At 35.5% G+C, this 144,179-nt stretch overlaps 1 long non-coding RNA gene across 4 annotated transcripts; it reads left to right on the top strand.

Moving 5' to 3' along the window:
* Positions 1-24,160: 24,160 nt before the first annotated feature.
* Positions 24,161-112,768, top strand: LOC140533372 (uncharacterized). Of its 4 annotated transcripts, none has more exons than XR_011976898.1 (8): positions 24,161-24,238; positions 26,973-27,048; positions 42,726-42,806; positions 46,151-46,306; positions 47,816-47,858; positions 96,240-96,311; positions 96,662-96,704; positions 112,615-112,768. It is a non-coding gene; the product is annotated as an uncharacterized lncRNA (long non-coding RNA). The 4 variants fall into 4 exon arrangements; XR_011976897.1 differs by having other exon boundaries at positions 24,175-24,238; positions 26,921-27,048; XR_011976899.1 differs by having other exon boundaries at positions 24,190-24,256.
* Positions 112,769-144,179: the final 31,411 nt, after the last annotated feature.

The raw sequence follows: 144,179 nt of genomic DNA, 5'->3' as shown, positions 1-144,179 counted from the left end.
TCAAAAGCTCACTGAACAAAGTAGTTTTTTAAAAGGGAGAATCAAGTTCAGGGAAGCAACTGATTATGAGATAAACCAAGAAGTTAGAAAACAAAACCAAAAGTTTGAAAAAACAGAAGATAAGGTGAAACATCTCATTGGAAAAACAACTGACCTGGAAAATAGATCCAGGAGAGACAATTTAAAAATTATGAGACTACCTGAAAGCCATGACCAAAAAAGAACCTAGATATTATCGTCCATGAAATTATCAAGGAAAACCACCCTGATATTCTAGAACCAGGGGACAAAATAAATATTGAAAGAATCCACAGATCATCTCCTGAGACCCAAAAAGAGAAACTCCTAGGAATATTGTGGCCAAATTTCAGAATTCCCAGGTCAAGGAGAAAATATTGCAGTTAGAAAGAAACAATTCTAGTATTGTGGAAACACAATCAGGATAACACAGGATCTGGCAGCTTCTAAATTAAGGGAACAAGTAGCTTGGAATAGGATATTCCAGAAGTCAAAGGAACTGGTATTAAAACAAGAATCACCTACCCAGCAAAACTGAGTATAATACTTCAAGGGAATAAATTGTCATTCAATGAAATAGAGGACTCTCAAGCATTCTTGATGAAAAGATCAGAGCTGAAAAGAAACTTTGACTTGCAAACACAAGTATCAAGAGAAGCATGAAAAGGTAAATAGAAAGGAGAAATCATAAAAGACTTGAAACTTAGAATGGAGCAGATGGAAGCTAATGACTTCATGAGAAACCAAGGAATTACAAAACAGAACCAAAAGAATCCACCAATCACCTCCTGAAAGAGATCCAAAAAGAGAGACTCCTAAGAATCAAGTAAAAGAGGTGTAGGAAAAAGTGGGAAGAGAAATGAGAGCAATGCAATAAAATTCTGAAAAGCAAGTCAACACCTTGCTAAAGGAGACCCAAACAAATGCTGAAGAAACTACTACACTTAAAAATAGGCTAACTCAATTGGCAAAAGAAGTCCAAAAAGACAATGAGGAGAAGAATGCTTTAAAAAGCAGAATTAGGATATTCCAGAAGTCAAAGAAACTAGGATTAAAACCAAAAATCACCTACTCAACAAAACTGAGTATAACACTTCAGGGGGAAAATGGCCATTCATTGAAATAGAGGACTTTCAAGCATTCTTGAAAAGACCAGAGCTGAAAAGAAAATTTGACTTTCAAACACAAGAATCAAGACAAGCATGAAAAGGTAAACAGGAAAGAAAAATCAAAAGTGACTTACTAAAGTTGAACTGTTTACATTTCTACATGGAAAGATAATATTTGTAACTCTTGAAACTTTTCTCAGTATCTGGGCAGTTGGAGGGATTACACACACACACACACACACACACACACAGAGAGAAACACACATATTTCATATACACACACACACACACATATATATATATATACAGATACATATACATATACATATATATATATGAGATAGGGAGAGAGAGATAGCACAGGGTGAGCTGAATAGAAAGGGATCATATCTAAAAAAAATTTAAGGAGTGAGAGAGAAATATTTTGGGAGGAGAAAGGAAGAAATGGAATGGGGCAAATTATCTCTCATAGAAGAGGCAAGAAAATGCTTTTCCAATGGAGGGGGAAAATGAGGAGGTGAGAGGGAAAAAGTGAAGCTTACTCTCATCACAGTTGGCTCAAGGAAGGAATAACAGGCACACTCAATTTGGTATGAAAGTCTATCTTACACTACAGGAAAGTAGGGGAGAAGGGGAGAAGCAGAGTTGGAGGGGAGGATGGAAGGGAAGGCAAATGGGAGGAGGGAGCAATTAAAAGTAAACACTCTTGGGGAGGGACAAGGTCAAAAGACAGAATAGAAGAAATGGGGGACAGGATAGGATGGCGGGAAATATAGTTAGCCCCACACGACATGACTACTATGGAAGTCATTTGCAAAACTACACATATTTAGCCTATATTGAATTGCTTGCCTTCTCAGTGGGGATGGGTGGAGAAGGAGGAATGAAGAGAAGTTGGAACTCAAAGTTTTAGGACCAAATGTTGAAAATTGTTTTGCCATACAACTGGGAAACAAGAAATACAGGTAATGGGGTGTAGAAATTTATCTTTCTCTACAGGACAAGAGAGAAGATGGGGATAAGGAAAGGGAGGGATATTAGAAGAGAGGGTACATTGGTGGAAGGGGCAATCAAAATGCAAGGCGTTTTGGAGTGAGAGGAGGGGAGAGATGGGGAGAAAATTTGGAACTCAAAATTTTGTGGAAATGAATGTTGAAAACTACAAATTAATAAACAGTAAAAAAAATTGATCTGTTCACTTCCTGAGGAATATATTCATAACAGCACTATGATTTCGATTTTTCCAGGAGGCAAATAGCTAGTGTCAAAGTCAGTCAAAATTCACTTTTTTTACTAGCAATAACTATAGATTTATAAGTGTCTGAAAACCTAAATGTTTTAGCCGGAAGTCAGACTATGAGGTCTGTATGTTTCTGTAGTGTGTAAAACCAAAGATGTCTATGAAAGGAGAATTTTATGAATTCTATAAAAAATTCCTAGTACTACACCAAAATGCTGGAAAAATTAAAAAAAAAACAAATATAAAAACAAATATTAACCTAGCCAATATGTATTGGACAGAGTGCTAGAGATGATATATGTCCAACTTTAGCAATTTATAATTTTCTACTTTGCATATGTTTTTTTTTTAATAGGCAAGAAACAATCTTTCAGAAGTAGTTTTTCTATAAAATAAAAGTTAGATTTAAATTATCTAAAATATTATTTCCATTCCTAAAACCATGATTTTATTATTCATTGAGTTTATAAAATGCTCCAAACATGCTGGAACACAATTTGGAACAATACCCAAAAAGCCACTAAATTCTGCATACCCTTGACTCAGGATAGCAATGCCACTATGGAGAGTATTTCCCTAAGGCAGTTAAATACGGAAAGAAAGGACTTAATGGAGGAAAAAACATATCTTTTTACAGAAAAGAACTTGAAACAAATTTCATGCAGTTGGGAGACAGCTGAACTGTGATATATGAATGTAATGGAATATTATTGCACTTAATTCTATTGAATTCATAAATTCTAACAATCTATATGAATGTAACAGAATACTATTGTGCTGTCAAATTCAAATGAATATGACAGATTCATAGAGAACTGGGGCAGCCTTAATAAATCTGCACAGTAAAATGAGCAGAAGAAGATCAACTTACACAACAACAATGTGAAGTCTTTACACTTGTAAAGGCCTTCAGAACTCTGATCAATACAATAGCTAATTATAATTTCAGATGATGAATCATACCTACCTCCTCTTGGAAGAGAAGTAGAAGGATACAGGCATGGAATAAGACATGTATTTTTATATTGATAATGAGTTGACTTGATAAGTCTAGTTATATTTGTTTGTTACTTATTATTTATAATGATAGATTGTTTCAAAGAAAGACAAATGAATGAGCATCAATAAAATATTAAAAATATAATTTCAAAAAAGGAAAGTGTTCAAGAGACACAAATGATTAGGGTGATTTTGTTCCTCATGTTAAATTCAACATACACTTTAAAACTGTACGTAGCAAAACCATAACTTCAAATAAAATGGTTTTGTTTTCTTTTACATTTTGAAGTATTCACATTTTTGATGTTTTTTAATGTCATAAATAATATTTTTTAAAAACATATGCAAAGTAAAAAAATATAAAATATATGTGATTTCTTCACTCATGAATCTTTTCTAAAAATCAGATTCTAGCAGAGATGTTTACTAGAGATACCATGCTGTTGCCCTCCCATTCTACATCCTCCTTACCACCTAAATCTCTAGCTCTTTGCTTCCTACTGAATGATCTGGACATATGACAGTCAACATGTCTTGTTACGTATTCATATATACAGATTTGTTGTTAAAGGATTAAAGATGGCAAATATTTAAATGCATCTAAACCTCAAACCAGAAAGAAAATCCAGTTTATGGCCAAAACTTATGTGAGGGTAGGTCAAAATCACCCCCACTTAGCTCTGTTGCCTTTACTAGGTCAAAACTAGCCATGGGTGTCCAATAGGGTTCTGTCCTTTTCTCTTTTCCCTCTATCCTATTTCATTTGGTCATCTTATTAGCTTTAGTCATCATCTCTATGCTGTTGATTCTTAAATCGACCATCCTGCCCCAGTTTCTCTGCTGACCTTCAATCCTGCATCTTCAACTTCTTTTCAGACATCTCAGAATGGATGTCCAATAAACATAGTGAACTCATGTCCAAAATAGATCTCATTATCTTTCTTCTTAAATCCTCTCCCCACTCTTGTTTTCATTATTACTAAAAAGGACTTCAATATCCTCCCAGTTCCTCAGGCTGCAATACAGAAATAATCCTGAACTCCTCACAATTTCTAAATCCCCATATATGTTGCCAGACCTGTTGATTTCATTTCTGCATCTCTTACATATGATTTCTTTTTTGACACTGTGACCTGCTTTGGTGAAGGTGCTCGACATTTGGACTATCACTCCTCTACTCAATAAACTCCAGAAACTCTAAACTCAAATTGAGTGAATAACATCATGACAATTTGGGAAATTATATTTTCAAGTCTTTTTTATCCCTATGAAATCTATGAAACCAAAGTCTTCCAATAATTATGTATAATTAATTGAACATTTTTGCAAAATTACCTAATATTCCCTCATAGGCTTTCAGTTTGGCATATTTTATCTTTTCTCCCTATATAAACACAATATTTGGAGATCTATAGCAACCTCAGGTAAATTTTACTTCACAGACAAGTAAAACTCATGCTCATGGAGATCTATAAACCACATGGTATAGAAACATAAACATAAAATCTCAGCCTTTTCAGGTATTTCACTGTTGCAGTTGGTATATTTTATTTTTCTTTGTCTTATGGCATACATTTTCAATGACAGGGCTTCTGACTAAGAGCTATATGTTATCACTCTTTGTGAAATTAATTGATCAATATGTAATAAAATAAAAGAATACTGGACTACAGAGTGAGTAGTTCTATGAACCATGTTAAAGATAAGTCTTCAAGGTGGAGTCAAGAGAGTTGAGTATAAGTGTGGACCTGCTCAAGTTCTCCCCCCAAAGCCATTAAAATACCTACAAAAATGACTAAACAAATTCTATAGCAGCAGAAGCCACAAAATGACAGAGTGAAACAGATTTCCAGCCCAAGACAACCAGGAGGGTCAACTGGAAGGGTCTATTGCATTGAGCTCAGAGCAGAGCGCAGCCCAGCATGAGCCACACTGACACATAGAGCAGGCCTGAGGGCACTGACAGCTACTGTGGTTTCCAGATTTTTCAACCCACAGATGCCAAAGACAGCTTGAAAGGTGATTGAGGAAGTTCTATCTTCTTGGTGAGAGGGGAACATGGTCTGGCCTCAGCCCCAGAGTGGCAACAGTCACTGGCATAGTAGTGGCCATTTCTGGAGCTATTGGTCTACAGACAGTGGGGGAATCAAGCAGCTGATCTGGGTCTCAGTCCTGCGTGGTGGTTCTGAGGTCAGAAGTGCTGGCAGCCTTGGAGAAGAAATCCCACTCATAGTTCCAGGGAAGAAAAGAGTGTTTGTGGTTGCTGACAGACCAGAGCAAAGGCCAGGAGGGGAGTAAACACCTCTCCCTTGATTATACCACTGAGAACTTACAGGTCCCTAGAGATATCTCTGAAAACAGCTGCACAAAACCTTGGGAACATGAGATGGCATACCCTCCACTTAAAAAAGGGCTCAAAAGTCAAGTAATTGACTGGGAAAATTACCAAAAAGGGAGAAAATAAGATGATAGAAGGTTACTTTCTTGGTGAAAAGGTATTTTCTTGTGTCCTTTCAGATGAGGAAGATCAAAGCATACAACCAGAAGAATACAGTAAGGTCAAGGTTCCTTCATCCAAAGCCTTCAAAAAAAAATTGAAATGGTCTCACACCAAGGAAGAAATCAAAAAGGACTTTGAGAATCAAGCAAGAGAAGTAGAGGAAAAATTGTGAAGAGAAATGAGAATGATGCAAGAAAATCATGAAAAACAAGTCAAAAGCTTACTAAAGGAGACCCCCTCAAAAAATGCTGAAGAAAATAACAACTTTAAAAATAGACTAACCCAAATGGCAAAAGAGGTCCAAAAAGACAATGAGGAGAAGAATGCCTTAAAAAGCAGAACTTATCAAATGGAAAAAGGAGGTCCAAAAGCTCACTGAAGAAAATAGTTTTTAAAAAATTAGAATGGAGGAGATGGAAGCTAATGACTTATGAGAAATCAAGAAATTATAAAACAAAACCAAAGGAATGAAAAATAGAAGACAATGTGAAATATCTCACTGGAAAAAGAACTAACATGGAAAACAGATCCAGGGGAGATAATTTAAAAATTATTGATCTACCTGAAAACCATGATAAAAAAAAGACCCTAGACATCATCATCCAAGAAATTATCAAGGAAAACTGGCCTGATATTCTGGAACCAGTGAGTAAAATAGAAATGTAAAGAATTCACCAATCACCTCCTGAAAGAGACCCCAAAAGGAAAACTCCTAGGAATGTAGTAACCAAATTCCAGACTTCTCAGGTCAAGGAGAAAATATTACAAGCAGCAAGAAAGAAACAATTCAAGTATTGTGGAAATACAATCTGGATAACACAGCATTAAACAGCTTCTACACTAAGTGATCAAAGGGCTTGGAATATGATATTCCAAAGGTGAAAGGAGCTAGGATTAAAACCAAGAATCACCAACAAAACTGAACATAATTCTTCGGGGAAAAAATGGAATTTTAATGAAATAGAGGACTTCCAAGCATTCTTGTTGAAAAGACCAGAGCTGAATAGAAAATATGACTTTTAAATACAAGAATCAAGAGAAACATGAAAAGGTAAACAGGAAAGAAAAGCCATAAGAAACTCATTAAAGTTGAACTCTTTTCATTCCTACATGGAAAGATGATTCAAGAGATCTTTTTCAGTATTAGGGTAGTTAGAGGGAAAATATATATATATATATATATATATATATATATATATATATATATATATATGTATGTATGTATATATACATGTATATATACATATATATGTATATATATAAATAATTATATGTATATGTATATACATACATATATACACACATATATATGTATGGGGGGAGGGAATAGAAGATGGAAAATGATAAAAGGGCAACAAATTGGGGAAAGGGATAACCAGAAGCAATCACTATTGTGGGAAAACAGGTCAAAGGAGAGAATGGAATAAATGGAGGGCAAGACAGGACAGAGGAAAATGTGGTTAGTCTTTCATAACATGACTGTTATGGAAGTATTTTGTGTGACTACACATGTATGACCTGTATCGAATTGCTTGCTTTCTCAATGAGGGTGGGTGAGTATGACAGTCAGCACCCCAACATATACATGGGGGCCTGTTATCACAGGTTCTTAGATCTGCATTCTTAAATGGAAAAGCAATTTTTGAGGGATTAACAATCACTTTAATCAAGCAGATGTATCATTCTTTTAACCAAACACATATATTATTCACCTAATCCAGGAGAGTCGCCACCCTGAACTTCAAAGAAAATACAGAGAAATTAACATGGCTTCCTCTACCAGAATTCAACAGACAGTTGGACCCCAACTGTCCTACCATAGTTACCAGAGAGGGAAGTCTTCCCAAGCAGCTTCCCGGAGTCCTCTTCTGGCACTCAAACCTTCTTACAAAAACTAAGCCCCAAAGTAAAACCTCACACTCAGAATATTTATACATATTTTAGAGCCAGAAGGCATAACCCTCTGACCCAATACCTCAAGAGAAAAAACAAAACCCTCCTACAAAACAACTCCCTAATCAAGCTTCCCACAATGGGCAGGCCCATCAATGGGTAGTAAAGATCTTCTTTAATCACATTATTCAACCAGAGGCACATTTAGTAAAACAAAAACAGCAAAAATTCCTAATTTCATTGCCATAACAGTAGAGATGGAGGAAGGGAGATGGAACTCAAAGCTTTAAAACTGAACGTTAAAAATTGTTTTTGAATGCAACTGGGAAATAAGATTTATAGGCAATGGGGTATAGAAATCTATTTTGCCTTATAGGAAAAGAGAGGGGAGGAGGGTGGGAGATGGTGGGGTGATAGAAATGAAGAAAGATGGGAGGAAGGAGTGGATTGGGAGCATGCTTTCCTGGGGTGGGGGGTGGGGAGAGATGGAGAGAAAATTTGAAATTCAAATTTTTGTGGAAGTGAAAGTTGAAAACTGAAAAATAAATGAATTGTATATTTTTTTAAAAATCAGTCTTCAAAACTGGAGCCAAGATGGAAGAGTAAAGGTAGGGACTTGCCTGAGCTATCTCAAAATTCCACTTCAAATAACTTTAAATAAGGACCTCAAAATAAATTCTGGAGCAGCAAAACTAACAAAAAGACAGAGTGAAGCAATTTTCTAGCACAAGACAACTTTAAAGCTTGGCATGATAACAGAAGTGAGAGGGAGCCATTGGAGTTTATAAAATAGATATGGTCAAACCAGCACTTTAAAAAATAATCGTTTTGGCTAAATGGAACTTGAACTGGAGTGAGAAAGAGTCATGAGGCAAGCAGACCCACCTGCAGTTTACTGAAATACTGTAGATATGAGATGGTAAAAATATTCAACAAAGTGGTGGCTATGTGAGAGGAGAGAAAGGGGCACATATGAGAGATGTTGCAAAGGTAAAATCTGTAGGTTTGGCAACAGATTGCATATGGAGGGTGAGAGGTAGTAAGGAAGTGAGAATGACACCTGAGTTGAGAGCCTGAGGAACTAAGACAATGGTGTTGCTCTCTAGATTTAGAATCTAGAGGGAAGTTAGAAGGGGGAAATATCTAGGGGGGAAGAAAATCTTTCCAATTTTGGACACGTTGAGTTTAAGATGTTTTACTGGACATCCATTTCAAGATGCATGAAAAGGAATTTGAGATTGAGATTGGGAATTAGCAAAGAGGCTGGATTTGAGAAGCATCAGCAAAGAGATGCCAATTAAATCCATGGAAGTGGATGAGACCAACAAGTGAAGTAGAATAGGGGGGAAAGAGAAGATAGGCCAGGTCAGAGCCATGTGGGAAATCTACAGTTAAGAGAGCATGGCCTGAATGATGATCAAACAAAGGAGACTGAGAAGGAGTGGCCAGTTAAGGTAGGAAAAAGAACCATGAAAGAATGGTGCCCTGAAAACTTAGAAATATAGAGAATCAAGGAAGAGAGGGCAATCAAATTTGTAGAGCTTGAGGAGAATAATGATTGAGTAAAAGTCACTGAATTTGTCAACTAAAAGGTCACTGATAACTATGGAGAGAGTAATTGTGATGCAATAATTCTTGTAAGAGGTTAAGAAGAGAGTGAGAGGAAATAAAGTGTAGGTACCTATTATAGGCAACCCTTTGAATGAGTTCAGCAAAAAACAAGAAGAAATACAGAATGAAAGTTATTAGGGCTGGAAAGATCAAGTGAGGGCTTTTTCATGTTGAGGAAGGCATGGGTATGTTTGAAGGTAATAAGGAATAAGTCTAGATATTGACTAAAATAAGATGACAGAGGGCACAATGTGTTGTGTTCAGGAGCACAATTTCCTTGTAAAATGGGAGTTCTAGAGAGATCTAGAGATTTCATTTTATTATAAAAATCATCAGACAAAAATATATTTGCATACTCATAATAACTAGTCCAAGATTTTTTATTGTAGATTTGGGGAGGTTGTCATTAATGTGCATGAGATTACTAGATATAATTCTCACTATTCCTAATCAAAGTTATGTTTATAAATTCTGGCGTAATGATATATATATAAAGAAAAAAACCCTTTTCCTAGGTATTTACTTCTGTGATGTGCTGTGCAATAGCCAAAGAAAAGCACATAATTCTACATAATATACATTTTAAAAATCTAGTTGCTTCCTAATTAAATGTTATTCAAACTGTCTGTCTTCACAGTGGGATATTTTAATATGAGGAAAATATTGTAATGAGGATAGAGACAGGGCACAGACATACAGTCTCTATATTGAATTTGCAAGAGTTTGAGGTATATTTAAGGTTATAAAATTCTCACTGATACTCTATTTTTCCAAGTGTCACAGAGAAAGTAAATATATGTTTAATAGTCCTATACATAAACATAGTAAAATCAACTCTTGGCTCCCCATGTGTTTTCACACTGTCATTGACATTGTCACCTAAGTTTATCTCCACTCTTGGTAAAAGTAAACAGTCTCTTGATTTAATGCAAAGCGAACTGGAATATAAAGTCCTTTACATCACAGTAGTTATCTATCTCTATGTCCCTATGACTGCCCTAGGGATATTGTAAGGACAGATGAAGACACCTCTCTGGCTTTTCACAATTTCCAGAACTGAAAGGAGATTATAAGGAAGCTCTATTAGATTTTTACAGTATCATTTCTTTAATTAGAAGTATTCTGAATTCCCACAACAAAGACAATTGTGGTTTTCTCCTCTTCTGTCTTCCCCTTTCTAATCCTTTCTTTTCTAAACTATTCACTCCCTTTTCCTCAAAAAAAAAAAAAAAGGATGGCTGAACGAATCATTACTGACACAGGAAAGGAAAGTAAGGAAACAAATTTAATGATTGCTGAAGATAGCTGCAGCATCACTACAAAAATAAAAAGTTTGGGAATATCAACAGATGAGAGAGAAGTAGAGGGCTAAACTATAGAAAGAGGGCAACTGAGGATAGGGAAAAATGGTGCTCAAGCAGAGCAGCTAAGGAGAAAGGACCTTTACTGCCTCCCACCACATCTTATGCTGATATTCAGAAGCATATCATAACCTGCAGATTTGATACTTAGAAAAGGAAGGAATTGAATACAACCACTTCCTCAATATCTTAGGTAAAGACCTAAGTAAAGAAATTTCAGTGGCTTCCAATTCCAAAATATTGTTGGGTTTATGACAATATAATAAGTGTCATCATAGAAAAATGCAGGAAAAAAATATAGAAAATCTAACTAGTCAAAGAAAAAATATTTCTATCGCACCTCTTCCAAAAGCTAATCTCTAGAATATAACACACTTCTTAGTGTTAGCATATAATCTGGAAGAAAGTAATAAAAAATCATTTGTCTTTAACTCTCTTTAGTCTGTCAAGGTGCAATTTCAGTACAGCTTTATTGTCCAATAAACACTGTTTCATGCTTTCATTGCTATATGTAAGATTAGTTACTTTGAGTAGTACAAAGAAATTCAGTTTTTAAATTCCCGGTCACATTGATAAAATCAACAAATATTTATCAACTTGTTACTAGGTCCTCTGTTCAAATCCTAGCCCTATTACTGACTGCCTGAATAAATTCACCAATTCATCTTCCTCAACTATAAAATGAATGGATTGGACTAGATGACTTCTTGGGCCCTTTTTAACTCTAAATTTATGATCTTGTAATTGTATGTGCTGTTGAAAGTGATATTTAACAAAGGTAGAGTGAGATTATATTTTCTTTAAGCAATGCAATTGTTTATTAACAGGGCACAAACCAATTAATAAGATAGGCCTAATGACTGCCACAGTTAGCCAAAGAACCTAGAATAGATGGTCAGCTCCCCTTTTGTAGGTTTTGAAGAGCATAAAACAAAGAACAGAGCAGGATAGATGAAGAAATAATACAATTGGTTATAGGGTTGGTGATATCATAAGATTGAGGACATAATTGGTTATACAGTTGAGGCATGTCAAATAATATGATTGGTTAGGAGTTAGGAATGAGGGGCTAGTAACAACCACCTCCTTCCCTCCTGTGACAAAGAAATGTTGATTATTTAAGTCTACCTACAAGGTCAGAGATAGTGAACCAGACATCCTTGAAAGATAGCTTGATAGTATACAGATACTGGTTCATACTCCCCAGTCTCCAACCATATCTCCCAAGGATAATAAATTTCTCTGAGGAAAGAATAGAACAATGATTAGTAGGAGAACTGACTTTCTAAACTTAATTCATTACAGGCCAGCTGAATTTATGAACTAAATTCAGAGACAAAGAACTATGACTTCTGTAGTTATAGTGCTCAACTCTGTAACAAGGTAATGGAAAGGATAAAACATGCCCTTTTCTGAACAGTGATTATAAACTAAAATAGGGAGATGAGAGAAAGATTAATATGCCATAGTGGAAAAAGTACTTAATTTGAAGTCAGAAGTTGTTGCTCAGTCATTTAGACATGTCCAACTCTTTGTGACCTGATGGACCATATCATGTCAATACTGTATGTGGAAATTTTCTTGGCAAAGATGCTGGAGTATTGTACAGTAGATTAAGGCCAAGAGAGAATGTGATTTGCCCGGGGTTCTACAGCTTGTAAGTGTCTGAATCTGGATTTGAACTCAGATCTTCCTAATTCCAAGTCCAGCATTGTTATTCACTGAGCTAACCATATGGGTTCAAATCTAGCAATGCTATTTCATACCTGTGTGATCTTAAGCAAATCATTTAATCTCTCTTCAATTTCTTCATTAATAAAATTGGGATGTAGAAGTTATTTCCAAGACCCTTTCTAGAACCACATACTAAGACACTATGATAAAGATGGAAAAAATAGTGAGAGGCTAAATGGAGAAGTGGTTAGAGAGCTGACTTAGGGTTAAATAGGACTTACTCTCATCTCTAACATCTTGGCTATGTGATTCTGAAAGCCACTTAAACTTTCAGTATATCCCAAGCAAATATCTAGGACTAGAAAATATAGAGCAGATATTAAGCTGCATTAGTAGAATTTCCTCAATGAAATCACAGGTACAGTCCAAAATAAAATCAAAACAAGCAAAAAAAAAATACCAATAAATGAATCAATACAACAGAAATTCATCAACTGATGAGGGAAAAAAGTCAACATACACTTTGTTAATATTATAATTACAGTTACAACTTGTGTTCTTTTTTAAAAAATCTATTTATTTTAGTTTTCAACACTCATTTCTAAAAAATTTTGAGTTTCAAATTTCCTCCTCATCTCTCCCCACCAAAATGCCATGCATTCTGATTGTCCCTTCTACCAATGTGCCCTCTTTTCTAACACCCCTCCCTTTCCTTATTCCCATCTTCTCTCTTGTCCTGTGGAGAAAGATAAATTTCAATACCCTATTAACTGTATTTCTTATTTCCCAGTTGTGTGCAAAAACAATTCTCAACATTTGGTCCTAAAACTTTGAGTTCCAACTTCTCTTCCTTCTTCCCTCCCCACCCATCCACACTGAGAAGGCAAGCAATTCAATACAGGCTATATATATATATATATGTGTGTAGTTTTGTAAATGACTTCCATAATAGTCATGTTGTATGGGACTATATTTCCCTCCATCCTATCCTGCCCCCCATTTCTTATATTCTGTCTTTTGACCTTGTCCCTCCCCAAGAGTGTTTACTTCTAATTGCTCCCTCCTACCATTTGCCCTCCTTTTCATCATCCCCACCCCTGCTTATCCCTTTCTCCCCTACTTTCCTGTAGTATAAGATAGATTTTCATACCAAATTGAGTGTGCATGTTATTCCTTCCTTGAGTCAAATGTGATGAGAGTAAGCTTCACTTTTTCCCTCTCACCTCCACCCTTTTCCCCTCCATTGGAAAATTGTTTTTTGCCTCTTCTATGAGAGATAATTTGTCCCATTCCATTTCTCCTTTTCTCCTTCCAATATATTCCTCTCTCACTCCTTAATTTTATTGTTTTAGATATGATCCCTTCCTATTCAACTCATTCTGTGTTCTTTGTCTCTCTCTATCTCATATATATATATACATATAGATAGATAGATAGATAGATAGATACATAGATACATAGATACATAGATACATAGATACATAGATATGATTGTATTTCCACAGTCCTCAAATTGTTTCTTTCTGGATGCTTGCAATATTTTCTCCTTGACCTGGCAACTCTGGAATTTGACCACACTATTCTTAGGAGTTTCTCTTTTTGGATCTCTTTCAGGAGTTGACTGGTGAATTCTTTTAATATTTGTTTTGCCCTCTGTTTCTCGAATATCAGGGCAGTTTTCCTTGATAATTTCATGAAAGATGATGTCTAGGTTCTTTTTTTGGTCATGACTTTCAGGTAGTCCCTAATTTTTAAATTGTCTCTCCTGGATCTATTTTCCAGGTCAGTTGCTTTTCAATGAGGTATTTAACATTATCTTCCATTTTCTCATTCCTTTGGTTTTGTTTTGTGTTTTCTTGGTTTCTCATAAACTCATTAGCTTCCATCTCTTTCATTCTAATTTTTAAAGAACTATTGTCTTCAGTGAGTTGTTGAACCTCCTTTTCCATTTGATTAATTCTGCTTTTTAAAGCATTCTCCTCCTCATTGTTTTTTTGGATCTCTTTTGCCAATTGAGTTAGCTTATTTTTAAAGGTGTTATTTTCTTTAGCATTTTTGGGGTCTCCTTTAGCAAGGTGTTGACTTGCTTTTCATGATTTTCTTGCATTACTCTCATTTCTCTTCCCAATTTTTCTTCCACCTCTCTTACTTGATTTTCAAAATCCTTTTTGAGCTCTTCCATGGCATGGGACCATTGTTTATTTATTTTCAAGGTTTTGGATGCAGAAGCCTTGACTTTTATGTCTTTCCCTGATGGTAAACATTGTTACTTCTCACCTGAAAGGATGGGAGAGAATACCTGTTCACCAAGAAAGTAACCTTCTATAGTCTTATTTTTTTTTCTCTTTCTGAAGCATTTTCCAAACTAGTTACTTAACTTTTGGGTCCTTTGTTGAGTGTAGGGTATAATCTGGGGACCTGTAAGATCTCAGTTGCTCTAGGTGACACAATCAAGGGAGAGGAGTTTACTAGCTGACAGGGCTTGAGGCTGAGATTCAAATCAGCTGCTCAATTCCCCCAGGGACTTTAGGCAGGGGCAGGGCAGTCACTCAGGGCTGAGGTTCAGATCAACTGATCAATTCACCCAGGGGCTTTATTCAACAATGGATTCTGACTGTTGCCTGCCCTGTCACCACAGTGGCTATGTCCTGCTGCTGTTGCTGCCATCGCTGCCTGGGGCAAGGGCTAAGGAAGGACTCTGCTCCCTTGGCACAGAGGTGAAAAAGCCCTTTTACTGACCTTTGAAGGTGCCTGTGGGTTGAGGGATCTGTGAACCATGGCTGCTGCTGCAGGAGATTCTGTTCTGAGGCCTGTTCCTTTCAGTGCCACATGGCCAAGTCTGGGCTAGGCTCTGCTCTGCATCTGGTGTGACAGACCTTTCCCCTTGGCCTTCTAGATCACCCTGGGCTGGAAATCTCCTCCACTCCATCATTCTGTGGCTTTTACTGCTCTAGAATTTGCTGAGAGTCTTTCTTTATAGGTATTTTATGGGCTGTGGGGAAAGAGCTAGAGTATATGCATCTTTCTACTCCACCATCTTGGCTCCGTCCAACTTTTGTTCTTTTTTATAAAAGGGGCTGGGAAATTTGGTTTGTATGTCTAAGGATGACCAATTTTTTTATGATATGAATGGATTCTTAAATTGAATAAAATTAAGAATCTATCCTAGGAAATACCATAGAGATCAGTTTATGAACATGTGACTAGAAAAGGATGCACAGACAAAATGAAAACTCTATTCATTAACTTGATGACATACTGCAAAGAACCAGAAGAGTAAGCTAAGACTACATGACAACAATGCACCCTTTTTTCTTTTAATAGCTCTTTATCTCAGGGTGGAGAATAAGAGAGTAAGCAGTACAAAGGTAAATGCTAAACAACCAGCTCTCCAAAGGTATATGTGTATGGATATATGTGTGTGTGTGTGTGTGTGTGTGTGCACGCAAACATACACACACACACACACACACACACACACACACACAATAGGTAAATAGGAGTTTGAAACTGACTCCAAATCTGAAAGTTCTACTACTGTTCATCATTCAATTATTACTTCCTCATCATTTGTTCTCTGCACAACATGGAGTTAGATTTTATTCCAAAATACATGATTTGTTATCAAGAAGCTGAAAATCTAATTGGATCTTATAAACATTAACTCCCTGTTCCCATGTCACTTTTGGTAGGCCAAAACACAATCTTCTCAATATGTCTGATCTAAAAGTTCCCTTAATTCATTTCCTAGAAAAAGAATTCTTTCTATGATTATAAAACAAATGTGACAAGCAATGACTAAACCATATAATAGAGCTAGCAAAAAGTTTTGGCTGAGATGCAATGTTTAATTCAGTATTTATATAGGAAATGGCTCTAAAATTGACTTTAACTTAGACTGAAAAGCTAGAATTGAATATAATGTAGATAGATAAGATAGATAGATAGACAGACAGATAGATGATAGGTAGGTAGATAGATAGATAGATAGATAGATAGATAGATAGATAGATAGATAGATAGATAGATGGATGGATAGATGGATGGATAGATGGATAGATACAGAGATATACATGGATATATATTTGTATATATAAGATCATATATATATATATATATATGTAGAGAGAGAGAGAAAGTTATTATTAACATTTTTCCATCACTTTTCAAAGCCTAGATAAAATATGAAACAATAATTCAGCACTGGTTTGTAGCACTTGCGTATTTCCTAAAACATTAACTATCAACTCTCCTGTTTTGAGCTAACTCCGACACAACCCTGAAAAGACAGGACTGCAGGGTGACCTGCCTTGCAAGCTCTGAGATTATTTTGGTATCAAAAAGGAAAGTAGAGAGGGAAGGAAAAGTTTAAAAAGAAAAAGGAGGAGACTATGTGGAGGTATGGTTAGAAACCAGGTGTAACAGAAAGCACCCTGACATACACAGGGCAGCCTGCTATCAACAGGTTCTTAGATTTACATTCATAAAAGGCAAGGCAACTTTTGAAGGGTTAACAATCTCCTTTAATTAAGCACATATATCATAGAAAATATAGAGGAATTTAAATCAAGAGACAGAACTTTCAAACTGACATACATCACAGATCAGCAGATATATCACCGATCCACAGATAAATGTCTGACCACACATACATAGTTACCAGAGAGGGAAAGTACCAACATCTGGGTTTTCAAAGAGTGGGGCTCCTTTGCAGCTTCCCAGAGTCTCATCTTGTCAAACAAAACACTTCCAATCAGTAAACCCCAAAGTAAAACCTCACCCTCAGAGTATTTATACACTTTTTTAGAGCAGGAGGGCATTACAACCCTTGAGAACCAGTGCTTCATTAACAAAAGGTGTGGGCCTTCCCAGAAATCTTCCCAGGCCGATTAATGGGTGGGGAAGATCTTCTTTAATCACATTATTCAATCAGAGGCACTTGATTATACTAAAACAAAACAGTAAAGATCCTACTTTGCTTGCCACCATAACAGGGTGGGGGAAAGGAGATAAGAATGTAGGAGAGATGGTAGAACACAGAAATAAAGAACTATTTGAGAAACAGAAGATAAAAGATGAGTTAGAAGAGAAGGTAAATGAGAAGAGATGTGTTAAAGATTACCATTCCTGTTGTAGTTATACACCAAGTACTGCCATTTGTAAACCTACCTTATAGTAAAGATTTTCATTTAATGGATTTTCTTGACAACTTATGCTACTACTGATGGCAAATGAGTTAGAGAGGATTATGAATGTATCCCTTTGGGGTGGGATTCTAATATTAAAGAAAACAAAGCCATTTCAGATATGATCATATGTATTTATGCCAAATTAACTTCTTTGCTGAATGTGGTGATTCATAAATTGTACTCACCCTAAGCCTCTAAGTACATCTGGAGTTTACAAGCAACAAAAATGAAAACATCTTTAAAACAGAGAATTCACTTATGGTACAAAGTATGCATGTTTCAAATAACATTTAATGACTTAAATGAAAGGTTCATATCATTCTCTAAGTCATTTAATTACACAAAGAAGATACAAAGGAAGTGCTTCTTCCTGATACATAATTTTGCCATGGCCTTACCTACTTTTACTATTTATGGTGAAGACTCATTATATCTCCTCAATCTTAAATATTTTGGTATACAGCACCTTCGGAACTCAAACACTAATATCAGTCATTCCAAGTTATTTTAATGAGCACTGCTTTTAAACATCTGAGCAAAGAATAAGTTTTTAAATTTTTTCTTATGCCATCATTTTAAAGAAGCATCATTGTTTGAAACTGAATACATATTAATGTATACTAAAATGTGATTATTTCACATAATTCTGATCCCACAAATTGCTCTTTCAAAAATTCAAATTGTATAACTTATAGTCTTACTTATTCTCACAAGCAGTGTGCCAAGGTAGCAAATTGTTAGACTCATGGCTAGATCACCTCATGAAGTGCATTTTATTTAATCTTAACAGTTTTATTATTGATTAATTTAATTAGATTTTTTTCTAGACACAATATAATGGTCTTTTTTTCCTTTGTCTCAGTCAATAGAAAGTCTATCCATCTAATCATTATCAAGTTAAAACCCAAGGACAGTTAGATTCTTAGAGGGCAACAAGTGGGCCATACAAGTAGAGACACTGGTTATAAATCAAAGGCTATCAAGATTCTGAAATTAAGAGTCAGTACCTAAAGCCATATTCAATTCTAGCTTTGCAGCCTATGTAAAAGGTAGTGTCAGTATTATCTGCTATACAGTTTCTAGATTAAGCATTGCATCCTAGTTACAATCTTTTGGTAGCTATTTCTCATGGTTCAATCATTGTATGTTTTATTTGCTTTTATAATCATGGAACAAATTTTTTTTCTGATCAATAAAATAGTAGAACTTAGGGAAAATTATGTTTGGGCCTATCAAAAGTGACATGACAATGTGTGGTTAATGTGTATAAGATCCAAACAGACTTTTAGCTTCTTGATAGTAAATCACATATTTTAAAATAAAATTTACCTCCAGGTTATGCAGAGAACAGATGCTCATGAAGTGATAATTCAATGGTGAAAATTAACAGAGCTTTAAAATCTGGACACAGTTTCAAAGTATACCTATTTACCTATCAGCATAAGCTCAGTCTGCCTGGGTTGGGCTTGGTTTCATTTAGTATTAAGTTATATATAGAGAAAAAAGTTTCCACATTTCCATGTGTTCTTGATTTTCCCTCAAATAGCAAACTGATTTTTCACTACAGGTGGAAAGGTCTAACAGAAAAAAAATGGTTGATAGAGAGAAATTCTAGTCATTTAGCCTTTTAGCCATGAGATACATGGCTAACATTTTCATCCTGCAATTTGGGAAAAGAGAAATTTACCCTAAATTAATCATTTTCTTTGGGATACTACAATGAATACAAAAGGAAAGAGGAGAAAAAAAAAAGAAGGAAGAGAATGGGAAGGATGAAGAAAAGGCCGGAGGAAGATGGGTAGAAGAGAAAAAAAAAATAGGTGAGGATGCGGGAGAAACAAGAAGGGTGATGCCTTTAAATAAAAATAGAAGAAACCACTAGTTTCTTAGAAACTTAGAAATATTCTGCCCCACTAAACTCTGCCTCATGGTTGCCTATCCCCATCCCTTTTCAGAAGTAGCTTAACAAAAAACAATTCCCTAACCAGAGGTAGTGAACCTGCAGCTTCAAGGCCACATGTGGCCCTCTAGTTCCTCAAGTGTAGCCCCTTGACTGAATCCAAACTTCACAGAACAAATTCCCTTAGTAAAATGATCTGTTCTGTAAAACTTGGACTCGCTCAAAAGGCCGCACCCAAGGTCTTTAAGGCCACAGGTTTCCCACCCCTGTAAACCTACTTAAATCAAGACTAGGCAAAAAAAAATTTCCCCCTAGGCTTTCTGGAATTTGCTTAGTGCCTCCCTACTATGAAAAGAGGGTTCTTGGACCCAAAAAGGGCTTTTCACCCAGGCAACCCAGCTGCCTCCTTCAGTGGCCATCCAGTTCCTCTAGAAAATCTCTTCCTCCATATCCTCTATCCCTCAAATGACTAAATCCCCTGCTCATTATAACTGTGTTCAACTTCACTCATATTGCTAGTTTGATTTACCCATTGAACTGTATGTACTCTATTAAAAGCTGTAATGCCCATCTGATGCTCACTCATTCTAGAACAAGTTCTAAACTGAAAAAGAGAGGATGAAGAAGATGGGAAATAAGGAAAGAAAGCCAGGAAGGAGGAAGGGACATTCCCCAAACAATTGTTCCAATTGTCAAACAAACCACAAACTCAGCCAGGTCTCATCAAATTATAAATGTTTTGAGTATGACCTTAAAGTTTCCCTGTCATCTGAGGGTCAGCCAGTCTAAACTCATCTTCAGAGAACTGCCCACCAGGTAATGAATTGTTTTGGCCATAGCAAGTTATGAAATCATCTATGTACTAAGATATAACTGGAAGTCAATGTGACTCAATCAAGGACTACCTGGATGGAAAAAGGTGGACATCCTTAAAGTACTGAAATAATAATGATAATGATGATAATAACATATACAATTATTATGGTGCTTTGAGATTTACAAAGATCTTTATAAACATTATTTCTTTTGATCCTCATAACAACCCTAGAAGATTGGGGCTATTACTATAATCATTTCACAGATTAAAACTGAAACAGACACAGGTTAAGTGAATTGCCCAGGATCACACAGCTAGCATATATCTAAAAGAGGGTTTGAATTATGATCTTCCTGAATCCACATACAGTACTCTATCCACTGAGTCACCTACATATGACAATAACCACACATTTCCATACTGCTTTACGTTTTACAAAATGCTTTCCTCAAAATCTGTCATGTAACAGTTTTAATATTATTATCCTCCTTTTATAGAAGAAGAAACTAAGACTTAAACACATTAAGTCACTTATCCAGTGCTACTCTACTAGAATATGTCATTACCAAGCCCCAACCACAGTTTTTCTGACTCAATTTCCAGTACGCTTTCCATTATACCATTCTATATTATACTATACTACAAACATGATTGTTTATAACATTTTTTTAAAATCTCACTTCCTTTCCCACAAGAATATATCAACAAAATATAATATACCCAAGAAGGAAAGAGAAAGTAAATAACTTTAAAGATAAGTAGATAATAATGGATGGAAAAAGAAAATTTAAAACAAAACAGAACAACAGAGCATAATTAGAAACTCTATTCAAATGCATGAAAGGACTGCCATGTAGAAGAGAAGAAAATAGAACTATTCCATGGAAGAAGTTGTTGTGCATGCCAAAAGCGACATTCAAGAGATCATGAAAAAGATACACAATATGAAGAGGAGTTGGGCAAGTTACATAGCCAGAGCAAAGAATAAAGATGGACAGATGCATTGGAATGCATGTCATGGCGAGAGACCTAAAACAAGTGCTACAGTAACACATTGTGTAGTCTCCCCATAAGGGGATATTAAGAGTTTCAAAGGATGATGACTTGAGAAGGTTACAATCTGCACCATGGGTAGTGACCACAGATCCATTAAAGTAATTCTGAACTCAGAGTGACCTAGTGTCTATCTCTTTATGAAATATCTCAATACCAAAGTGAGAGAGAATACAAAGAAAAGTAAAAATAAAGGAAGAAAAGAACTGGTAATCTTCTGGAAGTTCCCCAAAAAAGAAAAAGAGTTAGCATATTTCCATTGATCTATTCTTTTATCTCTCTTATCTTAACACCAAAATGAAAGTGTTATCTTCATAATTTGTCCATTCACTAAATAAACATATATAGCATCCAGGTCAAAAATGCTAAGACTTTATGTGTCTAAGCACCTACTGTTCATCAAACATTGTACTAATAGTCAATCTAATAGAAATATATGGAATAGTATTTCCCTTAAGGAAATTTCCCTTATTTCCTTAACTTGTCATCCAGCTAAAAAATAGTCATCTGAAAATTGTGAAATTTAAGTAGTGAACTATAATTTTAATAATCCTTTTACCAGAGCAACATGTCAGAAAATATAGCTTTTTCATTATTTAAATAATATTTCAATAATGTTAAATATTTTGCATAACCAACAAAGCAATTCTTTCTGAATCATCACAATAAGGAACTTCATCAGATTTGTATAGTTCTTGTTATATGGAAAGCTACAAAATTGATTTTTTTTCCAGTGGTGTGGCAAAGATAAATTCAAATTTATTCAGGCTAGCTGAGTGATAAACCTGAAAACTTTAAAAACCCACCAATAAAATGGAGTAGCCTTCCTGAATTCTGATTATTCATCATGAGAAACTGAGCTCTGATTTGCTGAGTCACCAAAACAATAAAGAACATGATAGTATTATAGATACTTTCAACTAGTTAAAATTGCTGGGTAGAGAAGTGAAGTACCTAAATGATCTTTTAGACAGAATAACAGACTCAGGGTCAGGAAGACCTGAGTTTAAATCTTGCCTGAAACACTTATTATTTATCCAGTCCTTTAACCTCTCCATGCCTTGGTTTCCCCATATATAAAATGAGAGATTCAATTAAACATCCTTTAAAGTTCTTTCTAGCTCTAAACCTATGATCATAACACTGACAATGTATCTCTTTGTGTGTCTATATATTTAATAAAAATTAGATTTATAGAAGTACTAATGAGGAAGTTCTAAAGCTGACTACTTTTTAAAAATAAATCTTTTATAAAAAAGATGAGATAAATTACTTTGTTTCCATGTATAGCACAAAGGAGATAATAAACAAATGCCTGCTGTTTTTTTATTACTGCTGTAGAAATATTCGAGAAACTTTCTCTAAAATCTCACTGTGATGCCAAGTAATCTCAAAGGCAATAAGCTAAAAAGTTTATAATGACAGCTATATGCTTCCACAGCTGAATTGGGATTTAGGCTGATATGGAAATGTAAATAATATTCTAGTCAAAGATTTCCTTGTTGAGAGTCCTTAAATTATGTATCCATCATGCAGGATTATAGTTGTTATAGGTATTTAAGTGCAAGTATTTTAAAAATTGAAAAATTGGTCAGAATGATTATATAGTGAAATAAAATTTTATAACATAACATGTTTGAGAACCAATATTTAGAATTACACATACACATATTTCACTACATATAAAACTGGTTTATCAATCAACAAATGTGATAAGTAACCATGCTTAAAGTCAAATGGGAATATTATTCTATTGTCTCTGTCAAAAATTCAATATCTAAAGGTTTGTAAGTTCACCAAAGTTAGGATTTAAAAATATCAAAATAGTGTGCATTATCATAGTTCAACATGATGAAACTTCTCTGCATGCAAGGAGGTGTGGAGACATGAGTTTATATAAAATACCTCAATGTAGCATGGGAATGAAATGAATACCAAATGAAAAAATCTGGCAACTGCTAGCAACAGGGTGTTGTGTTTCAGGAGAGGCTATGTCGACTTCTTCCAACCAGAATTAGAAGGGCAACAGGGCAAAGGCGAGACAAAAAGTCAGTCTAACTGGCTTCAAGAGTGAATAAGCCCATGGTCCTCAGACAGAATTAGACCAAGAAGACCTCTAAGAGAGAGAGGCTTGACACATTTTGAAGATACCTTAGTCCTCTTTGTTGTGATGTGTTTGCTGTAAATTTCGTGTAAGAAACCTCATTCATAAAGGGTTAGTATTAGTAATAAAGTGGCTTCAAAGTGAAAAACAGTATGAACCAGGTAGCTATAACCCACACTGTAACACGTTTCTACAGAAAGGGGCTAAAGGATCCAAAGATCATATGATCACAAACTAGAAGCCAAAAGGGACCATGGAAACGAAGTCCCACTTTTTATAGATGAGGAAGACTCTTTCAGCCTCCTTCTAGATCATACTCAGGTCATATAAGAAACACTATACACATCTTCAAGTGTGGAAAAGCAACAAAAGACACAAAAATCTATCAGTTGAGAACAGCAGAAGCCACTATCTCTTAAGTCAACAAGAAAAGAAGAGGGCATCATCAGTCAGCTATGTGCCAGGCACAGTGCTAAAGTACTGGAGAAAGGAAGGCAAAGAAAGTCCCTGCTCCCAAGGTTCTCACAGTCTAAGCTGAAAGACAATATTCAAACAATTATGTACAAACAAGCTATATTCAGAACGAATTAGTGATAATCAACAGATGGAACACACTAGAATTAAGGGGTATATGGAAAAGATTCTAATAGAAGGTAAGATTCTAACTGGAACTTCAAGGAAGCCAAGAGGTAGAGAATACAAGGAACAGTGTTCCAGATATGGGGCACAGCCAGTAAAGATGTCCAGAGTCTGGAGATGGAGTGTCTTGTGTGAGTAACAGCAATGAGGTCAGCCACTAGGTCACAGAGAATGTGGGAGGGTATAAGGTGTAAGAAGACTGGAAAGATACGGAAGGGGCAGATTATGATGGGCTTTAAAGGCCAAAGTGTGGATTTTACATTTGATCCTAGATGTGACAGAGAGTCACTGGAGTTTATTGAGTAAGGAAGTTACAAGGTCAGACTTGTGCTTTAGGATACTAACAACTGAGTAGAGAATGGAGTAGGGTGGGGGAAAATCTTGTGGCAGGCAGAACAATTAGTAGGTTATTTTAAGAGTCCAGGTGTGAGGTGATAAAAGTACCAGGAGAGAAAAGTGGGTATAAGTTGTACATCCTTTGTTCTTGGAAGATGACCTTGACTTCAGGGAGGTGATGCCATGACAAAGAAGTGAACTAGATACAAGTGAGAGAGGGCTGTACAAAGTTACCAGCCTCACTCTCTCCTCTGTAGTCATCTGGGTGCTGGTGATGGTCCTGAATGCAGTGGGAGACCTTGGCCTTTTTAAGCTAAGGTTTTTAACAGATCTCAGACTGAGGCAACCTCATTTGGTGATTAAGGCTAGGCAAGAAATGAGGCAGAGAATGACCTCTTCATCTAATAAAAATATCCATGTGGGAGGAAAAGACCCTCTATGTTTCTGGTCAAAAAAGAAGTAATTGCTATTTACATTCACTCTGAGCAATCTTGGCCCAAACAATGACCAAGTGGGGCCTGGTCTGGGACCTATTTTTAGCCAATCAATGAGAGCCAGAGTGATTTGGGTTTAAGGCATGGTCCCTAAGAGAAAAGGTTTCAGGGATCAAAATTTACATTCCTTTAGGAAGAGTACCCATAGGTTGGGGGATGATACCCTATGTGGACTGAGGGAAGAGGAAAAAAGAAAGGAAGGAAGGAAGGAAGGAAGGAAGGAAGGAAGGAAGGAAGGAAGGAAGGAAGGAAGGAAGGAAGGAAGGAAGGAAGGAAGGAAGGAAGGAAGGAAGGAAGGAAGGAAAGCTAACAAGGCAACATCAATAGACTTTGGCATCAGATTGAATATGTCAGGGGAGAAAGAATAAGGAGTCAAGGATAATAGGTTGGTTGTAAGCCTGAGTGACTATATCAGCAAGGACCCCAACATACACAAGAGGGTCTGCTGTCACAGCTTCTTAGATCTACTTTTCTAAAAGGAAGGGCAAATTTGGAAGGGTCAACAGTCACTTTAATCAAGCAAATGTATCACTCACTTAGTTCAAAAAAATCAGCACTCTGAACTTCAGAGAAAATACAGACATATCAAAATCAACAGACAGGGCTTCCAACTGCCTGACAGATAACAGACAGATAACTGTCAGACCATACATACATAGTTACCAGAGAGAGAAGCACCAACATCTGGTTTTCAAAGTGGGGACGGGAGAGGGTGGGGACTCCTTAGCTGCTGCCCAGAGTCTCATCTGGTCAAACAAACATGTCCAATGAATAAGCCCCAAAGTGAAACCTTACCTCAGAGTATTTATACATTTTTCAGAGGCAGAGGACATCACAAACTTGAGAACCAGTGCCTCATTAGAAAATTAACAAAAGGTATGGTCCTCCTCTAATCAAGCTTTCCTTAATGAGAAGGCCCATTAATGGTTAGAGAAGATCTTTAAAATCTTATAGTTAGCATTACAGTGACTGGGAGAATGATGGTAAATTTTTTAAAAAGCATGGGTTTGGGCAGAAAGATAATGCTTTCAGTTTTAAATATGCTGAGTTAAAAATATCTTTGGTACATCTAGTCAAGATTTTCAATAGGCAGTAGAAGCTACAAAGTTGGAGATGTGCAGATAGGTTAGGGCTGGATAAGTAGACTTAAGAATCAACAACATGAAGATGGTACCTGAATCCGTGGGAGCTGATAAGAGCTCCAAGTGAAACAACATAAAAAGAAAAGAGAAGAGGACTCAGGACAGAGCCTTGAGGGACACCCAAGGTTAATGAGCATGACCTAGAAGAGGAGTGGCCAGGGAGGAAGAGAATCAGGACAGAAACATGTAATGGAAACCTAGAAAAGAGAATGCCAAGGACAAGTGCCCAAAAGGAAGTGTAATAAGTCAGTATGAAATGGAGTTTCTAGTAAAAAATCCTCTTCTGTAAGCAGGAGCCTAGAAGTTTAATAACAAGTGATTAGAAGTTAATCAGAGGTCACACACAATTTCACATCAAATGTTTCCCTAAATGATGCATTCATAACATTAAACTGTTTATGGTTCTCATTCTGGATGTAACCTGATCATTTACTGTGACGTGTTCTTTAAATAGAGGGGAATATTAAGAATTACTGGGATAGAAGGCACAAGTTAAATTGGTGAGAGACAGTGAAATAGTCACACTGCAAACATCTCTTGGAGAATTCCTCAGTACTCTTTAGCATGAAAGAATTTAAATTGTTAAATTTTCTTGTGTTTTGTTGTTATTGTTTAGTTGGCTGGTTCTCACAAACAAAATGATACCTTATTGTCGCACTTAAGTGTTACAAAGGTATTTGATGTTACCATACATTTTTCTGCAGCTCTACATGTCAAGTTAATATCCTGCCAAGAAAGTCTATAAATATTTTTTTAAAGAACACCTTTAACAGACAATTTTAGTGAAACTAATTTTCTTGGAGAAACTTTAACTATCCAATTATATACTCATTGACTTTAGGTACATGGCTAAAGCTAAATAATGATCTTTCGTCAATATATGATTGATACAGTTACATGGCCTCTGACAGTATGATACATTCATAATGGAAGAAAAGCAAAACCGCAAACGATGAAGAAGTGAAAGCAGTAAGTCAGTCTGCTTTTCTATTTTTTCCTTTAAATCCGAGTTCTATGAAATTTAGCTTCTTGAATGGCTAGTCTAATACACAGCTGCCTGTTATTAAGCAGCAGACTTGTAATCAATACCTTTACTAACAGCTATTCCCCTGGCTATCTTAAAAAATAAGCATGATGTTATGTGGGATGGAAAACACCCAATTAGGTTTTCCTGGACCAATTTAGCTTGTCGAGCTATTGAATATTTTGACAATAAATATATTCACACTACTGGGTTTGGGAGAGAAAAAATTAGTCCTTTAATTAGCAATAAAACCAGTTCAGAAATCAGCCATCTGGTTTGCCTCTGGTATATTGTGAGATTGTATCAAGTCATCAGAAATTTAAAATGCTAGGAATAAATTACTGGCCAAAGATAAAATTCATCACACCAATATTAACAAAAAGAAAAAAAAAACTCATTTTTCATGAAATCACTTGAGCTGATACAAAATGAGGTAAATCAAGCTTTTTCTTACTACTACAATCCGAAACTGAGACAATCCAAAATCCAAAATGAGATAACAAATGTGGACTTCTTTTTATGAAACAAGTACATCAGGGAATGAGAAAATGTGATGTACTTAAATGTATGTTTATATGTAAACTGACCGAGAAGTATTTTCAGGCTTGCTACCTGATTAATCTAAACCACTTGGAGCAGCCATATGGGGTTCTTTCACATACTATATATATAGGTAGCTATTTCAGATCACTAGTTTTTTTTTTTATTATTATAACATACTCTACTGGCTTTCACAGAATACACACTAGTCAAGTATTAGAGTATAAGCTCCATAAAAAGAGATGATGATATTTCACCCAAGCATCGGAGCTGTTCCCCAGTGCCTACCAGTATGGAAACATCTAACACATTTCTTCTGGTTGCTGCTGTGTGCCATTGTCCTTCATTCTCCAAGAGAACCATGACATCAAGATGATGACATGACTTGCAGTTGACTTTGACTTGAGTGAGGGTGGGTTGTGCAAGGTCACCAACCTCACTTTCTTCTCTTTCTTCCGGTTACAATGATTCAAAGAAGATGCCTAAGCTGTGATTACTAGTAAAAAACAAAGGTGTGATAGGTGTAATAATTTGCTCCAGACAACAAAGGTAGAAATAGCTGAGGTATGGGCACACTGACTCAGCAGTCAGTGCTCATTAAACAGTATCATATTGTTTTTCTCTCTTCTTCACATAAAGATTAATTAAGAGCTTTACTAGGTACCTAACCTTGTGAATATTCATGTAAAGATGTGGGGGGGGGGGGCACATGAGAAAGAGAAAGAATGCAATCATAACACATTTAGCCTGTGAGAGAACGACTGTGTTATGTGTTTGTGTGCATCAATCAATTTCTATGCATCAAATGTGTATGAGATGATAAGAAAAAATGCCGCAATATTATATAGGCTGGAATGAACTAGGAAAGAGGCACAAGAATAAAGAAAACTTGTCTGCCTTCAACCTTTGTGCTTAGGCAAAACAATATAATTCAAAAAGCTCCTTCTAGAGCCCAGTTTCTGGGTCAGGCTCTAGAGATCTTTTTCTTTTGGTCAGGAGCAGTGAATTTGTGAGTTTGGAGAACTCCCAGTGGGGAAAATCCCTCTACCAATGCAGACTAGCAGCTGTTCTGCAATTTGTAGTCTGAAAGAGCCCAGGGCACTTGAGAGGTTGAATGACTAATTTGTCAAAGGTTGCACACAGTGCAAGAGATAAACCCAGAACCCACATATTTCTGATTCCAAGACTGGACCACCCCTCTAATCTTCCTCCCACGCTGGCAACAAAAAGCTAAATGTAAAAATCTTTCCTGCTCTCCCGCTCTTTATCTATGCACTCCCACTAATTTCCCATTATTTCCTTTTCCCTTACAACACACCTACCCTTTATCTCTACAAACTTGTCACTCTGGCCTCTTCCATTTTCATGATTGCCAAGATTAAGTGAAGCCATATAAATCTTAGTTCATAAGAGCTTATATGAACCTTAAGAGATAAAATTCTGTATAAAACTTATGTAAACTCCTACATGAAATATTCCTTACCCAAAAAATAAAGGGCTCATTCCCTTGTTTGATAAACAAGGCAATAGAGACTCTGTTGATCTGTGAGCAATTAGAGACATGTACCAAACACTAGGGCATACATAGCAAGCCACTGCCTCCCTGTCAGACATGAATTGGTATTTGCTGGCTATGCTGATCTAAAGCCCAAGAAACCTATTCAACAATGTTCCCTATACCCATATTTCATCCTGAAAGGGTAGAAGAGAATGCTATTATTTGTATTTCTTGGTCACAAACCACAAGAATAAAAGAACTGTTTTCAGAAATGATGAGGTTCCTGCAGATAACATTTACCCAGAGGATTGGAGGCTTTTTGTGACATAAAGTGCAGAGTACTTTGAGGATGGTTACAGATGCAATGGCACAGAAAAGGCTTTTAACTTTGGCTCATTTCCCCTGACCACCCCTGCCTATGTCCTAAATTATAACCTCTCAAAGCTATGGATCCTATAAAACTAGCTTTTCTTAGTATCATCACCCAAAATAAGTACATTTTCTTGCCTCAAAATAAAAGGACAAAATTATAGGACTCAATAACTGTCTACATTATTACATGCAGATAAATACAGCTCAACAAAGACTGTTTTATCCTAATAGCTATTGCTTGCTGCTACCAAGAAATATGTCAAGACTGAAACAAATTCGAAATGTGCCTTAATAATAACTTATTCAGAACCAGTTTGAAATTCAGAAATACATAGCACATATTGCCTCAATATTAACACTGGACTTTACACAGTGCAAATCTTTGCCTCACTGAGAAATCTTACTCCTCATTTCTTCATGATGAAAGCAACTAAAAGCCTACAGGATGGTTTTTTTTGTGACCTGATAATTACATTTTGAGACATCTCAGGTCATATGCTCTCTGAATAATTGGAATCAGCCTTCAAATTCTTTTTTTTTTTAATCCAATAGGAAAGTAGTGACATAAAGAAATAAGAATTATGGAATTATTGAAAAAGGTGGGAAGGAAGGAAGAGTCTAATGGTACTAGATCTAAGAATTAGTACTGTGTAAGAAATAAAAAAATATTGATCAATGGAACAGACTAGGCATACAATATATAAAAGCAAGCAAGCACATTAGCTTACTGTTTGATAAACCCAAATATCACAGTTTTTGAGAGAAGTCACTATTTGACAAAAACTATTGGGAAAACTAGAACACATTCTAACAGAAACTAGATATAGACAAATTACTCACATCATATACAAAGTTAAGCTCCAAAACGGTACATAATTTAGACAAAAGGGTGGCATAATAAACAAATTAGGCTTCAACAGGAGAAATTACCAGTCAGATCTATAGACAGAGGAAGAGTTCATGATGAAACAAGAGATGGAGAAGTTCACAGGAGATAAAATATAAAATTTTGATTATATAAAATTAAATATTTTATACAAAAAAACCCAACGGAGTTCAAATATTAAAGAAGGAAAATGGGCAAGAAAAATTCTTTGCAGTAAGTTTCTCTAATAAAAGTGTCATTTCAAAGATATATTGGGAGGAAAGTCAAATTTATAAGAAAATGAACCATTCCCCAAACGATAAATTGTCAGAGAATATGAATAGATAGTTTTCTGAGGAAGAAATTCAACCTATTAATAGACATATAAAAATATTCTAAATCACTAATAATTAGAGGAATTAAAACAACTCTGAAGCACTACTCACCACCCATCAGAATGATAAAAGTTGATTAAAAAAAAAAAGGAAAATGACAAATGTTGGAGGGGCTGTGAGAAAATAGATCCATTAATGCTCTGTTGGTGGAGCTATGAATTGATTCAGTCACTCTGAAAAGCAACTTGGATCTATATCAAAACAAGCTATTAAAACTGCATATATCCTTTGACCCAATGATAACACCACTAGTTCTATACCCTAAAGAGATCAAGAAAGAAGAAAAGGACCCATATGTTTAAAAATATTTATATCAATCATTTTTGTGAAGACAAAGAATTGGAAACTGAGAGGGTACCTAACAAGTGGAGAATGGCTGAATAAGTTATGGTATATAAACACAATGGAGTACTACTGTGCAGTTAAAAAAAATGATGAAGGGAATGGTTTCAGAGAAACCTGGAGAAACTATATGGAGTGATATAGAGTGAAATAGGCAGAACCAGAAAAAAAAAAGATTTAGGACAATAACAATACTAAAAAGATGAACAACTTGGAAAGACTTAGTAATTCTGATCCACACTATGATCAACCACAGTTCCAGTGGACTTATGATGAAACATGCTACCCATTGCCATAAAGAAAGATGATAGACTCAGTGCATATTGAGATATACATATATATATATTTGTATGTATATACATAATACATGTGTATATGTACATGTGTGTACACAGAGAGAGAGAATTTAGAATTGAAAATTAAATTGAAGAAATAAGTAGTGCAATGAAAGATTACACCAACATATTTATCTAACATTAACTTGAGAATCCGCAAGAAACTCTGCTTATCTACCGTTAGCATTGTGTAGTTGCAGTACCTTTAAAACCACATATGAAAGTTAAATAAAGACATAAATAGACCTTTCAACAATAGCATCCTGAAAAATGGCAGTATTATGTCATGCTTGGTAAAGCACCTTGCAAATGAAAAGTGATGAATTTTAAGAAATAGTAAAAGATTAAAAGAAAGCATTATTTCAAGTCTTTAAGGAAACATTAAAAGTTTCAAATTCTTGAAATAAGAAAAAACCATTTTTGAAATAAGAAAAAGCTTTGTTTCTTAATAAAGAATATACAGCAGGCTGCTATGGGCACCTATGTGATGTAGTGGATAGAGTATAGGGCCTGGAGTCAGGAAAACTATCTTTCTGAGTTCCAATCTGGCCTCAGACACTTACTAGTATTCTTTTTTGATTTTTAAAATCTGAATTCTCTCTCCAACTGCTTTCCATTCATGTTCTTAAGCTGAGGGTTGGGTTTTTGTTTTTTTTTACTTTCATCTTGCCTGTTTGTAAAATAGAAAGATAAACATTGTTTAAACAACAAATTTACCTCTCATGGTCCATTAGATCCTGCTGTTTGATCCTGCCATGAAATTGAAATGAAACAAAATTATTTCCATGGTAATAAACAATAATCTAATAAATACAAAATTCTGACTTAGCAGAATCAAAACATGAGAATATGTTAGTTTAACAGCCCTATCCAATTTTAACTTTTTCATGTAGATTATCAAATATAAAAGTTTTAAACTCTGAAATTTGTGTATTTAACATGCTTAGAAATAAAATTCACATTTAAACATATGTATGTGAAGAGTCAAAAAAAGAAATTGACCCTAATATTCATTGAGCTTTTTAAATTAGCCTTCACATTTACAGATGGAATCTAGTCTGGAGCTGTTAAAATGATTAACATTTTGCAATTTATAATTCCAAGATCCCAACAAACTTTGTATGATCATTACCATTACATTGTGAAGTATAATAGTGAAATACAGAATTTTTATTTTACTTTTAAATAAACTTTAACCTGAGTATAGTAAATGATAGAAAGGTCTCTGTCTCTGCCTCTGCCTCTGCCTCTTTCTCTCTCTTTCTCTCTCTCTCTCTCTCTCTCTCTCTCTCTCTCTCTCTCTCTCTCTCTCTCTCTCTCTCTCTCTTTCTCTCTCTCTTTCACTTTTCATTTCTTTGCTATCCCTACCTACCAATACTATAATTCTAATTCATTACTTCCTGCCTCAACTATTGCCTTAGATTGCTAATCCAATCCCCGTCTCCAATGACTTTCTTCTCCAATCCATTACACACAATCTTCTAAGGCACAGCTCTGATCACAATACTCCCCTACTCAAAAATCTTTGATGGTCTCTTAATGTTCAATGAACTATATCTGGATTCCTTACCTGGAATTCAAAACCATGAATATTGCTTTCTACTCTGAGCTTCCAGATTTAACTCTCATTCCTCTTCTTCAATCCCTTACGATCTAGCCAAACAAAAATATTCTGTTCTTCCTAAAACCATGCCTGGTATTCCTCACATCATGTTATTCTTGCTTTCATTCTCAACAGACTAGAATAATGGGTTAACTCCAATAAGAGAAACCCTGCTCCAGCTTCAATCTCTGATTTCATTGGCATGGGTTCCTCTTCTACTGATACAGATTAAAAATCCTCCAAACACAGGTGTACTTCTGAACTACTCTGGCAAAAAGAATTATTATCTAGAGGCAAAATTTCTGGAAATGAGCCTCTACAACTTTACAAGTCTGGATCTTGGATGCCAATTCACTGCTGGTCCTATACTTAAGCTTTTTTAAGGATGTTAGCATTAGAAGACCATTTATTTTTCCTGGTATAGTTTTTAAGAATCAATAGCCACATCTCATATGTGCCAAAACAATAGGGAATAGGAGCTGGACTTTAGTGAAGAAAGATAAAATTTAATAGGGAAGAATGTGCATCTGGGTTCAAAAGATTCACTGCAGCAGTATAGGAGGGAGGAATATAAGACAATATATGTGAAAATGACCTAGAGGGTCTGACAAGGACTGCAAACTCAATATAAATCATTAGTGTAATATGACAGATGATATTGCCAAGTTCTGAACAAGACAGGTAATAGTCCCAATGTATTCTGCGGTCATAGAGTATATCAAAAGCACATCAAGAGGATGCTGACTGGTAAAAGCAATATCCTAACCCCTTGCAAGTTGGGTTAATTTCTCCTTAAAAAAAAAAAAATGGGACCATCCTTGAGACATAAGTATCTCAGGTGAACAAAGTCTCAAGACTTTTAACATCATCTCCTCATGTTATACATTGGAATACAAAGAAGCCACTAGGAGTTCCAAGTGCTCTCTGATGCTTAGCTAGTAGATCATATTAAAACATTCAGAAGAGGAAGTGTCATTCAGCTGATTCAACTCAAAGTGTCAAATCTCCTAAAACCCTTATCTTTGTTGAATATGACTAAAGACATATCTTTACGTTAACTTTTGGATGATCTATGAGTGTCTTATTTTGCCCTAATTTCTAACCTAAAATACCAGGTTACTGATCTGATTTTGGACCAACCTCTCTCCTAATAATGCCACTTCTTGGTTCTCCAAGCCTTCCCCTTGGGAAGAATTGTGTGATTATCACCGTTGTATTGCTAGAGGGGTCAATTAGTTGTGGATTACAGTAAATAATGGATTATTGTATGCCTGTCTTTTGCCATTGTTATGCCAGTGCCCACTCTTCTGACACTGGGCTGGCATTGCCTATGGAGCCCACATCCCTGCCCACTGACTGATAATTCCATTGTCAGAGCCCACATCCATGCCCACCATATCACCACTGGGGCCTGAATCCATACCTGCAGCCCCCTGGCCACTGCCACTGAATCCTACATCTGTGCCTATTGCCACTCTGACTCCTGCCCAGAGTCACTATGGTTCATGTCTGTGCCCACTGCTCCCACCCTTGACCAGGGCTTCTGGGCCCCAATTCTTTGTCTACTCTGTACTCTAAGAGTCAATTGTTACATACTCTATGCTTAGATAAAACAACTGCCACTACTGGGGTCTGATTCTTTCTTCCTATGCAGAGTGTCATGAAGGATAGAGTGTCATCATCTATCCTGCCTTGTCTAACAGAGTTCATAAGGTCAGGGATTGCTATATGGGATGACTTGGGCAACTCCAAAGATTCAGGCTGATAATTTCAGGGCTCAATTCTCTTAACTATCAGTAGTCAATCTCAAAAATTTTGTTAGTCAATAAGCATTTATTAAGTACCTACTATGTACCAGGGACTGTGATAAGCACAAACAATATTAAAAAATGCAAAAGACAGTCCCTGCTCTCAAGGAGGTCTAAATCTAATGAGAAAGACAACAAGCAAACAAATATATAAGAACAAGTTCTATACAGGATAAGTAGGAACTGAATAAAAGAGAGAAGTCACTAGAATTAAGAGTGGTTGGGAAAGACTTCCTGTAGAAGACAGGCTTTTAGTTGGGATTGAAGAATATCCATAGGTAGAGATGAGGAGGGAGAACATTCTAAGCATGAGGGACAGACAGTCAAAGAAAATGCCTAGAGATAAGAAATAGAGTGCCTTGTTTCTGGAACAGCCAAGAGACCAGTGTCACTGGATCAAAGAGCATATGGCAAAGAATAAGATATGAGACTGGAAAAGTAGACAGGCTGGATATGAAGGGCTCTGAATACCAAGCAGAGGAGTTTGAATTTGATTATGGAAGGTATTGGGAGGCACTGTAGTTTACTGAGTAGGGAAGTGTTATGGTCAAACCTGCATTTTAGGAAAATCACTTTGGCGGCTTAATGCAAAATAGACTACATGGGGAGAGACTTGAGGCAGGTAGACCCACAAGCAGGCTATTGCAATAATCAAGGTTTGATGTGATAAGTGGTAGAGTGGTGGTAGTATCAGAGGAGAGAGAGTGGCATGTTCTAAAAATATTTCAAATGTGAAATTGGCAGGCCTTGGGAACAGCTTGTATATGGAAGATAAAAGATAGTGAGGAACTGAGGATGACGTCTAGGTTGTGAAAACTGGAGTACGGTGTTGACCTTCACAGTAATACAGAAGTTAGGATGAGAGTATTTAGGGAGAAAAGATAATGAATACAGCTTTGGACATGTTTGGCTTAAGATATCTTAATGGACATCCAGCTCAAGATGTACAAAATGTTGTTGGACATACACGATTGGAAATTAGCAGAAAGGCTGGAGTAGGCTAGGTAGATCTGAGTCGTCAACAGAGAGACTGTAATTAAATTCATGGGAGCTGATGAGATTACCAAGTAATGTACAGAGAAGAAAAGAAGGGCAGAACCCTGTGGAATACCTAGGGTTAAAGGATGTGATCTAGATGAGAAACCAACAAAGATTATTAATATGGAGCCATTAAACAGATAGGATGAGAACCAGGAGAGAAAACCTAAAGAAAAGAGAGTATCAAGGAGGACAGGTGATCAACAATGTCAAAGACTATGGAAAGGTTGAGGAGACTAAGGATTGAGTAAAAGCCACTGGATTTGGCAACTAGGAGCTCACTGGTAACAAATTAATTTAGCCTTAGTTTCCTCATGTATAAAGTGGGAGAATAATGCTTACATAACTTATACCACAGGGGTTGCTATGAGGTACATGCTTTCTATACCTTAATGGTCTATGAACATTTTAATTATTATTGTTGCTTAATGAGATGAGAGGCAGTGTGGCAAAGAATAGCCTGTATCAGAACTAGGAAGTCTTCACTTCATCCTGCTTGTGATAATATACTGGTTGTGGAACCCTGAATAAGTTACTTATCTAAGCAACTCTAAGCCTGATGCAAAATACTTAACTAATAAAGGGAGTTTCCTATAAATGAAATCACAAGTCCAAATAATTAAACAAGATACTTAAAATGCTTTTTTTCAAATCATAATATACTATGTAAATGAATTATTACTATTATACTAAATCAATTAGTGGAATTAGTGGTAGAAAATATGTTCAAACCTAATTTTAAAAATTGGATTTAAGTAAATCAATAGGATTCCAAGACTGACAACGTCAATATCAAAAATTAACTTTGAGGATGTGAGGAGGTTACTGTGCACAATGATCTGCCTGCCCTACTCACTTCACTTTTCATCAGTTCACATAGGACTTATCATATTTCTCTGAAAAACCCTACCTTGCTATTTCCCACAGCACAACAGTGCTCCATCACAATCACATACTACTTTTTCAGCCATTCCCCAAAAGATGAGCATCCTCTTGATTTCCAATTCTTTGCCACCACAAAAAGAGTTGCTTTAAATATTCTGGTACCTATATGGGTCTTTTTTCCTTTGTCTTTGATCTCTTTAGGATACGTATCTAGTAGTGGTATTGCTGGGTCAAGGGGTAGGCACAGTTTTATAGCCCTTTGGACCTAGTTCCAAACTGTTCTCCAGAATGTTTGGACCAGTTCCTAAGAGTTCACCAACAGTTCATTAGTGTAGCCATATTTTCCCTTATCCCCTCAAGTATTTGTCACTTCTGATAGATGTTTTAATTTTCTTTTTTATAATCAATAGTAATTTAGAGTATTTTTATATGACTAGAGACAGCTTCGATTTCTACTTCTGAAAACTGCCTGTTTATATCCTTTGACGAGTTATCAATTGGGGAATGGTTCTTATTTTTATAAATTTGACTCAGTTCTATACTCAGCATATATTTAAGAATTGAGACCTTTATCAGAGAAACTTTCTTTAAAAGTTTTGATATTATTTTTTTTTTATCTACAGTACCTTATAACAAAACGGAGTTTCCCTGATTATCCCTTTTAATTAGGTCTATTTCTGCTTTTCCTTTGTCTGAGATCACGATGCTACCCCTGTCTTTTTTTGGTTCAGTTGAAGCACATTAGATTCTGCTGCAGCCTTTTCTTTTAACTCTGTGTGTCTTTCTGCTTCAAGTGCATCTCTTTTAAACAACATATTCTTAGATTCTATTTTCTGATCCATTCTTCATGTGTTTCTGTTTTATGGGTGAGGCTCATCCTATTCACATACACAGTTAAGATTATTGTGTATTTCCCTACATACCATTTTCTTTTGTTTCTTCTTATCTTTCTCTTTTTATCCTGTCCCTGCTAGAGTAGTCTATTTTGCTTCTAACTACTGCCTCCTTTAATCTGTCCTCCCTTTTATCACCTCCCTCTTTCTTTTATCCCCTTCCCCTCCTATTTCCCTATCAGGTAAGTTACATTTCTACATACGTGTGTGTGTGTGTGTGTGTGTGTGTGTGTGTGTGTGTATGCTTCCTTCTTTGAACCAGTTTTGATGACTGAGGTTCAAGCATGGCCTACCACATCATCCCTCATGTTTTCCCCTCTGCTGTAAAAGCTCTTCATTGCATGCCTCTCTTATTTGAGAAAATTTTCCCCATTCTATCTCTCCTTTACCCTTTCCCTTCTCCCAGTGCATATCTCTTTCTTATCCCTTTATTTTTCGACCATTCTAAAATAACTGACTCACATCATATGCCTTCTGTCTATATAAACTCCTTTTAACTGCTTCAATAATGATAAAGTTCTTAGGAGTTATATGCATTATCTTCCCATATAGGTATATAAAGTTCGTCTTTATTGAGACTCTTATGATTACTCTTTCATGTTTACGTTTTTGTGCTTGTTTAAATGTCCTTTGCTTCAATGTCAACTTTTCCATTCAGCTTGGGAGCTTGACCCCCAACACTCCTCTCTGCCCTGGAGCTGTGATCCAGAATTGCTTATGGGCAACAGAGTTCCCAATCAGTGCCAGCTACACCCAGTGCCAGTGAGGGACCCACTGTATGATCGTTCTGACTCCATCACTACCTCTAGGTTGAGAGCTCCTGGAGCTGCTGCTGCTCCTATGGGCACTGTTGCAGCTGGCTCTAGAGAGTCCCCTACTCTGGTGTTAGAAACGTCTCCTGCCAATGTACTAAGTTTTCTTAGGTCAGAAAAAAATCTCACCCTGACCTTTTGTTGGCTCTGCAACTCCAAAATTTGATTTAAGATGTTATTTTAAAGTCGTTTGGAGGGGAATGTTGAGCATTCAGCAGGGCTGTCTCTAATCTGCCATCTTGGGTCTATTCCCTGGCAAATCAGTCATTTAAAATGGCATAATAAGCACAGAAGACTCAAGTTGGCTGTTACAAGAATTATAAAGAAGTTGACATTTGATTCTTTTATTCTTGAAGTGCTTAAATCTATTGTCAAAAGGACAGAAACAATAAGAAGAGAAATATGTAGTCAGTCTCAGATATATAAACCTATATGAACATGTGTGTTTTCTTGAAAACTGAAACTCCAGCTAATGTTGACAAAATCGAGGGAGTTAAAGGTGTTAAAAAATGCATTTTGAGCACAAATGTAATGATTTAAGTTAATTTACTGTTAATAATGTTATAAATTCATTTTTTCTCTTTTAAGACTTAAATTTCCTTCTGAACCAACAAAACATGCTTTTCCTCCCAAAAATATCTCTAGCAATGAATGCCACAACCACCCACCACCACACCAGGGGCAGAATGCCACCTGGCAGCAAGTAGTTTTGTTGCTGTTCACCATTTCAGCGCTACACCAAACACCCACACAGCCTTCCTCCCAACCCTCCGCAATCGCAAGTGTGGTACTGAAACTTCTCTGGTAGAACAGTGCTAACAATAATCTCCCCTTACAAGTCAGCCTTCCTTGACTGCTCCCTGGGAAGAGGGGAGGTCAGTTGGCTGCCTTAACTTGGGATAATTTGGCTTATACTGGCAAAATCATGGGCATTCTGGCCCCATTCTTTGGCATGCCATGCATTTCCTAATATCTCTACACCCTACTATTCATGATTGGCAATTTATTTTCCTTAGTGGTGTCTGATCCACAGAAATGAAAAAAACACACTATATATCTGAGGGCTCCAATGTCCACCACACCCTTTCCTTGACTTTTTTCTTGTTCCCAAATGTAGAGCAGCTCATTACTAATGAGCGCTATATTTTTGTGCTCTGCCCCAGGTCTACCTTTAGTGTTGTACCAGAAAAGGGAAGGCTGCTGACTCTGTACCTTCTTTTTTTTTTTTTTTAACTATTTCTTCATCTGGGGCAGAGGCGTCTGCTAGGGATTTCCCCTCCTTCTTATAAACAAAGTTCCCTTGGACAAAAGAGGTTGGTCCCTTTCTACAGGTTACCTTGATTCCAAGGTCTAGCTGTCATAACACAGTTGAGGGGAGAGAGGGTGTGGACTGAAGCCTTGCCCCTATAGGTGAAGTGCACTGATCTAACATCTGAAAAAGGAATTGTGCTGCCTAAGCTGTAGCTCTTCAAACACTACCCCAATACTGAGGGGCCTTCTGCATCAATGGAATTTCAGACCAATCCCTCCTACTATGTCTGCCTCTTCTGTGACCATTTGCACCAATTAATCAATCAACAAGAATTTATTAAGTACCTGCTATGTGCTAGGCATGATGCTAGGTACTAAGCATGCAAAGACAAAAGAAATGAAATTGTCCCTGCCCTCAAACAGATTAGTAGAAAAAGAGCCTGAGTATATATGAATATATTCATAACTTATACACACACACACATATATATACTATACATAGGATCTTCCTCAAAGAGAGGCACACACTCTGCGAAATGGTGAAAAATATCACTTCATGAGATACCAGAATTAATCATGGCTCATGAATGTTAGGGCTTTTCTGACCCCAAGAAAAATGCTCCCTCAAGTGGAAACAGGGGATGTCTTTACCATACCTTTCAGGCTGCTTTTTCTTTCACCTGCAGATTTCTTCTCTTAAGCTGCTTGCTCCCTGCTTCACCAAGATGGGTAAACAGGGTATCTGCATTGGGAACACAGACCTGGTTTGGGGAACCCTTCCTTGACTATGGTCTCTATCTAACCAACATTTAGAATATACCCCCTGCCTATTGTAATATTTCCCTCATATAGTCCTTAGTTTCTTTCTAGTCCTAAAACAACCCTCTTTTTCCTCTCCTCTGTATAAGGGTTCTTAACCTGGAATTCAGATACCCAAGGGGTCCAGTGGATGAGAAAAAAAATACATATTTGTTTTCACTAGCATTTAACTGAAAGTTATTCGGACATTTAAGTACAACCTTCAAGTATTTAAAGAAAAGAAAAAAACATCACTCTGGAGAGATCCACAGACTTCACCAAAGTGCCAAAGGGGTCAATGACCCAAAAAAAGGTTAATACCTCCTGATCTATATGGTCATTCAATTGCATGATCATCGTCACCAATGACATTTTAATCTCCAGATATAGATTGCCCTGCCCCTCCCACCTCACTGTAGTTCCTACATAGTTGTCAATGCATCCTAACTGTGTTGTGGATACCCACCCAGTAAAAGACAGAGCAGGGGACATTCTTCATCAAACTGACTATTTCATGACAGGCCCTACTAATCTCTCAATTACAACAGTCACCCATGTCTGATCAAAGTTTTAAGGTTGTAATATAAACACTATTTCACTGGCAAAAAAAAATCTAGTAGATACTTCTACTACCCTTCAGAGATGAAAAAGAGGTGAAACTAGACTGGATTCAGGTGGAGGTAGAGGTCTGAAAGACTGCAGGAAAGGCTAATGGTAACAAAGTATCTGCAACCTAATGCTGGCAGTAACCCGCCTGTAGAATTCATATCAATGTAGTATTCACACAAAATTCCTGGTCTTTGACAAATGACCAAGACTTATAGATATTCAAACAAATGCATTTCCCTTCCTCACAAGACTATATACTTAATTTAAATGATCTGGGTTTACTCAAAAGAGTATTCAAACTCTTTCTCTGTGAGTACCATTAGAACCAGTTGTCACGTTCTAGAAAATCAATCTCTGTGTGCAACCATACTTTTCTTTCCTCAGCATGATGACTAATCTTAATAAAAATGACTCACAATTAAATAACTTTCAATTTTATTGAAAAAAACTTTTCTGATATATATTATATGAAATAGTTAATACTACAAGTATTATTTCTTCATTTTCAGATGAGAAAACAGACACAGGGATGTCTATTGACTTGCCCAAGATCAGCCAACTAGCGAGACAGTCAGAGCTGGAGTCCAATGTTTCTTAACCTCAGTCCAGTGTTCTTTTCTCTACACCAAGCTACCTTACTCACCAAACCAGACTCTGAATGACTTCTGGATATTTCTAAAAGCCAAATTGGTTCTTAAAGGATAAATTGCTGGCACCCCTAGGCTTATTCAAAAGACCATGCCAAGAGCACTGATGGTAACTCAAAATGAGTAGTTCCAAAATTCTTTTGAGTAATGACAGCTACATGGAAATAAATATGTGGCTTCACAAAATGACTGCTTTGAAGGGGAGGGCAATCATTTGGAAGCCTAACCTCTAGTATATTTATGACTAAATCAATCATGCTCATTGTGACTTTGTAAGTAATCCTTTATACACTGGAATTCCATGATGTATCCAAAGTCAAAAGCCTGTATAGGGTATTTGGAGTTGATTTTTAGGCAGAAATTTGATAAAAGAAAGAGATCTATTTTAATTTAAAAAAAAATAGTAGAAAGGGACTATGCAAGTATGTTCAAAGGAAGAGGCCACCCAATCACATAGTTCAGAGATCGCTACTACACATTCAAACAATGCATAGAACCTCCCAAACGCTGCCTCCGGAATCTTCCTCAAAATCCCCTATTGTCCCAAATTTAAGTAACATTTTGCTAATGGGATATACACTTTCATACAGAACAGAATTATCAGTTATTCTTACACAGAGTTGAATTATGCTGCTGAATTCAAATAATCTCAAATTAATAAAATGAAAAATAATATTTACTATTTTAAGTAACATGTATGTAGAAGCACACAGTCATATAAATAGCCATATTTGTAGTATAATTATATATGCTGTTCTCATGAGGATTGGTCCCAGTTTGTCTAAAAGGCTGAGAATATGTTCATCCTGGGTTTTTTTACTTCATTTCTCTCTATTTGTGACATTTTCCTTCAGTATTAATAATAGGTTTATAAGACATATTTTTAGAAAAAGAAAAAAATTACATTCGTAATGACATTTTCTTCTCCCAGAGCAAAAGAAAAGGTAAAGAACACGGGAAACCAAGAACAAGCTCTGGCACATGCTCCCTTTTCATTGAAGCTCTCCTTCAGGTACCCATTTTTCCTTATTCCCAAGCACTACATTTGGTCAGCACATTAAAGGAAAAAAACACTAAGGAAATAGAGTGAATTGATGAAAATCGTGTTCAAGGACTGGGTTGAGAGGATTCAGGGATTCCACTCATAACCCAACTGGATAGACTTCTCAACTCGAAGGTTTTTATTTATTTCAAGTATTTCATGTTACCTACTAACAACAAAAGAGAAAGAAACTTGTTAAAGAGTTCAATATCTTAGGGAACAGAATGAGTTATACATATATTTTTGGAAAAGAGCAATACAAAATCTTTTTTATTAGTTGACCTTGTATATTTTTAATTAAGGTTGTTTTATTTTTCAATGGGGAGGCTAGGTGGGAAGGAATTAAATAAATATCTGTTAATTAAATAAATAAAATTTCACTTGAAAGAGAGTTCTGTGTTTAGAATCATTGAAAATCATTTAAATCAATTATTCCTTTATAAACAGATGCATTGTTTCACAATGACAAAAATTTTCTTCTAATTATCTCCAGGTTTTGTGATATTTCTCTAGTTACATGAAGTCCCTTAAATATATTCCTGTCCCAATTACAAAGAACATATAAAAATAAACATTTTTAATATAATTCTTTTTTCCAAACTAAAAAAGAAACCAAAATTCACAAAATAACAAAAAATACTGTATCACAGCAAAAGGACTACTCTCAATCTTACTTTTTGCCAAATCATACAATCATTTCAAAAGGAAGACTATTTTTCCTTTTGTGAGAGTCTACAAGATAGTCAATTAATGTTCTAATGAAAAATATAATATTTCCACAAATTTTCCTTAGAGGTAAGAAAATTATGAAAATGAATACTGCATAGCCTCCGGGTATTACCACTGTATACGTACCTACAAACATATATGTGCGTATGTGAATATGCACACATATGTGTGGGCACATATATACACATGTGTCTGTATATATTTGTTTGTTGAACTGCTGGGGTTTTTTTCCTATTCAAAATCCAATTGTAATCTTTAGTGGGGTTCATTCTCTAATGTCCAAAAGAATTCACAAGAGCTTAAAATAAGCTCAATTCTGTTATATTCTCAAACAGCTTCAGTTAGTCATTATTTCTGAGAATCTGGACATCCACCTGGAAAGTCTGTTGTTCAATTTTATTTGAACTACAATCCTAATGGTTAAATTTTGATACATAAGTTTGTTTTTAGAATGCTGAAAATAGGTGACAGAGGATTCAATTTTAATGAAATGCTGCTGTAAGTCTATATCAGTTACTATTCTGCTGCATTTTCATTTATGCTAAATAAGGAATAATAAAAAGTAGCAATGGCAAAGTCTATACATAATATTAACATACTCAATTTAAACAAAAATCCTATTTTAAAAATACGTATTTCTAAGTAGTAGAACTTACACATGATGTACACACATACACATGTATGTATTATTTATATTTATGTTATGTCATATTATGTATTATATTATGTCATATCATATCATATCACATCATATCATACCATTTCCATTCAATATGGTCTTGACCATTTTTTTTTCCAGATTATGGATCTAAGAATTAACATACAATCTTCATACCAAACCATATCACAAATGTTTCCACGATCATTGTTTATTAAGAAAGGAAGAGAGATGGAGGGATGAAAAGAGAGAGGAAGAGAGGGGGGGAAGAGAGGAAGAAGGGAAACAAGTATTCCTAAGTACCTACTATGTGCTAAGCACTTTACAAATATTATCTCACTTGAACCTCACAGCAACCTGGGAGGTAGGTGGTATTATTCCTATTTTACAGCTGAGGAAACTGAGACAGACTCAAGTTAAGTGACTCACCCAGGAAAGAGAGATTAATATCTTAACTTTACATATATGAAAAGAAATAGGTCTTCATTCTTTTGAGAAATAGGCTTTTAGGTTATAGAGTTATCAATATACAATGGTCAGTTTGTGCATTTTAACAAACTAAACCCAGGACAATCTACAAAAATGTAGTGTTGAGTATGTACATGAATCAGCACTTGAATTGAAAATTTCCATAGTAAAAATATGAGATTTATCATCGTTTATATGTTTTATTTTAAAATATGATGAGGGTTAGGGTAGTATGTTGCACAGAGATCTTCCCCTAGAGCCAGTAAAATGAGTTCAACTCTTGCCTTTAGCACAGACTGACTTTGTGATCCTGGGCAAATCATTTTATCACACTAGGCAACTCTCTAAGATTTCACTGGCAAAGTCTTGTTTCCAAAGGAATAAACAGTCAGATCCAAAGTAAATACACTTCCTCCTCACTGCCATTCTTCAGAATCTTTGGTTTGCTTCTGTTCAAGTTATCTTCACAAAGCCTTTCCTGATCATCCCAGTAACTGATGTGCTCCCTCTCCAAACTCCTCTGTCATCATCTACATTCTTATGGTATGGACATTCTACATATGTTGTGTATCATCTACATTCTTATGGTATGGACATTCTGTCTCTCCCTCCAGCCCTAATTCCCCACCTTCTTTTCAGAATATAAGTTCTTGCCTACTATTTCACTTTTATTTTTATATCTCCATTGCTTGACATGGTATTTGGTACTTAAAACATGCAGATAGTAGACACTTAATAAATGCAGATTTATTGATTGGTTGATTGGTTATAGTCAACCCTAACAAAAGCCATGAAGAAAAACCAGGCCATGTTCATTGTCGCTGCCCCTGATTCACACAATTTCTATCCTTTCTTCTCCTTTACTCTCTTCTGATAATGCAATGTATTCAGCTGAAAGAGAGAAGACTTTGCTTCTAGACCTGCTTCTATTACTACTAATTAGCTATGTGACCTTGATAAGTCATTAACCACATCTGCAAAATAGGAAGTAGAGACTAGATAATCCGTAAAATATTTTCTGGTTCTATACCTCTACGATCTTACCCCTATCATACTCATCATGTCCTCTGGCTGCCCAGAGTCTCTCCGTGAAAAGTCAACAAGTCCTAATTTCCCCAGAATTTATTTTTTTCCATAATCCCTGAAAAAATATATAATTTCTAGTTTAAATTACCTCAAGGTCTTGTTAACTAGCTAGATAATTACATAATGGTTGATATTAGCTTAAATGTTACATTTCCTGTACATTCCCATTCCCACCCCAAAGTTCCAAATAATCACATTTTCAAATGAGATCAGCAAGTATATTTTTAAGCTCTTACTTTTTACTGGGCACTGTACTAGGCACTTGGAATAAAAAAGAAAAAAAGTCTCTTTCTTAAATAACTTTATACTTTATCTAGGAAAATAACATTTATAAATATGAAATATATCGATAATAATTTTTTTTTAAATTTAGGGGCAAGGTAAGAAGGGGAGCACCAACAACAGGGGAAATCAGAAGTTGCCTTTCAAAAGAGGTGGCCCTTGAGTCACATCTTATTGAGATGAACTAAGGATCCTACGAAACAGATGTAAGGAAGGATATTCCAGGCATGGGGTCATCTTGTGCAAGGTATGCATGATGAAAATGGATACTGAACATGAGGAATGATAAATAAACAGTCAGGGTTAAAAAATCCATGATGGGGAGTAATGTGTAATCAACCTGAAAAGACAGATTAGAGTCAGATTACAAATTCTTTAAAAGTTTGGTTTTTTTAATATAATGAACTTAAACAGCAAAAAATGGAAAAAGATGACTATATATGAAATCATGAACCTTTTTTACATGTAGTTTTTCTTTAAGAACATAATAAATTTAACAATTCCTGACTTGTCCATATTGCTTTCTCAACTTCTTTATGCTGTCTCCTTCATATCTTTTAAATGTTTTTTTGAGTATTTTTTTGCATCACTGTCACTACTTACCTACTCCCTTCTACAATGGTCCTTCTCCCTTGTAACAATTAATTGTCACGTAAAAGGAATTCACACATTGACTATGTCTAAAAAATGCGTGACTTGTTTTGTAGCTCTCGACCAACACCTTTCTGCCTAAAGAAGCATCTGTAATCACTATTCTGAAGTCATGACTGGTCACTATAGGGATCAAAGTCCTGAACTCATTCAGAGTACTTTATCTGGATGTTTTTGCAGTCATTGAGTAAATTGATTTTGTTTACATCATTCTGTATCAGTCAATACAGTCTTCCAAAGGTCTTCTGAATTCCATCATATTCAAATTTATAGAATTCAATAATTTTCCATTAAAATATATACATCATAAATTTGTTCAGACATTTTCCAACTGAAGGGCACCCACTTTATTTTTAGTCCTTTCCTGTAACACAACAGAGCCGCTACAGATATTTTTTGGTACATATGGAGTTTTTTCCTTTGTCTTTGGCCTCTTTGAAATATACATTTGTTTGCTCAAGAATTCTTCTCCATTAATAGTTGTGAAAGATATTGCATTCCCAGATAGGTAGATAGAAAGACAGCCAGCCAAACAGATAGCTTATCAATATAGTTATAGATAAATTATAAGCTTTATAACTAGGTGAGGTATTCATTTGAAGTTCATTGTGGTATATGGAGTGAAACAGTAATTTAAGCCTATTTCTGTCAGATTGTTTCCCCATTTATGCAGCAGTTTTTATTAAAAAGTAAGTTCTTATTCCAGTAGTTGGTATCCTTGGATTTACTGGGCACTATGCTGCTATGGGTAATTGTTTTTAAATCTTGTATAACTAACCTGTTTGACTAACAATTTTTCTATTTTTTTAAATCAGTAGCATGGTTTTAATGATAACCAATTTGTAGTGTGGTTTGAAATTTGATCCTGTTAGGCACTCTTCCTTCCCATTTTTTCTTTCATCGTTTCCCTTGAGATTCTTGATTGTTCCTTGTGCATAAATTTTGCAATTATATTTGTGGACAAATAAAATAAGCCTTTAATAGGTTTGTGAGACACTGAATTCATAAAATGATTTTTATATAAAATTTTTTATTTTTTATTATAATCATTAAAATATTTTTATTATCATCATGAACAATTATGTCTTCCTTTATTCCCATAAAGAGTGCATTGTGGTTGTGGTCATTTAATTCCTCCGCGTGTCTTGGTAAGTAGATTCCCAGATATTTGTACTTTCTGTAATTATTCTGAATGTAATTTCGTTTTCTGTCTACTCCTGCTGGATTGTAAGTAAATAAATTACAGTTTATTTTATATCTTGTTAATTTATGCAATTAATTTCGCAATTAATTTAGCTGACCCTCTAGAGTTCTCTAAATAAATAAACCATCATAGTATCTGCATTAAATGATTTATTTTGTTTCTTCTTTGCATAAGTTATTAAAGGTCTTCAATTCTAAACAGAGGAGTTCGTTTTGTGTTTGAGGTAATAGGGAGCTACTGAAGGTTCATAAGCAGAAAGGGGTATGATCAGATCTGAGTTTAGGAATATCATCTGGGGAATCTGTGGAGGATGGATTGGGGAGGGCATAGGTTAGATGAAAACAAGCCCATTGGATGCTGTTTTCAGTAATTCAGGTGGAAGGTGATAGGGAATTCAACTAGGGTGATGACTTTGTGAATAGAAAGAAAGGTACAATTGGGAGAAATGCTGTAGAAGTAGAATTAATAAGACTTGGTAACTCATCACATTGGCATCTTTATTTTTAAAAAATACAGTTCAATACCCTAACCCAAAGCTGTAACATGGGAATTTCAGACTCTTTGACAGGAAAAGACTTGAATATTCTTCAAGTTATGGCAGTAGGCAAATGTCTACTTTTTGAATAAGTTTTGCAATGGAAATGGACAACATGCAAAAATAATGTTTATATTTTTTGTTTGGGAAAAAGTCAACTAGCCTACTAATTAAGTGCTTACCATGTAACACTATACTAAGCACAGCATTATAATAACTGCTGGGGATACAAAGAAAGGCAAAAGAGAACCCCTATTCTCATACAACTAATGGTATAATGGGAGAGATAACATGCAAAAAAAGATGTACAAATAAGATACTATCAGAATAAATTAGAGATAATGAATGATGGAGATAATAAAAGGCACTAAAATTAAGAGGGAGCAGGAAAGGTTTCTTTGAGTAGGACTTTAGCTGTGACATGAAGAAAACCAGGAAAGTTAGAAAATGGAGATAGAGACAATGTTCCATGAATGGAAATAGCCAATGAAACTGTTCAGTCAGGAAATGTATCATCTCATGCAAGGAAAAGCATAGAAGCCAGTATCACTAGATAACTAAGTAAGTGGGAAGGACTTTATAAGCTAAACAGAGGATTTTTTTATGTTTGATCCTGGAAGTGACAGGGAGACATCAGAGTGGAATAAATGGAGATGGGAGGTGTAACACGATTGGATTTGCAGTTTAGGAAGATCAATTTGACAGATGAATGGAGTTTGAACTGGAGTGGGGAAATGCTTGTAGCAAAGAGATCAACGAGCAGGCTATGACAGTAGTACAGGAATGAGAAGCAGGGTTTCAGCAATATCAGAGGCAAGAAAGGAGCAACTACAAAAGAGGTTGTGAGAGTAGAAATGACCAGACTAGCTAAATGTTTGGACATGGGGTGTGAGAGACAGTGATAAGGCAAGGAAAATACTGCCATGACCCTGGTTGACTAGGAGGAGGAGGGTACTGATGGGGTGGTTGGGTGCATGTGCTTAGACCCCAATCCTAAAATCACATTTATCCTTAGCCTCAAAATACTATGCTAGGCAGTTTATCCCCAGTTCAAGGACCACCTGCCCCAGCAACAATCACTCCTTTCCTGATACAGTGGCCAGCTTCACCTATGGAATTTATTAGCCTTAGCCAGCTGTGTACTGGCTGAAATGGCTGCGTACTGGGTAATAATGACATTTACTACTCACTGACTGACCAATCACATGTATCTTAGACTTTGACATATCTATACTCCCTTACATTTATCTTGTCTAACAAGACATTGATGAGAGCAGCCTGTGGTATTCCTTAGTCAGTTCTGACTACTAGTTGATTGTAGTGATGTTTCAGGCCTAAAACCACACCTCCATGTAGCCCCTTTGTTGAGCTATTTCACTAAGAACTCTGGGTAAAATACACAATAGATACTAAAAGTGCATGTTCCTTTAAGAACTAGACACTCCTTAACCATTCCCTTATCCCTCCATGAATCAACTAGTTAGCATGTTTGGCACATGTTTTACTACAGAATAGCCTATATAAACTTTACCTGCACCCCATTCAAATCACAGGTTCACTGAGAACTCTTGCCTGATGAAAAGCATAATAAATCTTTACCTTGACCTCAAGAATGTTTGAGTCTGTAAATTCACTCCAAGCAACCTGACCTTGTACTCAGGTCTTTGCCAGGGTCTCATTCTCCCCCTCCTCCTTCCAGCCCTCTTCATATTTTTGGCACTCAAAGCAGGGCACACTCTGAGGTCCCAGGCATTCTTCAAGTCAAGGTAAGCTTCCCCTTTCTTCCCCTTTCCCTTAAGCTTCCCAAGCCCTTCCCCCTCCTAGCCTTGTAGTTGAGGTTCACCCCTTAAGTTGCTAGGAAGACTTAGTGAGGTTTGGATGGGACCTTCAACAGGCTCTGGCACAATTCCTGAGAGACAAGGGATACCTTGGTAAGGAATTCATGTGTGGCACTCCCACTAGGGATACTAAGAGGTGAGATAGGCTACAGGTGCTCCATTGGTACCCTTCTCCCTCTATACTCATCTCTAAGGTTTATAGGCAAAAGGATGGGCCAGTCTCCACCCCTCAATCACCCCTAGGAAACTTGGTCTCCAAGACCATAAAGAACATTTTACATGGCCTCAGTTATGATCTGGATAGCCAAACAAAATTGTCTGATTTGTGCAAAGGATTTCTGACAATCCTCTATGAGCTTTTGGATTCTTGCTTTCATTGTCTGTATATGTTCTGTCTGTGTCTGTGAGAATGAGCATGTCTGTGTTAACACAGACAGCTGGACTTTGGAATGTGGTTATCTCTTTCCTTCTCCCTCTTCCTCCTCTCTGCTTACATCATCAGAGAAGCAGATAGACAAGAGAGAGAAAGAGAGACAAAACTTACACTGCTTAGTTTATGTGATTGCTAAAGGCAGTGCAAGGTCAGAAACAGAAAGAAATAAGGTATGTGCTTATAAGGAACTTTAATCAAAGCCCATCAGAAGGAATAAATAGATAGAAGGAAAGGCAAGAAAGTAAGAATGTAGGAAAGAGAACAGCAAGGGTAGGAAGTTTAAGGAAAGCATAAAAGGCCTAAAAATTGTTGGAAAGTTGTTGGTACAATTCTCTCTCTTTCTATCTTCTAACCCTGGCCAGGTTTTGCAGGTGGAGAGAAAGACGAGAAAGCAGGGAAACTTTTCCCCTCATATCAGAGAGGCAGATTGACTACCATTTAATTATTTCATGCCTAACCTAAAGGGAGAAAAATTGTCTAGTGGTAGTTAAATTCATTCTGATCATATTTTCAGTGAAAAGTGTCACTCCAAATTTGGTGTTTAAGATAGGTCAGAATTTATTATACTATTTGGCACTTCAGCAAACTGAGAAACTGCATAGATCCAAAAAAGAGACACCTCAGAGACAGAGCTCTTCAGTAAACAAGAAGGGACTAGGCACCATTCAGTCTTTTTCCAGAGCTCCCATCACTTTGAATGGTAGATTCAAACCCTCACTTTCAAAGAAACTTTTCAGGAGTGGACACAGAAGTGAAGTTTGCTTGAGTAAAAGTTAGAACCATTAAGATCTTTCACCCTATAGTTCTAACTCTGAACACTGAGTTAGGACTTCAGTGAATAGTTAGAAAAGCTAAAATCATTTTGGCAGATTCTGTTAACTCCTATCATTCCAGGCTCTGGCACAATTCCTGAGAGACAAGGGATGCCTTGGTAAGGAATTCATGTTTGGCAGATCAAGGAAAGAGATTGCTAAAGTACAGCAAAGAATTTGAATTACCCTCCCCCACCTGACAAAAGAAAGGTGGGGGAGGCATAGCAGCTATATCAAGGCCTCGCTGGCAATAGTCCTGGGTCCCTGGGCACCCTGAAGACCATCCCTCTAGGCAAGCAGAGGAACCTCTCCTCTCAAACCCCCAAGTTCTTGCTCCCACAACACCAGAGTTTGGAACTTCTGCTCCAAGTTCCCCAAAACTGAGTAACCCTTATCAGGAAGTTCATACTTCCCTATGGAAAGGGTCCCTAAGGACCCTCTTGCCTATCCACCAAAACCCCCTCATCAATGGTGCCCCAGATATTTAATTCAGGTGCTGGACTCCACAATTTCCCAGCATACCATGGTCCTGAGTCCCTCTTTCTCTCCCTTCCCAAATCCCTGACTCTCCCATAATCAGCCTCTGCAACTATGGGAAGAGTAGGGGATGGGCCAGGACAGTAGGAGATCACAAGCTCACCAACCTCTACATTTGGTAAGCCTAATCTTCTATTAATAAATTTTATATGTGATGGTTTGGAAATACAATTAATGCTATCTAAAATTTACTGTTTGCATTACTACTGTTCTTCTAAATTGTGCATGTGTATACATATATATGTATAAAAATTTATAAATACATACAAAATTATAAATAAATATGATATATAAAATTCTCTTATATTATAAAAATTGAATGACCACTATGAGTCAGAAACGGTGTTAGACAAAGCAATTTTTAATCAAAATTTTGGTGAAACTAAAACATGTTGGAAAAATTGTGTAAAATCAGTTATGTTACTTTATCAGCCTTGCTAACCTTATCTTATAATGTTTTATAACTGCCACTTAGAAAACTAGATATTTTTACCTTTGCCTGTTAAAGAGGTTACAGCTAAAACAATCTGGCTATCACTTATGAAAGCTGTAAGACTGCTAATTAAGTTATTTGGGGTTACTATTTTAATGCTGAAACCTAGAATTGTAAATTGATTACTGTGTATGGAAAGGAGGGAATTGGGTGAAAACTTTATCCAGATTGCCTCTGCCCATTCAGAACAGTCCTCCTGTATGTTGGCAGGCAGGGACACTAACAACAGCCCCCTCCCTGGGGTCCATGTTGATTCCCCTTATTTTGTAAAATTGCTAAGGCCCCTGGAAACCATCCAGGTGGGTAAGATCATCAGCCCCAGAAAAGAAACTTGTTTGCATTATGTAGTTCCTAAATAATGAATATGACTTGCTCAGAAGATGTAATACATAAAAAGGATTTTTAACAATTGCCTTTTACACCAGGATAAGTCTTAAATTTGAGAAGGAAAGATGTTAAATGAAATCCCTTATGCATGTGGGTTTTGGTAAATATTTATTGCTTATTGCAACTCCATGAGAGTGAGAATAATTGTATCTGGCTCTATGATTAGTGAAACTTGCTATTTAAGGTAAAGAGCACTTGGAACCATAAATAATTTCGTTTTGAGTTTGAATTTGGATATTGTTGACCACATTAATCAGTATCTGAGAGAATTGCCACTAGCTACTCAGAGGGAATGTGATACTTTACTGTCAACAGGTTTAAATTTGCATCTGCAAAGGAAAGGCCAAGGGGATAATTCTAGCCTCAATCTAGGATGGGATCTTCCCAGCTCAGTTTCCCCATTGTGTTCCTTTCAAAGAAATGTTTCCCACCTGACTATTCCTGAGTCTGGCTATGAAACAGATATTGTATGATTGGAGAATTTCACTCTTACCTGAATTCAAACAGAGTCAAGGATGTTTCATCCTGTCATATTTGGTATGTCACATGCCCCTGCTTTTTCCTTCTATAGCAAGTTTCTATGATCAATAGCAAGTGGCCAGTAAAATATATGAACTCTTTTGTGTAATCTTACTGGGAAATCAAATATTATTTTTCATCTAGAATTAGAACATATGCAGATATTTATGGAAGCTATGTAATATTCACCTTAAGATATTCCCATTGTTTAAAAGGATTATAAAAGCAGTAGTATTTTTCTGTGATCAGTCTCTTACTGTTACCAATGTGAGATTCCATTACAACATATTTTGACTAAAGTATTTTGTGATAGCTAGGAATTCTGCAATAACTAAGAATTACTTTGTTATAATACTTTGGGAATCTGTGTTACCTAAGGACATTTTATACCAACTAAATTTTAATGAATTTCAATTTTAAAGGTTGACTTTTGCTTTAAGGTGATCTAGATAAGGGACCTAATGATGCTGAAGCTAGAGTTGAATTAGTTCACCAAGGGGTCAAAATATGAAAGGAGGAGAGTGCAGCCAGTGCATGGGGTGATGGCCTGGGAAAGAACAGATGGATGAAGTCCTGGAGTTAATGGTTTGGACAAAGAACAGGTTTAGTGGTTGCAAGACAGAGAGAAATGAGGAATAAGAATAGAATGTGATCACATAAAAGAATTTCTAAGCTTGTGAACTCAGAAGGGGCACACTGGGGGAGGGGGAGATAAATTCAGTAGCATGACTATGTCCATGGTAGAAAAAGGGTGGAAAAATCTATCAGAGAAAAGGAGTAAATTAAAGAATTTGAAGAAGAAATTTATTTTAAAATGGGGAAACTTTATAAGGTTACTAATAATAACAAAAGTTAAGTAACATTTGTGCTTATTTTTCTTTCCTTATTTTATTTTGGTTCCATATTCATATTTGGATGAGCCTTTTAAAATATATTCTGCTTAAGCATGATCATTTGTCAGGAATGCTAAAAAAAAAAAAAGTCTTCCTTCAGTTACTACTTGACTTAAGAGGTTTGACTTTCAAAGATTTGGTGTACAGTGCTGCATTTGCTGATCTGGATCAGAACACTCACAAACACCAAGACTTGTTTGATGAAAATGATGGGGAAATTCAAAAGTTGCTAAAAGAAAAAAACAAGAACTCTACAGGATTTACCAGCAGGATAGTTCATCCACCTCTAAGAAGGCATTATTTAATTCCATCAAAAGTAAAGTACAAGCAAAGCTTAGAGAGATGCAGGATTCCTGGCTCCGTAACAAGGCAGATGAAATCCAGTTTATGCTGATAGTAACAATCCAAAGTGTTTTTATGATTCCCTGCAAGCTATTTATGGGCCAAAAATCTATGGTGCATCACAACTACTCAGTACTGATGGAGCCATATTGATTACTGATAAAGATATGATCCTAGAGAGATGGGCTGAACACTTCCATATTATTCTCAACAGGCCACCATCAATCAATGCTGAGGCCATTGCCCGTTTACCTCAGGTTGAAGTCAATCCCTACTTAGCTGAACTTCCAACTGAAGAAGAGGTTTTGAGTTCTATTAGTCTCCTTTCAAGTGGCAAAGCACCTGGTGCTGATTCTATTCCAGCTGATATTTACAACGTAGGGGGACCACTGCTCATACAAAAGCTAACTGAAATTTTCCAGGTTATATGACAAGAGGAGGTTATCCCCCAGGAGTTCAAGGATGCTCCATTGTCCACCTCTATAAAGGTAAAGGGAATAGATTGTTCTGTGACAAGCACAGGGAGGTCTCCCTCTTAGTTATGGCTGGCAAGATTCTTGCTAGAGTCTTCCATAAAAGGCTGATTTTTCACCTGGAAGATGGTCATCTACCTGAGAGCCAGTGTGGCTTCAGCAAGGGCTAAGGAGCAGTTCATATGGTGTTTGCTCCCTGACAACTCCAGCAGAAATGCCAGGAGCACAACAGAGGTCTGTACACAACATTTGTAGATCTGACCAAGGCCTTTGATACTGTCAGTCATGAGGGTTTATGGAAAATTATGTCAAAATTTGGTTTTCCAGAGAAATTCATCAATATTGAACATCAATTTCATGATGGCATGTTTGCCCCAGGTTCTGGATAGTGTACAATGCTCTCGTGCCTTCCCAGACACCAATGGAATGAAACAGGGCTTTGTCCTTGACCCCATGCTTTTTAGCAGGATGTTTTCAGCCATGTTGTCAAATGCTTTCAATGAGGATGAACATGGCATCAAGGTCAACTACTGTGCTGATGATAAGTTCTTCAATTTGAAAAGGCTACAAGCCAAGACCAAAGTGGAGAGAGTGTTGGTACATGATTTTCTGTTTGTACATGATTGTGCACTCAATGCAATCTCTGAAGCTGAGATGTAACAAAGTATGGATCAATTCTCTGCTGCCTATACTAATTTTGCCCTAATAGATTAACATCAAGAAAACATAGGTGCTCCATCAGCCACCACCACACCATCCATGCATGGAACCATCAATGACACCAAATGGAGAAGTTTTGAAAGTTCACTTACCTTGATAGTGTACTTTCCAGGGATGTACACATTGACAATGAAGTTGATGCAGCACATAATTGATCCATACTTTGTTGCATCTTAGCTTCAGAGCTAGCTCAGTATTTGGGAGGCTCTGAAGAAAAGTTTGGGAGAGAAGAGGTATTAGACTGACTACCAAACTGAAGGTCTACAGAGACCTTGTGTTGACCTCATTGCTATATGCTTGTGAAACATGGACAGTCTACCAGTACCATGCCGGGAAACTGAATCACTTCTATTTGAACCGCCTTAGGAAGATTCTAAGGATCACCTGGCAGGATAAGTTACCAGACACTGAAGTTCTTGCTCAAGCTGAACTGCCAAGCATTCAAACTATGCTTCAGAGAGTGCAACTCTCATGGGCTGGCTCAGTTCTTTATCTGTAAAATAAGCTGGGGAAGAAAATAGCAAACCACTCCAGTATCTTGGCCAAGAAAATCCCACAAGAAAAGGGTCACCACCACCCAACCTGTAACCACTGCCTGGTCATGGCAGAAGGGCTTACATTGCTCAATGAAACTATGAGCTATTCCATGAAGGATTGCCTAAGACAAAGAGGACATTGTAGAAAGTTCTGACAAAGAATGATCCACTGGAGAAGATGGCAAAATGCTCCAGTATCTTTTGCCAAGAAAACCCCATGGACAGTCTTAAAGTTATAGAAGATATGGTATCAGAAGATATGCCCCTCAGGCCAGCTTATTACCTATTGTATTATTATTATTAATTATTAGTATGCATTTTATGTAGACATCTCAGGTATGAATTTTACTGCTGGCTCTTTTCAGTGATATTGAGTATGTGGAATACTGCTCTCCATTACTATTGTTCTTCATGTGTTATAATTGATATTCTCTAGGATAACATATTGGTAAAATATGTGTATGCAGTTTTCTCATTCCCCTATCATTTTCAATTTAATGAATTTGATCAGATTCAAAAAGCTCTAGGAAAGCATATTTTCAACTGCTCTTGTTTCCAAGTCCATCATTGCTATATTTAATTCATGCTATTGTTTAAAAATGTCTTTTTAGGTATCATATTCCTGACAAGCAGTTTACATCTGAAATTTGCATTTCATTACTAAAATCCCTACCTTCAATCATTCAATCAAAATTCAACCAAACAACAAGGGGTACTATGAGTATACCTTTAGGCTTTCAGTTTCTTGTCTAGGACTTTGTAATCCTTAACAATCATTTTTAGGTTCCTTCTGGTAGTGTCATTTTTTTCCACAGAAATCACCAAGAAAGGATAGAGGCTATCAGATTTGACAAGGGTGAAGTGGTTATCCATCACGCCCTGGTACATGATACACACCTTAAGAAACCAGAAGACCTCTCTCTTGTTTATGCCAAGTCAAAAAATAGCTGCTAGGAGTCACCATTACAACTTTTTTCCTTAACCCAATGACTGTAGTTGGAAGATTTTCTCCTGATTTTACCTATGGGTCCACACTATCACTTAATGGAACAACAGAAACTGTTTTCAACTCAGTTCCATCATTTCTAATGCCAAAAACATACATCATATTCTCCATTTACCTTCTTAAGAATATGTTCTTAAAGATGGAAAAAATATATAAATATCCTCCTAAATTGCTTCCAACCTGGTCAATATTTTCAAATGGAATTGGAAAAAAACTAATCTAGGAAAATTGGTGGCATGTCAATGTATCCAGTTTTAGTGAGATAAAATTTTAAAAGTCAATTTGATAAGATATAGGAAAAAATGCTTCCAAGGGAATGGTTGATTGACTATTGGCAATGAGTTTAAGCAATGCTGATACAATGAAAATGAAATTGTATTAATTATCTCATTTAAAACACAGTACACTAAACTATTTGACAGAAAATAATTGTATTCAAAATGCCAGTAGAAAATAATGAATAGCTATCATGATTTCCAAAAATTAATCTTTACTACAAATAACCTTGAAAAGCTTTTCAGAGATTTTATGCTTTGAGGGCTGCTTTATTGAACTCCAGAATCAGAAACTGCATTTAGTAAATTATTTATCCCCCATTCCCAATTCAAGAATCACTACAACATAATGGTAATTATCTATAATATAATTGTGACTCTTTATCAACAGAAAAATAAGTGATCCCAAGTCTGCTCCCAAAATTACATCAGAAATAGACTGGGAAGGGAAAGAAGAGATAGAATATAATAATTGTATTCTTGGCCCATCTGGAAGAATTTAAATGTTGTAAGTACAATGTAGTATAGAAGAAATTAGAAACAGAAAGCTGGATTTGAATTCTGCTTTCAACTTCAGTTAACTGTGTGTAAGGTTAAATCATTTAATGTGTAAGTGCATTGATGGCTTCATTTGTAAGGGGAAAAAAGGATAGTTAAACCCACTCCATAATTGTGAAGACATATTATACGACATATATAAATATGTAATTGCCTTATGATACTTAAAGTAGTATACAAATTTATTATTGTTATTAGGGAAAACCAAACTTTATTCATATGAAGGGACCAAAGTATTACAAATAAATTTCATCCTAAAACCTCAAATTTTAATAGTTGCAAAAGGCTAGAACACAAAACCAAAAACTACCTATTCTACCAGTTCCCAAAAGGAATGGTAATTGGCATTTGTAGATTAATTTAGTGACTTCAAATAATATGCATTTCTCATGCAAAACGGGCAATGTGGAAAGTGAAGAATTTATTTTTGCTCCCAAGACTCTGAAAAACAAAGAAGGGATCTGAAAGACTTCTTCAATGGACATGTTAAGCTCCATTGTTGCTTATAACATGAGAATGAGGAAAAAGTTAACATAGGAGATGAAGCATACTATACCTAAAGTTTAAGGTGAGCTGAATAAGGTAATGTGTCCAATCACCTATCTTCCTGACCTGATGAGACACTAAAGGCTTAAGGAAATTTCTCAATTTTTTGAAACTATTGATTTTTTAGTGTGCTTTATATGTCCTTATGCAGCTTATTATTAGTCACTGAGTAAAAAGAATTTGAAATTATATGTTCTTTTATTCACTGTAAGAAGGTCTTGAAAAGTATAGTTGCCCATAACTCTTTTCCTTTACTATTACTTTCCTCTAAGTAAAAAGCTTTCCTGAAATGTCAGATGCAGACTACCTGAAAATTCAGCATAAAACACAAAAGCACATCTCTACTACCCAAACAATTAGTAAAGCGATGTTTTGTTATGCTGGGAGTGGGAAAGTTGCTACCTCCTCAGCCATTTATTAAATGTTAACACATGATATTGACAAAAATGTAAAACGTTTTCAAAGCTAACTTTTTAAGGTTTGGAATAGTTCATGTGATTCAATATTTTATTAATTAGATCAGCAATTCTCAAACTATGGTCTGGAAGACCCCATCCTTTCATTTCATCTGTGGGGTTAAAACCATTTTCATAATAATACTAAGAAGTTTAATTTTTAATATAGTGAATATTACTACATATAGCTTATGTAAATAGAAATTAAATTTTTTAAGAGTCTAAAGAGATCCTGAGATGAAAAGGGTAGAGAACAGCTGTGACTAGAAGATGACAGTGAATTACACTTTCCATGCTTTAGCACAGCCAAGGAACAATACAGTGATTGGAATATTATACATTCACATTTTCTTGAAATAGATTATTTAAGACAATAAATGCAACATCTGATATAATAAGCCATACTATTTAATGTAATGTGGTACACCATGAAACTAGATTCCATCAATGTAAATTTAAATCAAAATTACCTTTCACTTGTTGGACTCTGCCAAGTATGCAAGAACATTTCGAGAGTAATGATTTTCTATGCTTTGAACAACTAATGTACTTAAATTATAAGACATTTTTCTACACTAGCCAAGTAATAATTTTCTTTTATTTAAACTTTAACACTTGATTACTAATACAATTTAATGAAAACTTGAAACAATAAAAAGGTTTTAAACATACGTGCAATCTATACTTTTTTCTCTTTTTTAAAATATTTTTGGAGACAATCAGGATTAAGTGAGTTTCCTGGGATCTCACAGCTAGTTAGTGAATAGATACTTTTTTTTTAACAAAATGAATGTGAAAGAAAAGAATTCTACAATAAGGCATTTAGTAAGAAACTGTTCTTCTTGTTCCCATAAGGCAGCTACATATCACAATGGAGAGATACAAAAGATTTGGAATATTGATATCTCTACATTCTTCCTCAATCCTCCATGATGTACAGAGTTCATGGAGTCAAAAAAACATGAGTTCACACCTGACTTAGATACTTAATTAGCAATGTAGCCCTAGGCAAACCACTTATTCTCTCTCAGCCTCAGTTTGACCAAGTATAAAATGGAATTAATAATACCTACCTCACAAGACTATTGTGACTGTCAAGAGACAATATACGTCAATTGCTTTGCAAGTCTTAAAAGTGCTAGGTAAATTCTACGTTATTGTTGTTGCTGTTAATTTTATTTTTATTAAAAAGGAAAATGGGGAAACACTGAAGAATTCTGATCATTATAATGACCAATTCAGTTCTAGAGGATTCATGATGAAACATGTTATCATCCTCCTAAACAGAAAGAGGATGGTCTCAGAATGCAAAATTGGACATGTATGTTTTGCACATGGCCAAGGTGAAAAGTTGATTCCCTTGACTATGCTTATTTGTTACAAGAATTTTGCTTTTGTTTTTGTCTTTCCAATTTGGAGATGAAGATGGTATTGAGGAAAAAAGTGATTTTTTTGTTCATTGAAAAATATGAAATTATATTTAAAAATTAAAGCTTGTTAGCTCTAGACACTAATACTATAATCCTCTTTATTATTACACATGAATCAATTTATTTTTCTTAGTGTGATACAGGATATTTTGCTGTAACTCTTGCATCAGTTATACATTTCCAAGAAAGAGATAGATATAAACTTACATGTATATAAAACATAAAATTTAGAGAGTATATAATGTTGGGGAGTTTAAACTAGATGATGATGATAAAGGTCCTGTGTCTGGACATGGAAATGCTAATAATAATTATCACAGCTATTATTATAATAATGCAAAAATGCTCAATCTAGACATTAGCAGGCCAAAAAAAATAATACAATTAAAGTTATCACTTTATCTGCCTTTCAGTGTCTGTGTTAAATTATTATTGTAATCATTACTGATATTATTAAAATATATCATCCAAAGCCCTAAAGACTAAAATGACCATATTTTATTTATGTATATTTATATCTTTTCAGCTGTTATTGTTGTTCAGTTGTTTTCAGTTGTGTCTGAATCTTTGTGGTGCCTTTAGGGGTTTTCTTAGCAAAGATACTAAAGTGATTTGCCATTTCCTTCTTCAGCTTATTTTACCCATAAGGAAATTGAGACAAACAAGGTAAAGTGACCTGCTCAGGATCACACAACCAGTAAAGTGTCTAAGGTCAAATTGGAACTAAAGAGGATGAGTCCTCCTATATCTATATCTACCCATAAATATATTGGAAACATCCACATATAATATATGCAAACCTAGAACTAAAGGAAAAAAGCCTGGATCACTGCCAGACAAAATTCAATTAACTCATATGCTTAAAAGAGCACTCTGTGCTCTGTCCTGCTTGATTTTCCTTATTTTCCTTTTATACACCATTCTATTTCCTGCCTCCACTCCATTATACATGCTATCCCCTATGCCTAGAATGGTTTTCCTTCTCTTTTCATCCAAAGTTGCCTGTGATGTCCAACTCAAGGGCCCCTATCCTTCAAAAATCTTTCCTGATTTCCCAGCTTTTTATGATTTTTTTCATGATTTCCCAGCTATTATTCCACCTCCAAATTCATAGAGAAATACACATACACACACAAGGACACACACATGTATGTCTGTGTGTCTGTATATGTATATATATGAATATGTGTGTATATATGTATGTGTGTATATGTGTGTGAGTCTGTATCCATGTCAATGTGTTGCATCCTCCTAGCAAAACCCAAACTCATTGAGGTATTCTTTCCTTTTATATCTGTAATACATATATATAAATAGAAATATACATGCATATTACACAATGAGTGGCACATTTAATAAATGTTTCTTAGCTAATTAATTGATCTTGAAATGCTAGGCAAAAATATATATAAACCTATACTCTGAAATATTTGAAAATATCAAGATAATGTAATGTGATTCATATATAAAGAGGACAATCCAAATCACCATAAAAAGTTGTTTTACAAATAGATACAAAAGATTTGGAATATTGATATCTCTACATTCTTCCTCAATCCTCCATGAAACCGTGAATACACATTCAAGTAAGCTTAGATGTGTACAAGTCTCAATGGCCAAAAAAATGGAGAGTGGGTAACTTGTAACTCTTGAATGAACCAAATCTTCGGGTGATTAACCCTATGATATAACCAACTGTGCTAATATATGTATAAAAGCCCAAATATAAAAACTCAGCCATGATTATACTATCACTATATTATCATTTTCTAAAGTGATCAAGTATTATAATAGTAAATAAATGCAATATATTTACATTTATATGCACATATAAAATACATGCAACTAACGACAGAAAATACTGGTCTGATGTTAAATTATATATTAAAAAATTTAGAGGAAAGACTCCAATCAAGAATACTTATGTGACTTTTGATGCCAGGATGACAGAGGGAGGAAGCCTCTGAAACCTTCTCAAATTCTCCTTGAAACAATCAGAACACCACTTCAGAACTGATCTAGGAGGAGGGAATCAGCTTACAAGCCTAGCAGGAAAGGTCTGTCTCACTAGAGTGGGAGTGGAGCAATGAATAGCCTCAATAGCCAGCCTCACAGCAGAGGGCCTGCACCAACACTCCAAAGTGTGGGGCAACTCACCAGCAAGGCCCCACACTGCTGCAAACCAACAGCTCCCTAAGCAAGTACAACACAGCAAGGTCCCAGCCCAGAGACCCTGCCAACAAGGAGGCATGGACTCTATTGCTGACCATTGGTGAGTGGCCAACAACGAGACCTCACCCCTGGGGCTAACCAGCAACAAGATCCTTCCTCTAGGGATGACTACCAGAAAGACTCTGTTACTATAGCAATAAGGCAGAAAGACCTCACCCCTGAAGCAGACCAGCAACTAAATTCCATACCCAGGAGAAATCAGCAGGGACACAAAAATTTACTGAGGAAAATAATTCCCTAAAAAAATAGAATTGGCCAAATGGAAAAGGAAGTACAAAGGCTGACTGAAGAAAATAATCCCTTAAAAATTAGAATAGAACAAATGGAAACTAATAACTATGAGACATCAAGACATGATAAGACAAAAATCAAAAATATAAAAATAAATAAAAGAAAATGTGACATTTCTCACTGGAAAAATAACTGACCTAGAAAATATATCTAGGAGAGATCATTAGAGAATTATTGGACTACCTGGAAGCCATGACTGAAAAAAAAAGCCTAGACTATATCTGTCAAGAAATTTTCAAAGATAACTTCCCTGCCATGGTAGAACCATAGTGCAAAATAAAAGTTTAAGAATGCACTGATCACTGCCTGAAAGAGATCCCCAAATAAAAACTCCCACCAACATCTTAGCCAAATTCCAGAGCTCACAGATCAAAGAGAAAGTATTACAAGCAGCCAAAAAGAAACAATTCAAATATGGTAGAGCTACAAACAGGATTACACAGGACTTGGCAGTTTCCACAATAAAGAACTGGAAGGCTTGGAATATCATATAATGAAAGGCAAAAGTACTAGGATTACGACCAAGATTCACCTACCCAGCAAAACTGAATATAATCTTTCAGGGGAGAAAATTGACATTTAACAAAATAGAGGGCTCTCAAGCATTTCTAATTAAGAGACAAGAGCTGAATAAAAAAATTTGACCTCCAAATACAAGACTTAAGAGAAACATGTACAGGTAAAAAAAGAAACAACAAAGAGAAAACATGAGGTTTTCAATAAGGTTAAACTGTTTGTATTTCTATATGGCAAGAAATATTTGTAACTCTTGACAACTTTATTACTATAAGAACAGTTAGAAGGAGCATATGTAGACAGAGGGTGTCTATAAGGTGACTCTGATAGTCACCTTTTCACTCCAAAAAGTAAAGGGGTGAGAAAGAAAATTGCACTAGGAAAAGGAGGGGGGAGATTGAATGGGGTGAATTATCCCACATAAAAGAAGCATGAAGAGCTATTACAATGGAGGGGAAGATGGTTGTTTGAGGGGGTCAACAAAATTTAAATCTTACTCTCATCAAAACCAGCTCAAAGATGGAATAATATATACCCCCAGATGAATATGGAAATCTATCTTATAAGAAAGTAAAGGATGATCAAATGGGGAGGGAGGAGTGAAAAAAGAAGAGAAGGCAGACATCAGAAGAAAAACACTTGTGAGGAGGAAAAGGTTGGGGGAAAACAGAGAGGGCTAAACAAGTGAAAAATAACATGGAGGGAAATGTACAATTAGTTATGATAACTAGAAATGTGCATAGAATGAAAACAAGCAGATAACAAAATGGATTCAAAACCAGAATCCTATAATATGTTGCTTAGAAGAAACACATCTGAAACAGAGACATACAGACAGGGTAAAGGTAAAGGGCTAGAGAAGAATTTGTTATGATTCAACTGAAGCAAAGAAAGCAGTGGTAGCAATCATGATCTCAGACAAAGCAAAAGCAAAAATAGATCTAATTAAAAGAGACAAAGAAGGAAACTATAGCTTGCTGAAAGGTACCATAGATAATGAAGTTAAATCAATACTAAACACATAGGTGCCAAATGGTATAGCAGCTGAATTTTTGAAGAAGTTGAATGAGCTACAAGAGGAAATAAGTAAAACTATACTAGAGGGGACATTAACTTTCCCCTCTCAGAACTAGATAAATCTAACCATAAAATAAATAAGAAAGAAGCTAAGGAGCTAAATTAAACTCTGGAAAAGTTAGATATGATATCTGCCTGAAGAAAACTGAATGGGAATAGAAAGGAATATTCCTTTTTTCTCAGTAGTATATGGAACCTAGACAAAAAATGACCATGTAAAAGGAAATAAAAACCTTATAACCAAATGCAGAATAGCAGAAAGAGTAACCACATACTTTTAGGTCATAATGCAGTAAAACTACATTTAACAATGGACAGTAGAAAGATGAAAAATTAACGGGAGATTAATAATACTAATACTAAAAAACAAGTGGATCATTTCTCTGGTGTGTGAGGGGTGGAGCCCAGAGTAGAAGCAGAGATCAGCTAGAGCTTTCCCCCCAAACCCCTAAAAAATCTATAAAAAATGACTCTAAACAAATTCTAAAGCAGCAGAAACCACAAAATGACAAACTGAAGCAAAATGTCAGCCCAAGACAATCTGGAAGTTCAAACTTCCAGAAAGGTTTATCAACCAGCCTAGGTGTTGAGTGCAGTTCAGCATGGATTGCAGCAACACAGACATAGCATGAGCAGGCCTTAGGGGACTGAATCAATGATGGCTGCTGCAGATTCCAGACTTCTCAACCCACAACACTAAAGACAGCTTCAAAGATCAGTGGGAAGAGTCCCTCACTTGAATGAGACTGAAGCATGGTCCATTCTCAGCTCCAGGGCAGCTGCAGCCACTGCTGAAGTGGAAGCTGCTTCTGGAGCCCCCCACTTAACAAAGCTCAAAAGTCAAGTAACTGGCAGGGGAAATGAGCAAAATTGGGGGGGGGGGGAATGAAGCAGGCTATAGATTCTTACTTTCTCTGGTGAACAGGCTATTTTCTTCTGTCAGTGATGACAAGGAAGATCAAAACATACAGTCAATAGAAGATAACAAAGCCAAAGCTCCTGTATCCAAAGCTCCTGTATCCAAAGCCGCTAAGAAAAATATGAATTGGTCTCAGGCCACGGAAGTACTCAAAAAAAATACTGAAAATCAAGTAAGAGAAATAGATGAAAAATTAGGAAGAGACATGAAAGTGATGAAAGAAAATCATGAAAAACAAGTCAACAACTTGCTAAAGGAAACTCCCCCAAAAAATGCTGAAGAAAATAACACTTTTAAAATTAAACTAATCCAAATGGCAAAAGAGATCCAAAAAGCCAATAAGAAGAAGAATGCCTTAAAAAGCAGTATGGAACAAATGGAAAAAGAGGTCCAAAAGCTCTCTGAAGAAAATAATTCTTTAAAAATTAGAATGGAGCAAATGGAAACTAATGACTTTAGGAGAAATCAAAAAATTATAAAATAAAACTGAAAGATTGAAAAAATAGAAGATAATGTGAAATATCTCATTGGAAAAACAAATGACCTGGAAAATGGATCCAGGGGAGATGAATTAAAAATTATTGTACTACCTGAAAGTCATGATCAAGAAAAGAGCCTAGACATCATCTTTCAAGAAATTATCAAGGAGAACTGCCCTGATATTCTAGAACCAGAGGATAAAATAGAAATGGAGAAGTCCTAGGCATCTTATAGCCAAATTCCAGATTTCCCAGGTAAAGGATTACAAGCAGACAGAAAGAAAAAATGCAAGTACTATGGAAACACAATCAGAATAACACAGGATTTAGCAGATTCTACATTAATGGACTGAGGGGCTGATAATATGATATTCCAGAGGTCAAAGGAGATAGGATTAAAATCAAGAATGTATTAGTAAGCACCACAACATACCCAGGGGAGCCTGCTATCACAGGTTCTTTGATCTACTTTTCTAAAGGGAAAGACAATTTTTGAGGGATTAACAATCACATTAATAATGCACATGTATCATTCCTTTAATCAAACACATATATTATTCACCTAGTTCAGGGGAGTCAGCACCCTGAACATCAAAGAAAGCACAGAGAAATAAAAGATCAAAAGACATGACTTCTTCTGCATGACCATCACAATTCAACAGACAGGTCCAACTGTCTTACTATAGTTACCAGAGAGGGAAGCACTAATATATGAATTTTCAAAGCCTGAGGGTTCCTTAGCAGCTTCCCAGAATCTTCCTCTGGTCAAACAAACACTTTCAGTCAGTAAGCCCCAAAGTAAACCCTCACCCTCAGAGTATGTATACCTTTTTTTAGAGCCAAAGGGCATCACAAAGGGCAACCCTTGAGAACCAGTGCCTCATTAACAAAAGGTGTGGACCTTGCTACAAATTTTCCCTAATCAAACTCCCTTTAATGGGCAGATCCATTAATGGGTAGGGAAGATTTTTAATCACATTAACAATACAAATATATATACTGTTTCTAGTTAAAGAGTATTTTACTGCTGCTATAAGGGAATCATACAAAAAGCAGGAACAAAAACAACTGCTCCGTGCTGATGGAGCCACACTGATTAATGATAAGGACATGATCCTAGAAAGATAGGCTGAACACTTCCATAGGGTTCTCAACAGACCATCATCAATCAATGCTGAGGCCATTCACCATTTGCCTTGGGTTGAAATCAATCCCTCCTTAGCTGAACTTCCAAATGAAGAAGAGGTTTTGAGGGCCATTAGACTCCTCTTATGTGGCAAAACACCTGGTACTGATTCTATTCCAGCTGAGATTTACAAGGTAGGAGGACCATTGCTCCTACAAAAGCTGACTGAAGATTTCCAGATTATATGGCAAGAGGAGGTTATCCCCCATGACTTCAAGGATGCCTTCATTGTCCATCTCTATAAGGGAATAGATTGTCCTGCGACAATTACAGGGGGATCTCTCTCTCTTAGTCACTGCTGGCAAAATTCTTGCTAGAGTCCTCCTTAATAAGCCGACCCTTCACCTAGAAGATGGTCATATACCTGAGAGCCAGTGTGGTTTCAGAAAGGGTCGAGGAACAGTCGATATGGTGATTGCTGCCTCACAACTCCAGAAGAAATGCCAGGAGCAAAACAGAGGTCTGTACACAATGTTTGTAGATATGACCAATGACTTTGACCCTGTCAGTCAAGAGGGCTTATGGAAAATTATATCAAAATTTGGTTGTGCAGAGAAGCTCATCAATATTGTATGTCAATTTCATGATGGCATGTTTGCCCAGGTTCTGGATAGTGGACAATGCTCTTGTGCCTTCCCAGTCACCAAAGGAGTGAATCAGGGCTGTGTGCTTGTTCCCATGCTTTTTAGCATGATGTTTTCAGCCATGTTGTCAAATGCTTTCAATGAAAATGAACATGGCATCAAGGTTAACCACCATACTGATGGTAAATATTTCAATTTGAAAAGGCTACAAACCAAGACCAAAGTGGAGGTAGTGCTGGTGCATGATTTTCTGTTTGCAGATGATTGGGCACTCAGTGCAGCCTCTGAAGCTGAGATGCAACAAAGTATGGATCAATTCGCTGCTGCCTGTGCTAATTTTGCCCAAATAATTAACATCAACAAAACACAGGTGCTTCATCAGCCACCACCACACCATCCATACGTGGAACCATCAGTTACAACAAATGGAGAAGTTTTGAATGCTGTGGATAACTTCACTTCCCTTGGTAGTGTACTTTCCAGGGATGTACACATTGACAGTGAGGTTGATGAAGCAGATAATTGATCCATACTTTGTTGCATCTCAGCTTCAGAGCCAGCTCAATGTTTGGGAAGGTCTGAAGAAAAGTTTGGGAGAGAAGAGGTATTAGACTGACTACCAAACTGAAGTTCTACAGAACTGTTGTGCTGACCTCATTGCTATATGCTTGTGAAACATGGGCAGTCTACCAGCACAATGCCAGGAAACTGAATTGCTTCTATCTGAACTGTCTTAGGAAGATTCTGAAGATCACCTGGTAGGATAAGGTACCAGACACTGAGGCCCTTGCTCAAAATGAACTGCCAAGCATTCAAACTATGCTTCAGAGGGTGCAGCTCTCATGGGCTGGCCACGTTGTTCAAATGCAAAATGTACGCTTCTGAGAAGACTTTTCTTTGGAGAACTCACATGGGGCACACAGATGATCACATGGTAGTCAGAAGAAGTTATACAAGTACACTCTTGAGGTCTCTCCCATGAACTTTGGATTTGACTGTGTAACACTGGCACAGGACTGCTCAGCATGGCATGCCCACATCAGAAAGGGTGTTGTGCTCTTTTAGCAAATCAGAATTGAGATAGCACAAAGTAATTGTAGGATGAACAAATTTGGGATATCCACCTCAAATATTTACCTGGACTATCTGTGCCCAACCTGTGGTAGAGCATTCAGAGCTTGTATCAGTCTGGTCAGCCACTGTCAGACACACTGAAATTTCACTTTATCATGGTGATGTCATTTTGGTCCTCTTCAAAGACAAAGGACAACAACTGACCAACTTTACTCCTAGTACTCCTTGGTTGATAAAGGCAAGGTTCAATAAGAGACATTTGATTATTCTAAAACATGAACTGCAAAAGATCCCACTTTGTTTTATCACAAGGAATCAACTACCTAGCAAAACCTAGCAAAAGATATATGAGTATAATACTTCATGGCAATAAATGGAACTTTAATGAAATAGAGGACTTCCAAACATTCTTGATGGAAAGACCAGACCTGAATAGAAAATTTTACTTTCAAATACAAGAATTAAGAGAAACATGAAAAGATAAACAGGAAATAGAAACCATAAGGGATTTATTAAAATTTAATTGTTTACATTCCTACATAAAAAGATATTTATAACTCATACATACAAACATATATATACATACATATGTATATGTGTGTGTATATATGTATGTATGTATGTCTAGAGACAGAAGCAGAGAGCACAGGATAAGTTGAATATGAAGGGAAGATATCTAAAAAAGAAAATAAGGGTTGAGAGGAATGTACTAGGAGAAAAAGAAAGGGAGGGGTAGAATGTAGTTAATCTTCTTACCAAAAAAAAGCAAGAAAGAGCTTTTACAATGGAGTGGAAGAAGGGGAAAGTGAGAGGGAATAAGTGAGCCTTTCTTTCATTGGATTTGTCTTCAGGAGGGAATAACATACACACTGAATTGGGGGTGGAAGTTCATCTTACCCTATAGGAAAGCAGGAGGGAAAGGAACAAGAGAGGGAGGATAATAGAAGAGACAGAAGATTAGGGAAAGGAGTTATTGGAATCAAACACTTTGGTAGAGGAACAGGTCAAAGGAGAGAATTGAATAAATGGAGGGTGGGACAGGAGAGAGGGAAATATAGTTAGTCTTTCACAACATGATTGTTATGTTGTGAAAACATGTATGTTTTGCATGTCCACACATGTATAACCTATATCAAACTGCTTGCCTTCTTAATGAAGGTGGGTTGGGAAAAGAGAAGGGAGAGAATGTAGAACTCAAAGTTTTAAAAATTAATGTTGGAGGTTGTTTTTACATGCAACTAGGAAATAAAATATATAATCAATGAGATATAGAAATATGTCTTACCCTACAATGAAATAGAAGGGAAGGAGATAAGCAGAGGTGGGAAGGGAGTGATAGAAGAGAGGGTAGATTGGAGGAAAGGACAATCAGAATACATGCTTTCCTGGAGTGAGGATAGGAGGGAAATGGGGAGAAAATTTGAAATTCAGAATTTTGTGGAAGTAAATGGTGAAAACTGAATATAAATATATTTATTTTAAAAAATAAAAAGCGCACCACCAAAACACTTTAAAAATTAAAAAGTGAATCAAAGAGCAAATCATAGAAACAATCAATTTCGTTAGAGAAAGTGACAATAATGAGACAACATACCAAAAGTTAAGGGATGCAGTCAAAGTGGTACTTAGGGGAAATTTTATCTCTAGTTGTTTATAGAAGTAAAAGAGAGAAAAAGCAGATCAATGACTTGGGCAAGCAACTAAAACAAAGAATAGAAAAAGAACAAATTAAAAATATCCAATTAAACATCAAATTAGAAATATTGAAAATCAAAGGAGAGATTTATAAAATTGAAAGTAAGAAAATCATTGAACTGATCAATAAAACTAGAAGCTGGTTTTATGGTGGGGGTAATAATAAAACTGATAAACTATTGGTTACTTTGATTTAAAAAAAAAAGAAAGAAGAAAATTGAAATACTAGTACCAAAAATTGAAAGGGTGAATTTACCACCAATGAATAGGAAATTAAGACAATTGTTAGGAACTATTTTGCCAGATTATATGCCAAAAAATTTTTACAATCTAAATGAAATGCCAAATACCTACAAACCTATAAATTGCCCAGATTAACAAAGAAGAAATAAAATACTTAAATAACCCAATCTCAGAAAAACAACCTGAAGAAGTCATCAATGAACTCCCTAAGAAAAAATCTCCTGGACCAGATAGATTCACAAGTGAATTCTACCAAGTATTTAAAGAACAATTAATCCCAATACTATATAAACTATTTGGAAAACTAGGAGTCCTAGCAAATTCCTTTTACAAAACAAATATAGTGCTGAAGCCCAAACCAGGAAAAGCCAAAACAGAGAAAGAAATTATAGATCAATTTGCCTAATGAATGTTGATGCAAAAAGTTTAAATAAAATACTAGCAATATAGCAACTTATCACAAGGATCATAAGCTATGATCAAGTGTGATTTATTCCAGGAATGCAGAGCTGGTTCAATATTAGGAAAACTATAAGCATAATTGACCATATCAATAACAAAACCTAACAAAAATCATATGATTATCTCAATGAATTCAGAAAAAAGCCTTTTGACAAAATATAGCACCAATTACTATTAAAAATACTAGAGAGCATAGGAATAAATGGAGCTTACCTTAAAATGATAAATAATATTTATCTCAAACCATGAGCAAGCATTATCTGTAATGGGGTTAAGCTAGAAACCTTCCCAATAAGATCAGATATGAAGCAAGAATGCTATTATTTTAATATTATACTAAAAATGTTAGTTATTTAGTTAGCTATAAGAATGAGAGGAAAAAGAAATTAAAGGAATTATAATAGGCAATAAGGAAACAAAACTATCATTCTGTGCAGATGATATGATGTTATACTTGGAAAATCATAGAAAATTATCTAAAAACTACTTGAAATTATTAACAATTTTAGCAAAGTTGCAGGATACAAAATAAACCCACATAAATCATTAGCATTTCTATATATTACCAACAAAGTCCAGAAGTAGGAGACAGAAAGAGAAATTTCTTTTAAAATAACTGTAGACAATTTAAAATACTTAGGAGTCTACCTGTCAAAACAAACCCAGAAACTATATGAATACAACTACAAAACACTTTTCACACAAATAAAGTCAGACCTAAACAATTGGAAAAAATTAATTGCACACAGTTAAGCTGAGCCAATATAATAAAATGACAATTTTATCTAAATTAACCTATTTTTTCAACGCAATACCAATCAAACTATCAAAAATATTTAAAAAGCTAAGAGAAGTCATAACCAAATTCATCTGGAAGAAAAAAAAGCTCATGGATATCAAGGGAATCAATGAAAAAAAAAGCTGTGAAAAAAGGTGGTCTAGTTGAACCAGGCCACAAACTGTATTACAAAACAGTAATCATCAAAACAATCTGGTACTGGCGAAGAAATAGAGTGGTGGGTCAATTGAATAAATCAGGTACAAATTACATTATAGTAAATTACAATAGTAATCTAATATATGAAAAACCCAAAGATCCAAGCTTTTGGAAAAAAAACTCATTATTTAACAAAAACTGCTGGGAAAACTAAAAGACAGTATGACAGAAGCTAGATATAGACCAACATGTCATGCTGTATACCAAGATAAGGCTACAATGGTTACAAGATTTACATATATAGGGTCACACCATCAGAAAATTAAGAGAGCATGGAATAGATTATATGTCAGATTTACATATAATGGAAGAATTTAGGAGCAAAGATAATATAGAGAGCATCATAAAATGTAAAACAGATAGTTTTGATTATGTAAAATCAAAAGGCTTTTGCACAAACAAACCTAATGCAAAAAAAAATTATAATGAAAGCAGACAACTGGGGAACAATATTCTGCAAAGAGTATCTCTGATAAAGGACTCATTTCTAAAAATATATAGAGAACTGAATCAAATTTATAAAAATACAAGTCATTCCCCAATTGATAAACAGACAAAAGATATAAACAAGGATAAAAAAGGACAAAGGATATAAAATAAGCTTTTACAACAAAATCAAAGTTATTCATCACCATATTGTAAAATGCTCTAAATCACTATTGATCAGAGAAATACGATTTCAAACAATTCTGAGACACCATCTCACACCTATCAGAGTGGCTAATATGACAAAAAAGGAAAATGTTGCATGTTAGAAGGGATGTGGGAAATCTGGGACACTAATGCACTGTTGGTGGAGTTGTGAACTGATCCAAGCATTCTGGAGAGCAATTTGGAACTATGCACAAAGCATTAATAAAACTATGCATACCTTTGATCCAAGAATACCACTGCTAAGTCTATATCCCAAATAAATCCTACAAAAAGGGAAAATAACCTATCTGTACAAAACTATTTATAGCAGCTCTTTTTGTGGTGGCTAAGAATTGAAAATCAAAGGAATGCCCCTCAATTGGGAATGGCTAAACAAGCTGCAGTATATGGTTGTAATGGAATATTACTGTGCCACAAGAAATGACAATCAAGATGATCTCAGAAAAACCTAGAAAGATTTACATGAACTGATGCATGGTGAAGCAAACAGAAGCAGGAGAACATTGTATACAGTAACAGCAATATTGTTCAATGAAGAACTGTGAATGACTTAGCCATTCTCAGCAATACAATGATCCAAGACAATCCCAAAGAACTAATGATGAAACATACTATCTACCCCCAGAGAAAGAGCTGATATTGATTGAATCCTTACTAAAGGATGCTATTTCCCACTTGATTTCATTTTTCTTTTCTTTTTTGAGTCTTCTTGGGCAAAATTTCTAATATGGAAATGTTTTATATAATTCCACATGTAAAACCTGTATCTGATTGGTTACTGGGTGAAGGGAAGGTATGGAGAGATAGAGGGTAGGATAGAATTCAGGGAGGGATAAAATTTGGAACTCAAAAGTTTAAATAAAACTTTAAAAATTGGGGGAAAAAGAATACTTATATGTATGCATATATATATATTTGTATATATGTACATATGCATAGATTTATATTACAGATATATTCGTACCAGAAGACACACAAAAACCATGCTGTAGTATGTCAGTATAGTACAAACTGCAGACACATCATTGTTCATGCAACCAATAAACCCAACAGATGACAGCGTATTTTCTCTCATTAGTAAGAAAATTCAGTTACAAAATTCACATTATAGTAAGCCAATAAAATTGAAAAATTTTGAGAAACTAGTAATTTGTATGATTTTTCCATGTATCAGGAAAATAACCTACAATTTAGAAACATTGATATGAACACTGATGGATAAATCACCTTGTATACATGTTAAAAGGTTAGAGGAAAATAAGAAGATTTACAAGAATGAAATGTAATACTTTATTATGTGACACCAATATTTTTAATATTTTAAAACTTTGGCATCTTGTTTGATACCTAGACTATACTGGAGACTATACATAACTAAAACAACATTCACCTTCAGTATTGTACAGAAGACAGGCTGGAAAACCAGCATCAGCACTTTCTGTCTAAGTGATATAATGACTCAATACTAAAATAGCAACTCTGGCCAAAAATATGCCGTTTTTAACTAAGAAGAAATGTTTCTAAATGCTGATAAGCTTTTTGCCTGTTAAAATATATTGCATGAAAAATATTTCTCCATCAAATGCTTCTTCTACTGTCATTAGATAACTGAGTCATTAACCTACATTCCTAACTTGATGATTAAAAGCTTTCTTTTATATAGATCATAACACTTTTGATATGTATATTTCAGATATGGACATAAAGAGCTAGAAATCATTTGTCATTTTTAAAGCAAAATATGCCACTCTAAAACAGAAAATCAATTTTCACCTTTAATTTTCTTAGAATGTAAGCTGTCTGCCTAGAAAGAAATACATCAACAGTAAATTTATGGCTCAATATGGATATCAGCCCATAGCTAAGAATTTGCAGATCTATATAACCAAGCACATTAAATAGTCCTCCTGGGTAACATATAACCAAAAGTAACTCTCATAATTCAGTATGCACTATAGGAAGAGCTATTACAACAGCATGTGTTCACCTTTTGGGGACCCAATCCATTTTGAAAAGAAGTTATGTATATTGCCAATGTAATGAATGAAACCACAAATCTTATAAATTTTAAATTGCCTAAAGAATATTCTTTCACCTTTTATGGAAACTAAGTGCTACATGTTTAAACTGAGATGCTTTTTGAAAAATTAAATGATTTTATCTACTACATCCAAGCTCCATGAAATCTATGGAAATACAAAGTTTAGTAATATGAACAGTGCCTTCTTAGAAAAATCAGATTCAATTTACATACTCAGATGAACTTAATTCACTGGAAGGGGAAATTTAAGTAATTAAAGAAAACCATGTGGTTCTGTACAAATAATGGAAAATTTGTAATCAGAAGACCTGAGTTTAAATCCTAACTGCTAGGTACTACATGACCTTGGGAAAATCATTTAACTTTGCTGAACCACAGTTAACACCCCCCAACTCATCTATAAGTCACTTTCCAACTCTAAATCGGTCATATTATATATTATATATCTAAAAAAATTAAAGCAACTCTCTCAAGGTCTGAAAGAGCCAGTGAACTTTAGAGCCAGAATTCAAATCCAGGACTTTTCAATGAACATACATAGCAGAAAGTGAAATTTACATCTGTTGTCACCATGACAATCTACTAAAGTCAACAAATAAAACTACATGTGTATGTTTTGGAATACTGTAAGCTAATTGAACTGAGCCTATACAATGAATTCTTAACTCTGACATATGGCAGACATGCCATTCACTCCATCATTAGTTTCTCTGTTCTACTCCTGATACTGTAGACTTTTTCTACCATGCCACAGCAATTCTTCCCACTGAAGTTCACTTCCCCCTTACCCTGACTGGTTGGTTCCTTTCAGCATCTCCATTTTAATGAAAATGCCCAAGTGTACTATTTAATTCCTCTCAGCTCTCCACTTGACTCTGAACGTTTTCCATTAGGCTTTCTCCCTCCTTATTCTAACTAATCTCCCCTTACTTTTCACTTCCCTTTTATATACTGTCTTCCCTCATTGGAATATAAGCTCTTCAAGGGCCAGGACTGGCTTTTTTTGTGTTTATATTTCCAACATCTAGCATAGTGCCTAGCATATAGGAAATATTTAATAAATACTCACTGATTAATTACAATAAATGCAAATTCAATTATTTTTATTATTATAATTTGTTTTTAAGAAGACATTCTTAAGAGAGGGGAAGCAGCCTCAAAATCAAGAAGGCAATGAATTAGTTATTTCTAAATAATAAATGCTATAATACACTCGCTCCTAATATTTGTATGTTATTACACATTTTCAATGTTTTAATACCAGAGATCATGGTTATTCTGCATGGTAATTTCCACTGTAATAGCTCAAGCTTAGAAAATATAGTGCTCGGGTGTCATACATTTAAGAATAATTAAAGAATTTGATTTTTGTGCCTCCTACTTTATTTGTTAATGGTTAGATGACTTGATTATAGTAAGATGAATAAAAATTTAAAAGGTCCCCAAAGTAATGATTTGCCTTTGGCATCTCTCACACTAAATCACTTAATCTTACAGTACCCAGGTAACTCTCAAAGTTGCAGAACAGTTGTTTATCTGCAATGGTAGAAGGAGTTCTTTCACCAGATGTTCTCTAAAACAATGACATCTTTATTGTTGTTCAATCATTTTCCATTCTGACTCTGTGACCCCATTTGGTTTTCTTGGCAAAGATACTGGTATTGGTCTGCCATTTCCTTCTGCAGCTCATTTTACAAATGAGGAAACTGAGGCAAACAGGGTTAAGTGACTTACCCAGGGTCACACAGCTACTAAATGTTTGAGGATGGATTTGAACTCAGGAAGAGAAGTCTTCCTGACTTAAGGCTTAGCACTCTATCCACTGCACCACCTAGATGTCCAACGAAATTACAGATCTGAACAAAACATATGTTCATTACAACAAATACACAAAGAAATAGTATAGCAAAGATAGAAAGTAAAATGCATTGAGAAATCCATTAGAAGGCTACAAACTTTAATAATACTCATGATTTGTGAAAATGTTACAAAGTAATGAAAGTATAAAGTGATTTTAATGATATTACTATTTTTGAATAACTTTTCATCAGCATATTAAATCACAATCAGGTCAGTTTTCCAACCTACTGATCAAGACTGTGATGTTACATACACAACACTCAGGAATTCTGTAGAAACAGAAGGATTTGGTCCCCCACTTTAAATAGGTTTAGATAGCACATTCTAGGATCATAGGTTTATTGGCTTATAAATGGAAGAGTATTAGAGGACATCTAGTTTAATTCATGCATAGTTGAGAAAAATGAGGTCCATGGAGTTTAAGTGACTTGCCCAAGACCACCCAAATTCTAAGCTTCAAAGTGTTCAACCTCTAGAGTTACTATTCTCTTCCTTCTGCTACAGTCACTTTTTTTCTACCTTTCAGAGGGAGAGTATCATAATACTCTGAGCTGGAATGAGAGACTAAGGCTAATTTCCTTAAGAACAGGTTACAAAGAAACAAACTACCTTAGTTCGTATTTCACAGAGGTCGTAGGACTGACTGGACAGACTTGAAGCTGTTTTATCCTAGCATAATGATGTTGGTTGGACCGAGAGGCTTTCCAATTCAAAACAAGGGATAAGAACAGGCTGCAGTTGGAAGGTCTCTTCAGCAGAAACAATCAGGGATAATCATACAGCATCAGGGTTAATTCACTTTAAGGAATGAAGATACCATTGGGGGTGGGGTCTGGAAATAATAATAAATGTCTGGGCTTACAAAGAATATGAGACTGTCAGAAGATGAAAGGACTTTACAGGTTATTAAATCCAAATTGTAATTAATTTGTGGGACTCAATCCGCTTCTTTCACTTACATATTCTTACCCTGGGAATTATGATTTTTATCGCATCCTTCTTCCTTCCAGCTTCCTATAAATTACCTACAACTTTTTAGCTCCCATCACTACCATCTACTCTCTTTCAATTTCCATTATTATAAAAAGAAACTATTAAGTAACTTGCCCAAAATCATACAGCTAGTATGTTCAATGGCTATACTTGAATTCAGGTATTCCTGACTGTAGAGCTGTCTCTCTATTTATTATACCATATTGCTTCCCAATAAAATGTTACTCACTTTATCACTTTAAATATTATGTATAAAATAGCATTTTCAAAACTTGGCCCTTTCCTACTTTTCCAGTCTTCTTGCAACTTACTCCTCTCTGAACATTCTGCAATCCAGTGACTGGCCTTCTTGAGGTTCCTCATACAGACCCTCCATTTCCCAAATCTGGGCATTTTAACTGGCTGTCCACCATGATTAGAGCTCTCCTCTATCCTCTGCCTCATCACTTCCCCTGACTGCCTTCTCTTCTCTGGTGAAGTCACACATTCTACAAGAAGTTTTTCCCAGTCCTCATTAATCCTAGTGACTTCTCTCAGTGTCTATCCCCAATTTATTCTGCAGACATCTTATTTATATATTGTAGCTTGCATGTTGTCTTTCCCATTAGACTATGAGTTATTTAAGAGCAAGAACTATTTTTTACCTTTGTAACCCTAGCACTTTGCACCAGGCTTGGCACATAGTAGACACATAATAAATGCTAATTGATTTGACTTGATACCTAAAACTGTATTAAGAATTATGGAAAACCAATTATTCAAAATAATGAGATATTATCTCAATAATGTATATCATTCACATTTACAATGGGGCATGCTATAAGCAGAAAGGTCAAAGACACAAAATTAACCACTTTTTAGCCACTAACTGAGCAAAAATGGTATACTGAGCAAACATCTACAAATACTACAGATCTTCAAAGTAAAGCCTGAACAGTCACATTGTATTTAAATGCATGTGACTAATAAAAGTTGGAAATATAATATTTTATTATTATTATATTTAGATATGCAGCTTTTCAGTAAATTACAAATGAAGGGATATTATTCATACTGGAGCACATACTCATTCAAAGCATGAACTATTAGTTTATAATTAAATGAACACTGAAACTCCCTTTAGTATAATGACATATGCCATAAAATGATATTTCTAAAAATTAAAGTTCAATATTAATATATGCAATGCCACAAAACTGTGGGAAGGAGCTCCTGAAAATATGATAGGCCAGTAGATTTTTAAAACCTGTTTAAAGCTAATCTTTTACCATTAAAAAAAAGGCAATTACATAACATATCCTATTATTAAATTTCTTCCAGACTTTCATCCTGTAATTCAACTGGTAAAATGCATCTTTGGAGTGGGATTCTTGTTTGTGTCCTTTGCTCTTGAAGAGAACCACAACATAGGGAAGTGATGTCAACAGCCTCACTTTTCCCTCCAGAAATATCTATATCCAGTGGCACAACACAGATCTGAATGACTAGAGATGACCCCCTCTATCTACTGAGGGCCACCTAGATGTCCCCTTAGGGACAGCTCTAGCGCAGCCTTAATTCAGGCCCAGGAAAATAATAGTGGCAAACCTTGGCAGACAGTTTGGAAAATCCCTATGGACAAAGAGTAAATATAGGGGATTGGGAAAAAAAAGAATAGTTATTCTGCTATTATAAAAATAGAGTTCAAAGGGATGTGCATCTAGGAATTAAAATGTGCATATCATAGCTTTGATGTGTTCAAACAAGTTTTAGGAAAACCATCAGGGAATAGGTTCACGATACAATTTAAGTTAATCTATTAACTATATAAGTGTTAAATTATCGTTACCTATGAAGTCATCAACATGGAACATCTCTACTTAGTTTTTTTTTTAAACTATTATGCAAATAAAATCAATAGGACATGAACAGAAATCTTTAACTATCCTATTAAAATACAGATTGAACCTTTATGCAAGACTCTCAAAAGGTCATCTATTGACAGCATTAACAATACTGAAAAAAATTTACCATGTGGTAAGCATATAATGAATTAAATCTGCCAACTCTTTTGAAAAATGCAATGATCTACCATAATTGCAATTCAGCAATGACTAAACTAAATAGATTGTGTGCGTACTTTCTCCAATTAAATATGTATGAGTTACTGTCAAACACCACTTCCAACTGAAATAGTGATTTGGAACTAATTTTCAGAATCTGATTTGGACTGTTTAGGTGAATAAACTAAGGAGGTATATAAAATTCAAAGAATAAACTTTTCCCTTTTTATTTTATACTACTTATTAAATTGCATAAGAAAATGAAATAGATAAAAGGTTTCCTTTTTAACTCTATTGTAGAATCAATCAGTCTGATACAGAATTACAAAACTGTTAGGGAAAATTCAGGGAATATTTTCCAAAAAGATCTTTTATTGATCCAATACAGTTTTGTAAATATCTAACAAGTATCCAAGAATGTTTGAACCTGATAGTGAACTTAAATTTTGAACTCCTTTAGGGCAGTGGCTATCTTTTTGTATCCCCAGCACCTAGCACAGAACCTGGCACACAGTAGGCACTTAATGTTTCTTGTCTGATTAACTGACATTTTCAAGATAGATATTCACTTTGATATTATGTGAGGTTGCTAAAAATCATATTTAACTGTAAGTTACAAGAGCTGATTACTCAGTCAAAATGTGATTTGTAGTTTAGAGTATAATATCCATCCTTGAGGTGATAAAGCTAACACCACTAACTACTATACAGATATTTCTTTAAAATGGGGAGATAAATAAGGATACATTTAAAATACAAGATATTAACAAATAGGTAAAGGATTACCTCATTTCTCAAGTAAAATACATTTTGATTCAATTCAGACATTTTGATTCATAAAAATATTTTCATTTAATATTTGTTAATTATGAAACCTTTGTCATGGCTTGGAGAAAATTTTTGATTCTTGAAGTAAAACTCTGTCTAAGTTCTGCAACATCCTAGAAAACTTGAAATCATTCAGTCCTATGATAAACCATATGTGTACCTGTGGTCTTAGGACCAGAAGAATTCAGGGAGGCTCTTAATTGAAGTGATAGTCACAAGTCATAAAAGGCTTTTTTTGGTTTGAATTGGATTGCGGTTTTTTTGGCTAAATGAAAGTATGAAAGGAACTTTAATCTGAAGTGGCAGAGGAAATAACCCCAAAAATGATAGCATATATCTTTCAAATTCACAGATAGTATCAAGAAAATAATAACCCAGTTGGTACCTTTTCAGCAAATCACAATTTTTAAAAGGCTAGCTTTTTTAAAATATTCTTTCTGAAAACCCACAGGGTATATTATTTTGTTTTTTAATCATAAGCATCACAAACTATATTTAATAATTATAAAAACCCCATGGCTGTTTCTAAAACTCTTATACTAAGATCATGCCTTTTCTTCTGGATTATAATGCATTTCACTTTGAGATTCAGGCAAGTAAAAGATGAAATCTATAAAACAAAAGTATAACAAAGATCAATTGGGTTTTTTTAATAGCATCTAATTAACTATAAAAGACTATTTTGAAAAGGACATGTTCATTCTTAACATTACCTTTATGGTTTTTAAGCACCCTAACAAATAAAATAAAGATGGTTTATGAAAGTTTAACATGCAAATATAATTTTAATGATTTTTTGAATTATATTTCATTTAAAAATGGAATTAGAATACAACTTTAGGCTCACTAGACACTTTCTCTGATCCTGAAAATCTCTCAAACCTCTCCAAAACAGATATTCTCCATCCCAAGGAGTAGATCTTGAGGAAAATGGGGAAAGAAGTTAAGTGAGGGGATGGTATAGAGCAGATCATTAATGGTGTACATAAGCAGAGATGGGGGAGAAGCTCCACGGGGCAGTGTTTCTCTGTTACCTGTAGGAACTGATATTGTTCTGAGAGTAAATAAAGCACATCAGAAAAGGGAATCTCTAGAGGCAAGCTCTGCAAGGCAGTGGGAGAAGCTGGAATAAATATCTCAGAAATTTGGATTCCATGAGGAACACAGAAAGTGAAGAGAGATTTATTATAGGGATCATGAACCAGAAAATAAGGGTCTAAAGTAGAAAGAGAGGCTATATAATGTAGAAAGTAAGATAAATATTTTCTCAAAAGATATATACAAAATAAAATTGAAGAGATGGGAGAAATTAATCATGCAACAAGTGAATTCAAAAACAGCAGAAGTGGGAATCATTATCTGACAAAGCAAAAGCAAACATCTAAAAATAAAAAGGGGCAAATAAAGAAACTGCATTATGATGAAAGGAATCAGACGACAAGTTATTTTTAAAAATAAGCTAATACATACCAAATGACTTAGCATCCAAATTTATAAAAGAAACGTTAACTGAGCTGGAAGAAGAAACAGACAATAATATGATAGTGACAGAGGACTCTAATATCCCTCTTCCAGCTTTGAAAGCTGGAAGCTTTCAGAAAGAGAAACAAAAGAGAAAATGTGGAACTGAAAAAATTCCTAGAGAAACTAAAGTTAAAAACATTACATCTTCTAAATGATTCTGTAAAGAAATATACATATTTATCAGGTTACATGGAAATTTTACAAAAATCAACCATATATTAGGACACAAAAATATTGCAAACCAATGTAAAAGAACAGAAAGAGTAAATAAATCCTTTACAGACCATAAGGTAATAAACAGTCATTGGTTCGTGGACTATAAAAAAAGAAACAAATCCAAATGGAGACATAACAATGAAATCCTTTTAAAAATGAATGAGACAAAGAACAAATCATAGAAATAATAATGTGAAAATAAATAATAATGATGAAATATTATGCCAAAATTTCTGATATGCAGCTAAAGCTAACTTCAAGGGGAAAAATCATGCATATATAAACATACATTAACAATATAGAAAAAAGAGGATTAATGAACTGAATATACATTTTTTAAAATTACAAAGATGACAAATAAACAAACCTAAAAGATACTAACAATTAGAAAAGAAAGAAAGAAATTAGAAACAAAAAATCTAAAGAAATCATAAATAAAACTGTTCCTTTGAAAATAATCATAAAATTAATAAAACTTTAGCTAATTTGATTAAAAAAGAAAAGAGCAGAAAATCAAATCAATAAACTAGCAAATAAAGAAAGTAAAATCACAGAAAAATGAAAAGCATAATCATATATTATGCAGTTATATACTAACAAAATTGAGAACATAGAAGAAATAGGAAAATATCCTCAAAAATTTTTAAATATCCATGCTATCAGAAGACCAAACTGAAGTCTAAAATAGCCCCAAAAAAAGGAAATATATCTAGTGGTTAAGGAGTTACCAAAGGAAAAAAATGTCTTAGTCCTAATAGATTGACAGAAGAATTCTATTAAACTTGAAAAAAACACACTTCGTACCTGTACTTGACATATCTTTCTCAAAAATTATGAAAGTATGAAAGAATCAGGATGAAAGAATCATTTTATGAGACAAATTTGTCTTAATACTTAAACCAAGGAAAGATGAAACCATGGGGAAAACTATAGGCCAATCTCATTAATGAATACTGACTAAAAAATTTTAAATAAAATCCTGTCAAAGGGACTATACAGTAATTGATACAAGATCTCATTCATTATGACCAAATGGGATTTATCCCTGTGATGCAAAAATGGTTTAATATTCTGAAAACAATAAATAATAAATAAATAAATCATAAATCATATTTTAAAAACAAACAACAAAAACTACATGATCATCTCAACAGAGGTAGAAAAAGCCTTTGACAAGCACTATTTTATCATAAAAACTCTTTAAGAGATAAGCATAAAAAGACTTTTTAAAATATAACAAAATTAACCATCTTAAACAAAAAGCAAGTACCAAAAGACCAAAAGCAATAGAAATATAATAGAATCTTTTCCAATAAATACAGACATGAAGAAGCAAGGATGTCCAGTTTCCCTCTATTATTTTTTATAGTTTTAGAATTTCTACCATATTAATAGTGCAAGAGAAAGACATTAATGGCAATAGGATGGACAAAAAGAAGATAAAACCATCTTTTACTTATTGATGGCATAATGATATACTTGGAAAAATTCTAGAGAATTAGCACATATGCTAATTGAGACAATTAATAACTTTAGCACGTTGCAGGCTACAAAATAAACCCTCAAATTTTAACTGCATTTCTATATAATAAGAAAACCCAAGAAACAAAAATAAACAGGGAAATCACATTCCAAATGGCTACAAAATGCATAAAATATCTGGGGATCAACCCACCAAAGTACACAAAAGATTTGCACAGATTCAATTACAAAATGTTCTTCAAAGAAATAAAGCTGGATGAATAGCCACTGCTCCTGGATAAGCCATGCCAATATGATAAAAATGATAATACTACCAAAGTTAACTTATACTTATAATGGTATACCTATCAAATTATCACAGCCATATTTTATAGAACTTGATAAATGATAAGAAAATCCACTTGGAAAAACAAAAGATCTAGATTGTCAAGGAAAATTATGAAAGGAAATAGGGATGAAAGGGGAATAGCATTTCCAGATCTCAAAGTATATTAGAAAACAGCAGTCATCAGAACTATCTGGTATTGGTTAAAAAATTGATCAATGTGTGAACAGAAAACACAGGGAGGATCAGAAACAAGGGAACTCAACAACCTAGAGTTCCATAAAGTGAAGAACAAATTATTATTTGATTTTTAAAAATCTAGTGAAAAAGTCTAGAAGAAATTAGGTTTAGATCAACACCTTGTAATATATTCCATAATACATTCTAAATGGATACACAATCTTAATATTTAAGATCATACTAAAAAATAGGAGACAGATCATATGACTCTAACAGTTATGAGTGATATATTCTTAAGCAAACACCTATATATAGGTGATATATTCTTAAGCAAACAAGAGACAGAGGCAATTACAAAAAATAAAATATAAAATTTTTATTACACAAGGCTGAAAAGTTTCTGCATAGGGTTATACTGCAAGAAAGAGTCAATAAGACAAAAGTCCCTATATATGCTGAAATATGTAGAGAAGCATTTTTTTGTGATAGCAAAGAAATGGAAATATAATGAAGATTCATCAATTAAGTAATGCATAAATTGATTTTAGTGCATAAGTATGATAGGATATTGCCAGGCCTAGAGGCCTGAGGGCTACCCGAGTCTTACCTTACCTATCACAGGTCTTCGGCTGGCCAAACCGGATAAACGTATGAGAGAAGAGACTTTCCGGAGTCGAACAAGGGTTAGGCTTTATTCAGGGTCCTGGTTACATGTGCAGGGGGAACTCTTCCTTAGGAGAGAGAGAGAAATCTCCCAAGGAGGCAAAGATCTTACAGTAAGAGAATGAAAGCAGAAGTGGAAGTGGGGAGAGAGGGGAGAGGGAAGAGCGAAGAGAGGAAAAGGGGCCTTCTGTCCTGTAAGGGCCCCTCAGCGCTAAGAGCGCCTTCGGGCTTCCCTGACCCTACTTAAGCTCTCCTGCCGCGTAGTTTGCACCTGAATACCGTGCCTGTTAGATAACAATAGGTGTGCCCAGATCTGGGCCAGTCTCGAGGGCGGGGATGCTCTCTCCCATCACGTTTCTCACGGGAAGAGGCGGAAATACACGAGATCTCACTCCTCAATTCCCTGCTGTTTCCTGGGGGGCCTCATGAGAACTCTAAGGTTTAGAAGCTCTCACCTTTACCCGCCCAAGACTATCCACATGGAACTGAGCTTACACCCCCAACAGGATATTATCGTACTGTAAGAAATATATTTGATGAATACAGAAAACATGGAAAGATTTTCATAACTGATGTAGAATAAGGTAGAGGGAAGAAAGCAACACATAATAACAGTAATGTAAATAAAAGGAACAACCACACCACAAAAAAAATTAAAACTGAATTTAACAAAATTACAAAGATGAAACATGATTGGAATGACCCCTTCATGGAGGGGAGAGGTTTACATACATTACATGTTGCATATGTTTTAGACTTTTTCAATATATTGATCAGTTGTACTGATTTTTTTTCTTCTTTAAGAAAATAATTTATTATATAGGATGGCTCTATGGGAGGGAGAGAGGGACACTAGAGTTGATTATGATGATTTAAGAAACAGAAGATGTCAACAAAAACTCATTTTTTAAAAAAAGTAATTAGATTTTATTTCATATCTTCAATGCTCCATTAAACTATACTTTTAATAATCAAATTTCTTAGACTTTTCCCTCAGGGATATTTGCAGTTTGTGATCACTTAAAGTAAATTATAAGTCACTTTTCTAAAAGGTATTGTAGAGGCAAGGGAAAAAAAGCTTTATTTCACATAAATAGATCTCTAAAAAAACTATATAATTTTACAAACTCATGTACTCTAAACTTTTTGGATAACACAATGATATTCTAACTCCTATCTATCTTGGTTTATAAAATCAAAATTTGAAAGTATATAAGAAGGAAGAAAATGTTTAGCCAAATCACACCTCTGACTTTATACTCAAAACACTAGCCTAGCATCAGTGAATATGTAGTTTGAAGGATGATCTATGATCAATAGTATATCGGTCAGAAAGTCTAGTGTATCTTTCTAAAACACTCCTCAAATTAACATATATTTATGTAAATATAGTATATTCAAATAACCCCCAAACATAATCTATACAAATTTATGTAGAACAGAAATTATTTGATTTTTTTCTTAATATTCCTAGCACCTATCCCAGTGTCTTGAGCAGAATGAAGTTTAATGTTTGTTGAATTAATGTGAATGAACTGCTTGTACACTATCCACAATCCTCTTCAGGATGCAATCTCTTCCATGCCTCAGAAACCTCTTCATTCTGAAGCTCATTCCAGTCTTGGAATTAACACATCGGAAGAATTTTCAGCCTTCCTCTACTTCTCTCTCTGATTGAATGGCTCCATTTGGAGACTCACTTAAGGAAAGTACCCAGGAGAAGCCTGCCTAATTTCTCTCCAGACTGTGCTTTTCTGTTATTTGCAATTTCCACCATTTAGAATAGTATCTGATAAATAATAAGGATTTCATAAATGATTCTTGATTCAACCACACTAGTTTATGATACTGAAAAGTATATTTTAAAGAGGATTGCCATCCAAGATATTTTCATATTCACCCAAATCTTTTTCTTCACTTTTATAGAAATAAAATTACAATTCTACATGTAAACTTTCATAATATGAGCTTATAACCAATTATTTCTAACATCAAGTGATCTTTGACAACTTAAGCATTACATTTTAATTTTGTTTCCAGCCTCTGAAATCATTAATTTTATCATCTTTGAAACAAAGTTGATAGGACAAAGGTATAGGACTGGTTCTAAAGCATTATGAATCACTGGGCTTTTCTGTCCCTGACATGTTATATATACACTTCTATTGACCTTGATATATGCCAGCAAAAATCACCATCCAGTAGTTCTCAAGCCTCACATAATACAGTAATTTTAGGTACTTACAAAGTTTAATGGATGCTTCCCTTGTGTAACTGATTCCCGCCTCCACTCTACCAAAGTCATGCTATTCATTTCATGAAACAAAAAGGATTTTTTTTAAACTTCATCAATTGTTCCTCTCAAGTTCTCAATTTTTCATTATTTAAACTCATTTTGCAGAGCAATCCTTCACTTTTCTAATATGTTCTTCACTTAAGCATTCACATTTACTTTAAAAAAAAAAGTCATCCATTTTCACAAGCCTTTTTTACTCCCAGTAAAATGCTTTTACAGGGGAACTACGTTGCTCTTGCGCTAAATCACCTACAATATTTTTGAAGCAGGATTAGAACACTTTTTTTCTGAAAACAATCAAGGATTTTTGTAGATTAGAAGATCAATATGACAATAAAATTATTGAATAACTGAAAACTATGTCAAATACATAATTAGCTTATAATAAGTATTTAAAATTTATAAGCAAAATAATCACAAATAAGGGATTGATTTTTAATCATTACAAAACATCTACAATGAAAATGAGAATGGTAATGGGAAAATAAACTAGGAGTCAGAAGACTAGTCTACTAATAATGAGGTCATTTCAACTCCTTAGTCTACACTTTTTCATCTATAAGATTATAGGATTAGATAACAAAGCTGATTTTGAATGATGGGGTTTTTTGACTCCTGATGTCAGATACTCAAATAAAGAGAGATTCTTGCTATGTATGATAAACCACCCAGATGGCTTAGACAGCAGACCATGTTTCAGCTTTACATGCCATCCAGCTATGCATCCAGATTGCCTTTGTCTGAATGACCTTTGGCTTCTCAGGATCCTTCCTCAAATACCATGCCCAGCAGTGAGGATAATACTATGCTCAAATAAAACAGAGCACCTGTTTTTGTTGTTGGCGGTGGTTGTGTTACTGTTGCTGTTGATGCTGCTGCTTTCTAATTTCTGGGTCCTCTATTTCCTGAAAACTGACAAACACTATATTACCTTCCTAGGCTCATCTCATATTGTTAACTCATATTGAGTTTACAGGCTAATAAAACCCTCAGGGCTTTTTCAGACATGTTACATAACCCTATTGCTCCTATCTTATACTTGCATAAAGTAGCTGGTTTTTGACCCAAGTATAAAACTTTACATTTATATCAATCATCTTATTTCATTTCAACAAGCTTTTATGAAACACCTATTATGCACTAGGTATCCTGCTAGATGCTTAAGAAGCAAAGATAAGAAGGAAATACCTCAGGTTTGCAAGAAAATGACATTCTACTTGGGCAGGGCTGGGGGAGTAAAAAAATAAATATGTAGGCAGATTTCTGCATACAGAATAACTACAAAGTAATTTTGGGAGGAGAAAGCAGAATTAATGCCTGGGAAAATAAGGAAGGGTGCTAAAGGCCTTCCTAATCCACTCAGCCTCCAGCCACTGTTTGCTCTAGAGCCTGGTGCGCTCCGCGCAAAACAAAGAAGGGGAATGTGAGGATTGGAAACTCAATTCCGTGTGGACGGTCTCGGGCGGGTAAAAGTGGGACTTCTAAATCTTAGAGTCTTACGAGGCCTTCCATGAACAGCGGGGATTCGAGAAGGTCAGACTGAGCTAGCTCGGCTAGCTCGGGTATTTCCACCTCTCCCCTGGAGATACGTGATGGGTGGAGTCTCCCTGCCCTCGAGATTGTCCCGGATTGGAGCATACCTAGTTACCTAACAGCACGGTATTGAGATGCAAACTGTGTGGCTGAAGGTTAAGTAGGATTGAGGAAGCCTGAAAGCGCTCTTAGCACATGAGGAGCCAAGAGGACAGTAGGCTCCGCTTCTCTTCTCTTCTCTCTCCCCTCCCCCTCTCTCCCCGCTTGTACTTCTACTTCCAATCCCTTAAGCTTAGCCTCCTTAGGAAATCTCCCCCTCTTCCTCCTAAGGAAGATTACCCTGCACTTGTAACCTGGACCCTGAAATAAAGCTCAACCCTTGTTCGACTCTGGAACGTCCTTTCTCTCATATGAGCATCCGGTTTTGGCCAACCGAAGACCTCGGAGGTGAGGTAAGAAAGACTCGGGTAGCCCACACAGGCCTCTAGGCCTGGCAGAAGGGGATATGATTGAGCTTAATATTTCGATGTGTCAAGATCTTTTGGAATTCTCAGTGGGTAAATGAGTTAGTAATGACTCCCAGGCCTTTCACATCTTCACATTTGATAAAAACATTATCTGTACCTTTATCTAATCAATTGATAAACATGTTAAACAGTATGAAGACAAGCACTGATCTACAGAGCAATCTACTAGAGGCCACCCTACAAACTGACATCAAACCATTAGATTAGCTTGTATTTCTGTTCATTCAATTAGTTAGAATCCACCAAGGTTCACTCTCTAGTTCATTTTTTGCCTTCTCTACAAAAGAAAATTATGAGAGTACTTATCAAATCCTTAAAAAATAGAAGTAAACTCTATCTACAACATATCCATGATTTACAATTAACTACTACGTCAAAAAAAAACTACCAATATTCTAACGATGAACTCTTGTTTTATTCATTTGAACTATTTCTGTTTGATGCTTCCTTTTCTTGATAATCCTTAACCAATCCTTTATTAATATGCCATAGAATTTTGCTGAGAATCAAATTCAAGATCATCAGCATATAATCTGTAGACTATTATCTTTGATTTTCAGGAAACACACAATATTTGCCATTTTCCAGTATTATATTTATACATAATAGATCACATCCTTCAAATTCTTTTAAAGATGGTTGATAGTAGATGAGCAAGATATAATGTTAGTTCATTTGAAACTTAAACATGTAATTCACCTGGACCATGGGATTTAAACTAGCTGCTGTCAGGAATATGCTGGGAACCTTAGGAGGACAGAAATCTTTTTTTAAAAAGAATGATATAAATAAATAGAAAATGAGTACACATATATATATATAACCTTTTCTCTTTTTGATACACAAGGAACTGCAAAAAAGAGAAAAAATATGCGTATATATAATATAGTATGTATGGGTGTGTATATGTGTATAGAAAATCCCCCATTACTATAATATCATGCCTCTGTATCAGGTTTGCATCTGATTCCTCACCACATCTTTATCCTCTTTATGTTCAGGTAGTCTATGGTATAACATTACTAATTGTTTCTCTTTTCCATTGTCCTTCACCTGAGTATCCTCCACCATGAGTCTACTCTCTGGTTCTGAACTTTTCTTCGGATAGCCTGTTAATATACAATGTAATCCAATTACACCCCAATTTAAGGTTTATCATTTTAGAGTCACATTCCATTCATGAGTCTCACCCTACCTAATCTTAGCAATACGTACTAGGTCAAATTTGACTCCTTACATAAAGGATCTCTAATTTTCTTCCTGTTGTTATTATACATTGTGCTATTATATAGAGATGACTGAGCCCATGGGTTTTATTATGATCATCTTGGATATCTTTTTTCTCTGAATTTCTGGTCTTTTTCCAATACTTTATTTAGCTACTCTTAGTATCTCTAGGTTGGTAGATTATCAGTAAACAATTCTCTCTTCCCCTAGGTTTAAGTTTAAAGTCCTTTTGATTAGAAAGATGTTGGTATATCCTTGTCATTTTCTTTAATTAGTTAAAGTAAAATGTAATAAAATAAAATTAAATAAAATAAAATAATAAAATTAATTTTTAAAAAATAAATTATTCAAACTTAATTTGACCACCATCAATAAACTAAAACTTTATTTACAAAGTCTGCCCTCTTCTTCCATTTGGTTTATGAAGTTAAAAATCTAAACCTGCTTAAAAACTATAAGGAACAAAATAAATATAATAAAATATATCTATATGTATTTTCATTATGTCATTATCATTGTTGAAAGAAAATCCCAAGATGACAAAGAATATATGAGAATATATGAGATTCTACTTGTATCTTATCTGCCTTAGATTTAATTTCATTGAAGTACACAACTTCCAAATTTTCTATACTTGTTCCTTTTCTTTCTTCATCTCACCTAAAACTCAGTATGGGCCTGATGCCATACCCTTTCCTCCAAGCTGTCCCCTAAGAAGGCTTCTCCTGCTAGTGATCTCTTGACTTATGGACTGAGAAGGAATCGGCCTCCTCTTTCAACTGCTATTTCCACACCATTATTCTTTCACTTCTTTCAACAATTTTTTGTAAGGATGATGATGAGGGGGAAGAGGATGAAAGCACTTATACGGTACTTTAAGGTTTGAAAATTGCTTTACAAACATTATTTCATTTTACCATCACAGCAAACCTGGGAGCTGGGTGCTAGTGCACTAGTAAAATAAAACAATACTTTTCTTGTTTGCTTGTTTCTTTACAGTGGATATTTACCTAATAGTAAAAGGAAAAAATTAAATTAAGTTTTAAAATCAAGGCAAAACAAAAAATCAGGTCATCATGACTGATATCCCAGTTCAGAGTTATAGGTTTTTTTTCCTTCCTCCCTCTTCTGGATCATTAATAAAAGTAATATGCAATATAATTTTCTGATTGTTGCTCTCAGGTCACTTGATTCACATCTGATTATTTGTCAAGACCCATTTGAAGTTTTCTTGGCAAAGATACTGGAGTGGTTTGCTATTTCCTACTGCAGGTCATTTTACACATGAGGAAATTGAGACAAACAAGGCTAAGTGATTTGCCCAGGGTCACACAGCTAGTAAGTGTCTGAAACCAGATTTCAGCTTCAGAAGATGAATCTTCCTGATTCTAAGCCCACTGGTCTAGACATCCACTAGGCCACTCAGTTGCCCAACTTTGTAGCATTATATATATAAACTATAATATGTTTTAAAGTCATAGAAACCTTGAATTAAGCAAAAAGATTGGTTCATTATCACAAAAAGAACAGGAGTTATATCCTAAGTCACAAAGGATAAATGTCTTAATAATAAATAAAATAACAATTTTATAACCATTATAAAATAACTATATATTACTACTATATAATATTATAATTATTATAAAAATCATACTTGATACACAAAGAATTCACACACAAAACCAACATGTAACGTTAATGGAATGGGAAGATCTTTCCCATCCATTAATAGGCCTATGTGACCTGCTTTGAGCTTGGACCCAGCTGACTGCTGTGATGGAGCCTGATTCACAGGGAGCCTGAGTCACATGGCATGGTGCAACAGCAACCACACTGGCATACCCAGCATGACTGCTAGCACAGGTTCTTAGTTCTGCTTTACTGAAAGATAGCAGTTTACGGGGTCAACAATCCTTTTTAATTACGTTGAAAGAAGTGAGTATAGAAAATACAAGCAGAGAAATAAAGCTCACCAGAGAGGGCTCTATTACCTGAGGAATTGTCTTAGAGTGATCTAGCATTCAAAAAGAAATTAAATTTAGAAGTTTTGAAGGAAAACATCTGTGAAATTAAATAATTTAAACAGCAAGGTTTGATTTACTATTTTTTAGCATACAATGAGGAAAATATGAAAATGATAAATCTGTAAAAGTTACCAGTTTTCAATGAAATACAAATGTGAACTGAGCTACAGTTCAGGTATAGCACTAATACACTGCTGATTCAAGCATGAAGTGGTTCAATAATTCTGGATAGCAACCCAGTATCATTCAAGAGAAGTGACTAATCTGTTGATACTGTTTAATCCCACTACTGGGTTCACTGAAGCACATTTTGTGACAGCAAATAACTGGAAACAAAGTGAATATCCAGTGACTGGGAAATAGCTAAACAAAATCTGATACATGAATATAATGGAATATTATTGTTCAGTAAGAAATTACAAATATGAGGAATTCTAAGAAACATAGAGATACATATGAACTTCTACAGAGTAAAATCAGTACAACCAGAAGAATAATATACAGAATGACCATAACAATATAGATAAGTAAATGATTAGAGAGACAGAATATTTATTAACCCTTCACACTGTCAGGCACTGTACTAAGTGCTCAGGATACACACACACACACACACACACACACACGCACACACACACACATTAAACAAGACAGTTCACACCCTAAAGGACCTGACATTCTAACAATGGAAGATAATACATAAAGGGTAGCTGAAAGGAGAGGGGAAAGGAGAATGTAACAGGGAAGAGCAAAAGGTTAGGAAATGGAGAAATCCAGAGAGTGGATAGGAAAAACAAAGTCCTTCCAGAAATGGCAATGGGGCTAGGAACTCACCAATCCAGAAAGTAAGCCTCAGAACAGAGTCCAGAGGGTACAAAGGGAATGGTAACTAAAGGGAAGTCATATTCTGATTAACTGAGAAACCAATAATGAAGCATAAACTCCTTCTTCTCAGAGAGGGGGCAGACCATGAGATTTCTTTGTTATGAGGGAGGGTTCAGTTCTTGGAGGCAGGGAGTAATACACTATATCCAGAAATGATAGCGCTATTAAAAAAAAAACTCAACTTTTATTTTTAAATTCTGTCCGTGTGCAGCAAGATTCTTCAAATTTAGGTAATATAAATGCAAGAGGCAAGTTGGACTTAATGGATAGGGCCAGTCTTAAGGTCATAAAGAAATGGATGGCATCAACACCTTTTTACCACATGTTAACTCTGTCACTATGGGCAAAAAAACTTCTTAGTGACCCAGACAAATTTCTAAGATAATGAGCTACAACAGTTGCTGTTCTGCCATAGTATAGGGAGTTTCCACACCAGGACACTACCCACATAGATTAAATCCCAATTCTTGGTCCAAAAATAAAAAACTGAAAATTCAGAAACATTAAACCTCTTAACCTATGTATTTTAAATAAAATCCAGTTCCCATCATAAAAAATTAAACCTCTTTTATATAAACTAATAAAGTTTGAATAATTCAGACCCCCCATATCTAGCATATTCAAAATCAGTAAAGTCATCTCCAAAGCCATGAAAAGAAATATAATTATATGCTTTTCCAGGCTGAGTTTTGCAATACTTCTCCCTGAACACATAATTTTTATTTCACTCATAAAACACGCTGAATCTAAAAAATATAGGTATTTGTTGGAATCACCTGAAATGCTTATTATGTTCGTTTGCAGGCCATATAACTATTAATTCTATCTATGTTTTCTAATTTTCATGCATTACTTGATAGAAGTGTAAACTAGGCAGTAATTGCATGCACGTTGTGCTCTTTGGTGATCACATCACATCAGGGGACCATTTCTGTAGTTGAATTTGCTTTTTTCTGTTTTTTTTTCCTCCAGAATTCAAAGAAAGTTTGTAATATATAATTATATATTATATAAGCATATAATTACAATAGTAATACTTCATAATATTATAAATCTAATAATCAATAAAATTTATTATTAATAATAATCAGGAAATATTCTTATGCACATGGCAGTTGGGTGCTGATACTCATGAATTTTATTTATATTTTTGTAAATATTCATCCATTTCATTTAGCTTTTCAAATTTATTGGCACATAATCGGGGAAAGTAGCCCTAATAACTGCTTTAATGTTCTCCTTATTTGTGATAAATACACTTTTCGCTTTTGATACTGATAATATGATATTTTTTAAAAATCAAATTAACTTATGCATTCTTATAACCTATTTAATTGGATTTTTCCATAAAACTAGCTCCTACTTTTATTAGTTCAATGATTTTCTTGCTTTCAATTTTATTAATATCTCCTTTGATTATTGGGCTGCAAGGAGGATTTTGTTATTTTGCTATTTTAGTGTTTAGTTTCTCAGGATCTCAGGATCCATGGCCATGGCAATGTCTGGTTTCCAGGTATTAGATAATACCCAGATAATAGCCAGATAATACCCAGAATAGCCCCAAGGATCCTAAATAGTAATTCCTTGGATCACAGTGATAGGCAGTCCTACTGAGACTGTGCAGTGAGATAAGAGGTGACATAATGTGATATCTGCTATGCTTGTACAAAATGACGATATTTATAAAATTAACCTGTGAGGCTAATGTTGGCAAGATGTCTTTTTTGTCTGTTGCCTTGTAAAGCATGTGGGCACTAGTCAGTGAATGGAGAATTCATAGGAGGACCCATTTGGGATTTGAATAATGCATAGAGTGATGTGTGCACCTGTCTCAACTGGCCCCCATTGAGGCTTGAGGGGATTTAAAAAAATGCACTGTCTCAATTGACCCCATCAAGACAAAGAGGTAGTTGCCCTGCCTTCACACCAGTTGATTAGGAAAGGCTGTAGGAGTTAGTGCTCCCATTATCAGCAACCCATGAGAAGACTAGACTAGAATAAAGCAAGATTATTAATCCCTCCTAAACTGTCTTCCTATACTTCCTGTCTGACCAAATCAAGAGTGAACCTGTTAAGAGACTGAAGTCCAAAAACTCCAGTGCCTCCTTTGTGTTATCTGTGAAACACAGGTTCTCCAATTTGATATTGAATTGTGTATTTTTAATTTGTCCTTTTTCTATTTCTTTTTGTTCCATGCTGAATTTATTGATCTGCTCTTTATTTTACTGATAATAATTTAGAGATATAAAGTTTCCCCTTAGTACTGTTTTGGCTGCATTTCAAAAATGTTATGTTGTTTCATTGTTGTCATTCTCTTTAATGACATTATTGTTTCTCTGATTTGTTCTTTGACATCATTCTTTACAATTAGATAATTTAGTTCTTAATTTTTAATCTATGTTTTCATGGTCCTTTATTGAATGAAATTTTTATTGCACTATTGTCTGAAAAGGACACATTTAATATTTCTGCTTTTTTGAAGTTGTTTGTGAGGATTTTGTGCCCTAATGCAAGGTCAATTTTTGTGTATTTGCCATGCACCAGTGAGAGAAAGGTGTACCTTTTCTATTCCAATTCATTTTTCTCCAGACGTCTATCATATCTAACTTTTCTAAAACTTTATTCATATCCTTAAATTTTTTGTGTTTATTTTTGGATTAGTTATCTACTTCAGAGTACAAAAAGTTGAGGTACCTCACTAGTATCATTTTACTATTTCCTCCTATAACTCATTTCAACTTTTTCTTTACAAATTTGGATGCTATATTATTTGGTGCATGTATATTTTGTACTAATATTACTTCATTGTCTAAGGTAACTTTAAGGAAAATGCTGTTTCCCTGTTTATTTCTTCTAATTAGACCTATTTTGGCTTTTATTTTTCTTGTAAACAACATATTGCAGGATTCTGGTTTAATCTGCTCTGCTACGTGCTTCCATTTTATGGGTAAGTTTATCCCATTGCCTTTCATAATTATGATTACTAACTGTATTGCCCTCCATTCAGTTTTTTTCTTCTCTCTTTCACCCTGTCCCTCAAAAATCTCTTTTGCTTCTGACTAACAACTTCCCCAATACCCCTACCCTTCTATCAGCCCATCCCTTCTCTTTACCCCTCCTACTTCCCCAAAGGATGAGATAGATATTTACACCCAACTGTGCATGTTATTTGCTAATTTACTCTTTGAGCCAATTCAATGAGAATAAGGTTTAAGCATTGCCTGCCACCACCAATGCATCTCCTTCTCTACTGTAAAAACTCTTCCTTTCATTCTTCTCTGACATGAGATAATCTACCCCATTCTACCTCTCCTTCCCCCCTTTTCCAGTGCATTACTTTTTCTCACCCTTTTATCTTTTAAAAGATAATTCCATCATTGTATCATAGTCACCTCATCTTCTAACTGTCTTAATAATAGATGATCTTAGGAGTTACAAGTATCAATTTCCCATATTGGAATGTAAACAGCTTAACCTTATTGAATCCCTTATGATTTCTCTTTCATGGTTACCTTTTTATATTTCTATTGAGTCTTGTATTTGAAACTCATATTTTCTATTTGGCTCTGATCTTTTAATCAGGAATGCTTGAAAGCCCTCTATTTCATTAAATATCCATTTTCTCCCCCTGAAGGATTATGCTCCAGTTTTGCTGGGTAGGAAATTCTTGGTTGAATTCCTAACTCCTTTCCCCTCCAAAATATCACACTCCAAATCTTCTGATCCATTACTGTAGAAGCTGCTAAATTTTATGTTATCTTGACTGTGGCTCCATAATATCTTAATTATTTTTTTTCTTACTACTTATAATATGACCTGGGACTTCTGTAATTTGACTATAATATTCCTTGGAGTTTTCCTTTTTGGATCTCTTTCAGGACGCGTCTAGTAGATTCCTTCTATTCTTATTTTACCCTCTGGTTCTAAAATATCAGGGCAATTTTCCTTGAATATTTCCTGAAGCATGGTGTCTAGGTTTCATTCTTTTGATTTTTGTTTTATTCTTGATGTGTCATGAATCATTAGCTTTCCTTTGCCCAATTCTAATCTTTAAGGATTTTCTTCAGCAAGCTTTTGTAACTCTTTTTCAATTTATCCAATGTTGCTTTTTTAAGGAGTTCTTCTCTTCACTGGATTTATGTGCCTCTTTTACTATTTGACCAATTCTGTTTTCTAAGGTATTTTCTTCCATATTTTTATATCTCCTTTACCAAGCTATTGATTCTCTTTTCATATTTTTTTGTACCATTCTCATTTCTCTTCCCAATTTTCCTCTGCCTCTTTTGTTTGATTTTTTAAAAAATCCTTTTTGAGTTCTCTTCTAGGAATGGTGGGGGGAGCACTTTGAGCAAGTCAGTTTTCTTTGAGGTTTTACATATATCTGTTTTGATATCATTGTTTTCTGAATTTGTAAATTCTTTTTGAATTAATAATCATCTTTCCTGTCACCATAGTAAATTTTTTTGGTAAGGTTCTTTTCTGTTGTTTGCTAATTTTTCTAGCCCATTGCTTGACTTTTAATTTTATGGTAAAGTTGGGTTCTGCTCCCAGGGTGGAAGGGCATAGTTCCAAACTTCAGTTTTTTTGTGCCACTGTTTTCAAAGTTAGTTCTGGGAGGGCTGTAAGTTTTTGGTTCTTCCATGGTGGTATGACCTAGGGAGAGGTGTATTCAATACTTTTCCTGCCTATGCTCTGATATGTGAGAGACCCCAAGCATTCCCTTCTACCCTGGAGTTATGAACAGGGCCCCTGTTCCCTGCTGCTGCAAGTGTTTTTGCTTCTTATGATCTTGGAATTGTAACTCAGGCTCCTGCTTTCCTGCTTTTGCAGGCATTAATGTTCCTTTCTACCTTGGATCTGAGACTGAGATCCCTCACTTTCTCAGAGTCATCAAAAGCACTCTTCTCTGTTTCTGCTCCCTTATGACCACAAGCACCAGTGTATTTGTGCCCCTCTTTGCCCTGGAACTGGGACCTGGAATCTTATATGAGCAATGCAACAGAGTACTATGCCCAGTGCCATAAACAGGTACTCTACAATCTCCTTTGGACCAGCTGGCCAACCCCTCTATAATTTGTGGGCTGAGAGCACTGGAAACCACCTCCTAACCACCACTATGCCTCCACCTCCAAAGCCTGCTGCCGCCGGCTTGCCAGGCACTCTAGTTCTGACCACCACCTTGGTGATACAGATCTTTTCTGCCAACCCCTTAAATTGTCTTAGGTTGGAAATTTGTTTCACCTTGCCCTTTTGTTGAATCTGCTAATCCAGAATTCAATCTAAGGTATTATTTTAAAGTTGTTTGAAGAGGAATTTGAAAGAATTCAGATGCACCTTTGCCTATACTCTGCTATCTTGCCTCCACCCCACTCATATTTCTTAATGTGAGCTAATTTTTTCTTAAGAAGCAATAACACTTCAGAGAACTGATATGTTCTTCATCCACAGGGATCTCTTCAAAAATAGTTATGATGAAAAATATTTTTTAAGTTCTTTAATGGACTTAAACCAAAAAGATTCAGGTTCAGGTTAAGACAAAAATCATATCATCATAAAGAGAAAATAGGATGTCCTTGAACAAGCCCTGAACTAGAAATAAGGAGATATGTGTTCTATTTTAGCTCTGCATCATCTTTTTTATCCTGGGCAAGTCACTTAAATTCCCTAAGCCTGTTTCCTCATTTCTGATATGAGGAGAATCACTAGGTGATTTTTAAGGTCATGTTCTCCCAAAACAATACACAGGCACTCAGCAATAAAATTTTAGAAGTATTTGTATTTCTTTAAAAATAAATCTAGCATTATTCAATATTTACTATATGTATTGATATTAATGCTGATAATCCATCAAAGAGAGTTTTCATCATATTGGGATATATTACAATTTATATGTGCCTTGTTAAATAGATTATGGATTGCATCCTGGATTATATTATCTAGTTGTTTGTTTCTTTGTTTTTCCAAACTATCAAAATGGAAACTTGGCTTTAAAAGATTCCCATTAAGAAACCATGGGTAGCATTGACTCTGGCTCTTCCAACACCCTCTCACTCAAAATGGTCTTTCAAATCCCCCAGAAGGTAACTACAATTCTTCCTTATCAGAGTTTTAAGGGTAGTCCTGAGAGGGTTGCGGATGTCTTTCTAATTTTGCCTTTCATACACCCCAAATGGTTTGCTTCTTCTCATGATCATTAGTATGATATGAATTGATATGAATTAGACAGTTTGGTTTAGTTAGCTTTTAGGGGGAAATGTATTGTTTAAGTGGTACAGTAAAAACATTTGGTACAAAACATTCTTCTCAAAAGTTTCTGGTATTATCTCCCAACAGTATGGACATGGAATGAACATGGATATAACCTCAAGCTTAGAGCACGTGAGGCAAAGGGTTAACTCACAGTTCCTAGAAGTCTTTTGATAGATTCTCAAGATATTCTCCTTGAATGTATTATAGCTTCTCTGATAAACTCTGTGTGGGGTATTAAATCTATCTTTCACCATCATGTCCAGTCTATCTTCTTTTCTGATAATAACTCTTTTCATCAGCTGTTCTGGGGACATAGCTAAAGTTCAAAAGTACTCCAGATCCTTTGAAGATCATAAGATTTTCTTCCAGCCAGTGTAGGATGGGGGGAAGGAAGAAAAGAGCTAGGCAAGGGATGGGGCTCTTTTATTCTTCCTTCAGCAATTTCTTTTCAATAGCTTGGGAGAAAGGTTTCTACCACTTATCTTTCAGATTATTGTGTTTGTCCTTCATTGCTGAAGAAGACCATGAGATCTGAGAAATGATGACATGACCTGACCTTGACTTTGTTTTGAGTGAGGGAGGATTGTGCAGGTTACCAGCCAAACTTCTCCTCCAGAGCCATCTGAATCCAGTGACCAGATATTCATCAGAATGATATTCAAATCTGCAACATCACATTAGCTCAATAATTTTATTTAAGTCCCACGATCACATAAGGCATGATCAAGTCCCTCAACAATTCTGAAGATACATTGTATTATATCTAGTTTAAATAATTTATTTGGTTCAAATGATTTACTGAGTCTATGAAAATCATCTACCTTGATAAAAGTATCATAGAAAAGTGGTGTAGACTGACTGTCTCAATTGATAACACAGATATGTGGTCTGAAGATCATATGAGCACAGTGAACAAGAATATTCCTACTACTCTTTGATAGCAAAATTATGAGATTAAAAAATAATGACAACCTAATCAAATCTAACAGGATATAATCCAAAAAATTATCAAAATTATTTGAAATATGGATTTACAACCACTTTAAGGGTAAATGTTTTGTGATACTAGCTAATAATCCTATAAAGTCATCACAATTAGTAACACTTTTAAAATTAAACTTTTATTTTATAGAAAGTAAGTTCAGTGTGTCATCTACACAAATTTCCATAAATGCACACTAAAAAACATAGAATGCTTAAAGATACATAAAAGCATCACAGGAAAGACAGCCAAAAGTTAAGACACAACTTGCTTTCCTAGGACAGGTAAACTGAATAATTGTTCATTGGAATCATCAATGTGTACCAAGAAGAATATTTTAGGAAAAGCAACTCAAAGGCAGAAATTTAAGACATAAAAAGACATGAGGTAGGTAAACCTCATCACAATATGCAAACTACAGTGGAAATAATTTTAATTTTCCAGTTGTTTACAAGAGAGTATTCTCGTGTACAATAAGTACATTTATTGGCTCACAAAAAATTTTACTAGTCTTTCTATAGAAAGTCAAGCCAAAATTCTTGATTGCTAGCTCTATATAAATGTCTTCTGGACTGGGTGACTGACTTCCAAACTATTCAACTTACATACTTTCTATTTTTTCCCCTGAAGCTCAAATAAGTGCTCTATGAAAATTTATTTCAATAACTTTTACATATTCAGTAATCTGAAGGTAGGTAGCCAGTAAGTATATGATGAAATCAAAATAAGAACAGAAAAGGAGAGCAGGAGAGGACATAAAAATGTGGCTAGAATATTCTGGGCACTCAGTAATGGATGCGGAAGAAGTACTACATCACATAAAGTGTACTGGATGGAGAGCTAAAGGACCTAAATGCTAGCCATAATTATGATAAATAATAATCTTGAACGATCCACTTGCCCTCTTTTTGCCTCAGTTTCCTTGCTATAATACTGGAATGTTGAGTGCACCTCAAGGAAAGCCTGTTTTATTCAACTTTATGTGACTCATAAGACTTGGTACAGTTCCTTAACTATAATAAACATTAAATAAATAATTGATAAATAAAATAAGGAACTACTTTTTATATCCCCTTCCACCTCTAAAATTCTATGATTCTAGGATTTCTGATTTTCAGACTACCTAGACAAATTGATGGTGTCAATCTTAAAAATACAGAAAAGCTTCATAGGTTAAATAACAGGATGCAAAAGATACAATTTGAGGGTGGTTTGCTCTTTGGAAGAATGTTTGTGTGATATGACCAGATGAGACTCTGGGTAACCCTAAATGAGCCTCCCCAGCTTTGAAAACCCAGATGTTGATGCTTCTCTCTCTGATAAAGAAACTGAGTCCCAGGGAGACTAAGTGACTTAGCCAAGCTGAGCAGAATGCATCAGAGGTGGGATCTGAATCTTAGTACTCAAAACCTTGAGTACTCTCCACTCCCTAATGAGACTCATTTATCAGGAATCCTGCAAGGAACCAAGGTAGCTCCAATCATCAGGTCCAGAACTTGCTTGAATCCCTTACACAAAGGACAAGATGGTGACGTTTGCTATTGAGAATGCAACATTGCTTGAAACTGCACAAGAGGCCTTGGCTTCCAGGACCTCTCTTCTAAGTATCTGCAGAAGTTTTCTCATAGAGCCTCATTCCATCACTGTTATTTTATGAAGAAAGGGATGCATCATGAAACATATCCTCTGGCCATCTGCTGGCAAGTGGACTTTAGGTGCTGACCGAGACACGTTTTTAGTCATAGCCAATATGTGAATTTGTTTTCTTAAATCTACCTACTTGTTGCCAGGGAAGGTTTGGGGGAGGGGGAGAAGGGAGTCATTGGGAACCTATAATTTTGTTTTTGTAGAATTTTTTTAAGAGCATCTATAAAAAAGATACAATTTGCTTCAATATGAAGATTAATCTGAATAATCAATTATTGAATTTGTCAATTATTACCAACAGAAGAATTTTAAGAGGACCCAAAAGGCAGACAGAAGTGCAAATCAGACGAAGAAGACAAATTATTTTAAATTTAAAATTTAAGCTGCATTTTGCTCTAACAAATTAAGTTTTTAAATAAATAATAAAGAAAATCAATGCAGTGCAATAGTTGGAGAGAGATCCAGAGTCAGAAAATTCTGGGTACAAATTACCTCTGATACTGGCTGCTTGTGTGATCCTAGCCAAGTAACTTAAACTTTCAATATCCCAGACAACTCTCTAAGTCTCTACATTGCAGGTGTTAGTGGTATCTATAATGGCATCCCTTCACTGATTAAATCATAAATCAGAGCAAACTAAACAAATAAACACACATAGTGGGATCTTGTGTTCTCCATAGTTTATAGTCAGTCTTGTATGAGTGAGGTGTTCTATTATAGATATATGACTATAAAAGCCTGATTCTTTCTTTCTCATACGCTTTTTTTAGTCACGTCTTTGATAGAAAGGCAGTTGATAGAAAGCAGGTTAAGGAACTAACCTGGATAAACCAAGAACACCTTTTCTCAAGTTCCTCCATTTAGATCTGCTGATTTCTCCATGCTCCAGGCAATTTTCTGAGACTATAAATTGCAAAGAAGATGAACCCTTCATTGGTAGATGGGATTTCCTCATCCCAGAGCTCTATAAAAATTAAATGACAGACCCAGGTCCTATTCCTAACCCTATGCTTTTGATAGATCATTCTCATAAAAATTTCATAGGGACAGAAAAGTAGTCATGTAAGCCAAGAGCTATTTGGGTCTTTTATGTCTCATGGCCTTTTCTCAACCCTCATTCTTCTTAAACATTTTAAAGTATGAAAAAGAAGCCATTGCTGGGTAGACTGTGAACTCCTTACAGGTAGGTCCTGGGTTCTGCCTCTTTCTCTATCCTCAGTGCAATGCCTAGCACACAGTAGTCTTTTGAGACTGTTGGTGGCACAGTGGATAGAGTACTGGATCTGTAATCAGGAAGACTGAGTTCAAATCTAGCCTTAGACACTATCTGTGTGATTCTGGCAAGTCACTTAGCCTCTGTTTGTCTTAGTTTCCTCAAATCTAAAATGAGGATAATAATAGCACCTACTTCACAAGGTTGTTGTTAGAATCAAAGGAAATATATATTTTTTAAAGTACTAGTACAGTGACTGGAACATAGGCAGTGATAGAAATGCTTCTTCTCCTTCCTTCCCTCACTACAAACCTGGGAGAGAGGGGCAGGGAAGAAGCAATTAAATAATCCATGAAGGAACCACACATCTTTAAAATGGCAAACTAGTTCTTGAGCAGCTATCAAGAATTATTGGGACATTTTGACTTGTCATAAATGCTTTGGACTTTTCTTTCTAAAGAAAAAAGGTAAATTTTCCTTCCAGTTCCATCATTTGGCATGATCAAGCTCAGTTGTGGTTCACACCACATTTTCTGCAACCTTTGTTTTACCTTTCAATTTTGATGTTTCATAAAGAAATACTTTAAATATGCAATCTTCTCCTATAACATTCTGTGAATGAATGTATACTTAATGTAGTCCTAAATTCTTATGTCCTCTTGCCTGACAAAGTGATCAAGAAGACCCTGTTGGTTGAGGCAACTTTTTAGTCCCTTCTGACATTCTCATTGTGACAACCTAATATGAGGTAAGCTCCTCTAAGAATTGGTGATAATCAGAATCAATATCTTTACTCTTTTACCGCTTTCCATGTTTTGGAATCAAAAGTTTTTTAAATGGTTGAGTTGGAGCTTTTACAAATATATATACTTTTATCTTTTCATCTTTGTCATGCTGTCTAATTAGTATTAATTTTGAACTCTAAATAGTCAATGATCTCTCCATTATGCAAAATCAATAACTATAACTTGAATTTGATAGTATTAAACTGTTGCTTCCTATCCTTTAATATTACAAAAATTCTCTTTTCTTGTAATACTATTATAAGAAAATTTTAATTTACAAGAAAAATTACAAGAAAATATTAATTTATATGTTACATCTGGAGGCTCTGCAATGTCACAGGACTTAATGCAATCAGCATAGTATAATCTGCAAAAAAAAAAAAATTGAAGGACTCCACCATTTGTAAGAAATCCTTCTTCAATTTATATTATGATAGTGAATGGCTTATATCAGCACATCTCTTTGTTTTATACCTACTTTGATATTTATAATCAGAAAGCTGTTAAAGTTGCCTTTGTTGTCATAACTTTTAAACAATCATATAATTCTGGAAGAAGCATGGAAGACATCTCTCAGAAGCACAAACTTTAAAGCTTTATTCTACCAAATTATATGCTTTTAATAACCAATAATCACAATTGGATTTTGTACTTTTTACAACTTTCAGCTGTAAAATGTCTACCGTCGAATATTGTTTTGAAGTCTGCCTACGTCCTACTCGTACTTTCACCAAGCGTACCGTAAATCGTAATCAAGGATTTTCTCAATGTATAGGGTATCATAAAAATTTTCTATGGATGAAATCATTAAGCATTCAAAAGTAGTAACCTAACTACCTATAAAGGAAAAAAACAAGTAGATGAAGAACATCTATTGTCTAGATTACGATAGGTAACTTAGTGGGTAAACCATAGCATTTGTTTGTTAGAATATGTCTTAGAAAGACACTGAAGAAAAAAGCAAGACAGAGTGTCTTTGGAATTATAGCTCCCCTTATGACTTCTAGTTTCTCTTTGAAAAAGTAATCCATTTTTAACACTAATATTCTACTAATGACATATAGTTTCAAGACAAAGGAAACTGGTAAATAAAGAATTTAAATTGCATATAACCTCCAAAGTAACAGAATTTTGCATGGTGGATATAAGCAGGCTAAAATACATTACAAATGAGGAATTAACAGGAGAATAGAGCTGACCAATATACATCTACATATAACCAAAAAGAGGGAGGGGACCTAGTTATATATTGAGAGAAGAGGATAACAGATAGACAATCTGAATCCTTTACTGGTATTAACAAAATGTCTAGAAAACTCAAAGAATGCTCCTATAAATTAGGTAGTAGTTCCCCTGCGGTGGATTTATTGGGAAACATGACATGATTTACACAGGATAGGGATCATAGAAATGAGTCCAGTTCAGGCCTTCCTGCTATACTTCCCTAACTTGACATTGCCACAGAGGACAATTACCACACTAGAAAATACTGCCATTAGAAACTATGGAAAATTCTCTTCCCTATCAGATACTTTAGTGCCTTTTGTCAAACTAGAAAACACCTCTTCAATATAATATGATCAATTCTCTTGGTTATTTGTCCCTGGGAAGTTCTATACTGCCCCACCACTATCCCAATTTGTCTTTCAATGATAGTATCCTCATTTCTCCCTTATCAACCAATTGTAAAATTATAAATTAAGCACTCCTTTCTCATCAAGGAGAAGAAATTGGCTATGAAACCTATTAGTATCGTCATTAACTTGTTTTTTCTCTTAAAGTAACATGAAATAACAAGATGCTTTGGCTAAGTAATAAAATACAAAATACTAAGTAAATTTTTTCAATGGTAAGCACAGATAAGTTGTCACTTGTGTGATGGTAGAAGTACTGCTGTGTAGAAGTGAAAGAACTTTTGTTCAGTCTTTTGTTTCAGTACCTTCCAACATAGTGTAGAATAATGGAGAAAGTCTTGGATTGGGAGATAGAGGATTCAAATGGTGGTTCTACTACTATTAGCTGTGTAATCATCCAGTAACTTCACCTTTCTATACCTCTTTCCTCATCTGCAAAATGGGAGAGCTAGACATATGATCTCTAATATCCATTGCAGCTATAAAATTAATAATCATGTGGCTCTTTTCTTTAAGAACTTATCCATGGCAACCACATAAGAGACTTCCTAGTAGTACACCAATCTTTAAATTCTTTCATATTTTTCAATACCTGTTTTTACCCCACTCTCCAGTACCTATCTTTGTAGGAAAGGAGTAACACAATATTAAGATATATCTTGATTTAATTTAAAATAGATGTGTTAAACTTCAAACCCAGCATGGGAGGTAAATTAAAATGTAATTGGGAAATGTTTAACAAAATAAATAAAAAGGCAATAGAACATATAAGATGATAACTTGTGTGGCTTTCTAAGTCAATGTATGGTCCACAGGGATCTATTTCTATTTGAATTTTCACACCACTAGTTTAGAAGATCTTACCAAGTTCTTCATAAAGTCTCTCTTCTTCATTATCCTTTTGCAGCAGATATTGGTGCATAGGCTCAAATTTTCTTTGTGGTTTCTTTATGCTTGGGATCACCATGCGAACCTCAAGGCAAGATGACCAAAGGTAAACTGAAATTATATAGATTTGCCTTTGGGTACACAATGAAACCAACTTCTTAATGTATCTTAAGGAGAATTCTTCCATGTAGCTGCAACTTAGGTTACATTTACTGATATATAAAACAGTATTAATGTAGAACAATTCCTCTAACTCACTGTTACTCAAAAAAACACTAAAAATACCTACAGTTAAAATATTTATAGATGGCCTAAAATTCTTTTTTCTAGGGAATTCTCCCACTTATGTTACTCTGTCACCATAACTTTAGAAAAAGTGTTACACAGGTAGGAGGGCCACTTTATAAGTTTATATTTTTTGATGGGTTTCCATAGCCTTTGCTGGCATAGTCTTTGAGGACTCAAGTCCTCCAACACAATGAAACACTTGAATAAAAGTTCTGAGATCCTAGAAAAATGAGGTTTTTATTTCTGACATAATAACATCTATTTTCAGGAGACATTTAGGTTCTTGTCCACAACTAAGTTGAAAAGTTAGTTAAATTCAGATCTATTATATCTCTAGAAAGTTTTTGTAATCTTTGGGTATTTTTTTAATGGGGAAAATGGTGATAATAATTTGTACTACTTGTCTCCCAGGGTTGCTATGAAGATAGCACTTTATATATTATAAAGGACTCCATATAGATGACCAATTAGGAATAAGATTGGTGGTGGCTAAATATGATTTTTAAAGAATTTCTAACTTTATGTATTTGTAAATTTCTGGTTCTCCTTCCAAAAGCCATATTTAGCAAAAAGTTTTTAAATGTTTTGCCCTTTATTAGATCATCCTTCTATTCAATATAATAAAAATATAGAATGTAGTAACAGACACATACCAAAAAAAAGAACAGAATATACAATTATCTCAAAGAAAACTAGTAGAAAGAAAATTGAATGAAAACATTTTTTCAATCAGATTTAGCTCTCAAGGGGTTTGCAAGCACATTTTTAAGCTCAGAAATATGTTACTAATTATGCTACTTTAGAAAAAAATAATAAGTTTACTGCATTTATAGTAGTCCACATAGCTTCAATGAAAAATGTTCAAAATTCTACAAATTTCATTATATAGCTAGATTCGAGTTATTGAGACAAATTTGAAGAATAAAGTATTAAATCAATATGATATTGCACTTAGGATTTTGTGGCAAAAAGGTGTCAAATAAATCTTAGAAAACTAATTCTCACTTAATACCATGGATTGAGGGGGGAGGAATCTATGTAATAAGAGCTACACCGATTCAGCTTCCATAGTAATAAAAGAATATGTTAGACAAACACAAGAAAATGAATATATTCAAATAAGTCTAATAAAGTTATGAATGAAATATTTCCAAATATGTTACGTTTCACTATATATTTTAAATATCATCCTATTTTAGTTCTAGGTGACCAGATATTAAACCCAAGAGGTTTCTTTATAAAAGTTGGCCCTACAAAAGCTTTTTTTTTTTAACCTTAGAAAATGTTGACATTTTGTGGGTAGATTAGTTAATTATTTGCTTCATCTCCACCCCCACCCCATCACAATGATTAAGACAAACACTGCATTTCACAAAATCAACGTAATTTACATGGAAAAAGTTCATTGTTAATATTTTACTTGTATTTAAAGGTGTATTTTTACGAATCTCATGTCTGATATACATATATACATACACACAAATATACGTGTATACACACACACACACACACACACACACACACACACATACACATTTAGTTTTTTTTAATCATATCTGATTCTTCATGACCCTATCTGCAGTTTTCTTGGGATAGATACTGGAATGGTTTACCATTTCTTTCTCCAGCAGGAAACTGAGGCAAACAGAATTAAGTGACATGCCCAGGGTCATACAGCTAGTAAATGTCTGAGTCCAGATTTAGACTCAGGAAGATGAGTCTTCCTGACTCATTCAGCCCTAGTACTCTATTCAGTGTGCCACCTACCGGCATATGTGTGTGTGTATGGATTTGTATGTGGATGCATATATATATGTGTATATACACACACACACACATATGTACATGTGTATATGTGTGTATGTATGTATGTATGTATGTATATCAGGCCTAATTTCAATTTGAATGATCATTAATAAGTCTCAATTTCATACGCCAAGAAATATTCTTTAAAAAAAAATTTCTGATGATTTTCCTAGAGTACCTAAATTTTATTTTTAACGTTGTCTGAATTCTGGAACTATTACCAAAAAGTATAATTCAAGCTGAAAAATTGTTCTTTGTCTGGGGAATCTGATCACAGAATACAGAACTTTTAGATTGGTGTTTACTAACTGAACCAAGTGGATATGAAACATGCAGTGTATGATGGTCTATTTGAAATGGACCAGTTGTCTAGGAGATCCTTCTTCACAGAAGACAGCTATCAGTGTAACAAAACTTCAACTAAATTGATGCTCATTGACCTCTTTTCTAATTCCCTCACAGCAGGAATTATGGATGATCTCTTGAGATCTGTTTCCAATTTTACTAATGAATCACTTTTCATTTATTTGTTCATTCATTCACCAAACTTATATTAGTATCTTCTATAAGAAACACTATGCAAAAACAATGTTAGAGAAACAAAAGTGATAAAGTCATGTTTCCTTAACCTAAAGACTTATGTAAATATAAGACAGATTGTAACTGCCTAAAAAGTACAAAATGCTATAGAAATTCAAAGTAGAGAGATTAGTTCCAGCTGTAAGGGATCAATGAAGATTTATAATGCCTTGTACAAAGTAAGTGTTTAATAAATGTTAAATGCAATTTAATTTATGGAGAAGGTATCATTTAAGCTAGGCCATGTGAGATGTGCAAAATTTCTTAAAGTCACTTAAGCCTTGTCCACATTTTTCCCCAACTGTAAATTGGAAATTAAAGCTTCTACTCCTTTTTTTGGCAAGAATTCAGAGTTTAAATTCGCAGCACTACAACAAACTTTAGGTAATATGTCTGGCCTACCCTTGCTACCAGATAAAATTGAATAAAGTAAATTTACATATTTATTGCCAGAAATTTTAATAGGCATTTAAGTAAATTCTAAAAGCGGTCTTGAAATCACCTGAAAACTGAATTTCAAGCTCAGGCTCAATTACTTCTACAGATCTTCCCCATAGTTGACAAATAATATTCCTAAAACATGGGGCTAACCACATCACTCTCCTACTCAAAAGTAGTCAGGATTTTATCTCTGGGATAAAATGCAAATTCTTCAAACTGAGGATACTCAAAGACCTCCACAATCTGTATCCAACTTTAAAGTCTTATTTCATACTAATTCCATCTTGAACTTTATATTCTAGACAGGTTAGATCATGAGCTGTTCCTCAAATGCCATACTCTCTATTTTCTGTCTCCATGCTTTCATAACAAATCTTTCTCCATGCTTAGCATACACTTGACCCTAATATACACTTTGTAAGAGCAAGCAAAGTGGGATTTTTGTTGTTTTCTTTTTGGAATTCAGTTTCCCAGCTCACCGAAAACATCTAAAGGATTGATCTCCTTTGAACCCTGACAGTTCACAGCTGTGCTGAGTCACCAGGTTGCATGCATGCTGATTCTGAGCCAATTGGAAGCTGAGTCTTTGTTTTATGTATATATACATATATGTGTGTGTGTATGTATGTATATATATGTGTGTGTGTGTATGTGTGTGTGTGTGTATGTATATTGGGAGGTTGATATTTTGCTTTGGGAGTTTGCTAATGAGAAGGATCTTTTGATTCCCTGGACAGGACTCTGAACAGTCATTTGTTAAGAGCCCCTGACTACTCATAGGTTTGTCCTCTCCCATCCAGTGGTATATGTAGGTGGTTGCATTATTTTGCTCAGAGAGTAAGAACCCTGTCTGTTGAATCTTTGTGCTAATTTCTCTGCTTATATTTTCTCTCTTTGTATTTTCTCCATGTTCAGGGTCTTAACCTTTCCCCTGAACTAGTGAATGACTTTTATATGTTTCATTAAAGAAGGATTGTTAACCCCTTTGAAGCAGTCTTTCCATTAGAAAAGCAGATCAAAGAACCTATGCTAGCACTCCATCCTGGGTGTGGTGCGGTGCTTGCTAATACTCACCTCAAAAAATTCTGGTCATCCTTCAAGGCATAAATCAGATGTTACTTTGTCTGTAAATATTTCTCTGACTTTCCCAGGCCCCCAAGTGGTAAATATGTAAATATATTCTCTCTCTCTGTCTCCCTCTCTCTCCCTCTCCCTCTCCCTCTCTCCCTCCCTCCCTTCCTCCCTCCCTCTCTCTTCTCTCTCTCTCTCTCTCTCTCTCTCTCTCTCTCTCTCTCTCTCTCTCTCTCTCTCTCTCTCTCCTCATTTTTTCTTATAATACATTTAATTGGAATATAATTTATTTGTAACATTTTTCTATAGTCTGTATATACCCCCTCCTTGAAGACCGGAATTGTTTCATTTGTATCTTTGTATTCCTAGAGTTATTTCAGCAGCTTGTTGAAGTAGATGTTCAATAAATACTCTATAAATTGAATTGAATTTCCTAAATCTTGTAAGGGAAAAATGACCGGAAAATTCTAGAGGCACTTTATGCCCAAGAAACCGAGAAATAGAATGTATGATGAAATTAGGGGGGAAGACGGTGAAGGCAAAAGAGAAACAGAGAAAGGGATAGAGACTGAGAGAGAATAAAACTTATGAAAGAATGAAAAGAAACTCCTTTGAGACTGAAATAAACTCTAGGGACTCACATACTTTTTTTTAAACTAATGCTTTCTTGTTCAGTAGTCTCTGCTTTTCTTTCTCTTTCTTTAAAAAATATATCATCTGTAATATTATGAATGCTGTGTTTCCAGTGAGAGTTTCAGTAAAGAGAAGAAATATTTTCCCAGTAATCCTAGATGGGAACTAGGAGCAATGGAAATAAAAAATATTCCCCTACAGTGGACATGGGGTCTCCTTATCCTGTGTGTCTCTGACATGAGGGTTACATAAATCATTGTCAGCAAAAGAAGATTGAGTAGACTAGGTATCAAGGACTTTAATACACACCCTCAAGGACGCTATGATTTAAAGTGAATTTCATTCCCAGTACTGACTGATAAACTTTAATTCAACTAAGCAAAGGAAAGTTCAGACATTTATCAAGACTTCACTGAATATCTGGTCTTATGATTCTTACTTATACTGCTTCGCTTCCTACTTTAGACAAACTAGAAATGCCTGTTCTCCTTAAAGCAATCAAACAGAGTTTCAGAGATTATCACAAAATGTTGTGACTGGAAAATTTTTTTTTAAATTCTCAGGTTTTTCTATATTTTAGTTTAAAAAGTACAGGACTTATAAATCTCAATGTATTTTCTTAAATCCATTTCTTTCCATAGAGTCACATGGTGGCATTGAAGGAAGAAGATATTTGACTTAACATGCACACATCACAAGTGGAGAAAGGAAAAAAGAGAATAAATTAAAACTGTGCTATAAATAAGGAAGATGAATGGTTAAGTACGTATAGTGCATGTTTCCTAATAATATCCAATTCGAAAAAAAAAAATAAAATCATAAATAGATTTTTTAAATAGCTTCAAAACACTTTGCCAATAATTTATACATAAGTATTTTACAAAGCATAGTATTAAAAAGTTAGCTACTTTGTCATATGGAATGAAATTATTTTGTTTCTGTATTTCTATATATCTACAATTGAAAAAACTAACATAGTTTTCACATTTAGTTTTAGTCTAAATTAGAATATCTACTGGTGCTCTGAAATAACATTCTCACTGTTTCAAGTTGTTTATGCAGCACAAAAAAATCCACTGAAAATTATTACCATCACCATTGTTATCATAACCATCATCATAAAAATATTTCAAGAACATAACTAGTTTGAGAACTAAACAAAAAATTTGAGGCTGTTCAAGTTGAGTTCCCTTTTCTCCCATTCTCATTCCATCTTGAAATCATCTCCCACTCTCTGTTCCTTTCTCCCAGAATCAAATAATGAAACAATCTTTCTCCTTGCCAAAGACAACTCCTCTGCGTATATATTTGATCCCATTCCTTCCCATCTGCTCTAGAAGACTGCATCCCCAAGAATCCCTCCACTCTCTTCAACCTCTTCCCCTCAATGAGTCCCTTCCTTACTCCTTGCAAACACACCAAATTTTCTGCAATCCTTTAAAAACCTTCACTAGACTCTTTAAGCTATCATCCCTTATCTGTCCTCCATTTCTCAGCCAAACATCTTGAAAAAGTTGCCTACAACCACTATCTCCACTTTCTCTCTTCTCACTCCTAAATTCTGTGCATTCTGGCTTGCAGTCTCTTAACTGAATGAAAACTGATCTCTCCAAAGTTGTTTTCCAAAGTCATCTTTCAGTAATGCTTGATCTTTGTGACCTTATTTGGGGACTTCTTTTGGCAAATATAATGGAGTGGTTTGCCACTTCCTTCTCCAGTTCATGAGGAAATGAGGCAAAAAGGATTAAGTAATTTGCCTAGAGTCACACAGTTATTAAGAATCTGAGGTCAAATTTGAACTCAGGAAGGTAAGTCTTCCTGACTTCTGGCCTGGCACCACCAAACTATGCCAAAGTCCCAAACTTTCCAAAGTTACCATCTACCTATTTGCTGCTTTTGACACTGTTTTACCACCTTATCCTTCTAGATACTCTCTGTTTTCTGGCTTTCATGATACAACTTGATTCTGGTTCTCTATGTCTATAACTGCTCTTTCCCAGGCTCCTTTGCTAGTTCATCATCCACATCATGCCACCTAATTGTGGCTGTTCCCCAACATTTTGTCCTGAATGCTATCCCTCTTCTTTTCTCTCTCAGGAGTTCTAAACCTTGTTGTTGCTGGTGTTGTCGCTGGCTGTTGTTGCTCTGCAACCTTTTGAAAGTCTGGTGGACTCTATGGGCCCCCTTTTCAGAATAATGTTTTAATCATTGAAGGAAGTGGTAAATTTCAGTTGAAAGTAAGTGAAAATAAAGATTCACTTTTCTTTATCCAAAATCAAGAAATCCCTTGAAATCTATCCCTGTATCTTCGTACATTTACCTCACATAAATAACTCTTGCTACATACTCTTTTGGTGATCTTATCAACTGTCATAAATTTAATTATCATCTCCATGAAGAAAACTCCCAAATCTATATTCTCAGGTTTAGTCTTTCACCTGAGTCCCACCTCACCAATTGCCTATTAGATGTTTCAAAATTTATGTCCCACTAACATCTTAAACACAATATGTCTAAAACTGAACTTATTGCCTTTCTTTTTAAGTCATCCCCTCTTCCAAACTTCCCAATTTCTTTCAAAAGCACCACCATGGCACCAGTGTCTTTGTATTATAATCGACATTATCTTTGACTCCTTACTTTCTAACCTCCCATGTCTAATTTAGGTCCCAAATCTTGCCATTTCTACCTTCACAGCATTTCTTGCATTGGACCCCTTCTCTTTTATCACACAGCTATCATCTTAGTGCAGGCCCTCATCATTTCTTACCTAAATGATTACAATAGCCTCATAATTGGTCTCCCTGTCTTAAGACTCTCACCAGTTAGGTCAGTTCTCTGTACTGCTGCACAAGTAAATTTCCAGAAGCATAGATCCAAATATGTCACTCCCCTACTCAATCAACTGCAGTGTCATCTTATTGATTCTTGAATGAAATGTAACAGTATGTAATAATTATCTAAGTCTGCCAGAGTATATACTGCATTTAATGTACTTGTTAATCCACTGTATTTTCCTTAATGTGCTCTACATACAACAGGCACTTAAAAAGTATTTGTTATATAAGTTTATGAATGAATGACATCCATGCCCACATCTAAAACATATAATCAATAAAATAAGAATATTATAGTAATCAACATGCATTTACTAAGCATGTACTTTTTCCCCAGGCACTGTACTAGACCCTGGTATTCAGAAACAAAACACAACAGTCCCTGCTTTCAAGGAGTTTATATTTTATCAAGGGAGTTAACATTTACCATATCAGTATAAACAATATAAAATATATGTACAATATATGCTGCATAATTACCAAATAAATATACAGTTGTTATCTATGATACGGTGAAAGAGGGCACTGGTAGTTGGGGAATTAAGAAAAACATCTCGTGGTAGGTGGTGCTTAATGATCAGTGGTAAAACAATTTTCATTGTCTAAACAAGTTACCTGCACAAGACTTTATTGATAAAAAGTACTGCAGATTCTTTGAAGTTCATCTCTTAGTGATATCAGCAAGAAATCAAGGTATGTGTTTTTAAAAGGAAGACTGAAGCAAAAGATAACAGAAAATATAATGGTCACTGGTCACAAGAAATAAACTACTAGTTTTTTTAAATCTTCAAGCACTCCAAAATAAGGGAGGAAAAGGATGTAGTTCTAGAAAATATGTTAAATAAATATGCATGGTAAAAATAAAAAGAAATTTTAAAAGATCTACAAAACAGTTGGGATGATCCCAATTTTTTCTAGCACAAATTTTTTCTAGCACAATTCTTATGCATGTTTATAGTCTCATTATGCATGTTTATAGTCCACTTCAGACAATTTATGGTCCTTATCAACACTGATCTGACAAAACCCACCACAGCCATGAGCATATGCATCAGTCCTGCAAGGGAATTTTATAAAACACATTCTGCAAATCTGAAATTGAAAGCAAAAACTAACCATATTATTTTAACAAGTTGTCAAGATGTATAGTCTTATCAGGAGGGACACTGTGCTGGTATTTGGAAAAGCAGATAAAACTTAGAATTCCCCAAATAATTTACAGTTCACAAAATCAGTTACATTGTAGGGACATCAAAGTCTCACAAAGCATGTGATTAAGGGAATATTTGATGCGTATAGGAAAAGAACATTTTCTAATTTTGGAACTATGTGTTAGATTGTGCTGATCTTTATACTGTCGGTATTATGAAAAAGTTACCATTGTTCTTGTTTCTATTTAAGAAATGAAAAGACCAAACTAACAATAAGAATCACATGGTATCAAAACTCCTGATCTTAGGATTTCAGATTTAGAGCTGGAAGGGACCTTACAATCTTAAAATAAAGATAACGTTTATCAACCCCTTAATAATTAATATACCTATTTGATGAAAAAATCCATATTAAATTATGCAGTCACTCAAATTCAACTCAAGGTGACTAAAAGGATGGAGATAGGATAAAGTGAACTGAGACAAACTGTAGAGGGCCAGTACTGATGGAGTCTGGAATGTGAGGCACTTGAGACTTGTATGAGTGTAAAGGTAGACATTCTTAGGATTGGTACACCATCCCACTCCTTTAGCAAGGATGAAATCGTCCTGACCCTGACTGCACCCAGAGGTTGTCACGCAGAAGAAACTAAGATATGGAAGTAAAAGATGTAAACTAAAGAGGTTCTCATGGGAATAACCTTGCTTGCTTGCTTGCTTAAGAGAATATGTAAATTTTGACCCTCAGATCAATAAACCAGTCACGTACAGATTGTACAGGCTCGCCTAGCCCTCGCTGCTCTTATCTCTTTCTTTTCTATCACCACCGCACCTCTGATCCACCAGTTGCTGGCAACAAGCATTCTAAAAGTTCTCAGAAAATTAGGCTCCTTAATGTGGTCTTTATTTGGTAGAAAAGCTTTGAGGAAATTTACTACTCCATTTTGACATCTCAAGTGTTTCAGTGCCACGGTTTCACCAACACTGGGGACAGTCACAAAATCAAATAAGATCTTTTCTCCAAAGCCTTCCTGATAGTTCAAGAGTAGCAGAGTTTGACAAGTTCCCCATAAACTGCAAATACTCTCTTATAAGAAGCAGAATAATCACTAAGGTATTTTCCAACTCTAAAGTTCTATGACTAAAAATTCTCATTTTATCATAATTATTAGCTCAGGAAATAGGCTCACCTAATTTAGAATTTACTTTTTTAGTTAATAAGCTTTTTTTCCCCTTTTTAAAAGTTCAAAATTATAGAAATATAGAGTGAAGAACAGAAAGAGGAAAAAGGGAATTTTCCTTCTTAATGTCTTCAGTGGCTATGTAAGAGTACTGAATGCATAATGAGGAGCTTAAATGTATTCCAAAAGTATTCTCCTTACTAAGGTCATAGTCAGTGCCAATTTAAAAATAGATAGCTCTGAGGATAAAGTAGGTCTATGCAGACAGAGAAGCCCTTCTGGGCACACAGAATGTTATTATCTTTTGCTGGCCTACAACATGATTTTTGTATGTGGCAAAACCATACTTTTTTTTTTATTACAGTTGCCCTAGTTCTTTTAACATCAGTTATTGTGCAGTCTCCAAATGTCACTAATTTATCCCTTAAACATATAAAATGTTACATGACACATGAAATATACTCACCAGATGTTCTCTATTTGCTTTAAGACATATATTGTAACTCATCAAATCACTAAAATTTGTACCACCTAGATTTCTCATTGTTTTAAATTTTAAGATTATATATCATCTCTTCCATCTACAAATATCCTTTTCTTGTGTCTGCTTTTGGCTTAGAATAGCCTTAGAAAGAAATCAGAGTTGAGTATATTAGCATGTGGGCTCCAGCTCACTTTCACAAAGCCAAGCAGGCAACATCTGCCTCTCAGGATTTTAAGATACCCTGGGGAAGAGGGGGATATTTCTATTCTAATGCCATCAGTCTCAGCCTACACTGGCCATGTTCTCCTCTACGATAGGACCAATATCTAGCAGTATTCCTCTCTCCTCCACATCTTTACCCTCATAGGTTTTTCCCAAAAGGCAACAAACTTAGGGCTTGATTGACCTAGGAATGGGGCAAGGCTTAAGCTATGGCTTCTTTAATGCAGCTTCCTGGTAGCTTTCAGATGTGCAGATGTAGCTTCCTGATCACCTAGAGGCATAAAAAGTTTTGCCCACATAGGATCAATGCCCTTCAGACTTGTGTATGTCTGAACACCATACAAGTCATCACACTTTATCCTGATGACCAGATATATTTCCATATGTAGACAAAGAAGGGTTGTGTCTACCCAAACTAAGTGCTAGTTTGTATCCTTGCTATATTAGGATTAAGTAAGCCTCCTTTTATATATTGCTCAATGACTTAAGAGTGATTCATTTCTTCCTAACGCTGAATGTGAGCTAACAGATTGCCAATATCAGGTCAGAACCTAACATGCTCACTATTATGTAACTTACTAGTGTCCCAGTTCCATTTAACCACTTAACAGCAATTAGCTTTTTCAAAGGAATTTTTATAGCAACACCAAAAGTACAAATGTTTCTTCCTCCAACATCTCAGGGACAATCTCTTCCCTCTTCTATTTTGGTTTACAGGAAGAATGAACCCAAACTTATCTCACTTCCAATATACCACTGGTCCCATCGAGTTCACATCCAGACGTAGCACAAATACTGGATGAGTTCATACCATAATTACTACTGAGCAATCCCCAAGAATCACTCTTGGTCACTTCTTACTTCACTAGACACCAGTGCTGAACTGGCTATAAACTTCAGTTCTGGGAGGCCATATGCACCCTCTCTAGACATTTCAAAATTTGCAAGTTTGGAGGCTCCAAAATTCACCTAGAATAGACAAGAAAAAAGTAGAGGTCAAAGACCAAGGCCTATTTCTTTGAACTGAATAGCCTTGACAGAGAAAAGGCCCCAAGGCCTCTTCCCTTACAACACTATCTTTCACCAGATGTCTTCAGCAAACAATCAGAATATAGACAAAGACAATGAGGAAGAAGAGTAAGCCAAGGCTGACTAAAACCTTTTTGAAAATGCCCTAAGTTCTAGCTATGAAGTTAATCAAAAAGAGACTTGTAAACACAGTTAGCAGGCATGAACAAGTTGCAGAATATCTATTATGCTCTAGTCTCTCCAATGCACTGACCAAAAATAGCACTTTACACATGTATAAGAGCCCCTTGCATAAACACCGACTGCAAATTGACAACATAGCACCTAAAGTCATTATCTTAGATTTCTGTGAGAAGAGGATTAAGAATAAAGTTCAATCCATCTCACAGAGTCAGATTAGTTTACCTAGCAAAGAAAGTCCTCAGTTTTTATCTGTATCTGCTGAGGATGAGTTGGAATGCTTTTCCAATGGAATCTCTATCTCCCATAGTATCTGGGACCATCTCTAGTCATCTTGATGTGTATCTTGCCAGTCACTACAGCCAGATGGCTTCAAAGAGCAGAGTGAGGCTGGTGACTTTGCACAGCCCTGCCTCACTTAAATCCAATTCACTTGCAAGTCACGACATCACCCTTCTGATGGCACTGGTCCTCTTTGAGAATGAAGGAAAAAGAACAACAATCTCTATAAACCCACGAAAGTTCAAAACAGAAGCAAAATCTAAATGATGAAGTTACAGCCATATTCAATTCTACTTCAAATAGAAACTGCCAGAAAAATTTTCAGGAAAAGAAAAATTGTTAAGAAATCAAGAAAGCAATCTGAAGGTCAGCACAGAGTAAATTTCCAAAGAAAGATAATGACAAAAGCAAAACCTAAAAAAAAAGAGATTAATGTTGCCATGGTATCCTTTAATGATGCTCTGGATTTGGAAAACTAATACAGCTATGAAGAAGAGATATTTCAGAAACTGAGGTTGATGGCAATGGGGGAGATGGAAGATCTCTAGAAATAAAAAAAAATTTCCCAATTTCAATATCCACCCATTATACCAGTGAATATGGAGGTGACTTTAGTTTATCAAAGGCAATTCTAGTGGAACACAAGCTCTGATACTTTGTCTATACAATAATAAATTATGTTAGGCACCATTTTTTCCCTTAAAAGTGATATTTTTGACCATAAGACTGAAACAGATTGTTAATTAAATAAAAAATACTCCACATACATATTCTTTAAATAGCTAAAACTGAACTCACAATCTTGGGTTGCAAAAACTATCCATAACCTAAACTTCACTATTCATGGTACCTCCATTGTTCCAGTCACCCAGGCCCAAAACTTGGCAATATCTTTGCCCCTCTCTGAAGACACAGCAGCAAAAAATACTGGATTTGTCATCAAAGGATTTGAATGTTCTACCATTCAACTACCTGTGTGATCTTCTACAAACCATTTATCTTCACCTTAAGTCTCAGTTTCCTGACCTACAAAATTAAGGGATTTGGTTAAATAATGCATGGGATTCCTGTCAGTGCTAGGTAAGATGATTTTATGGCACAAGAAATAGAGCCTCTTGATGTTCCATAGTAGAAGTCTAAGAAATTTGACTACTACTCAGATCACTCATTGGGGAAGACCAGCTTGCAAATTCTCTGATGTCCATTCTTACTGCCAATCAGTGAGTTCAGGATTACCTGTTTCGTATGCTTTTAGGGTAGTCTAACAATTAATTGGTCTCAATATTTTTTCATTTTCTCCATATCCCAATTCATCATTTACACAAACCCCAAAATAATTTTTCTAATGTTCTATCTCATCAAAATAATTTTCCTAATATTCAAATCTTATCACACTCTTTCATTATCTATCAAATTAAACACAAACTCTTTAACCCTGACATTTAAGGTCTTCAGTTGGTGAGAGAAACTCCCTCTACCAATAATGGTTTGCAAGGTACAGTTGTAGAGGATTATCTAGAGCAAAAGCATCAAACACTAGAACACATGTAGTTTTCAAAGTCAATATGCAGCTTCAAGGAATAGTTATGTTTAGTGGTGCCAAGTTTCCTCAACTAGTAAACTCTGAGGTGTCAGTTGAACTTGGCTCTAAGGTCTGATCTCTATACATTGTCAATCTGCCTTTCTGGACAAATTCACACTAAAAAAAAAAGGACAAATATTAAGGACATATTATTCAGAGTGAATTTATTTTCCTGGCCTAAAACTCAAATGTTGAATCTCTATGCAAATGAAACAATCTGATGAGAAGGAACTGACTGCAGCAAGGATTCCCTCACCCACTAGATCTGCAGTATGGATTTAATAGGGAATGAGGAAACCTTCACAAGAAAGTAGCCCAGTAGTTGTGAGTACTGTCCCATTTCCAACTCAGACATTTACTTATATTCATTAATCACAACTATAACTCACACTTATGTAACACAATAAGGCTTACAAAGCACTTTACTCACCACAATCCTAAAAGTATAAAAATCAGTGTCTCCACTGTCCAAATCAGGAAACTGAGGCTCAGAGAGTTTCAATGACCTGCCAAGGGCCATGCTGGTAGAAACTGTTGGTGCCAGAACTAAAACACAAGCCCCCACTCTTCTGATTCCCCAAGATCATATAGATTCTACCTCTCCTAAATAAAATATGGCACCCACAACACATGCTAGTGTACAATTGCATACAAACATCAGTAAGAGGCCAGGATGAATCACAGTAACAGCTTAGCACTTATTTTTTAAATTGTAAAATTTTGTTTAGAATATAGACAGTATTCACTTTGTGCAAATTTGCATCAGGCAAAATTTGACTCTGCTTAAAGAATTCTGAAAGAAACCTGCAATCCAAAGGAAAAAAACCTGTTAATTTCCCTCTATAGTACAATGTTTTCTCTCTGCTCTTGTTCTGCCCCCTCAGTGTTACCCAGCATCCACCCTGCCGCCAACAAGAGAAACAAAAAATCTGAAAAGAATCCCTCCAAGTGAAAACAAAAGAATGGAGGAACAGAGACCACCATTGCAACTCCTGGTACACTCTCCTCCATGTGTCTCCTTTATCCTCTCTGCTTGGGTACCACGTGTCTGTTCCAGGACCTGGTGTTGCCTGGTCCTCTTCTTATCTTTGTCTGTTGCTGTCCCCACCCACATGCGTTCCCCCTCCTGCTCTTGCTGCTTTGTCTCTGTCCCACATATGTCCTGGAACTATTTTCTCCTTCTCGTCTTCACAAACGGGGCCCTCTTCAGACACATCCTGTCCCTTCACATTACTTAAAAGGTCTGTGGAAAGGGCCACTTACCTAAAGCAAAAACTATCTATATCTTATAATACTATACAGTCAAATATAATTCAAGAGAAGGGAATGGTTTGTTTACTGTTTCTGGTTCCTTTGTTTTGAAAGTGATAAAATAATTCAGCACATCTACCTCCTTACTTGGTTACTGGATACAAACAAAGACTGAGTATATCTGCTGGGGATGGAAGCTCAATTCCATGTGGACAGTCTCAGGCGGGTAAAGGTGGGAACTTCTAAATCTTAGAGTTCTCATGAGGCCCCCCATAAAACACCAGGGAATCGAGGAGTGAGACCAAGCAATCTCGTGTATTTCCGCCTCTTCCCGTGAGAAACGTGATGGGAGGAGCATCCCCCTTGAGACTGTCCCAGATCTGGGCACACCTATTGTTATCTAACAGGCACAGTATTCAGATGCAAACTATGCGGCCAGAGAGCTTAATTAGGATCAGGAAAGCCTGAAGGCGCTCTTAGTGCGGAGGGGCCCTGACAGGACAGAAGGCTCCGTTTTTCCTCTCTTCGCTCTCCCTCCCCCTCTCTCCCCACTTACACTTCTGCTTCCAATCTCTTATCGTAAGATCTTTGCCTCCTTGGGAGATTTTCTCTCTCCCTCCTAAGGAAGAATTCCCCTGCTCTTGTAACCAGGACCCTGAATAAAGCCTAATCCTTGTTCGACTCCGGAAAGTCTCTTCTCTCATACGTTTATCCGGTTTGGCCAGCCGAAGACCTGCGATAGAGGTAAGGTAAGACTCGGGTAGCCCTCAGGCCTCTAGGCCTGGCATATATCAAATATTTCCTTTATACTGTACAGCTTAATAAATAACCATCTTTTCTCTCAATTTAGCAAGACATATTTCTGTTTTAAAAAAAGGTTTTCATGGAATATAATTTTGGAACTCAATTATTGGAATTTTGCTAATAGAAAAATAGAAAGGGGAGAGGATGATCAAGTGAGGAGGAGGTAAAAAAAAGAAAAAAGTGATGTTAGTCAAATTTAGGTAGCCACGATTAACAATATAAATAACAAAGATCAAACAATAGATTTAATGCCAAGATTTTTTTATATAGTAATTTCATGAAGGCATTTAGGATTTTCAGAAGTGATTTCTTCACTATGGCTTCTCCTAAGCCATAATTTTTTTAAAGCATGAAGAATTTACATCATCTCTAAGAATGTGGAATCCACTAATGAACTTGATCACTTTCATTATCAAAGCTATTTTTTTTTGTAGGATACAAAAAATAAATGCAGTAATAAGCAAGAGATCTTTGGAAAGTAAAGACTCTGACCTTCTCCAACTTTAACGATACTTTCTCAAAGAGGGCTTCATCCACCTCAGTCTCTGGATGCCATTCACACAGAAAATATCATAAAAGCCACACTTCCAAATAACGGAACTATAATCCTTAGTCCTTTCCATCTACAGTAGCAGGAGCAACTCAGACTTTCTGGAATGGATATAAATAAAATTGAATTTCTGGCCATTAGTTTTCTAGTCTAAAAATAATTTAATCTTAATTCAAAGTACTAAAATGAACTAATATACATATATGTAAAAATATAAGCATATGTTCAAATTCTGATCTTTAAGTATAACGATAAATAATTTAAGCAATTTTACTGGATAAGACTCAATATTCTTCTGAGAATAAGTAGGTAAAAAAAATACTACCCATTTAAATATGGAGTCCAACAAAGGTGTGAATAAATGCCACGCTCACCTGAGCAGTGAAAACTGGAAGAGAATCTAGAGATTCCAGATTTTCTTTAGCTCTGTTCCTTAGATCCTGAGCTTAACTTTAAGAACCAAGATCTTTTTTAAAGAATTAGTGTGATTTAATGTTTTGCCTACTGTTTCTTTCACACTGCTCACATTTTTGTTGGCTGGAGTGGGGGTGGGTGGGGGGAGTAATTATGATTAAATGACTTGCCCAGGATCATTGAGCTAGTAAGTATCAAGAATCTGGTTTCATATCTGAACTGAAGTCCTCTTGACTCCAGGGCTGGTACTCTATCCACTGTGCCACCTAGCTGCCCCTCACACTGCTTATTAAAGATTCAAGACAGCATTTTAAAGTTTGGCCCCAAATAATGTCAAAGGGTCACAACCATTGAGGTAGGCTTCCTTCTGAATTAACATTAAATTAAGATTTTATCATGTGAACCCTACCTGTTCTTCATCACTTAAGACAAGAAGAGAGGGCCGACCCACAACCCATAGAACGGCTACAGGGAAGTAACTCACCGCGAATTCTGCACCCAGAGGCCACGGATTATTGGAGCAAGGGAGATTTCTGTTCAGGAGAGACCTGCAAACCCCTCGCAGGGGGTCCTTCGCGCTGCGGACTGGGAGCTGAGTGCAGCCCTGCCACGGCCGCGGCACCGAGAGGAAAAGATCTGAACCGGCTTCAGGGACCGGATCTCCAGCGGCCACGCGGGTCCCTCCACTCACAGAGGGACCTGCAAACCTCTCACAAAAGGTCCGTCGCTCTGCAGATGCGGAGCCCAGCCCAGACCTGCTGCGGCAGCGAGAGATACAGATCTGAGCAGGCTTCAGGGACGGGATCTCCAGCGGCCACACGGGTCCCTCCACCCACAGGTGACGGGGGTCGGTGAGAGAGTCTCTTTGGTGGATCGAGAGGCGAGTGGGGTGCCCCCATAATTCAGGCCCCCCCCGGAGGTAGAAGCTGAGAGGCAGCTGCAGACCAGGGCTCCCCAAGCGGTTTGGAGCCTGAATCCATTGTGGAAGGTCTGTGCGTAAACCCCCTGAGGGAAATGAGCCTGAGAGGTGGCCCTGCCCCAACCTCAGCACCTGAACTTAATTCTCACACTGAATAGCAGCCCTGCCCCCACCAAAAGCCCTCAGGCTGGAAGCAGCATTTGAATCTCAGTCCCCAAATGCTTGCTGGGAGGATCAGGAGGCGAGGTGGGTGTGAGGAGAATATTCAGAGGTCAAGTCACAGGCTGGGAAAATGCCCAGAAAAGGGAAAAGAAATAAGACTATAGAAGGCTACTTCAGGCATTTCCTCCCTTCCTTTCTAATGAGGAAGAACAATGCTTACCATCAGGCAAAGACACAGAAATCAAGGCTTCTGTGTCCCAGCCCACCCAATGGGCTCAGGCCATGGAAGAGCTCAAAAAGAATTTTGAAAATCAAGTTAGAGAGGTAGAGGAAAAGCTGGGAAGAGAAAGAGAGACATGAAGTCAAAACATGAACAGCAGATCAGCTCCCTGCTAAAGGAGACCCAAAAAAATGTTGAAGAAACTAACACCTTGAAAACTAGCCTAACTCAACTGGCAAAAGAGGTTCAAAAAGCCAATGAAGAGAAGAATGCTTTCAAAAGCAGAATTAGACAAATGGAAAAGGGGATTCAAAAGCTCACTGAAGAAAATAGTTCTTTCAAAATTAAAATGGCACAGATGGAGGCTAATGACTTTATGCAAAACCAAGAAATCACAGAACAAAGTCAGAAGAATGGAAAAATGGAAGATAATGTGAAATAATATCTCATTGGAAAAACAACTGACCTGGAATATAGATGCAGGAGAGACAATTTAAAAATTATGGGACTACCTGAAAGCCATGATCAAAGGAAGAGCCTAGACATCATCTTTCATGAAATTATCAAGGAAAACTGCCCTGAGATTCTAGAACCAGTGGGCAAAATAAATATTCAAGGAATCCACAGAACACTGCCTGAAAGAGATCCAAAAAGAGAAACTCCTAGGAACATTGTGGCCAAATTCCAGAGTTCCCAGGTCAAGGAGAAAATATTGCAAGCAGCTAGAAAGAAACAATTCAAGTATTGTGGAAATACAATCAGGATAACACAAGATCTAGCAGCCTCTACATTAAGGGATCAAAGGGCATGGAACAGTATATTCCAGAAGTCAAAGGAACTAGGACTAAAACCAAGAATCACCTACCCAGCAAAACTGAGTATAATACTTCAGGGGAAAAATTGGTCTTTCAATGAAATAGAGGATTTTCAAGTATTCTTGATGAAAAGACCAGAGCTGAAAAGAAAATTTGACTTTCAAACACAAGAATGAAGAGAACCATGAAAAGGTGAACAGCAAAGAGAAGTCATAAGGGACTTACTAAAGCTGAACTGTTTACATTCCTACATGGAAAGACAATATTTGTAACTCTTGAAACATTTCAGTATCTGGGTACTGGGTGGGATTACACACACACACATGCACACACGCACACATACATAGAGACAGAGTGCACAGAATGAATTGAAGAGGATGGGATCATATCTTTAAAAAAAAATGAAATCAAGCAGTGAGAGAGAAATATATTGGGAAGAGAAAGGGAGAAATTGAATGGGGCAAATTATCTCTCATAAAAGAGTCAAGCAAAAGACTCATTAGTGGAGGGATAATGAGGGGAGGTGAGAGAAAAACATGAAGTCTACTCTCATCACATTCCACTAAAGGAAAGAATAAAATGCACACTCATTTTGGTAGGAAAACCTATCTCACAATACAGGAAAGTGGGGGATAAGGGGACAAGCAGGGTGGGGGGGATGATAGAAGAGAGGACATGGGGAGGAGAGTGCAATTCGAGGTCGACACTCATGGGGAGGGATAGGATCAAAAGAGAATAGAAGTAATGGGGGACAGGATAGGATGGAGGGAAATATAGTTAGTCCTATACAACACAACTATTATGGAAGTCATTTGCAAAACTACACAGATTTGGCCTATATTGAATTGCTTGCCTTCCAAAGGGAAGGGGTGGAGAGGGAGGGAGGTAAAGAAGTTGGAACTCAAAGTGTTAGGATCAACTGTCGAGTAATGTTCTTGCCACTAGGAAATAAGAAATACAGGTAAAGGGGTATAGAAAGCTATCTGGCCCTACAGGACAAAAGAGAAGACGGAGACAAGGGCAGAGAGGGATGATAGAAGAGAGAGCAGATTGGTCATAGGGGCAATTAGAATGCTTGGTGTTTGGGGGGGGAGGGGATAAAAGGGGAGAAAATTTGTAACCCAAAATTTTGTGAAAATGCATGTTAAAAGTTAAATAAATTTAATTAAAAAAAAAAGACAAGAAGAAGAGAAAAAAAAAAACACTTGAAATAGGCTTCTCAGGTGGTAGAAGTCAGTGGGCAACTCAGATAGAAACCATATATGAGGAACCTACGGTAAACAGGTTGATTTAGAAAACTACATATTGCTATTATCTATGTTCTATTGTATTTTTATTTTGTTGACTATCTCCCAATTACATGTTCATCTGGGCCACACTAAGGAGCGTTGCCAGATATTTGACAAATCTCGTACAAGTAATGATTTACAAGGAAGGTTAAGATGGATCTTTTTTTTTAAATATAGTAATCCAACATATTTAGAATTTTTAGAAGTTATATTAAATTCTCTAAAGTAAAATATGGGTTCCACAATACAAACACCAAGCTATTTCTACATATTATTCTAAGCCATAATTTAAACCATAACACAAAGAAAAATTCATAGATATCTTAGTCTGAATTTACATAGTTATGCAAGTATAAGATAAGGCTAACTTCTCAAAATACCATGTTTTATTCACAGCCAAATGGTAAACAATAACCTTAATATGATGACTGTTTATTGTTAGGTCATATTTACATGGCGTGGAAAAATCCACAAACAAACTAACAATTATGAATATTAGATATGGTATTACTATAAAATTTTTAACTCTATACCAATTTCTAACTCAAGCCAAACTCCAAAATGCTCTTCTAAATAGTACAAGTCACATTTTCTATAAGAAAGCAACATGAAGGTATAGCTAATATAAACAGATGGACACATCAAGTTACTGGGTTAGAAAGAAAAACAAAATACCAAACACTTCAGTTAATTTTTCAGGAGGATTTTTTTTTTCTCAACTAAAATCGGTTTTAACTGTTCTACTAATTTTTTACATTAAGCATTGGACTTTCTTTTCAAGTTTCCCTTTTGAATGGTAAACTTAAATATGAAAAAAAAGCATAAACAGCTCAAGATTTTTAAAAAAAGACCAGTAGTAAGATTATACATAAAATCATAATTTGTATTACATATACATTCCCTCCACCACTAATCCACTCCCTCACCACTTACCCTGCATCCCCACCACTGCCAGTTGCACACCCACCCCCAACTCTAGCAGTGAATAGACAATTGTTATCAAAGTAGAGAAGACCTGGGTTCTACTCCTTCCTCTGACACATACTAGCTGTGTGACCCTGGGTACATCACTTAACATCTTACTTTCTCTGGAAACTCTGTAAGACTATAAGTTGCAAAGGAAATTATTTCTAGAGGGAGTTTTCTCATCTAGGAGTTCCTTGAACCAATGAAATCAGAGGTCTAGTCCCTATTAATATCCTTATTCCTTTCCATATATATTTGTAGATATACATGCATGTATACACATATATGCATAGATACACAGATACATATACACACATATGTGTGTGAATGTATATGTATTTTAACAGACTTCAAGCATCTCTTCATGTCAAGCATACAGGACAATTATGATATATGCCAAATTTACCTCAAGCAAAATTTCAAACAGAAGTAGGTAACTTAAAACATGAATAGGATAAAGTACGCAAGATAACGGATGATACCATCATTCCCTATCATATACATATTTCTTCTTTCTTGCTTGTACTAACATCTACTTTATGTCCCTTCTCATTTATTCCTATTTCCTCTACCCTGCTCTGTGTCAGACCTATGCATGGCAGCCAGCAGAGATCTATTTATAGAGCCAGGGTAGTAATCTTCAAGGATCAAAACTAAAAACAAACCAAAAAATCAACTTTTTATTCTTGATTGAATTGAGGTTCAATTGAATCCTCAAAAGATCTCAGATTTGATGACTTTGGGAAATGGGTGTGAAGAGTATATAGGAAGCAAGCAGTTGGTTAAACAAAGAAAATTGTAAAAGCTCTCAGCTGACCTGGCCTGATGGAGTCTGAATGAAAGGGAGATCTAAACAGAGAAAAAGGAATGAGCATATCAATTGTAAATGTACTCCGTGTGTGTGTGCATGTGTGCATGTATGCATGCTCGTATGTGTGTAGATATGTGTGTGATAGAACAAATACAGTATTCCTGTGTATTTATGTTTAGTTTTATGCATATGTGTCTTTTTGCTAAGCCAGGGGAGAGTCTCATTTTACCAAAGACAGTAATATATGCTACATATAAACATTATTAATTTTTTTAAAAATTGTGTGCCTCAGATTCATTTTTAACAATATAACATTTAGTTCTTAGGTATGTAGCAAGGCAGAAAAATAAGAAAAGAGGGAGGGAGGTAAGGAAATAGATAAATAGACAGATATCGTGAGCATCAGAGCATTTACTGGGCACTTACGATGTACCAGGCACTGGGCAGTTCACTAGGGCTAGAAATACAAGAGAGCAAGATGGAAATGGGGGAAAACAATACATAAATAAGAGTTAGAAAGAGGAAGGAGGTTAACTGTGAGGTAGAGATGACCAGGAACTGGCATGGAAATCTTGTCAAGATGAGGCAAGCCTCACTCATTAGGGTTTGATATCCCAGGGGCAGAGTTCAAGTTTCTAGAACAAAAGGGATGAGGATGGTTATATTTTAGCATATATAAATTAAATTGTACCATGTTTACTTTGCCTTTCTGTGGATCTCACAAGGCCACTACTAATTTATGCACATTTCATGTCATTACAAAGAATAAATTTCCAAAGTTAACTAGTGTTTACGTTGAAAACAAGAAGCCAGTGAATATTCTATTTACATAAAATGATAATGCAATCTGCCTAAAAAATACAGAGATTATAAGGCTAATTAACATTTTAAACCTCCTGGCTTGCTATTATTACCTTGCTCTCCATCTGAAAAGAGGCTATCAACAAAAAGAAGCTATCAACCACAAAATAAGGCCAAGACTCTTACCATATGCAGAAATATTCCTGTTGACAACATATTCAGCGTTATTTATGGCTCATGGTATTCTTTCAGATGCTTTTTATGTTTAAGGAAAATTCACTTTCTCAGCATATCCAATACTTCCTGAAGTGGTCCTGGAAGTAATCTGTTACAATTAGTATTTATATTTTTTCATGATCTCAATGATTAAACTGGCCTCAAGTCTCAATGACTTAACTTGTCACTAAGCAAAAGGATGTGAAGTAAACTACATAAAGATTTTACTGTGTTGAGAAACATGAGGCATTAAAAAAAAATAGCATATGACTTCACAGATTTATATTCTAGGAGAGACTAGGAGACAGTAGAGACCTACTTTAAAAAATTATTTATATCTTTTGTTTTTTTCTGTCAACTAAATTTCTTCCAGTATTCTTTCCTCCTCTTTCTCTCTGAAAGCCATTCCATGTAACAAAGAATATTTGTAAAGAGAAATAAAAAAGAGAAAGAAGATAAAATAATAATAAATCTGATCAATAGATCAAACAAAATGTGACATACGGCTCCACATTCATTGACCTCCTACGTTTAAAAATATAATTTTCTAGAAAGAAAAAATCAATTCTACTTTGCTATCCACCATAGTTACTTCCTGTTATATATCAAACCTAAGGGGATCTCTTATTTCCCTATAAAAGGGTTTTGGTCAGTTAAAAAGTTTATGCTTTATTGACTAAGAAAGTCCACTGGCTGCTTTGAAACCAGTTCTAAGCCTAATTGTAAATGAAGTCCATATAAATCATTTGTAAGTGGTGCTTAAATGCTATCCCATTGTCAAGTAGCACACTCAAGAACTGAAATATGTATAGAGAGAGGACTTTTGAAAAAAAGTAAATAAAAGCCTTGATTGCATTCCTTTAGGAATGACAGCTACTTTATAGGTAGAATGGTAGGAGTACTAGTATGATTTGAGGGGCATAGGATGCCCAACATTACAACAAAACATCAGCACCACTACTAAGGAACATGGGAATCCCAATGCAATTCAATAAGCATCCCTTAAAGCCCTACAGGTATTATTCTTTGGGGACTTAAAAGCTTTTAGACCTTAAAAAATGCAAATATCACAGGATTATCTGAAAACTATCAAAAATCAACATAAATTATGTGGGGAAAGTAGAGGAAAGAAGGTGGTGACAAAGAAAAACTTTGCATAGATCATAATTTTATCTATGTGGGATGGGAAACAGAAATGGTTAGAATCCTATCAAAAGGTAGTTTCAAGGAGGTCAGTGATTACATCATGGGGAAACAACAAAATCAATTTCAAGAATATGTCAATATTCTGACATCAACTTGACAGAATCCTAAATACCAAACAATTCCAAATATTCTAGGGAATAACTATCACAGAAATGGCTAAAAACTTGCTCAGAAGTGGCTTTTGACAATTTTATAGCAAGAAAGAACCTTGGAGATCAGCTAGCAACTCTCTTCCACTTACTTTCCAGATACGGAAACTGAAGCTTAGGAAGGATTTTGTTAACAAATTTTCCATGGCTAATTATCAACAGTGCCAGGTCCCCTAATTCCTAGTCAAACGCTCTCTCAATTACACTATCCTGCTTTTTGCAACAAAGTATGGATAACATACACTAAGATTAAATGAAAATTAAAAAGCAACATTGTTGAAATCTGAATACAGCATGCCAATTATAACGAGTCAGCACGATAGTCTATAAAAATCTTTGCTTTTAGCAGATTAGATGCTTCCTCAAAACGTACACACAAAGGTATATGACATCCTAAGTTTGTTGGACAAGCACTAATAATTAAAAGTATAGTATTCCAATTCATGTTGTGTGAGTATATGTTATTCATTCTTAGCTAAAGTCATTTAACTGTAATTTTATGAATAGTTATTAACTGAACTCACATTCCTATTAATAAAAATATATATAATTAATTATGGACAAAAAGACTTAAAACGGTTCAAAGAACTTACTTCTCAATTCATATTACCATCAAACAGGAAAAGATAGTCATTTATTAAGACACTGTAATGTTGATTGGTGCAGTTTATACTATTCTCTGAAATGGCAAAATAAATGAAAATTATAAATATTGTATGTAATGACATGACATGTTTTATTCTAGCAAGACGTGCTACCTTTGTACAATGTGACCTTCAGAGAGTATTCAACCATTGTGCTGTGTCATTTCAGGACTGCTGATGGTTTTGCAACTTAATTAAAGTATTTTACACAATTTCTTCAATATTCCAAGCTGTTAGCCCAATTTTTGTATCAGCTATGCCTGCTACAGCGCACTTATCAAAAATAGAAAAGATATTTCCTTTAAAAGGCTATTTCTCTTTTATGGCTTTAACAATAAACTATTATTTGAAACTTAATATGGTAATTAATTTTTGTAAGACATTTTAATAAGCTTCTAACCAGTGAAAATGGCTAAGTTGTTGCCTTTGTAGGGACGTACTTTTGCAAAAATACAGTGTGATGAAAATTAATAAAGATTATTTGATTGCACATCATATTTTTGTTCTCTATTATCATCCTTAATATTTAGAGTTAACAATAACTGAGGGTGACAGCTGTCGCAGTATGAGTGGGGGAATTCAGAGTTGTGATTATACAGTGTCCACCTGGCAAACACAGAAATGATGGTTTGATCTTTGACTGCAGCATGAGTTTCTAGTGCTCCACAAGGCTACCCAAATTACTCCTTGACCACTACATCACAGGCCTGATCTGTTTGCTCTGATTATCTCCTATTTGCCAGTCAGTGCATTCTTAAAATATTTTTTCTGTGCTCTTGCTCTTCTTTCTTAATATGGTTCTACTTCTGCTCACCACAGAGCTGCTGTAGTGTATACAATCTCCACAACATACAACCAAGAATTGAACTACAAAAAGCCTTTTTTCTTCAACACTAGCAGATTATTTCTAGATCATAAATTCTTTAAAAGCATAATCTAGATTGAATTTACCATCACATGCCCCAGAATCTAGTAGAGTACATTTCATATAGACTTTCCTCACCACAATCCTTCTATGTCTTAGAAACTGTCCATGACTTGTTGGCCAAAAAACTGAATCATTTCATAGGCAACCAAATGACTGATGCAGAACTTAGTTGGTACTAAGACACAAGACGTACAAAGTTAGAATGACTTTTAAAAACCAGGTTCTCCTTCATGCCACAAAAAAGACCAAAGTTATAACAAACATCATTTCCTCAGTGCTGACAGACTAATCCTCAAACATAAAATTTTTAAAAAGCAAGGCCTAGATTATGGTTGTATGTACTAATAATACTTCCCCTAGCAAATGTAAGTACAAATTCATAATGTATAATCAAAGGAGAATTTCAGCCAAGGTCATGACAATCTTAGTAGAAGCCCTAGTGCTTATTATGTATTTGCTGAATTGAAACTATAATTCTTCCTTACTGTTCAATCTTAAATGTAACTGACTGGCAAAGAAGTAGCTCACAGATATGTGTATACCAAATTGTCACAAAGATAGAGGTTTAACATGATCCCCTTTTCACAGACCTTCATTTTGGTCTGCAGTTTGTAATTACATTGGTGCTACGTGGTTTTCTAATATACTGATTCAAATGAACCAGTCACTCCTTCCAAATTCACCAAGTATCTCCATATTGCTAAATCCAATGACCTTTTCTTAGTCTCCCTACTTACTGACTTATTCAGAGCATCTGACATTAATAACCACCCCTTCTTTCTGGATGAGTGATAGCAAGTCCCAGGGTACAGAGCATCAAGGCTTATATTCAAGGTCCACCTCTGACATACTAGTTGTATGACCCTGGCCTTCCAACTCTCAGTGCTAAAGGAAATTCTCTAAAAATAAGTAGCAGAGGAGGTCAAGGTCAAGTCTTGCCATTTCTACTGCAAAAAATACCTGAGAGTCCACTCTCTGCAGTCACAAAAGGCTCTCACTACTTCTACGCTGCACTACAGCAACAGAGGTTTCTAATTGGTCTCCCTGAATCCAGAGTTTCTCCTGTATAATCCAGCTTTCATACAGCTGCCAAGTTCATATTTCTAAAGCACATTACTGGTTATATCACTACCCCATTGAAGAAGCATAAGTAGCTCCCTAACACTACCAGAACAAAACACAAAGTTTTGTTTGTTTGTTTGGGATTTTAAAAACACTTCAAAATCTGGCTTCAGCTTGTGTTGCTTTGATTCTCTTGCCAGATGCAGGACAGCCTCAGAGAAAACACAAAGAACTCCCAGGAACTGATAAACAGACACATAAAAACATAACGTATTACAGATGGCTCATCAACTTTCTACAGAAAGAAAATTAATTTGGGGTAGCTACTAGGGAAATCTTCTGACACCTGTGTGTGTGTGTGTGTGTGTGTGTGTGTGTGTGTGTGTACACATGCACGTATGGGAGAGAGAGACAGAAACAAAGACTAAGAGAGACAGAGAGAAGGTGGCACAGTGCATTGAGCACTGGGCTTGAAACACTCATCTCATCCAACCTCAGACACTTACTAGCTATGTAACACTAGGCGAGTCACTCAACCCTTTATGTCCCAGTTCTTCATCTGTAAAATGAATTGGAGAAGGAAACGGCAAACTACTTCAGTATCTTTACCAAGTAAACCTCAAATGGGGGGGGGGGGGGGGCAGTTCTGAAGAGTTGGACATGACTGAAACAATTGAACAATAACTTTTCAACTACTTCTAATAATTAATGAATAGTTGTTGTTCAGTTATGTCCAACTCCTCATGATCCCAGGGACCATACTGTCTGTAGTGTCTTCTTGACAAAGACACTGGAGGAGTTTGCCATTTCTGTCTCCAATGGATTAAGGCAAATAGAGGTTAAGTGATTTGTCCAGCATCACACAGCTAGTAAGCGTGTGAGACCAAATTTGAACTCAGGTCTTCCTGACTCCAGGCCCAATGCTCTCTCCGTTGAGTCATCTAACTGGCCAAGTATCAAATAAAAAATGATGAAATACATTCACATATAATTCACTTAGCAAAATAAGATCAAAGCTACTTATAATAATATGTTACAAAATAAAGATTATTATTACTATGGATATTATTTTGGATAGAATAAAAAGACTTCAGGGTAGACGTCTCTTTCTCAATACAGCATCATGACAATTAGATTAGCCTAAATTAGTATTTATACCACCTTTGAATTCAGAATCACCCCAGGATTTAATTACTTGACATCTGTTCCTTCTACTAGATCATTAATGAAGAGGTTATATAAAATTAGACCTTCCATTGATTACTGGAACACCTCTCAAATATGTCCCACAACTCAGAATAAGCTTTCTTTAGAAGATTGGCAAATCATTGACTTCAGAGTCCAACAGAGAAATCTATTTTAAAAGGCCTTTGCATACTTTTCAGAATATTATTTTTTGTGTATTAATGGCTTTCATGTCATCTCTAATGCCTCAGGATAGCACTGGGTTCTCAAAGGCTAAGATGGCAAAGCACAAATTCCAAGTCCTTCTAAATGGAAAAGGTCTAAGTATGGTACCAACAATATGTACTCCAAGGTCCACCCATGCCAGCTGTATTAAGAGAGACTAATCATCAGGAACACAATGTAGCATGAAGATCATCTGCTAAGACATAGAAAGCTGACATGAATTGATGTAAGGATTGACTGTCCAAAACAATGAAAACATAGATCCTTGAAGTACTCAAGATCTAATGGCTTTTAAAATTACAATATTGAAATCCAGTCATAAAATTGACATTTTCCTGTGTTGCATATTCTTGTTCATAGTCCAATTAACCCTCTTTTTCATGATGTGTATCTCTATCAAGCAAGGCATTTCAATAATTTAGAGCTCATATTTAGGAATTTGAGTAAATATTTTAAAAATCATATTTGTCTTACAATAAGTTTGTTCTGTTGAACTGTATCAGCGACACAAAGTCTTTTCTTCTAGATTTTTTATCATTATTTGAGTAAGCTTACAAGATCAATTTTACTCAGGATAAAAGGCAGCCCTTAATGATTACTGACAGCATGTTTCCCCTTTCCAAATGGAAGAGCATACATGAGTTTTCAAAGATAATTGCAAAATGTTGAGTTAAGTTCATTAGCTAACATTCCTCTAACATCCCAAGGCAGTTTTCTTATTTACTTTTAAGCTAAGAGCAATTAGCCTAATTATCTATATTGGTTTGTTTTTTCTTCTCTAAGTCTGATTTAGCCAAGAACTTCACTCATTCAAGAGTCATCCATTTCATTCCCATCCTCATTTGACAACGAATCTTTTTCTATTCACTGATTTTCTCCTCTTGAGTTTTTAAAAGCCATTTCCCCTGAATTTGGCTCCATTTTGTGAACATATTCATACCTGATTTGAGTTCAATTAACACAGTAGCAATGTTACCAAAACTTTCATATTATTGTTTTGTGTCCTTAGTTCTCTTTAAATTTCCACCAGCAGAACATTGGATTTTTAATAATGTAAAATGTATCAGTGTTCCACATTTCACTCTAAAAACAAACTGACTTAAAACAAATTTATCTGTTTTAACTTATTTTAATGGAGCTTTGTTTTCTTATATCAAGTTCATTTCCAAATATCTTCCTCCCCTCCCCACCTACCAGTAATCTTTATCCAGCAACAAAGATTGAACAAGGGGGATGAAAGCAACCCAACAAAATCAACCAACTCATTATCTACTTGGAACTTCTTATGGGATATCGTATAAGTTGCTGGTGTAAGCCTAATTTTTAGCAAGGTGCTTTCTTCTAGTTTTCCAAGGAGCTCTTGTCAATTGCAGAATTTCTCCCCAAATAGTTTATATTCTAAGGCTTACCAAACATTGACTTCATTTATTTCTTATCAAGGTCATTCCACTGATCTACTTTTCTGTTCTTTAGCCAATACCACATAATTTTGGTGATTACTGCTTTATATTATGATTTGAGGTATGGAAACACTATTTTTACCCTTTAATTCCTATTTCCTTCCACAATTTCTGTTGAAAATATAAAATCTAGACCTTATCTTCCTCCAAATAAATTCCATTGTTTTGTTCAGTTCTAAAAAGTATCCCAAAGCAGTTTGTTTGATAGAATACCAAATATTTAAAATTGTTAGCATTATTTTTATTATATTTATTTCATTATCTTAGCATGGCCCAACCATGAATAGCAAATATCCTTCCAATTACTTAGGAAATTCTTTAATTCTGAATAGAATGTTTTGTCAATATGTTTATGTTCTGAATGATTCGTGGTAGAATGATTCTCAGATACTTTATATGTTTTGTAATTGTTTTTAATGGAGTTTATTATTTCCTCCTGGTTTCACTGACAGCTATATGGAAATTCTAATGACTTTTGTAGACTCTCATACTGTTTTATTTTTGCATCCTACTGCTTTACTTTAGCCATTAATAATTTAAATTTGTTTCTCTGCTGATTCTTTGGGGTCTTCTATTGTAAGTAAACCAATGTGGCATCTGTAAATAAGGATAATTTTGCCTCTTTTTGCTAATGTTTATGTCTTTAATGTCTTTTTTTCCTATCATTGCTATTTCAAAGATTTCAAAAACTATGTCAAATAATCATTACAGGAAGCAGGCTTACTTTCTTCCATATTTATTGGGAAAGCTTCTAGTTTCTACTCATTATAAAAAATACTAGGGTTTGGTTTCAGTTTTACTCAGCCTTATATGAAAAATAATGCCTCCATGCCTATATCACTAAAGTCTTTTTTTTATTATAAATGAGTATTGGATTTTGTTAAAGGTTGCCATATCTACCGATATAACAATGTGATATAACAATGAGGAGTTTTGATAAAATTATATTATTTTCCTAATATTGGACCACCTTTGAATCCCCAGGATGAATGCAATTTGGTCAAAGTTAAAATTTATTCTATTTAACAAATATTTATATTTATTTATTGTATCCCTGTGCTATGTATATGCATATATGCTAGATACACATATATTGCATCTATTACATACAAACTTCTTATATGTGTGTATGCATGTGTATGTGTATGTATTTTTCTTTTCTTTATCCCTCCCTGGTTTCAGTATTAGGGCAGCATTTATAACATTAAAAGAATTTGAATGAATGTGTACATTTTTAGTTTTTGAGAAAAATTTGTGTTGCCTACACATTGTCTTTTAAATGTTTGATAGACTTAACCTATAAATCCATGTAGACAAGATTCTCTAACTCACACAAACACACACACAATCACAAACACACCTTTTGGCTGTTCTTTTATGGCTTCTTCAACTCCATTTTCTGAAACTGAGCTGACTCAAAATTGGCAACTTGGCTTTGCTCTTGTTGTATTGTGATAAGCTAATAGTTTTATTTTTGGATTTTTTTCTAAAAAAATAGTTCTTAGCGCTTACCATTTCCACATTGTTTTTTGGTTTACATTTTATTAATTTCTAATTGTCAATCTTCCTTCTTTTGTTCTCATCTTGGTTTTAAAAATCCTATGCAAAGGTCATAGGTCTGCCCTTTTTCTATGTGACCTTGCACAGCCCTCCCTCACTCAAAATAAAGTCAAGGGTAAGTCATGTCATCATTTCTCTGATGTCATGGTCTTCTTCGAAATGAAGGATGAACACACAACCAACAATTGTTAATATATGCTTTTAGAGGTATATTTTTTCTTTCTGTGTACTGTTTTGGTGACATCACAGATATTCTGATATGCTGTTTCATCATTATTTCATATAATCATTGTGTTTATGATTTATTATTGAGCCCATTCATCAATATTCAGAAAGTCACTGAGTCTTCATTTGGCTCTTACACCCTGAAGGGTAGTTTAATCCTGTTTCTGCAAGTGAGCCAAGGCATGCTTGTCACAGATATGGAGAGAGAGAGAGAGAGAGAGAAAGAGACAAAGACAGACAGTTTCACAGCTGCACTGGCCATATATAGTAATTTTTGAGTCCCCACTGTTTCCATTTCTTCCCTCTCTATTTGCTAGGAAGTGATGGGACCAGCTGTCAAGATCTTTGGGTTTGTTTCTTGTTATTGTTATGCTTCAAGACAGCTTTTACACTCTTCCCTTTCAGCTTCATCAAGAGGCTTCTTAACTGTTCTTCACTTTCTGCCATCAGAGTGGTATCATCTGCATCTCTGAGATTGTTGATATTTCTCCCAGTCACCTTAATTCCAGTTCTCATTCATCCAGCCTGCCATTTCACATAATATATTATGCATATGTGTTAAATAAATATGGTAGCAAAATATAGCCTTGTCAAACTCCTTTTCCAGTCTCAAAACAATCAGTTGTTTCATGTTCAATTCTAACCACTGCTTCTTGACCCACATACAGGCTCCTCAGGAGAAAAGTAAGAGAGTTACTTTCAATAGTTACTCAGGACTTGTAACATTTTTCGTGATCCACAAAGTCAAAGATTCAGTTAAGTCAATGAAGCATCAGCAGAAGTTTTTCTGAAACTCCCTTGCTTTCTCCAAAATTCAGCAAATGGTGGTCCCTAGTTTCTTTGCCTTTTCAAAAACCAGCCTGTTCTCATAATTCTCACTTTAAATACTGCTGAAGCCTAGCTTGCCAAATCTTAAGCACAACCTTGCTGGCATGTGAAATAAATGTAATTGTGTGGTAATTTGAACATTCTTTGGCATTGCCCTTCTTTAGCATTGAGACATAAACTGATCTTTTCTGATCCAGTGGCCACGGTTAGATTTTCCAAATTTGCTGGTATATTGAGTATAGCACTTTAACAACAACATCTTTCAGAATTTTAAAGAGCTCAGCTGGAATTCCATCACTTCCACTAACCTTATTGTCAGCGATGCCTCCTAAGGTCTGCTTGACTTAATTCTACAGGATATCTGGCTCTAGATCAGTAGCCACACTTTTGTGGTTATCCATGATATTAAGGTCTTTCTTGGATAATTCTGTATATTCTTGCTACTTCTTCTTAATCTTCCTGCTTCTATTAAGTCCCTACCATTTTTGTCTTTTGTCATGCCCATCTGGGCATGAAACTTACCTTTGATGTCTCTAATTTTCTCTTGTCTTTCCCATTCTTGTTTTCTTCTTTTTCCTTGAATTGCTCAACCCACAGACGATCCTTTTGCTGATGAGAAAATTGATATAAAGGAAATTAAGCTATGATCAAGGCCATGCAATTAATGAGTGGCATACTGATAACTAGACCCTAGGTCTTCTAATTCCAAGGCCTGTGTTCACCACTACATCATATTACATCCACTTACTAACCATAGTAAAGTTCACCAAATGTTTAATAAAAGATGAAAAAATTTCAGTGAACAGATATGATTTGTAATTAATATGTAAATCAGTTATAGAGACTAGTTTTCTAAAAGTACTTAAAAATTAATTCCCTTAATCTCTTTAGATCACTATTGTAATTTAATCAACAAACATTTTAAATACCTACTATTTAACAGAAACTGTTCTAGGTGCAGGGAATACAGACAGAAACAAAGCAGTACCTGCCTTCAAGAAGCTAACAATCTACCAAGAAGAAACAACACAATACAAAGTTGTTTCATAGGGAAGCACTCATAAATAGAGAACCGGGAAAGCCCTTTGGAAAGGACCAACACTTGAGCTAAGCTGTTAAGGTAGCTAGGGGTTCCAAGAGACAGAGGGAACATGGAGTGTCATCTGTAGGGAAGAACAAGTAGGCCATTTTGGCTCAAATAGAGAATAACTAAGGAAAAATGTACAATCAACTTGGAAAGACCTATTAGATCACAAAATCCTTTAAATGGCCAACAGAGAAGCTTGTATTTTTTTTTCATTGAGGTAATGGGAGATAGTTCCTTGAGCAAGGGAATGACATGTCAAGAGCTATGTTTTAGGAATAACTGTTTGGCAGGTATGTAAGTGTTAATGGCTATATTTTGGGCCCTCCTGGCTCTGAGTCAATGTCCATAGTAACTGTTTCTCTTTTGACCAACAACCCTGAGGGTCTTCCCCTCCCAGTTAGATTTTTTTAAAATTAAAGGGGCTACCCTGTGACTCACTTTTTAATCTTTCTGCTTCTATTAAGTCCCTACCATTTTTGTCACTCAAAGTGAGAACCTGAAAAGGCCCTAGCCTAAAAGGGCCATTGTCTCCCATTGCATCTTGGGCCATCTCCAGTTGTCCTGATGAATATCTGAACATCTGGCCAGATGAAAACTAGACCCATATGGCTCTGGAGGAGAAAATGAGGCTGGTGACCTTGCACAGTCCTCACTCCCTCAAATCAAAGTCATCTGGAAGGCATATCATCATCTCCCATCACTATCCCCTCCTCTGAAGGACAAACACAAATGAAAATTAGACTGGAAAGAAATAAGGCTAGATGAGGGGATACTATGAGTAGCCCAGGCAAGAGGTAATGAGGTTTGAACTAGACATACAGTATGAGTTGAAAAGAGGGGATAAATGAAGGAGACTTTGATGTGGAACTAAATAAGACCTGAAAACAAGGGAATAGGAGAAGAGGGATTCAGAGTAAACACTCAAACACATTTCCTTGAAACACATCCAGGAAATTTTATATATTTATTAAAGGAGAACATTTAATATCTTATACAATGTATTTTTATTTATCAAACTAAAGAAAGACTTGTCTGGTACCTTATCCTGTCAGGTGATCCTCAGAATCTTCCTCAGACAGTTCAAATGGAAGCGATTCAATTTCCTGGCATGGCACTGGTAGATTGTCCATGGTTTCACAGGCATACAACAATGAGGTCAGCACAATGACTTTGTAGACCTTCAGTTTGATTGTCATTCTAATACTTCTTCTCTCCCAAACTTTTTTTGGAGTCTCCCAAACACTGAGCTAGCTCTGGCAATGTGTATGTTAACCTCATTGTCAATGCGTGCATGTGTTTGTCCTTTGTTGCCGAGGTCTATGGGCATATGAGTTTAAATACTGGTATCAAAAAGTGGATCACTTTCAAATCTAAAATTTTCAACTTTTTTTTCTTTCTTATCTATAAGAGAACCAGGGGCTAAGTTCTATTAAGAAAAATAAAGTGGCTTGAGGAGTGAAAGGGAAGAAAACATCTACAGGACTTTTCCTTGGAATAGCTACAGTCCACCAGAGTCCCAAGAGAGGAAAAGGGTGCTTTCCAGGGCAAACAAAGGAGGTTGACAACTCAGCTGACCCAAAAGTGAAATGAGTTTTGCCATGTATAAGCCCACCTACAGCAATTAATACAGCACAAGGGAGAGATTCCAGAGGAGGTTTGTAGAAGGGGGCAGCCAAGTGACTAGATGTGCCTCCTGTCTTTCTTTGCACCAGTTTTGTGGAAGCAGCAAAGAGGAAATGAACGAGAAGTAAGGGATGGAAGCAGTAGTATCATGATGACTGCAGCACACTAAAGTCCCCAGAGACTGAGAAAGTCATACTGCCTCTGATCAGCTGTGAATCCCAAGCAGTTCTACCAAAGATGCTAGCACATTACAATGTGTCTGTAAATTTTACCCATTCTGAAAACATACCAAACCTGAGTGACTAGAAAAATGGTAGTATCCTTGACAAAAAGAAAGAATTTAGGAGGAGGGATAGGTTTAGGAGAAAAGAAAATGTTTGGTATAGGATGGTATTGAGTTAATGGTATTTCCAGGTAGAGACAGAGGGTAAGCAGGTGGAAATGAAGGACAGAGCTCAGGAGAGAGATGAGAGCTGGATATGCAGATCTGGGAGTCATCTGCATAGATATGAAAGCTGATGAGCTTGTCGAGTGAATAAATTCTGTCTTTATTTAACATGTAATTAAATCAAAATTAAAATGGATTTCATGAATGATCTGTGAGATCTCTTTCTCTTTATTGTCACACTTTGAGGGTATGAAGATCAATTTCAGCCTTGTTCTTGTCTGAAATATCACAATTTCCAAAGTACTCTTAACTCCTAATAAGGCATTGTTACTACAGGAAAGCACAAATATCTTTACTAACCACTTGGAACTTTTCTAATGAAGTTTGTTATATCAACTCATGGACCTAGTAAAAATTTATTTTACATTTTATGAAAAACATTATAAGGAGTTATGGATTAAATCAAGGGGTCTGCAAAGTAAGCTGAAGAGCCAAATCCAGTCAATTAGCTGACTGGTCTTGTACAGTCTGTGAGCTAAGAATGATTTTTACATTTTTTAATACACTAAAACTTTCAAAATGTAAAAATTATTCTTACCTCAAGAGCTACAGAGAAATAGGCTGAGGGCTAGTTTGCTGACTCCTGGATTAAATGATCTCTGAACCAAGAGTGACAAGATATAGTTCTAAAACTTGAATACAAAAGAGATTCATGTAATGGAGATGGGAAGGGGGAATATTTTAAAATTATGTTTTCAACCAAAGGATGGAAAAAAAATAGCAAAGTTCCTTTGAGGTCACTGTGGCCCAGAAAGCAAAGCACTTCTTTAACTTCTATGTCAGTACAACCTTAGTACAGTGACCTGCAACCTAGAAGATGGATGACTGTAAAGCATATAGTGCCTTAGACACACACAATAATAGAATAAAAACAAGCAGAGCCAAGAAGGTCAATAAAAGGTAATGTGAAAGGAGCTTATAATGAAATATTAAGAACTGGAAAAGGAGATTTTTAAAAAGAAACCTATAAACAAATTTAATTTGCACTATTCTGTTTTTTATTCTTTGGAGGCTAAAAATCTTTCTGCATGATTTTAGGGTTCAAAACAACATATACCTCTCAAAATTTGATGTAGAGCTTTCAATAAAACCACAAAGGGATGGTTCAGTTTTATTTCTCTGGCATGATACAATTTTATCAACGTCACTACAGGTCTATCAATACAGCTCATTTACATAATATTAACATTTCTATTTGAATCTTTAACTATTTCTTCTTGATTCCTTCTGAATCTCAGCATTTTGTCCATATTTAGAAGAAATTTTCGACAAAACTGCACAAGGCTATATGCAGAAATTCTTTTCCTCTATATTTTACTTTTTAACTCTTTGTCCAGTATATAGTACTTGTACAATAAGCTATATTTTGTAAATGTCATCATATACATTTTTTTCAATTAAAAAAATTAT

This window comes from Notamacropus eugenii, chromosome 3 (genome assembly GCF_028372415.1).
Source record: "Notamacropus eugenii isolate mMacEug1 chromosome 3, mMacEug1.pri_v2, whole genome shotgun sequence".
Lineage (NCBI taxonomy): Eukaryota > Metazoa > Chordata > Mammalia > Diprotodontia > Macropodidae > Notamacropus > Notamacropus eugenii.
Note: the sequence above shows the minus strand (reverse complement) of the source record. Positions and strands in the feature narration are given on the sequence as shown.